A 144,179-nucleotide genomic window follows, 5' to 3' on the forward strand; every position below is an offset into this window, starting at 1 on the left:
ACTCCCCACATGGGTACATACCATAAAAGGATGGGAGGATGGAGTTCAAGCAGCAAGCAGGAGCAACAGAGTGTGGATAGCGTGTAACAGGGATAAATGAGAGCCAAGACGTGTTTCTCCACTTAACTGTTAGAAAGAGCTGTGATTTGTTGAGTGAGGTTGGGACAATGATCTGAACATCAGCCTGTCAGCTGCAAGAAACTGGGCGTATGACTTCCGGTTCTTGCATGAACTCACACATGCTGTATCCATAAAAGGTTCAGTTATTAAGGTTTACAAAGTACTTCTAGAGGAGAACCCAGGAATCGAACAATAAAACAACAACCAAAACAAATCAAAAGAACAACAAATGATTTCATTGTTTTCTGACTGTGTGAGGGTTGTTTCACATCAAAGATGATCAAAGCTGAGGGGAACAAAAGCAGAGAGAGGTCCAAAGACACATCCTGGCATGTTACCTGCTTCAGTCAAAAATACAGAAGCCCTGGGCAGACATTGGATTGATTTACTTACTCTTTTTTTTTTTTTTTTTTTGTGTGTGTGTGTGTGTGTGTGTGTGTGTGTGTGTGTGTGTGTGTGTGTGTGTGTGTGTGTGTGTGTGTTTTACTATGATTTCACATATTTTAGTTGTCGCCCTCATCTATTGATTTGCTCTAATACTGTGAGAGACCAGTAATGATGGCCTGATTAAGAACATGAGGAGAAACTCAGGACTTCATCATTCAGCTAAGGTCAAAGTTCACTCCCTTTGTATGTCTTTGGTGTTGTTTTATTAGCAGTATTTGAAGAGTGTGTTTTTGTTCTTCACTATAAGTGTGTAGTGTTGTGTCTTATCATGGAAGATTCTGTCCTCTGGAAATGAAGCTGCCTCTGTGTTACATGTGTTCTCTGAACCAGCTGACATTTTGAGTCACAAACATGCAACAAAAAAACAGCGAATTCAGTAACTCTTTCCTTCACCTCTTCCTCCCACCTCTTCCTCCCCTCTGAACATTGTCTTTGTTTTCCCGCCCATTGGCCCTATCGCTCACACTCTGGGTGCAGCTCTCTTTGAAGGGAGGAAATCTGCAGCGTGCAGCAGCAGCAGCAGGATGAACAGATTCAGTGTGAGGAGTGCACGGCTTCCTCTGTCTGTACACTTCAGCCTGTTGACTCTCCTCCTCCTCTCTCTCAGTCTCCCTCTCTCTATCTCCCCCCTCTCTCTCTTTCTCAGTCTGTCATTTTTCACCCATTCTCCTCTGAGATGGATCTCAAGATGATTCTGACTGCCTTCACTCTTACCTTACCTTTACTAATGGCTGTTGGTGAGTGAGTGCTAATTTCATTCCATATTGACTAACTGGCCAATCTGTGGAGTATTGAGATACTCCTAAACCTGGCTGCACGGAGCACTACTAGCATTAATATACCCAAAAGAATGAGTGAAATACGAGGAGTGTTGGCTGTGTTGTTAGAGCTGTTACGGAAACTCCCATCTTGAAGTCAGAGAATCAAAACAGGGACGTGTGTGGCACGCTTGTTCTGAAGAGAAGAACGAGTCCACCTCACCGTCAATCTAACAGCCACTGCTTATTGACAGCTGTGAAGGGGACTGTGTGCAGGTCTGTCATTTTTTACAGATGGGTCTGTTAAAAAAATTAAGTTCTAAATCCTATAATGCACATAATGAGCTTCTCAAAATGTGTACTGGGCAATCTCGGGCAACTTTATTTTATGTTTTACAAGGTTCCTGAGCTAAAGATGGTTCAATTTTTCTTAGCTCTGTTACCAAAACTCTAAGAGCTCTAAAAAGCACATTTGAAACTGTGTCAGCTTATTTCCAGCTGCGTTTCTGCAGCACACTGTGGGAGCTTGGTTCCCTGTTACTATGATATTCACACTGTGAAACTGATCGGAAATATTAACAGTGTAAGTTGTTAAAGGGATAGTTCAGATTTTTTGACATGAACCTGTATCTATAGTTATGTACATCAGCGCTGTCTTACCCCTGTCAGCGTCCTGTGAACCGAGATCTGGTGCGGTTTTTGTCCAGACTAAAGTAGTCCAGCAACATGGCTGGGGTCACGAAAATAAAGCGTTTTTCCTTTCAAAACAAATTGTGTTCAAAAGAGTGATAAATTTGCATCACAAAACTGCAAACCATAAAAAAGTCAGACTCCGTTATGGATTGGCACTACTTTCTGGTGCATATCACTGCGCCGGGCGGTGCATCCAGCTGACCAGCGCGCGTTGTCACATTACAACTTAAAAAAAGTTAACGATAACATGTCTGACTAGGACACTGATGAAGATGACATTACATTTAGCACACAGCCCAGGGGATTTCTATATGAACCCGAATATACTGATGCTGAAATTTGTCAGATGGAGTTAGAACGGGTGGAGAGAGAGACGATCACAGTCATGTCGCTCCTGGAGCCACAGCTGGAGCTGTCAAAGAGAGAGTGAGTGACAGACAAATGCTGGTGCACTTGTCAGAAGTATGAAGTCATGCCAACAGAGGTGGAGTGCTACTGCTTTTTTACTTACCTAGATACGTGAAAAAAGTTCTGTAAGACACCCTCATTCAGTAGTGCAGGGAAGTCATTATTGTTTGTGATGCAGACAGAAGCTGCACCGCCGGCCTCCTCATCAATTGAAAGGTCTTGCATCTGTGGCATGATGAGGTTCCATTTGTGGCAGCAGTAGCACTCCACCTCTGTCAGCATGATTTCACACTTCAGACGAGTGCACCACCATTTGTCTGTCACTCTCTCTTTCACGGCTCGAGATTTGGCTCCAGGAGCGACATGACTGTGCCTCGTCTCTCTCTCTTCCCGTTCTAACTCCATCTGGCAAATTTCAGCATCAGTATATTTGGGTTCACAAAGATATCCCCTTGGCTCTGTGCTAAATGTAATGTCATCTTCATCAGGATCGTAGTCAGACATGTTATCGTTAACTTTTTTTAAGTTGTAATGACAGTGACAACACGCGCCAGGCAGCTGGGTGCACCGCGCGGCGCAGTGATACGCACCAGAAAGTAGTGCCAATCAATAACGGATTCTGACTTTTTTCCGGTTTGCAGTTTTGTGATGAAAATTTATCACTCTTTTGAACACAAATTGTTTTGAGAGGAAAAACGCTTTATTTTTGTTACCCCAGCCATATTGCCGGACTACTTTCGTCTGGACCAAAACCGCACCAGATCTTGGGTCAGAAGACGCTGACAGGGGTAAGACAGCGCTAATGCACGTAACTACAGATGAGGATGCCATACAGGTTCATGTCAAGAATCTGAACTATCCCTTTAAAACTCTAAGAAAAATCCTCTTAAATAGCATTACCTCATTCACATTAATTAACCGAGCAGAGGACTCGGTGACTCTATTGGCTTCTGTTACTGGTCCTCAGCCCCCTTCCTCCTCATTTGTGTAACAGGGCTGAAAGTAACAGGAATGAGGTTGTAGCATAGAATTATTGAATACATGAAATAGCTGCAAGGTGTTTATGCTAGCATGTTGGCAGTGAGAACATTACAGTGATCCTACAACAAAAAAAAAGTATTTCATAATTAAAACATGTCAAATAAATATTTTCAGCAACAGGACTTGAGCTGAGATTATAACCTCCTCAGTCAGAGAGTAAATATCGTCAAATATACAGAAAAAAAAGGAGTAAGCTTACCTCTGGCCTTACCATGGTCTACAGAGGAACTGAATAATGATTCTTCCTGTGAATCACGTGACTTGTGGAATATTCCACATTTTTTGGACTGAGTCAAAACCCAGGGACATCACCAAAGTGTGAATTTAAAGTAAATGACTCTTCTTTTTCAAAAAAGAAGAAAATAAACTTCAAGTGTAGATGGGATAAGAGGTAACACAAATTTGTAAAAACAAAACAAAACAAAAAACACTTCAAAAGGAATAGAATTATTTTATTTGATGGTAAAGTCTAATTTTGGGAAGCAACAGGTAACAATGTTGTTTTTCCACTGTTTGAGGAAGTTTGAATTTATCTTTAAAATTCTTTTTATTTTAAATATATATCAGATTAATGTACAGGACACTCACCTTGATTAAAAAATGTACTCTACCGTTAACTTTATTATTCATTTTGAAATTGTATAATAAACTTTTAAATAAAGTTATAAAGCTTTGTTTTATCTTAGTACTTTGTGGCTGTAGTGGAGCAGATAACTGTAAAATTTCAAGAGAATCGTTCAAATGGTGATGCAAGCATGAAATTTGGTACAGATACTCTCTTAGGGTCACTCTTTTGAAATAAAACGTTAGACACGCCAAAATTCAAGATGGCGGCCATTTTTAAAGATGGACGCCATTTCTATCAAACGATTCTTATTTCAAAAGTGCAAACGGTGATGCAAGCATGAAATTTGGTACAGATACTCTCTTAGGGTCACTCTTTTGAAATAAAATGTTAGAAACGCCAAAATTCAAGATGGCGGCCATTTTTTCAGATGGACGCCATTTCTATCAGACGATTCTTATATCAAAAGTTCTAATGGTGATGCAAGCATGAAATTTGGTACAGATACTCTCTAAGAGACACTCTTTTGAAACAAAACGTTAGACACGACACAATTTCAAGATGGCTGCCATTGTCATAGATGGACGCCATTTCTATCAGACGATTCTTATATCAAAAGTTCTAATGGTGATGCAAGCATGAAATTTGGTACAGATACTCTCTAAGGGACACTCTTTTGAAACAAAACGTTAGACACAACAAAATGTCAAGATGGCGGCCATTTTTAAAGATGGCTGCTATTTTTATTATATGCTCCTTTTTTCAATGGTTTTAATGGTGATGCAAGCTTAAAAGATGGCACAAATACTCCTTCTGAGCCACTCATTTGAACAAGGAATGTTCAAAATGGTAGTCATTTTTTAGGATAACCACCACCGTACTAGAAAACTGGTGTTAAGAGTGCTCGTGAGGTCCCTTTACAAGGAACCATTTACAGCCACTCAAAACTTCAAAACTGTAAGCCAAGAGTGTTTATTTGACTGTGTTTTGTGTAACTCCTTACCCTTGACCTGTCCGAATTGGTTAAACCTGCCAGAACTGCCCCCTAACGGCATAGCTCACAGAGTTCATCAGAGTACACTAGCTCCCTTACCGTAACAAGGTAACAGTCACAAGGCTTTGTTTTTTTTGTTTTTTTGCTTTGTATGCTTTCATATATATATATATATATATATATATATATATATATATATATATATATATATATATATATAAATATATATATATATATATATATATATATATATACTAGTGCTGGGCAAGTTAACGCGTTATTTTTACGCTAACCCATCAATCTATTAACACCATTGAATATTTTATCGCGCATTAGTGCATGTTGCTCACATGCTTTTATTTTGTATGTCTGTTGCTGACCACGGTGGAACCGGAAGTGAAATTGGCGGAAAAACATGATGAGTAACCAAAATGTATATGTGTATCAGTCTGCGCGCACGGCGTGCCAGATATAAACAAACGCAGGTAGTCTGCCAGGAGGAAGAGACACGATGAGAATTAGAGCCTTATTTAGCGGTGTAAGTAATGCACTGAAAATTCTCTAAATAAAGCGTGAATGCAGACCCATATCAGCGTTTTTTGGTGGGAGTCAGTTTATTTGTGTTTTTCGTCAAGTAAATTATGGCCCCGTCTGAGTGTAGAGGAAACTATACTATATATATATATTTTTTTAAGAGCAAGAGAGAGAGGGGAACAGAGACACACAGAAAGAAAGAAAAGATAACTGCACAAAGACTGAGCCATACCAAAGACTCAAGCTGGCTGCTTACTCTTCTATTCACACTTGCAGCTGCACAGTGCTGTGCAGGTGAACCCCAACCTGAAACATTTGCACCTCACAACTTAAGCTGTTCGATTAAAAAAAAAAAAAAAAAAAAAAATTCCCTCCAAAATAAGTGCCTGTATTTTAATTCTCTTACCTGTGTAGCATAAAACATATATCATTTTTTCAGGTTATTATTATTTTTCTTCATAAAATTATTTTAATAGTAATAACAATTATTATTATTATTTAACGTCTTTTAATGTATTCCTTTTAGCATTCATGTAATTATTGTTTTTACCATTAAATTATTAGTATTGTCATTATTATTGATGTGTTTGAAAATAGAGCTTTTAAAACAAAATGGTGGCCATCTTGAAAAATGTCGGCAATCTTCAATTTTTGTATGTCTAGCATAGTTTTTGTGTCCCTTAAAGAGTAGTTGTGCCGAATTTTACATTTGCATCACCGTTTGAGTTTGAGTTGGAATAATGAGCGTTCAACTGAAATGGTAGCCATCTTGAATAAAATGGCCCCCATCATGAAAAATGGTCACCAGTTTGTATTTTGGGGTGTCTAAATTGATTTTTCATGAGTGTTAGAGAGTGTATGTGCAAAAACTCATGCTCGCATCACCAATAGAAATATATTAAAATAACAAGTGTTCAACAAAATGGCGGCCATCTTTAAAAATGGCCGCCACCTTTAATTTTGGCATGTCTAACATTTTGTTTCAAAAGAGTGTCCCTTAGAGAGTATCTGTACCAAATTTCATGCTTGCATCACCATTAGAACTTTTGATATAAGAATCGTCTGATAGAAATGGCGTCCATCTGAAAAAATGGCCGCCATCTTGAATTTGGCATGTCTAACGTTTTATTTCAAAAGAGTGTCCCTTAGAGAGTATCTGTACCAAATTTCATGCTTGCATCACCATTTGAACTTTTGAAATAAGAATCGTCTGATAAGGATGGCGTCCATCTATAAAAATGGCCGCCATCTTGAATTTTGGCGTGTCTAATGTTTTGTTTCAAAGGATTGTCCCTTAGAGAGTATCTGTACCAAATTTCATGCTTGCATCACCATTTGAACTTTTGAAATAAGAATCATCTGATAAGGATGGCGTCCATCTATAAAAATGGCCGCCATCTTGAATTTTGGCGTGTCTAATGTTTTGTTTCAAAGGATTGTCCCTTAGAGAGTATCTGTACCAAATTTCATGCTTGAATCACCATTTTAACTTTTGAAATAAGAATCGTCTGATAGAGATGGCGTCCATCTATAAAAATGGCCGCCATCTTGAATTTTGGCATGTCTAACATTTTGTTTCAAAAGAGTGTCCCTTAGAGAGTGTCTGTACCAAATTTCATGCTTGCATCACCATTTTAACTTTTGAAATAAGAATCGTCTGATAGAAATGGCGTCCATCTGAAAAAATGGCCGCCATCTTGAATTTTGGCGTGTCTAACGTTTTATTTCAAAAGAGTGTCCCTTAGAGAGTGTCTGTACCAAATTTCATGCTTGCATCATCATGTGAACGATTTTTTCACTTATCTGCTCCACTACTGTGGTTGCAAAGCATTTCAGACCAGGATTTTATCCGATTGTTTATTATAAGTTTTATTATTTAATTCATCATAAATTGATGAAAGTTGTCCTTCTTTATCTGTATCCTAGGAGGGAGGCTGAAGGCTAATGGAGGGGAATGTAGCCAGAGTTTGTAACACCCTTTGTCAACAGATAGATTAATGCAAATGTTTTTTGTTTTTCTTTTCTGTTTGTTTGATTTTACTGTGAACTTCATATCCACAGTTATTTTTATTTTAGACCAAGTGAAATAATTCTGCACTGATAATAATAATAATAATAATAATAATAATAATAATAATAATAATAATAATAATAATAATAAATTAAAGTGGGTTAAGAAATAGTTAACATGTTTGTGAGGTAACACAAAAGTTTTGAGAAAATAGTGATATTTCAAATGTAGAATTTGTCTGATGTGAATAAGATAAGACCTCCCTTGTGCACATATTTCTGAGTCCTTTAAATGAATCAGCCTCCACTGAACCCGTTGTTATCCTGGTTCAGTCACCTCTAGGGTCCTCGACAAAGAACGCTAGAGACCAGATCACTCACTTCCTGTTTGCATGGTTCGATTTCAGTTTATAATTTACAGTATTTCACTGTATAGGATGGAGCACGTCATTATTTTTACTTTCTCATTTGAAGGCATTTTACGACCGCCTTATCAGTCTTTCATGACCCCCCCAGGGGGTCATCATCCCCACTTTAGTAGCCACAGGTTTTGCCTATGTGTCCTGTGTGCTGCAGGTTGAAGGGAATATTGTAGGTTGATTTTTTTTTTCTAGATTAACACTTAACATTGTCTGATTATGGCAGTAGGATAAGTCAATCATTGATTTTATATGTTATTCAACAAAAAAGGCACACATTTACAGGAAGAAGTGGCTGTTTTCAGTATAGCTGTTCAAAACGCTCATTTTTCAGCATCGCATCACGTAACAAAAGAGACTCGTGTTTCTGTACTCTGCTTTGAGCTAATGTGAATAACAGGTTGTCATGAGTGAGATCGGGCATTTTGGGTCGTGTTTATTGTGTGTCTGCCAAAGTATTATTTAATTTGACCATCCATTAAGATGATTAAAATGTGTTTGGATGAATGAATGCAGAAATACTAGCTTAACAGAGCATCGAGTCCACTTTTTTGGACTTGGTGAGTTTGCTTTCATGTTCGGATTTGTTTCGTGCAGCTGACAAGACAAGACTTTATTTCTGCACTGGTCACAAAAAATGAAGTCTTCCGGGGTGCCCATTTCTCGATAGGAAGATTGATATGATAGAGTCCATTTTGTAAAGTCTATGGATGGTGTTCAAGATGGGATACCGGAGCCGGGTGAGTCTGACGCGGCTGCTGTCCCGTCAGACAACTCCAGCTTCACTGGTAGCAGCAGCCTCTAGCCCGGCGCCCGGTGACAGATGTAAACAAGGATTTGTCAGAGATTCAACTCGAGAGAAACGTGAGCTAAGCAGCGTTGCTAAGTCTTGGTTTTCTGAATCTAGATCAGTAGATAGACCTCTGTCTTTCTCTCTATGGGCTTTATCATGACGACTCAATGGGCGTTGATTTATGATCAGCTCTTACACATACTATTTATTCTTTAAGTCAGTGAATCAGATTTCAAACTTCAAAGGGGACATATCATGCTGATCCGTGATTTGATACTTACATATAAAATAATAAAATTGAAAACAAGACCTTTCACCCCCTGAATTTTCAAAAAATGAGATATTGTATTTTTTCTGATATCCTAGAATGAGATTTGATGCCTCTGAAAATAGGTCATTGACATTTGGTTTCGAGATTTTGACCGTTGTGACAACACGAGGATCCTTTCTTTTTATTGGAGTAATCTGATAAAGCAGGCCCTCCTCTGTGATGTCAGTTAGTCACACAACTGCCACCGAGGGATACACCCACCAAGAGCCGAGTATAAACGTATAAACTATACGTGCTACAGTACCGGTTTGACCCACCACACTGAAGCGTCCTGAGATGATCTGTGTCCAGGTGGATTTTCTTCCTCCTGAGCTGCAGAACCGTCTAGGTCTGGCTCGGGGTCCAATACAAAAGGACGTATCTTACACTCTGCCATTTTATTAGTGCTATCAATGCCTTACGGTGAAGTTTTGGCAAACAGCAAACTCGTTCGGTCTGCTCCATTCAATGTGGCGATTTTGTAAATACTGCCATGCTCCAAAACCACCCCTGGCTCTACCCCCTCCGCCCCTCTGATAGAACTGACCAATCAGAGCACAAAGGGCTGTGACGTTGCGAGGTTACTGGAGGTCATTCTCAAAACGGAGCGTTTCAACGAGATCTTCAGAATGGCCTAAAATGAGGATATTAAGAACACTATTGTGGGGCAATGAAGGAACTAAATGACTTGTACTGAGGGCAGAAATGCTTTACAGGCATCCTAGTCTGGCATAGTGAAAAGGAGAAACAAGCATGATATGTCCCCTTTAAATACGCTGATGTGAACACAGCATTAGGCTACATATCACTAGCTAATAGCACTCACTCACCGAAACACCTGCTCTGTTCTCCTCTGGTTCTCCTCACACCACAAGATTTTCTTTCAGGATATTGTTTCAAGTTATTTTCCTATCAATTTCTTAAAAGTTGTCTTTAACCTGCAATATGCCCTTTAAGACTGGTACCTGACCTAAACTGCATGTGGTAACTTTAGCAAAGATATGCGCTCATCAGAAACAATTTGAGGTCCAGGTGCAGCAGTGCATGGTCCTCCTCTATCTGTCTCACTCAGTACATTTACATGCAGCTATGAGCTCAGTCACCCCAAGATCAGACTATTAAGATGCATGTATAGCTTAGTCAGACTAAAAACAAACTACGCATAGCTCGACTGACACACTTGGATAGTGCCAGTGGTGTGCGGTCAGGGGAGGCAGGGGAGGCAGTGCCTCCCCTAGGCTAACAAGAAAAAAAAAAAGTATATATATAGATATATATTTATAAAAAAAAAAAGACTCAGTTGTTCGTATACAATTGGTCATAATTGAAAAATAAAAAAGGAAATTGCTGATTTGTCAATAGAGGGAGGCTAACAGAGGGGAAAGACCACGTTTCGCGTATCTTCATGCTTGTAATGTGTGTCTGAGGCAGAGACTCCGATAGAGAGAGAAACCGTTTACTTGAAATCAGAACGTTTTGCAGGTTCGCGCATGCATACTCAGGTCTCACGCTGATTAACGTGCGCATTGATGAGGCACAGCGCTTCTCTGCCTCCGCAGGTTGGAATACCGCTCCCTCTTTGAGGTCTCGCGATAGTTTGTTAGTGCAGACGCTTAATGGAGTATACCAGAGGTGCCTGGCCTGTGTTCTTGTGTTATTGAGATACGGGTTATTTTTGTTCGTATTTTGCTCCTGCTCCTTTGATGTAAATCCTGTAGAAATGCAGGTGAACATATGTTTTGTGTTTTAATTGGCATTTGGACATGTTAACTCTGGGACTTCAGTCTGTCTCTGAACTGTAGGTGGGAAAGCTGATTAACATTTATTTACTTGGCTCGTTGCTGGTAACCGGTGTCGATGTTCTCCCGCCCCACACACACCATGCATGCACTCAGACCGTCTCTCCTTCTGCTATGTCACACGCACGCACGCGCACACACACACACACACACACACACACACACACACACACACACACACACACACACACACACAGCACACACAGCACAGACTGTCACCGCGTTAAAGGGGCAGGGCTGGCCAGTAACAGTTTGTATTAGCAAATGTGAGCAGTGCACCGTGTATACACACACATATAGAAATTTCAACTTTAGCTGGCTGCCTGCCTCCCTCGTCATGGACCTCACTGCACGTTACTGGATAGTGCAGTTGCTCTGGAACTGCAGTTGGATTTGGTAGCACTTAGATAACCGTGATAAATAGTGTTGCTGTGCTGATACAACAAACACTATAAACACTGCATCCATCTCGACCATCAGACTAGTTAAATACGCACACAGCTTCACTTATCAAAAAAGGCCACAGCACCCACAATCAAAGTGGAATGAGACATTCTCAGCCAGAAGGACAATTTTCTTTTCTGCATCTATACACAGACAAGACTAGACCACCTGCTGTGACTTTACAATTGCACTTTACAACCGCATTTTTGGAAAACTTAGTGTTTCAGAAGTATTTTAATAACAGGGTCTGTCCCCTGACATTTTATCTAATGGAAATGTTTAAGAAAAAATGATCACAGTACACACACACACACACACACACACACACACACACACACACACACACACACACACACACACGCAATAGTAGAGTGTATTCGTCTAGAGGAATAGTTTGCAGATGAGCTCTGTCAGAGTATCAACCTTGAAATATCTGTGAGTGTGTGTGTGTGTGTGTGTGTGTGTGTGTGTGTGTGTGTGTGTGTGTGTGTGTGTGTGTGTGTGTATGAGTAATTTTTAAATATTTGTTAAATATGAGGAATGCCCTGATCTGACTCTGGTTTCTGACTCAAATCCAATTCACGGGACAGATCTATTTATCTTAGGTCTATGCCATGCTGTGCTGGTCACCACCAGGGTCTTATCTGTGCATTTCTGCTCAGCATGAAAGAAGATAAAAACTGCTGCTTAGCAGCTTGGAGATATTTTACTCTGATGGTACGGCCTGGAAGTTGAATTCCTTGCTGATCTTTTGCTGAGGGTAACAGTTAAACTTCCTGTTAGAGATCAACTCACCACACATTCACACATTTATACCCCCAAGAAATAATTAAGAGCCAGTTTAAATATATCTGAATTTTATTTTTCATTTATTTTAGCCTCATTTAGCCCGGGGACCACATACAGCCTAATCTGATCTCCAGTGGGCTGGATCAATAAAGTTATGACTCAACAACTGATAAATATAAAACATATAATGAACAGAGATTTCTCAAGAAAAATGACATTTTCCACAGAACCTTACCTCAGTGTAGTGTGCTTTATAACTGATCACAGACATTTGTCAAAATCACCGTATTTCTCCTCTTCATCCACAAGATATCATCACTGACAGCATGTTGAAAAAAAAGTCTGGTTTCAATACACAGCCGTGACTCTGAATTTCAGCAGGGAAATATTGTGGCTCAGACCGAGCCACCAAAACAGGGTACACCCCCACACACCCAGGGGGCGGATCATACTCATGCACAGATCAGACAGAGGGGGGAGGGGAGTAGTATGTTGCGTAGTGTGCTCAGTTAGCGTAAGATAGCAGTGTGATACCAACAGTACTACATTACTTACTACTTTCAAAACAATTAATACGGTTTCACGTATTATTGCAAACTGACCCTCGAGCGTTTGCTGGTCAGGCCTCTGCCATTTTGGTCAGCTAACGCAGTTTCTACAGTCGTTTCCATGATGATCCACGTCCATCATCTTTCGGGCGTGGAGCCATGGGTGGGGTTATGAAGGGAGAGGCGAGTCTAAATTTGTTTATCAACAACCTTTCCACTCGTTTTCTCCAAGACCACTGACTACACCTTTAAGTGGAAACATATAAGGGTCACTGTGAAGTTATTCCCTTCATTTTAAATGTAATGAACCTGTGGATGGCAAATTGTTTTGAAATCCTCTGTGCCTCAGTGTTTTAAGTTTATGTTGGTAATTAGGTAGATGGCTTTAACTGCTACATTACTGACCTCTGGGCACTGGATATTAACAGACTGCTTTTTCAACAATTCATTTATCTTCTTTCTTCAGTTTTATCTATCTTCAGTTGTCCTCACCAGCTGTTGTACTTTTCACCATGCTGGGTCTCATTGTGGTGCAAAGTGCTCCTTGAGCACCAAAATCTGCTGCATACACCGAGCACCCAGGTCTCCTATTCACCTCTGCAGTTATTCCACGAGCCTGGTTGGATCCCCTGGTGGACTGAGTTTGACCTGCAGACCATATGTTTGACTCCACAGATCTATACCATAAATTAAAGACGTTTCTGGGTTGAGTAAAATCACATCTTTTTAAGTACAGCATGGAAGATGCCACATACATGTTTAAAAAAACGAACAGATTTAATTTTGTGTTGTAGTATGATGATAATTTCAAACTATTAAAATAGTAAAATAATTAAAGTAAAATGAAACAATTTTGGTTCATAATGAATCTCATATGTTTAATCTTTAATTGATTTTAATTTATTATTATTATTATTATTATTATTATAATTATTATTATTATTATTATGGAGCTGCATGGTTAAATGAAACTGGTTTGTGGTTCAGGGTTGGACTCTAATGCTCTGCCTCTCATGTGAACAGTTTGCCACTCAGGGTTTGTAGAGGGTGAGATATAGTGAGTAAGTGCTTATGCAGATCAGAAATCCCACCGGGGACAGCTGGTCCTCTCCCCTCAGCATGATGCACAGTTCAGGATGTTTGCATGTCAGAGATGTTAGCAGTTAGTAACTCCTCAGGCTGCTCTTCAACTTCTGTTCACCACTCACTGTCTTTATCCCTGTCCAGCCTGGGACCACTTACACTGCACACCTTACTTAAGGGTCAGATGCTGGAGCCAGGAATGATACTGACTGCATTACAGTTACATGCTAGCTCCTTTAGCAGTTAGCAGCTATTGTATTAGATCAGGGGTAACCAAACTCTTCTTGCTCAAGACCAAAAACAAAAATTTGGTGTCTCCCCAGGACCCAAACTCAACCTTCCTTTGTGCTTGATCATTCATGTTCCTCTAACCACTACTGTTGTTCTCCTTGGACTAAATTCATCAGCAGTGATCAAAGGACCAAAATATTTAAGCACGCTTTGTCAAGAGGTCAGTTTACACACACACACACTGCTTTTGCTAGACCTATGCGTTCTTTACACAGCCACACTGTAGTGTTTGAGAATACATACTGTTAAGAATGAGGTCTGTGATGTTCTTGCTGACACGTTTGTATTTGGGACCCAGAAGCAAGTAGTTGGTGACAAACGATGAACAGTCTTTATTGGCAGATATATAAAGGCACAGTTCTGAGCGGGGTTTGAACCCGCACACTTTGAAATGAAGGGTGAGTGTCTTTCCAGTAGAGCCACACAGGAGACATTTGGGACAAAGGCTCAGACAGTCTTTGAAAGCGGAGAGTTGCAACTTGAGCGGGGATTGAACCCGCAATAACAGGATCACTAGACGAGCGCTCTCCTGACTGAGCCACACAGGAGACATACAGGCAAAGGCTCTCGTAGTAGAAGGCCGACGAGGGTTCAGTAACCGGGCAGACCAGCACGGAGTAGGATTCAGGCAATACTCAGAGTTGAAGACAGGCAGGGATCAGTTACCAGGTAGACCAGCACGGATCAGGACAGGCTGAACTCGGTGTCAGAAACAGAAACAGGATCGACAGCCGGGGACCCAGGCAGATGGGTGTTGGAAATGAGGTGAGGTGTATGACATACATCTAAGTGTTGCTTCTACTGTTTTCCTACACTGCCTTGCAGGGTACCTCTAACTGGGTGCTCAGTAATCTTCCCACACTGCTATCCTGACAGAGCTACTTTTCCCACGCTGCCTTACAGGGTACCTTTAACCATGCACTAAGTCATGTTCCCACACTGCTATCCTGACAGGGTACATTTTCACACTGCCTTACAGGGTACCTTTTACTGTTCACCTCAGTCAGTTTCCCACACTGCGATCCTGACAGGGTACCTCACAGATAGTTTGTCACTCAAAATGATGTCTTAGCTCTAAATTTCTCAAATACTCAAATTACTTCATGTTGGAAATGTGATGCTATCAATCTGACCAAAATATCTTGAAATTATTAATCTGACTCCATTCTCCTCTCACCTCTTTCTGCGCAGTTCGTTGATGGGGAAGGATCGGGAGACGTCCTGGTTCTCAGTTGAACACAAATTTAACAATATGTCAAGAATATGCATTTACAGAGATCTCTGGTGCAGCCTCATTTCCCTGTTCCCTACATGTTGCAGAGACAGTTCATGAGACTGACCCTGACTCTCTCTCTCAGCACCAATATATAGTCACTAACAGAGTTCCTCTAAGGAATGTAGGTTGAGTCATCTTCTTATTGGCTCTCCAGGTGTTGTCCCCCTCTGATTGGCTGCTGGCCGTCTTCTGTCTCTGACTGGCATTCATCAAGTGGGTGATCAGCCCCCCTTCACCTATCTGCAGAGAAACTGTTAGACACACAAATCTCGCTTCCTTCCTTCCTTTAATTGTTTACCTTCCTCACTTTGACTGAAACACCTCAACTCTAAAAAAGTAATTGCTGACTTGCGTTATTAGTGTTGCACAGTTACTTCTTTTTGTTATTGGGTATAAACATTAACTTCACTTGTGGTCACTCTCTACTCTGGGTGCTCCATAAAATCCCAGAAGCCCCCAGCCCCCTCAAGTGTCCTGCAATTCATACCAACAACAATGAGCACATGTGTACCACCAAGTTAGTAAAAGCTCGTCTGTATAGTATTGTTAATAAAAATATGTCTACATGGGCTATATATTCTTTCATGGGTGAGTGACGAACAGAAGCTTTAGTCGATACCTTGTAGTCAAGCCAAGGGTCAGGTGTAGCAGGCAGAAACTGGGACGAAACTAGTAGGCAACAGGTAATCAGTCCGAAGACAGGTCAGAAGTTCTCAGCATGAGTGCAAAGACAGTCTGACACCGACTGTGTGTGGAGCTGGGGTTTATGTAGGTGGCCTGATGGCAGCAGATGAGATGCATGTGTGAGCAGGAGCACAGGTGAGTGGAGTTCGGGCTGATTAGGCTGCAGCAATGGAGAGGCAGGCTGGAAGCAGAGGCTAAGGCTGAGCCTGAGATTGTGACACTTGCAGAGGTTTGAAATGGTGCCATTTGTAGTAAACAAGTGTGGGTACTTTGCATTAAAGTTTGAGAACTCTGACTCAAAATTTCAGTGAGTTGAGGTGCTGAAGCAAAAAATGTTACAACCATACCTGGTCTCCCCTATATGTGTGTGTTTTTAAAAAATAATAATAATCATATTACAGGTTACCTCTGTAGCCAACTGCTGCTGCTCTCCTAGACCTTTGGATGTAGCTCTTTTTCTATGAAGATCTCTCAACTCATTTAGCTGGCATTCATCTGTTTATAGATGCCAGTCTTTCTGTCAGTTTTTGGGGGTTACTACAATGGAAGATGGTTCGCAGGTGATGGCTGCCCATGTGTCCAGACTACATCTTCCACTCTATTCGAGACCTACCCTATGGTTGCAGCAGCCACCTTTTGATGCCACAAACGGTGCCATAAATCTATTGTTGCAGCAGCAACCTTGCAGCAGTTGACGTCATCAACAAAGAAATTAGGACGATTGGCCCTTTCAGTAGGCAAGCACCCAACTCTGTTTCTTCTTATTCAGTTCTGATATTCGACTTGTGAATCCTGCCTTCATACTTCTGCTCATCAATTCCCATAGCTCTATCATTTACAGTCTTCTTCTTGCAACTCTGTCTTCCTTTTTGGTCAGTGTAACTCAGTTTTTGCAACTTTCCAAAAGCTTCGACAACTTCCTCACATTCAGTGTTCTTGCCGTCTGTATCCATACCATTTGATCATGTTACATAAATCCTTGCATTGCACAAACTTTTGAACCACTTTTGAAATGCTCTGAATTCAAAGCATCCATTCTTTTCTTCAATCCTCCTTGACATGCATTTGTCTCTGACTTGTCTCTTTTCTCTTCAAATACCATTGTGTTCATTTAGACACACACACACACACAAAATTTCAGCAACCCTATCCTCATTTTCTATTTTGCATCAGCATCCAAGCACCTGTAGATTCTTCCACATCAATTGAACTTCTTGCAAGTCAGTAAATATTTTGTTTCCATAGAGGAACCTCTCTTCTTTTCTGAATCCAGTCAAGTCACCACTCGCTCCATCAAGTTCTCCCTCATTCAGGTATAAAACTAGGACAACTTGGGACGTTCCTTTAGAACTGGAACCGCCTCTTCAACCACACGTAATGTTACAGTTTGCATTACTCAAATTATGGGCTGCTGGTCTCCCCAAGCGAATCACCACTTAATTTGTTCCAATCTTAAAGATCTTAAAAAAGGCACCTTATTGCTTAAATTCAATCTCACTCTTTCAGAGTTTCAGGAGCCTGGCCCAGAGACTAAAACTCTTTGTGTCTGGGTAGTGACAAGAAAACTTGGAACTAAAAGACTTCAAATTTTGAAATAGTCTACTAAATCAATCTAAATCTTTCAACTTCCTTTTAAAGGAAACTGAAAAGATCTATTAAATATAATATTTAGGAAACAGTCAAAAAACATTTTTACATGAAATTAAATTGAATTCAAGGGTAAGAGGTTGGAACAGCGATCTCCTAACACAGGGGTCTGCAACCTGCGGCTTTGGAGCCTCATGCGGCTCTCTGACTCCTTTGCTTTTGCTCCCTGTAGATTTGAAATAATATTAGTACAGATTTTTATTTATTATTTTATTATGTATTAGTAATTTGTCTTATTATTTATTTATTTATTCATTTATTTTTTAACTTTTTGCAATTTTTTTGAAATTCATTTTTTGTCGACTTTTTACAAATTTAGAGATCAATTTTCCATTTTTTTTTAGATTTTGCAAATTTTTAAATTTCACTTTTTTAATATCTGCGTTTTTTTAAATGATTTAAAATGAAACAAATTTGCTAAAAGACAGTTTTTTAATATTTTTTGTGAATTTATGAAATTTTAGAACAGTTTTGAAATTTTAAATTTAACAATTTCAGCCATTTTTTTGTATTTAATTTCGTGAAAATAAAAAATCGCAATCTTACTAAATTATCTTGAATTTTGCAAATTTATGAACTATGATAATACTTAGTCTTCTATTTTTAAAATATTTGCAAATATTTTGAAAATTTAAAAAAGGGATAAAACATTTACAATTTTATAAACACAAAATCTTCTTTTTTAATTATTTACTAGATTTCTAACATATTTCAAATTTATGCACTTTTTTGCCTTTACAGTGAAGATAAAGTAGATTTTGTGGCTCCTGAATGACTTTAATCCAGGTGGGATGAGGCTAAATGGCTCCTATGAAGGTAACGGTTGCAGACCCCTGTCCTAACAGAAAGTGACACCCAAAAGACTTTTCTTTAGAAATCCACTTTTACTTATATGACATTTCTACATGTGCAAAGTCTGAACACGTTATTGTTTGTAAAAGGTAATTTTCACTGTGGGACAGCAATTCGAACAGATTGAGTACAATGGTCCGTATAGGAGCCCTGGATTTGAGGATTAGTAGCTGGATTTCTTCCCCCCCATCTCATCAGCTCTGTCCCCTTTCCTCTTCAAACAGAAGTGATAAATAAAAACATGCGGAGTGTGTTGGGTTTCTGTGTAGACCTCACTGGAATGATGTCTGTTTGTCTACTGTCTGTCTCCTAGGTGCACAAAATATACCCGAGAGGAATGAGACCCTGACTGAACCCCATCAGACCACTGCCACCTACTCCTCTGTCAGCCCTGTGCACACCTCCAGCTGCCCTCCCTGTGCCCCCAGGCCCTCTGCTCCCTCTCTGGGCCTCCTCTTGGTCAAATGGACAGGTGTGTGTGAAGGAGAGGTGGTCTTATTCTTCCCTTCCTCCTCCTGCTCCTACCCTGTCTGTCACAGCGAGGCCCTCAATGAGACTCTGCTGGGTCCGTTGTGTGAGAGCCATAAGGGGTGTGAGGGACCTCTCAGCATGAAAATGGGCGCAAGACAGCAGAAGGGTTACAGCATCATGGATATAACAGAGCAGAGGAGCTGTGATAGTTTGACTCTGCAGTGTAAAGGTGGGTTAATAACACTCATAAAGACAGGCAGGTGTTCAGGGGATTTCTTCTCTCAGCTGTAGCTTGTCCTGCAGCAGCTTTATCACATGAACTTTCTGTTTATGCTTTTTCAGTCAGATCATCTGGTTAGAATGAGCCGTCAGTTTCCAAAGAGACAGACTGAACTGTGTTAACAAAGGCACCACATTATGAGGGTCAGAGACTCTAAATCTGACACTGCAAGTTCCTCAACATCAGTGTGTGTGTGTGTGTGTGTGTGTGTGTGTGTGTGTGTGTGTGTGTGTGTGTGTGTGTGTGTGTGTGTGTGTGTGTGTGTGTGTGTGTAGCTCTGACAGATGTGCAGCAGGCTCAGCTACAGACCTACAAAGTGGTGGTGGCTCTGCTCTGCTGCGTGCTCATCGTCCTGCTCCTGATCCGCTTCACTAAACCAACTGTCAAAGCCCTACAGAGCCGATGTGAGACTCACACACACACACACACACACACACAAACACACACACACAAACACACACACACACACACACACACACACACACACACACACACACACACACACTTTTTTTTAATGCAGACCTTTATAATAAACCTGTTGATAAGAAACTAACTCATCCGCATAGTTCAGATTTTTAATATAAATAATATATAGAATTTTTTCATCAAATCAAATCAGACATCTAATGAGCCGCAAACACATTGTTTTTCAAGACTTTTTCTTGAGTCAAAACTGGCCTGAGCCTTTCATCAGTTCATATGACTTATGTACAGTCAGAGCTGGCTGACTGAAGTTGGACACAGAAACACATTGAACAGCTCACAGACAGACATGTCTCTGGTGTTTCAGTGTAAAATGTGTGACCCTGTTAAAGGATAAGTTTGGTTTATACAGCTTTTACATTGTTTAAAGAATGAAGTAGAACAAAATACTCACCCAAAAGGTTTTCCTGATCCAAGCAGTGCTTCGGGAGATATATAGATCCAAAATTGTGCAGCGGACGTCCGTATAATGGGATCTACAAAGACTTTGTTTACGATTGCCCTTCTGCGCATGTGCAGTGTGGTTCATTGTTTCAGGGGAAGACGACAGGCTACATGACGACGTGCGTTGGGGCAATCATAAACAAAGTCTTCGTCAGTTCAGAGGTCAGAACAGCCACACAGCGCTGTCTGGAGTGACACAGACTGCAGCAGAGGACTAACCCGGAGCGGACCATGATGGAATATTGGTGAAAAACACAAGTTTTTGGACGATTAATGCAGTTTTAGGAGTGGCGCTGTCTATGCCCCGATGGATCCCATTATACGGACGTCCGCTGCACGATTTTGGATCTAAATATCTCCTGAAGCACTGCTTGGATCAGGAAAGCCTTCTGGGTGAGTATTTTGTTTACTTTTTTTAACATCTGCATTTTTTAAAAATAGTTTAAAATGAAACAAATTTGCTTTTGTGAAAATAAAAAATCGAATTTCTTACTGAAATATCTTAAATTTTGCACATTTATGAACTATGATATTACTTAGTTTTCTATTTTTTTAATATTTGCAAATATTTTGAAATTTTAAAAAAGGGACAAAACATTTACAATTTTATAAACACAAAATCTTCTTGTTTAACTATTCATTAGGTTTCTAACATATTTCAAATTTATGCACTTTTTGCCTTTACTGTGAAGATAAAGTAGATTTTGTGGCTCCTGAATGACTTTAATCCAGGTGAGATGAGGCTAAATGGCTCCTATGAAGGTAAAGGTTGCAGACCCCTGCTCCAGGAGATCAAAAATGAATGTGAAGTGATTGATCCCAACAGTGTGTTTATGTTCTAAGGTTTGTTTCCTGTTTTTGAAATTTTCAGTATCTGACAGAAGACAGAACCGCTGGGTTGGACCAACACAGAGTCACAGCGGTGAGACACAAACACACACACACACACACACACACACACACACACACACACACACACAGACAAAGTCTTCACTGTAGCCCTCTGCATCCCATCTAAAGGATGGCATGAATGATGAAGCAGCATTTATTTAGAAAACAGCTAGCATGATGTTTATTCTAGTCCTCCCTCTGACAGATCAAACCCGACTAACTTTGTGTGTGTGTGTGCGTGTGTGTGCGCACGCGTGTGTGTCTGTGTTTTAGTGTCATACCATCAACGGAAAGCAGCCGTTCAAAATCCAGACAGAGAGAAGAGGCTGTCATACCCTGGTAATTCCAATGACATGAATTCATTATATTTATCTCCCCTTAGGAGGTTATGATTTTGGGAGAGTTTGTTTGTCTGTCTGTGAACAACATAACTCAAAAACTAGTGGATCTTCATGAAATTTCCAGAAAATATTTTAAATGAGATAAGGAAGAAGTGATCAAATTTTGGAGGTGATCTGGATCACTGTCTGGATCCAGGATTTTTTAAAGGGGGAACCCTCTGGGCCTTCAAGGTATTCAGTGAAGGCCTAATAAAAAATATTGAAAAAATGTTTGTACTCCTAAATAATTTTTTTATTTCTTTATTTTGTTTTTATTTATTCATTTTACTCAATGAAATCATAACAATGAGTTTTATATTATTTTTTATAAACTTGTCCCGGCAAACAATGGGTTATAACTAAATGGAAAATGGACCAATCACAATTTTCCTGTTGATGGTATCTGGGTAAATCAGCGACACCTTCTGGCAGGCAGGACCTTCAGTAACTGCAACGAATGCCTGTGTAACTCAAGTGAATGTGGACACAATTTGACAATGACAGCTGTCTTAGCCAATCATATTTTGTTAAGTTGTGGGCGGGATCATTTCCTGTCATCTTCCGGGGATTCACGAATACTTATCAAACACCCCCTCCCTGCTCCTCTGCCGGTTTCCTCTGCACTCAGACGGGGCCATTTTTACTTGACCAAAAACACAAATAAACGGACTCCCACTGAAAAAATCTGATATGGGTCTGCATTCACGCTTTATTTAGAGAATTTTCAGCGCGTTACTTTCACACAAAAACACCGCTAAATGAGGCTCTAGTTCTCATCGTGTTGTAAAACGGCACTACCTCCGCTGCAGAGCCACAGCTAGCTGCGAGGCTCTCGCCGCTTTGTGTATCAGTCCGCACGCACGGCGTGCCAGATATAAACAAACGCAGGTAGTCTGCCAGGACGAAGAGACACGATGAGAACTAGAGCCTTATTTAGCGGTGTTTTTGTGTGAAAGTAATGTGCTGAAAATTCTCTAAATAAAGCGTGAATGCAGACCCATATCAGATTTTTCGGTGGGAGTCCATTTTTATGTGTTTTTGGTCAAGTAAAAAATGGCTCAGTCTGAGTGCAGAGGAAACCGGCAGAGGAGCAGGGAGGGGGTGTTTGGTGCGAGCGCCCTGGGCTTCTGCTGCACAAAAACACTGCTGTAGGGGTAATTTCTGCTCTAAACCTTGTGATAGGACCCAACTTGTTCCATCCCGGAGTATCACTTTAATGGATAAGCGCCTAACTAGCTGTGAGTGAGTGAGGAGAAAAGAGAAAATCTACTTGGCAGAACGTGAAGAGAAATGGCGGAAAGTAATGGAGAAGACTGTGTGGTTGCTGGATTACTTGAAACTCAGTTTTTTTTTTTCAATTTCATATCTTAATTTTTTAATTGTTTGAAGTTGTGATAGGTATTGCAGTGTTCAGGCACATGATAAATTTGTAATCCCGCAAAACTATCAGTATACTGAACTTTCATGTCACATGATTCTGGCTATTGTTTTTATTTCTTTGTTTGATTGTTTAGTGCCACGTGTGGTCCCATGGTCCTACTCAAGGCCCAGTGGCTGGGGCCACGGTTCGCCACTGTTTTTTAGTAACTTTTACTTTTCAAATAAACGTAGCTGTTCCTCACCAGTGAGGAAGGACATGCTTCAAAGTGGTTTAGTGGTGAACTAATTCTTTTTATCTAAATATGGAGGAATGTGAAGGATTGCATGAACAAAAAGTCCATCTAGTTATAAGGAAAGTGCCCAACAGATAAAAGAAAAAAAAAAACCCTGATTTTTCAACACCCTAGAGTGTGGTTGAACCTGGGGAGAGATGAAAACATGTTTGTTTATACTGTGTAAAGAGGCTCTTAAAAATTGTAGAAACACAAATTTTGTTTTGACGCAGTCCTGAGCTCTAAGGCTCAATCCCAAACCACTGCCTACACACTCTCCCTACACACTAACTCTCCGTTTGCCAGAGGTGTCAAGAAACAAAGAAAAAAAGTTAATTTCCTTTCTCAAGTAGAAATTTTGGGTATCTATACTTTACTGGAGTAGTAATTTTTTAGGCTGACTTTTTACTTCTACTCTTTACATTTTCAGACAAATATCTGCACTTTCTACTCCCTACATTTTGAAAATCACCCAGTCACTCCTGTTTCATCTCGGTTTGTTTTCATTCCGGCCTTTCATGTAAAAAAAAGGAAAAAAATTGACACCAACATACACAAAAAATAAAAAGCTATACAGAGAAATTGGGCTATTAGTATGGAGTAAATTGGATTGTGATTGGATGAGAGGTATAAATGGTCCATGTACTTTGTGGCCATCCATTTTTTGTGTTGATATGGGTAAGCGGAAAACAGGAAACCACCAGATTTTCGGTTTCCGTTTGGATGAAGGTAAAGGAAAAACAAGAAACGACTCATTTCTCGTTTTTCATTTGGTAATCGAAAATCCAAAAACGGAAAATGAGCCTTTATCTGATATCTATTATAGGTATTTTTTTAAACAAGTTGGGATATAAAATACTACTGTAATTCCTTTCGTAAAGCTTTGCTTTCACCCGGAAGCACTTCATGTTCTGCACTGCTGCTTCTTCTCCTTGTTCTGCGTCTGAAGCTACATTACGGCGTATTACTGCCCTCTGGTGTAAGTGATGGATTCATTTGTGCTGTTTCATGGAGGGTGAAGAGTTACTCTAAAAGAAGATGACGTGACGGTCGACAAAATATGCAGAATTTTTCAGGTAAATAAACATGAAATGACGATGTTTGAGGAGGCTATAACTTTAGCTGACATTTGCTAATAGCTTAAATGGCTGCTCTCACTGCAGGGCTCTTTTCCCTCCAGAAACATGCTAAGTCTTTTCAGTGATTGAAAAAACGTAGTTGATCGGGAATATTAGTGTTTAATGATTAAATAATGATATATTTGTGGTGTGTGTATGTGTTGGGGCTCAAGATGGGGCAGGGGTCAACTGCCCTATATATTTATAGGACTTTCTCCCATCACTCTGTACTCACCAGGTCATTTTCTTATTGTAAAGAGTCATTTGTATTGATTTCCTGCGATACTCTGTGAAAATATATGTGACTTTTTGCAACAAAAAATGCTAGAATTGTGAATTAATAAGAGAGTAAAGTGTTGCACAGTTCCGTTTTAATGCACATTTTTTTCCATTCCGTCCAATTATTCAGGTTACAGATGGTGATGTTAATGTCACAGACGGCACTAACACAGCCATCTTCAGCAAAAGTGAGGGAGGGTTTGGAGACTGAGGAGAATATTACTCTGACTGACAGTCAGGGTAAATCCTTAATTCAGAGGGCACAAGAAGTAAGTTACTGATTCTCAGGCATGACAGATGATCTAAATCACTGGTAGATTTCTCACATTAAAACAAAAATATAAACAGTTTATTCAATTCCACAGTTATTTATAAGAGCAATTTTTTTTATTCTTTTGAGAATTTAAACACAGTGAAGTGAAATTTTACTATTTCTTACTCCTTAGGCTCCCAGTACTGGAAGAAAAATTCAAGGAAGATCTTTGCCTTGCCTGACAATGAGATTCAGGTATTTCAGAGTGGCCGGCGGGCCAAAACAAGGTAATACAAGATATGAAATAATATGAAGCAAGATCTGATGTAGGTTGTGAATTACATTGTGTGCTTTTTATACACACAAACATAGACATTTTGAATTATTTACTGCATTGTCCTTTGTTTGAGTTGCTTCTTTTTTGTTCCCACATGTAAGTAGACGGGGAGAAGACAGTCATCTACGGGAGGTGATGGAAAAAACAGATGAACTGAAGCATGGTGCTGAGAGCCTCCAAGGCACCTCAGACAGCATTAATCAGCCGTCTGAGATGGCCAGGTCTAAAGTGAAGGACTCTGATGTTCAGCCAGCAAAGGAGGCTTTTTCTTGCCTTGTTTGTAAAGATATGTTGAAGATATGTAACAATAGCAAGCCTACTTGTGATTTACAAGATATAACTTATAGCTCACTCAGATGTATAACTCCAAATGAAATATTTTTAACATTATTTCCCTGAATAAGGACTTCATGTGTTTAAAACCTTGCAGCTACTATGGATGAGCCCACATTCAGCAAGTGTTGCTGCTCACTAGTAAGGTGTGGAGACTGTGTGAGGCAGTGGTCCCGAAATGCAGACCACTGCCTGAGGTGCAGAAGCCCTGACTTTGGGACCAACATCTTCCAAGTTAAGGGTCTAGATCAGGCATGGGCAAACTACGGCCCGGGGGCCACATGTGGCCCGTTCAACGTTTTAGTCCGGCCCACTGGACTTGAAAAAATTAAATGAATAAATCTTGTCAATGTTTTATTTTCCCTGCAATTCTGATGTTTTCCCACTAGATGGCACACTGCAGACACATTGGATTTGATGAGGTGAAGCGTAGGCCTATTACTCCACGTTTGCACTTCACCCTCTGACCCATCAGCACTTCTGTAAAGATGATCGGACCTAAGAAAAGGAAAGTGGACAAAACAAAACTCATTGAAACACATGGAAGTGCGCATATGCACGGGGATAAGATAGAGTGGATCGTCAGCGATTTGTTACTTATAAAAAAAAAAGCACAGGAACATATCTGTATAAATCTTCAATGTGAGTTATTTTTCTAATTTTTATATAGAGACGTTCACATTTAATATCAAAATATCACACAAACAATTTTGACACAATCCTTTATTATTTTTTGTTTTTTCATTTTTAAAACCAGGACAAAAAAAACACATTTTTCTGTTTTTCTGTTTCTGTAATTCTGTAAATCTGTTTTAAAACAGAAAAAACAAAATAACAAGTCCATTTTTCATTTTTTTTTTTTACAATTTTGTTTTGAAACAGAATAACGAAAGAATGAACCATACACGGATTAAAAATCCCATTATGATTCCATTCTCTCATATTCTAATTTTAATTTCAAAACGAAATCAAAACAGCGAAAAATAGACCATTATTTGTTTTCTGATTTTTGATTTGAAAACAAAATATTGAATAACAAGTCATAATCCGTTTTCCAATTTTGGATTCTAAAACGGATATGGAATGAACGAATGATACCCTGATAGTTACCAAAGTACTCCATCCATCTGCTCCTGGTCCGGCCCCTTTGTCAAATGTTAGAACCCATTGTTACCCACGAATCAAAAAGTTTGCCCACCCCTGGTCTAGATGCTGCCCTGGCCTTCATCAAATCAATAAATTATTTATTTTTCTTTTTTCCCTTTTATTGTGTTTACCTGTCCTGCTTGTTCCGTCTAGACCAGTTATTGTTTGAAACTTTTACATTTTTAATCTGGTTGTAGTTGATTGTTGTTGAATCTTTAATTTTCACATTTATTACAGCCTCGGAGGTCAAGGGGTGATAAACTAGGTTGAAAGAGTGCCCGCCCGTATGTGATGCTCCGTGAACAACAGAAAACACACCCATGAACAAACAGGGATAATCTGATTGGTCAATACTAGTCGGCCTTCTATTGGTTGATTCACAAAAAAATTCGAGCGCAGACAGAGATCTGTGAGCAAAAAATCCCTCAGCGCAAGAGGAAGAACCGGAGTGTGAGCGCAGGAAATCTGCGCGAACCGCATTATATCCGAGCGCAAGGACACAGTTTGAGCACGCGCAGCATTATAACCGAGCACGAGGACACAGTTTGAGCACGCGCAGCATTATAACTGAGCATGAGGACACAGTTTGAGCATGCACAGCATTATAACTGAGCATGAGGAGACAGTTTGAGCACGCGCAGAGCAAATTTGAGCGCAAGAGCAGAGTTTTGAGCAACAATATCACAAAATCTGAGCGTGAAATCAATAAAATACTGCTCTCAAATCAATTAAAAATGCTCTTGATATAAGATAGGATATTCATTCCATACAATGTCCAGTTCCTGTTCAGCCGTGGACAGTGAAGTGGGTCCACTCCACCACAGCTGGCTCTCAATAAGGCTCTGCACATGTTGACCTTGTGTAGGCAAGTCAGCAGGATTCATTTTGCCAGCACAGTGAGACCATGACTCCGGGTTTGTGAGCCCTTGTATCTCAGCCACTCTGTTGGCCACAAATGGCTTCCACCGCTGGGCCGAACTGCGGATCCAGTGAAGAGTGATCATTGAGTTGTCCACGTAAAGAGTTGGTTCTTCTCCATGTTCAGTGGTTTAGAAGGCTGTGTCCCAATCTGGCTTTGATAAGTGCATCCATTAGCTCTAAGCAAGGCAATGTCATTTTCTTCAGAGGTGCAACTCGCGACTTGGAGGCCACAAAGCTGGTAACAGTCTCTCCTTGTTTGTTTTGTCCTTGTAGCTATAGCACAGCACTGTAAGCCTTTTCACTTGAATCACAGCAGACATGCAACTTTACAGTGTGTGACTCTGTTCAATGTCAATGTGATACCACCTGGGAATGGCCACCATGTGGAGCAGTGGTAGCTCTGTACACCACTGTTCCCAGTTGTCAGTCAAATCAGGGGGTAGTGGCTCATCCCAACTGAGCCCTCTCTCCCACATTTCTTGAAAAAGGCACTTCACCCTGACTGTGAAGGGAGTGAGGAACCCAATAGGGTCAAATATGCGGGCTGATGTCTGTAGTACACTTCTTTTTGGAACTACGTTGACTACCTCCATCCAGCAGACAGCGAGTTATCTTTCTCTCTTTTGGCCCTACAAACCATGACTTAACTGTCTGAAGCAGTACTGTGTCCTGAGAATTTGTCTAAACCTGTGCAGGGCTTGCCAATGAAGACAACACAGTATCTGCATTTTCACAAATTTTGGAAGCGTCAACCTCTGGCTTAGCTTCAGACTGCTCACAAACTGACACATGGTGCTCTAATTTCGTAGGCCAGGCACACCTGTCCTGCGCCGGCCTTCGCTGCATGGACAGAGCATGACCGGCGCACTTTGCAAGTTTCCTGCAGTGCCAAGAGAGGCACAGTCAAAGCGCAGAGGTGCGCGTCCACGCCTCCCTCCGCACAAATGGCAGAGAGGGAGGAGAAAACCTGTGAGTGGGTTTAACACAGCCGAGCGCTGTTTTCACCAATCTCCTCGCCTTTAAATGCCCTGCGGCCAAGGCGTAGCGTCTGATTGGTCTGAGTGATCCCCAGCACCGCAGAAACAGTGCTGGTAGCGGAGACAGTCAGAGCCGCTGTCCCTGCAGCAGGAGAATGGACAGCGGGGCGCATCGCAGGACAAGAAGCGTGTCACCGTGTGGGCCAGCTCCTGGGACAGATGTAATCTGTTCCTTTATCATTAAAAGGAGTGCAAAATTAAGAGACAGTTACACAGCTGGCTTATCCATTCAGAATACTTTTGATCCACCTGCACTCCTGGTTTGTCATCGCCAAATAGCAGAAGCTTTGGTGATATACTGTATACTCTCCCGGTGTCTCCGCCTCATCCTCCTTACAATAATGTACTACATCTTTTTAGATCACGTTAAAAAGAAAGACTAAAACAGAGAAATATGGGAAATCACGGGTAAATCCTTTTGTCTCTTTTTTGTCTGGCAGTCTTTTCTCTCCCTCTTTTTTTTGAATTAAACGAAATGAGAGAAGCCAGATATATATTCAGTATCAGATGTTAAGGCTGTTTATTGTTTAATTGTAAGACGTGCATCAAACTTCCAGCTGCCGTCAGGTTAACTTTCCATTATGACAAACAGCTTTAATCTGACATCAGATGTGACGGGACAGTTAATATAGATACATATGGTAAATGGACTTGAGCTTATATAGCGCTTTTCTAGTCATGGACCACTTAAAGCTGCTGTACACCACAGGTCACAGTTACCCATCCACACCCATTCGCTCTCACATTCACACACTGATGGATCCAATCTTTACTATGACAGCTATCCATCAGTACTTCTAACACAGTCATGCCCTTTTCATACCCATTCACACACCACTGACGCAGCAGTGGGAGCAACTAGAGGTTAAGTGTCTTGCCCAAGGACACATCGTCATGTATCGCCCAGAGCTGAGCTTGAACCTGCAACCTTCCGATCACCGACCAAGCGCATTCTCCAACTGCGCCACCGATGCCCCATGCGCCACCGACGCCCCACCATACATATGTATATGCTGGTTCAGATGGTTACATTAAATAGCAATTGCTGTGGTTGTTTATTCCATTAAAATGTGCCTGACACTCTGGAAACCTGCCTCTGAGGCTTTGTTGATATGAGTGCACATGTGCGCCTGTCACCAAATTACAGCTGCGAAGGGTGTGCTCTGCTTTGCGCCGAGAATAGACTAGGTTGGAGCTGGCGAGCTTTCAGTGCACTTTCTGCGCTGTTTTTGGCACAAAACTGTCACTGCGCCAACATGAATATGCCGACACCTCCCCCTGATGCGCCGTCAACTCCCCCATCTCTGTGCAGACGGTCTACCAAATTGTCAAATTGGCAGCGCACGGCAGTGTGTCGCACAAAATCAACATTGCGCAGGGTGCGCCAGGCACCACAAAATTAGAGCCCATGGTGTTTGCGGTTACATAGACTGCACAAAACCCTTACTTTGCAGAATATGGCAATGTGTTTTGGGCCCAAGCACACATAACATCGTCCCAGTTTTCTCAGTTTGTCTTTGCCTGCACTTACTGTATGTTCGGGACAGTTCTCTGGTGTGTGATCGCTACTGTCACAAAACACACAGGTCTTGGGTGCGGCGCTGGCCGTGTGCCAAGCAGTCGTTAATGGTACACTCCACTTTCTGGGTTTGTCACAGGCGTAGGATGGCTTACCCACATTCTTGTGTGACGGGCTCAGGTCCTTCGAAGTGTGGCCTGGTCTATTAAGTTGAAGCGCCCCTTCTCTGCTTTGCAACTCATTCTGCAGAAACTGAATTAACTCTGGCACCCTCCATTCATTGGTCGAGTTTGGCTTGTGGGTGTATGCAAGCGTGATGTCTTCTGGGATAAGCTGTAGTAGCACTGAACTTAGCAGACAACCATATGTGTCACTCTGCACTCCCAGGGACTCCAAACTGCGAATCTGGACCCCACATTCATCACATGCTTCAAAGCAGCAACATCAGAAGATCTTTTAACAGGAGTCAAGTTCAAAAGTTTGGACATGTGGGCACTTATCACAATGTTCTTTCTCCCAAAGTGACTCTAGAGTAACTGTATTGCAGCATCGTAGTTGGCATCTGTCATTGTAAGCCCCACAATAGTCCTCGCAGCTGCTCCAGTCAAGTAGGATCTGAGGTAGGCAAACTTGTCGGTCTTGCATAGTGCATCATTTCTGTGTATTGCTGTTTCATATTGTGACCAGAATTCCTGCCATTGACTTATTTCACCATCATATTTTGTTATCATTAGCTTGGGAAGTTTAACAGTTTGTCTGGACTGAGACGAAAATGAACTGCCGCTTACATCACTTAGGTGGGCTGAAGGTCTGGTAGCCCCTTTCGACTGATTGATAGTTGTGGCACGAACCTTCCATGTGAGCACCCAGTCCATGTACTCGAGTGTATTTGTAATCTCGTCTCTTCTTCAATACCCTTATCCAAGTCTATTAAACTTTCCTCCTTAGCTGAAAATACAGCCAGAAATTTGCGTATTTTCTCTGTATCTGGTCTTTCTTTGCCCACCTCCTCCTCTAGGCGGGCTAACAGCCTGGTTGTAGCAGTGCGGATGGGTGCCCGCTTTATCTTCATCCAGCTTCTCTGTCATGACGGCTGCTAACGTTAGCTACAGCCATTAGCATTCCACTTTGTTCCAAAAAGTTCATAAAGTCCTTACTTCCCGGGTATTGGCACCAGCAAGTTTAAGCTTCCCAGATCATGACAGAGGCTTGGTTGTCTTTCTTGAACAATTACTTGTTCATTTTTATTAGAACAAGAGCAACTTGAACTTGACATTTTATCGAAGCGAAAATAAGATGGCAATTACAAAACATAGTAGTTCCGGTTAGAGACCTTCACAATAAAGCACTTCCTTTTTACCAAAATAAAATCGTGCAATATTTTTCACTGTACCTTTTTTATAATCCATTTTAACCTGTATAATCATGTATTCTCAATAAATAATAAATCATGAAATAGTTAATTTCTAAACTTTAGAATAACAATTAATAATCATGTAACAGTAAATTTATATTCTGACCAAATAAGTCACATCAAATAAGTCACAACAAGGGTAACACAATATAATAAGGATTCTTTAGTTAATATATTATCAAGCATTAATTCTAAGTTCTTTAAACATTATAATGTGCTATTTAACATTGATTAAAATATTAGTTAGGTTCAGAGTTAATTAATATATTATTAAGCATTAAAAAAAAGTCAGATTGTGTATTTAGTTATTCTTTGACATCAGTAACCTGACATAGATCTCAATAAGTGTATAGGAGTGCACAAAACATTTAACATTCCCTAACCATAGATAATGAATACTAAATGCTTTTTGGACCCTTACTGTAAAGTGTAACACATGTATCCCTTAGGTTACACATAATATAAGCTTATTTGTATCATAAGCGTTACATTAACATAGTTAACCATTACTGAATGCTTTTTGGACCCTTTTGTAAAGTGTAACATATGCATACCCTATGTAACACCTGTGCTGGCTGTTATCATTAGCTTGGGATACACTGGCTACACTTGCTGGCTACACTTGTTAACTACATACTATTTGGCATCAATTAGGCATCAGATAAGTATCAGTGCATAAGTCATCACCTGTAGAAAACCTAAAAAAATAAACTCTAGGAAATGAGGAAATCTTTTAGTCAGCACTGATGCTGCAGCTTTTGTTGCAGAACACATTCAAATGAATGAGAAATAGGACTGAAATTTATGTAAAATTAAAACTTTAACTCTGAAATTTAAAGGTTTTCTTCTGACTGCAGTGTTAAACTCTTAAATGAGCTCAAAGATATTGTAATGTCCACCATAAGTTACAAAAGCATTTATTAATGAGATTTAAGACCAGAAGCACTTGAAGACACAGAATTCAGATATCTATTCAACAGAGTAAAGAAACCGACACAAAGCAAACCCAAATTAAATGTATGTTTTTTTTTTTTTTTTTTAATTTATTTATTTATTTTTACAAAAGAGGTAACATTCTCTGTACATAAGCATGTTAAAAAAACAACAACTTTTGAGTCAAACTGACAATTACTTAGCAATCAAATAGAAAACCCCCTCTCAAACTCTCAAAAAGTCCCCAAGAGCAGGTGGCAAAACCCAAATACATTTTTATATATCAATCATTTAAAAATCTAAAGAAACATTTCCGAAACAAACAACCAATTGAATTGAATTGAATTGAATTATTTGCATATTCTACATCTTGTTCTTTTTTTTAAGCGTATAGCATGTGATGTAACCCATTTGGCTATATAGCTATTGAAATCATAAAAGGGTGTTGTAATTAAATAAATGTATTTTTGTGCTATCTGTGTTTACTTGTGTAACTACATGAAAATTATGAAAATTAATGACTAACAAACCTTTAAAATGTCCAATGAATCTTTGAAAAATTGGTGGTGCCTACCTTTAGTACGATTATATAAATTTGTGTATTTAAATCATGATAACACAGTATTTGTAAAAGCAAAAGTCCTTCTGTGAAGTTACAAACAATTTTTGAAAAGGGAAATTTGACCTAGACTCTTCACTTTGAATTCACATTTTTGGAATTAGGTAAACTTGAAAAATCCATAAGAACAAATATTGTTTGTCATACCAAAAGGATCTCAGGTAAAATAAAGCATAAAATAAAATAGCATGTGCACTGTCTGGTAACTCACAGGGCCTCCAGTTCGCCTCAGCATTGAGAATGAAGGTGAGAAGCATGGTGATGGTCAATGGGCAGAAAAATGAGTGAGGACTCACAGAATGGGGGCAAACAGTCCGGAATGAAGTAGTAGCTGATGCCATGGGAGACGTCCAACTTCCAGCAGGTCCAAAGAGAGGAACCTGCTTCACTGTGTACATTAACACACCTCTCAGTCTCATATTACTCCTCTAAAAGATCCTCAAACTTTCATACTGAGTCCATATAAGCTTCAAACTAGCTAACAACACTAACATGCACTAACATTAAGTGGTACTGCACAGAAAGTACATGCTATATCTGCGAGCATGCTAATGCGCTAATCATGGTAACATACTATATCTTGTTGAAACAGTGAAGAAGATTATGTACAAAGTAGGCCTATTTACCCTTTGCAAGTCTCAAACAGTCTGTAACTTGTCAGAAAACTCTGCATTCACCAAAGTATTGGACATGATAAACCTCTGCAGCTTTACTGACTTTCTGTCTGTGCAAATGATTCTAGTTTCACAAACACACACAGATACAAAAAAAAAAAAAAAAATGCAGTAAAACAGCAGCAGGTATCTGCCCTGTCCCAGTGAAATTCAAGTGTGTCACTCTGTGTCAATCCAAGTGTCCATTTGGAAGCATACAGCTGTTGTCAGGCCTGCACAGCGATAATTGTGAGTCGCAATCTGGGCCACAGCGTAAAGGCCTTTGCACACCAATAGCGACGCAAATAAACAGCACAAACTTGCGAAAAAATTTGAGGCTTCAAATATAATTTCTGCAATTATTTTCCTCCAAACGATGTCTTTATAATCGTTGCCTTCGTAGTTTACATGTTTTTTGTCATAAAGAACTGGGTGTTGAGACACAAGCACAATCAATGCTGAATGTTTTGGTCTGTGATTTGTCAACAACTAGCGTTTTGATTGGTCGGAGCTGACAGCTTACTGATGCTGTTTCCTCTGACATCAGTCTGATTCACTGCACCTGGATGCTTCTTCAGTATTTTTTTAACTACACCAGTGCAGTGTTTCCAGGCACAGCCACAGCAGAGAGAAAAAGAACTTTTTAGTGCTTTGACTAAGTTGTACTGTAAGAGGTAAAATAGTGCAAGATGGAAAAAGTGTTGATCATAAATGCATTAGAACAGACTTAGTTTACTCTCCTGCAGTCAGCCTCACACTTCTCCTGCTCCTTTTATTTTCCTGCAGCTCTGGAGCGTCTGACGGTCAGTGACAGCAGAGAGCCTTCATCCAATAGGAACAGCGGCTACAACTTCTAACTATCATCATCATCACCAACACCACCATGATCAGCGTCATCATCATCATCACCCCCATGAGTGTGTGTTTTTATCAGTGGTTGATTTGGATTATATCTATGTGCAGTGTTAACGCAAAAGATTCAGGATGTTTTGGCTCTGTGAAAAGTTGCTTTCTGTCTCCTCTGTGACTGATTTAAAGATGTGATATTTTAATGAAACATAGCTTTGATCAAATTTATCAGCTCTTTTTATTGCAATTTTCTTCAACTTCCTGTTTGTGTTATTTCTTTGACCCTGGCACACCAGGTCCTCTACCCCCAAACTACATCTTCTCCACTTATCCTCTCTTCTTCTCTCCTTTAAAGGGGACATATCATGCTTGTTTCTCCTTTTCACTATGCCAGACTAGGATGCCTGTAAAGCATTTCTGCCCTCCAATAAAAAGAAAGGATCCTTGTGTCGTCATGAAGGTCGAAATCTCGAAGCCAAATGTCAATGACCTATTTTCAGAGGCATCAAATCCCGTTCTAAGATATTAGAAAAAAATACAATATCTCATTTTTTGAAAATTCAGGGGGTGTAAGGTCTTGTTTTCAAATTTATTATTTTATAGGTAAGTATTAAATCACGGATCAGCATGATATGTCCTCTTTAAGTCTTTTTCTTTCAAATTAATTCACCACACAGGGAAGGAAAAGTACAACCACAAACCCAAAACGAGCCTACAGTGAGTAAACTCCTGGTTAATCACACCAGGGGATGGAGAGCACCCCTCCCACAGCACTGAAAACAGAAGGAGATAGAAGTCAAAGCTCTTAAATCAACAAAATTAATAAAACAGTAAATAATGAAATACTCCAGAGCAACGCTAGCCTAAAACAGGTTAGATAAATGACAATCCATGCTTTGCCTGGAAGCAGACAAAGCACATTAAAACTGATGTCTAACATTTAGGATATTTTACAATGCTAACAACACACATCTCTTTTTACCACTGAACAATGTCTCTCTTTAAACAACAATGTTAAAAAACCTCAAAGGACTAGCTTACCAGAGCCACCAAGAGACACTTCTTTTTATGTTACGTTATGTATTAAGTCCTGAGAATGAAAAGGACCCGAGTGCAAGTCGTATTCTCTGATCCTTCTATTTCTTGTTGAAGGAATTCAGCACATAGACATCTGCCATGTCGCCACCACTCTTAGAGGGACAGTTCAGTTTTTTTGAAGTGGGCTTGTATGAGCTCTATGTGACCACTATAGAAAGTTGTCTCCTCTCCCTCAGTAAGACACAGACTGTAATCACTGGTGAAACATCCGTGAACACTGGACATCGAGATAGAGTCGGAAATACTCAGTGGTGTAAATGTCTGAGCTGTGACTCAATGCCCATGGATGCTGAGTGTTACTGCTGTCATGAGTGGAACTTGGTTACAGACACTCTTCAGGATTTGTCTGAGGACACTGCTGGCTCTCAAGCCGTCTGTATAACTCATTACAAAGATTTCCCTGCTCTTCTGAATTCTGGAGTGTCCTGTAACAGCAACAACAACAACAGTCGTGGTAGCAGTTACACTCAGCATCTTGATTTCCAGTGTCTGCGGATGTTTCCTCTGTATTCCTTTCAGTTGCCATCTGTAGCAGCTCCTCTTCTGTGTGCTCCGGTTCATACAGGTATCCTTTTGGTTCCAAAGTGAATGAAACTTCATCGTCGCTGTCATAGTCACTCATTTTGAATTTCCTACGCTGCCTCACAATCCTTAGAGTACAAACAAAAGAATTACAATACTTGATCAAACTTACACGAGGCTACAACCGGCGCCCAAAGCATAGCTTGTTTACACCCCCTACTGCTGAAAGGAGGAGGGGGGACGGAGCGCACTAGCGCTGAGCAGGAGGATACATGACCAGTTATTTAGGTCTGGATAAATGTTTATATTTCCAAGGACTTAATGCACTTAAAAGAATTTTAAGTAGCGTACTCTTAAACTGTGGTATTACTTTTTTTTACTTGAGTTCTTGTAGGCAGAGAAAATAGCCTTTGAATTTGGTACGGTCTTTCCCTGTTAGCGTCTATTTCCTCGTCACCAGCGATTACAGTCTGTGTCTTACTGAGGGAGAGGAGACACCTCTCTACTGTATCTAATGTCCTCAGTGGTCACATGGAGCTCATACCACCCCACTTCAAAAAAACTGAACTGTCCCTCTAAAATGTACTGCCCCTCTTTTGTCAAGCCACAAAACACTTTTCTAGATCTGCTTCTGAAAGGAGGAGCAAACAGGATAAGCCAGGAGTCAGATGGGGTTTGGGGAATGCAGTAGAGTGAGAGATGGCTGCTTATTCATTGTAACCAATAACCTACTCATGATGAAGGCTTACATAGAGTCCGACCGGAGTCTGACAGGTCTGCTGCCTTAACATTTAACTGTTATGTCTGGGGGCCAACAACTATATCACCTGCCTTGGTAAGTCAAACTAGTGTTTGTTGACATCCTCCCTCTCCTCCTCTTCCAAGTTGAACACTTTTTGAATTTGTCTTAAATTAAATCTGATGAAAGAAGACAACGAGGTTTTTTTCCTGTCTGTGGTTCTTTGTTGGGGTTCAGGTAAGAAGCAGATCTGTAGTAGTGAAAGCAGCAGCAGGGACAGGGTTTGTCTCAGAAGACTGTTGGTGTGTTTCTTACCACATCTATCCCTCTATTAAAATGACAAACCACCGTTCTCACAACTGACCTGTAGAGGGCAGCATTGTTCATGTTCTTTTAGACCAATTCCAAGGCAATGACCTGCTTTTCACCAACAGAGGGTTTTGCTTTTTTTTTATTTCATCCTTTATTTGCAAGGTTGAACCTGCAGTGTGTGTGTGTGTGTGTGTGTGTGTGTGTGTGTGTGTGTGTGTGTGTGTGTGTGTGTGTGTGTGTGTGTGTGTCTGTGAGTGTGTGTGTCTATTTCTGTGTGTGTGTGGTGTGACCAGCTGCATGTGAGTGGGTGTATTGTGCCTCATCCTCTCTGCTCAGGTCACAGCATGAGATGATAATCTGGCCTTGTTGCACACAGAAACAATGACAGCTGACTGTAGATTACAGAGCAGGATTAGGGGGGGGGGGGGGGGGGGGCAGAAATATGGATGAGGTTTGAAAGAGGTTTGAAACGGTGGGAAAAAGAAAGAAGAGACAGAATAAAAAGGATGTGGAACTACTGGGGTAAATGTTTGACACTGAAAATAAACCCACTTCATAAAACCGATAAAACTGCAGAAAGTATGGCTGTTTGAATTATGACCTGAAAATAATCAACTGGTAAAGACTGTATTGAGATATTTTTTAAAACTAAAAAAGTAGAGATGTAAAAGAGCACCCTTCTTTCAGCACAAAGCCTTCTTTGGGTGGAGACCGAACAAGACCATTCGATAAACCTGAGTCTAAACTCCTAAAACCAAGGCCTGAAGACAGACGAGCAGAGAGAGAGTCAGAGCATTATTATGATATTATCAAGAAGGTGCCTGCTGTCAGTAGTGTTTGATTAAAATAGGCCCACAAGGCTTGATATTTGGCTGTGATGGGCCAGAGCAAGCCCCCCCATCATATCCACCATCACAACGCCCTGCCAACAACCTAAGCCAGTCAGTATTACTCGTTAAACTGACCTAATCAACTGAATTTACCACAGGTGGACTCACATAATGCTCAAGGCCCATCTCAAGGAGGATCAGAGGAAACAGAATGAACCTGAGCTCAGTTTGAGCATCATGGTAAAGGCTGTGACTACTTGTGATATCTTAGGGTTTTTTTTTCTAAATGAGAAAAAGTTAGAGGGTTAATTTATTTGAAAAAAACAAAACAAAACAGTTTTTCATATCTGCTGTGGTGTTTATAATTTAGAGGAAAAAATGAATTGATTCATTCTGGAATGAGGCTTCAACAGCAAAATGTGGAAAGAGTGAAAGGCTTTGATTATTTTGCAGATGCACAGTATGTTAAATGATATATCTGCTACCTGTAGGCTGTTAACAGTTTCTGTATGTATTGTTACAGACCTATGAGAGTAGTTAGTAATCATAGCCTCCTCCTGCTTTTTAATAGGGGCTTTGTCTCAACTTGTATGTCCATTCAAGGATTCATTTTAGTCTCTGGGAATTTGGTCTGAGGAGTGAGGCAATACTTCCTCTAAACTGTTAAATTATCACTGTCTTACTTTTTTTCATTGTTTAAATTATTAAGGCTGTTAGTGTCTCCAAGCCCCCCCAACTGGTCTATCCTCTCTTTGTTATTGTTATTATTCATTCAAGGGTTGATACCCAGGTTGAAAGTGGCGTCAGGGCATTTTATGAGATGAATTTTTCCACCTTTATCCTTTGTTTCATACACTGATGGTAAGTATCCTTCACTCCACCACCTAAGGCCTTTGTTTGGATCAGTACTGTATCAAATCATTTATCATGAAACATTTTCACATCTTTCACGTCCCTGGGCCTGATCAGCAGGTGTGTGGAGAGCCGTCCAACAGCTGAACTACACCTGAGCTACACACATGGAAAAGAAGAGACAATGCCAAAGATAGACCACAATCATGCAAAACCAAACTCCAGAGAAAATGAACCATGTGACTAAGAGGGGACAACACACACACACACACACACACACACACACACACACACACACACACACACACACACACACACACACACACACACACACACACACACATACACACACACACACACACACACACACACACCTGAGACCAGCCAAATGGCACACGGTGTCCTGGAGTTGCAGCAGAAACAAATGCTGAGGGGTTGGTTTGTGGGACTCTGAGTGTCTCTGTTTGGAGCAATACAAAATCAAAGAACTTATGCACATAAACAGTGAGAAAAACTCTGTGCAGAAAGTATAATAGAGTTGAAGAAATATCTGTATTTCTAACAGACCGTGACATTCAGGTTTGAATGTCTAAAACTTCATCACCATGACTCATCTGTGCATTAGTCCAGATTTAATTGAGGTTCTATGATTGAACACTCCTTTTATTTGTCATCACATAAAACCAACATACCATCATTCAGACCAGTTAAATTCTAAAAGCTTATTAAAATTACTGATAGAAGTCTGACACCTTTGTGTCCACTGGGAGAGATATGAGAGAGAACAACCAAAGCTGAAAGATCTGAGTAAGGCCACATGAAGACAGACAAACTCACGGGCAAATGGAAAGACAAGGTTGTGATCTGTCTGTGAACTGATCAAAATGTCCCATTCTAATAATAAACATCTCCTAAGCAGTTCATGAAATTCCAGAGGGACAGGGCCCATGGCTCCGCCCATGGCAGGTATCCAGAGGGCTGGCCAATCAGAGTGAAGGGTGTTTGAGGAAGTAGGGACCCTTAAAGGTAGAGTCTGCAGGATTTCCCTTAAAAGTTAAATATCAACTTTTACAGGATAAACCTGCTCAACCATCTCCTATGGGTCTCTATACATGTGTGTCAGTGTCTGTGTCTGCCTCAACCCCCTCCTCTGCCTGGATGTAGTTTAAGTTGTGTGGTGTCATTTCTGGGTGGTGAGTAAGTGTGGTCACATCAGCCAATCACAGAGTGCCAAGTCTGCAAGTGACTTTGAGTGTTGATCAGCGGGTGGAAGAAGTTATCCTGAGCGGCTACGGTGGTGGCAGGCACAAAGGAAGAAAAAGACAACCAAAGTGAAACAAAAAGCCAAACAGATTAAGTTTTTTTCTAAATGAGGGTGAAGCTTGGCTCAACTCTCACACGCTTTTGGGCTCTTGGAAAACAGCACAGGATGAAGAGCAATGCAAAATGACTTTCTGCTAACCAGGTATGTATCAAATACCTGGGATTAGCTTGTGAAATGAAACAATACCTGAACTCTGCAAAAGTAAATTCCTGAGTCAAGTTTTTAGAACTATGATTATTATGATATGCAATACCTGTCTTTCATGTTCATTTTACACAATATCTGTGTAGCCCTGGTATCTAAACAAATAAAATAATAAGTTAAATGGTTAATTTAATGCCACTTGTGAGTTAAACAATGTAGTTGTGCTACAGTTAAAGTTTATCTGAGAAAAGAAAAGAAAAAATGCTTACTGTTGCTTTAAGGTGAAGCGTGTTTATTGTTGTTGGGGGTGGGGTGTAGAGAGAAGAAAGCATGGAATGAGGAGGGTAGAAGAGTGCAGATAGAGTGGTACGAGAGAAGTGGAAAAAACAGGCTTGCCGCCTGTTAGATCCTTCGCAGGGAACCCAGTCGGTAGCCAATTAGTTGATTGAATTTTGCATTTTGGCTAATGAGTGTGGGTGAGATGAGTCTGCACTTATGGGTATCTATTCAAAGGGGCTTTCAGAAAGGATAAAGGAGGAGATTTCCGGTGCCTCTGAGGAACATTCCTGCAGCTGCTCACCGACAGCCACACTCTCTCTCTCTCATTCACACCAAAACTCTCAATAAAGACCCTCAAACCTGTATTTGCCTCCGTCTCCCTAGAAAACCGTGCTGGTTACTCTAACTACCACATGAGCATGATTTTGATAAAGATCCAGTGAATTAAATCAAAGCATGTTAGTCCAGTGGGAACATAGTTTATCAAAGCAGAAAATGATCATCAGCTACTGATGCTCAATCTCCACATCACTAACTGTATGCTGGTGAGACAGGTGGGACTTTTTTCATTTTCCCTTTGAAAGGTCAACAAAGTGAAAGCTGGTTTAAATTCTTGTTTGTGGTGAAGGAAAAAGGAGCTGAGAGCATGAGATGGTTTACAGTCAGGTAAAGCTGAGGAGGATAGGAATCCGTGTTTTTACAGCGTGTGAATAAAGATGTTAAATGGATTTTAATGTTGTCCTGGCTGTACGGTGGTGCAGTGGTTGTCCTCTCACGGCAAAAGGGTTCATGGTTTGATTCCCTGGTTGGAGTGGAGTTTGATGTTTTTCTCCTGAGTGCATATGTGGGTTCTCTCCAGCGTCCTCCACAGTCCAAAACCATGCTCATCATGTGACCAACAACACTGACATGAAAATATCAGACCAACCTAAACTAATTCAGACATTCAGGCTGAATTTTGTTTAACAAACATGATTCAATAATGTAGACCCACAGTAGAAGAACTCAGAGACTCAGTATAACAACAGTCACCCTACATTCATTGGATGCTGATATCTAAATTAGGTTCCACCTGTTAATGTTTGGGTTGTTCAAAGGACACAGTCAGGAGATGATTTGATTTCATCCATGTTTTTGTTATTTATTTCATCAATTAATTTTTGGAGTGTGAAAAAAGAAACACTGCAAAAGAAGCAAAATAAAACCCATAAAACACGTAAAATCAGGCACAGTGTTAGTGATAACAGGACATTCAGTGGCGCAGTCAGCAACCATCGTCAGTAGCTTGGAAAGCTCTCAGACTGAAGTGTGTTTTAAGAAGGGATTTAAAAGTGGTCTTGAAGACTGCTGTGACCTGATTTCTTCAGGCGGCTCACTCTGCTGTTTCTGGGTTTCCACTGTCATCAATTTATCACCCTTATTTTGAAGTTTAAAGTTAGTAAAACAAAGGGTGACTGAGTTTTAGGGGGACTTATTGAGCAATCTTTAAAAAGGCTAATTTACCTGTTCATAATCCATGATTTAAACTGAAATGATCAGGGCTACAATGCTTTATGTTATTTTTCAGTATCTGTCTGCTGTGTAAACTGTTAAAGATTGGATATACAATATATTTAAAACCATTTTATGCCCCACATTAGTGTAAATACCTTCGGCAGTTAGTTTACATGCATGCAGAGCGCAGCAGGTCTGCTCATCAAGGGGCTTTCATTTTTCCTCTCCTATGTTAAGCTCCTCTCAGTGTCAGATCCATTGTCCGCTAAGCCCCTTCTGCTGCTCACACACACACACACACACACACACACACACACACACACACACACACACACACACACACAGCTGTCACAGAGAAAACAGACGGGAAAGAGGCTGAAACATCAACTATCAGTGTAAAGATATATATATATATATATATATATATATATATATATATATATATATATATATATATATATATATATATATATATATATTCCTTCGTTGCTAGGCGCTGCCCAAGTAGCTGTCTGTTGCAGCAGCTCTCTCGTCTTTGTCCGTTTCTTGTAATTTTTTTCGTCTCTTTTTCGTAATCTGTATTTGGAGTGGATCATTACTTTGTATGGTTCATTGTCGGTCACAGACACCAAACTTTTTGTGGCTTCGGCGATATTTTTGACTACTTTTCACCTGTGTTTGTCTGGAGATCCTACATGTAACCATGGCTGCATTGTTTACATGCGTACTCAGCTGTAGCATGTCAATGCTTACTAGTATAGGGCTTGATGATTTCCCTCGAGGTGAGGAGGAGGAGGTGAGGACAACGTGCTGGTTCTCGGGTGTGAGCTGGGAGGTGAGGACGTGGTGAGGACGTGGACCTGTCCTTCCATCCATCATTGTTGGGAACATGGGATCCAGCTCCGGGGGATGGACGAGCTAGCCGTGCTAACCGAGCGGCAGCGTGCTGTTCATGGACATGGCTGACGGAGCTGACATCGGACGCCGGCGACACATCGGAGGAGCTTCGCCTGCTGTGAACAGACAGGATCCAGGAGACAGAGACTGAACAGACTTCTGGGGAGGCTCAAAAGAAGAAGTGGGAAATGGAAAACTGGAGGAGGGGGCGGATGAGAAAGTCTCCAAAACTCAGAAATCCAGCTGACCCTTTTTGTCTTGTGAGCAGGACACAGCTGCACTTATAGAGATGCAAAGCCTTAATATGACAGTTCAAAACTGGAACAGCATAATACTAAAACTTTAAGGTGACTATTACAAAGTCATCACAGGCTGTTGGTCAAAGTAATGATCAAAGTAATGATCAACAGCCTGTGACATGGGATTAATATGTGAAGTGCATCAGGCTGCTTTATAATCTTCATTACATTCACATGGAATGGAAACTTATTCTAGTTTAAAATACAAAACTCACTGCACTGGTCGGAGTCTGAGTTCACAGTCAAACTACGGTGTAGATCATCAAACTATTAATCATGGCAGTAAACAATTCTAAAATACAAAACCATTACTGTTCTGAAAGATTTGGTGTAGCTCTCTGAATGGATGTACAGCATCTACTCCTTCATCTTTTAAGATGAGGTACACATGTTTTAGCTACATTCAGGATTACAGATGTACAATACGGGGCGTGGCCTCTTTCTCTGACAGGTAGGTGAGATGTCATCAACATTTCTCTTCCGCTCCACCTCTTTGTCTGCTTCTAGATAAGAAGGGAAAAAAAAGTCCTCAGCCAGTATTTTCAGAAAAGTACCATACTTAACTGAATATAGGATGACCCCAGCTATAAGACAATCCTATCAGGGTATCATTTGTTCATTGCATATCCGTTTCAGAATACAAAATCAGAAAATGGACAACGACTTGTTATTTCATTTATCATTTTCAAAGCAAAAATTGGAAAACAAATAACAGCCTATTTTTCGCTGTTTTGATTTTGTTTTAAAATTAAAGATAGAATAAAAGAGAATGGAATTATCATGGGGTTTTTGATTTTATGGTTTTTGGTTTGTATCATTTTCGATGTGTTGTGACCTGGGAGTTGTTATTTTTTTAGCTCAGGGAGGCCAGTCTTTAACTACACGGGTCTTGAAACCTGTTCAAAAAGAGAGAGAAGGTGATATACAGAGAAAGTCAGATAAATAGATCACTGTGGTCGCACTAGAACAATACACCGATGGTATCAAGCAGTTGTTCGTAGCTGGTAAGACCCACACAGACATTTCGGAGACGTTGCAGGACATGAGTGTCCAGAGATGCTCTGCAACGAGTGTCAGACGTTTCTGCATCCAACACAACCTCAGGCAGAAACGTCATGTTACTGATGCCTCCTAAGTGTGACACGCTTCCCCTCTTTAAAAAGCACGTACACATCCACCATCCTTGACAAAAACGCTAACTTATACTAACTGTAAAACGTTTGCTATCGTGCTGCTTGATTCACCCATCAATGGAATCACCAGGTAGAGACTGACTGACCTTCCTGAGAAAAAAACAAGTCAACAACTCCTGGGTCACAGCACATCGAAAATGATACAAACTTAAAATGAACAGAACCAAAACCCCATGATAATTCCATTCTCTCATATTCTATCTTTAATTTCAAGACAAAATGGAAACAGAGAAAAATAGGCCGTTATTTGTTTTCGGATTTTTGATTTGAAAACGAGAAATGAAATAACGCGTCGTTATCCGTTTTCAGATTTTGGATTCTAAAACGGATATGCAATGAATGAATGATACCCTGATACAATCCCTCTATTTTCAAGACCAATCTTTAGAAAAAGACCGATAGCCAGAATTCACTTTGTGACTTGTGCAATTCAAATTCTGAGACAATCATTGAAATGATAGTTAGAGACTAACACACACACGCACACACACACACACACACGCGCGCGCGCGCACACGCACACACACACACACACACACACACACACACACACACACACACACACACACACACACACACACACACCACACACCCCACATCTCTAAAAGTGAATATTTGGTTATTTAGAGGAATAAGAGGAGGAGGAGGAGCAAAAAGAAAAACATAAAAAAACACAGCGAGGTTGGGGGAGGGACAACAGAGAGACAGAGGGAGAGACAGAGATAGAGGGGATTATTTACTGTATTAAATAAATAAATCTATGGTGTGTGAATCTGGCACAGAGAGAGAGGGAGAGGTTTGTGTTCACAGCAGACCAAAGGAGAAGAGTATAAGAGAGAGAAAGACAGCAGCCCAGCTTAGAAATTTGAAAGTTCACCTCAGAAATGCTTTTTTTTTTACATGGATGAAGAATGATGAAGATCTGGAGCTGAAATAGATGCACACAGGTGGGTAAGTAAATCTGTGTGTGTGTGTGTGTGTGTGTGTATGTGTGTGTGCGTGTGTGCGTGTGTGTGTGTGTGTGTGTGTGTGTGTGTGTGTGTGTGTGTGTGTGTGTGTGTGTTCTGTTATGTTTCTCTTGGTTTTTAATGCAGCATCTGGCTGTGATTTGCTCCCTGCAGCCTTGGTCAATATTAAATGTATGGCCAAGGGTGTCAGGAGCTTTTTGAAGGTGAGGGGGACATATTTTGGTGTGGGGTCTGGGGGGTTTCCCCCCAGAAATTTTTTAGAAAACTAAATGCAATTTCCTGCATTCTGGTGCATTTCCTCATGTTTTCCGATTGTAAGTTATCTCTTTCTTCTATTGTTTTTCCTTGCAGAGGGCATGATCTGTAATTACTGACTACTATAATGCTCTGGTATAATACAGAGGACTGACACTGACAACTTTTTGGTATTTGTTCTCTATTTAATTCAAGGATTATGCTTTTGCAATATTTTATACATGTACAGTGGCACTAGGTGTTAGAAGATTTAGAAAATACTAGGCCTCTCAATAAGTCATGTGACATTATTCAGAACTACCTGTCACCTTTCAGCACTCACCTCAGCAACAGCTGCTTCCACTGCCCTTGTGTGCTGTCCCTGCCTCTGCCTCACTCTCAATCTCATCCACCTTTATCATGAGACATGGAGATGCATTGAGCATATTGATAATTGAAATAAGCATAATGTAGTAGTGATGGGAAACTCGATTCTTTTTACTGAGTCAAGTTTAAATGAGTCACTCACCAAAGTGAATCAGGTTTTTGAGTCATTTGAGTCACTCGAGTCAGTTACCCTGAAAGTGCATAGAAATCTATATTTCAGAGAGATTCATACCAGCAAAATGACTGAAAAGGACAATTAATACACTCTAATGTGGAAAAAAGAGTAAAAGATCAACATATATTAAAGAAACTTTTATTTTTCTAACTCACAAATAAAATAACATTAAATTAGATAAATATAACTGAGAAAAATTACAAAGTTCAAACAGTGCAACATTAGATGAAATAACTATGTACAATAAATCTTAAGTAAAATAAAGCCTCTTGACAAATATGAAAATAGACGGAAATAGCTTAAACAACAGTGAAATAAAATAAAGTGTCAGCAGTCATCAAAAAGTCACCCCTCCTTTAAAATGAATTTTCCTCACAACAAATTGGCATTCAGGGAAAAAAATCTCACCAACCTTTCCAGGACTGAGACAGTAATGCTACGTACGTTCGAGCTGGCGAGTGAATGGTATGAGTGATTCTGTGAGTGAGTAAGTGCGACGCGTATGTGCTAAGAGTCGAGCCATGCTACGCACGTTCGAGCTGGCGGGTGACTCGTATGAGTCATACTGTGAGTGAGTTAGTGATCCATATGTACTGTGGGTGAGTTAATGACCCGTATACACTGTGAGTTGAGCCATTCTACGTACCAGCCATTCTCCCGTGATATGAGTGAGGGGCTGGGCTACCGTGAGCTTTGTACTGAGTCAGTAAATTAGTCATTTGGGGCGAAGAAGCATGATACTCGAGTCAGTAAAGTGATTTACGGGTATAGAACGATTCGTTCATGATTCGCACAACACTACAATGTAGACTGTTCATATGAAGATTTCTGTGATGTGGCTCAGTCTTGTTATCAGTGTTTAAAATACACAGGTAGAATAGCAGCCTGATAATTATTTAGGTTACATTAGAAATGGGCCACCTCCCTAAAACATGACAGAGCAGTTTGACAGCTCAGAAATGGTCAAATGTGTGTGCAGACCTGGGGTCATTTTTAAAGGACACTGTCAGTGAGAGGAATATCACAAAAGAAAAAAGATCCTTAGTATGTTGAGAACTGCAAGTGAAATTCCTCCAATTGCATCTTGCTTTATAACGTTACAATTCCATCCCTCATCATTTATCTTGGCTTATTACACGGCATTGTCAAATGCTCGATCCTGATTGGTCAATTACAACATTCTACGGTCTGTTATTCTGAATAGCGGACCACAAAGGACGCTTCTGAACGACTCGGGCGAATCACGTCATATGTATCAATCCGCCGAACGTTTATACCTGCGGCAAGACAAATGTAATTTTCTGTTGTTTCCCGATGCTCCATCAAAAATGGAATATTTTCCCAAAATCACTTTTAATATATTTGGAGAAGGCGAAACATTGGATTCATGGTTGATGGCTGACCAGTCCCCGCTAAAGAAAAGAAGAAGAGAGGAAACCAGCGAAGAAAAAGAAAGAGAGGTGGAAAGACACAAGGAATTAGATGACACCGAAATTGACAAGATTGAGGAAGACAGACACGAAGTTAATACTAAACGAAACACGGCATGGGCCATGAATGTGTTTAAAGACTGGCTAATTGAAAAGAAAATGTCAACAAACTTTGACGGTTATTCCGCAGAAAGCCTCAACCAGGTGCTGCGATCATTTTATGCATCTGTTCAAAACTCCAGCGGCAACACCTACTCAGTTGCCAGTTACATTGCAATTAGGGCTGGGATATCTCGAAATTTCTCAAAATTTGATATTATGAACTGTGCTACTTTCAAGTCCAGCAACGGGGTATTCAAATCAGTCATTAAAACCCTCCGTAAAAACGGGAAAGACGTCAGTCAGCATCACCCTCCCATCTCAGCAACAGATTTGCAGCTCCTCAGGTGCTCAGAGGCGTTGTCTCCACACACAGCGGTCGGACTGGTCCGAAAAGTGTGGTTTGATGTACAGCTGCATCTCGCAAGACGGGGGAGAGAAGGCAATCGAGACCTGACAAGAGACTCTTTCATTGTGAAAGAGGATGAGAATGGTAACGAGTATATTTCTCTCACCCACAACGCTGAGACAAAAAACCACAAAGATGCCAAAGATCCATGCAAAGAAAATTACAGAGGATGCATCTTTGCTGAGCCTGACAATCCAAACTGCCCCGTTGCCACTTTCAAGAAATATCTATCCCTATGCCCTCCCAACGCTAAAGCGTTTTACCTTCATCCACTAAGAAAGGATCAACAGCTACTGAAAAGGCAAGCAGTGTGGTACTCTCGTGAACCCATGGGGCACAATTACCTCGGGAATATGTTACCCCAAATCAGCCAGGCAGCTGGGCTTTCTAAGAGATACACAAATCACAGCTTGAGGAGCACAGCTGTCCACCTCCTCTCTCAGGCAGGTCTGGCAAGTAGGGAGATCATGTCTGTGACAGGGCACAGATGTGAGAGCAGTCTGAGAAGCTACTGGGCTCCGACCAGTACAGATTGGGAAAAGTGGAGCAAGATCCTGTCCTCTAATTCTGGCAGCAGCAGCAGATCGGGAGCGTGCCTCTCTTAAAGCGTTAGTGATGAGATAATATTGAGAGCAGTTGTAACGGTGAAAAATTATTTCTATAGGTATGCCAGCTGCAGGGCCACAGCAGAGAGGAAATATGGACATGAATGAGGACAGAGACGTCAGCATCAATATTCCCAAAGATGTCCCATTCACCTTGTCCCATTTCACCATCAATGGAAACGTTCAGTTTAATGTGAATTACAAATAAGCTAATCTTCGCTTCAGAGTTACAGTTGCTTTCCGTTACTGTTTTAACCGTAAGAAGGAACGGACTATTTTTCAAGCGGATGCAATGAAAACTTTTGTGAATCAATAAAATCATATTTAGAAGACTTTGTTTACATTTGCTCCTCAAAGAAAGGAGTACTGCGCATGCGCAGTACTCTCTGGAGAGCCGACTGCGCATGGGCAGTACTTTCTGGAGAGCTGACTTTCTTTGAGGAGCAAACGTAAACAAAGTCTTTGTGAGTTCAGAGGTCATTACAGCCAAACAGCGCTGTCTTGAGTGACACTGCTGCAACAGAGCACTAACTTGGAGCGGACTATGATGGAATATTGGTGAAAAACACAGGTTTTTGGACGATTAATGCAGTTTTAGGAGCGGCACTGTCTATGCCCCGATGTATCCCGTTATACGGACGTCCGCCGCACGATTTTGGATCTAAATAGCTCCCGAAGCACTGCTTGGATCAGGAAAGTCTTCTGGGTGAGTATTTAGTTCTACTTCATGCTATAAACAATGTAAAAGCTGTATAAACCGAAATTATCCTTTCAAAGGGGCATTTACAGTAGGAGGGAGTGCAGTGTTGTCAGTGGGGCACAGATTTATATAAGGCAACCAATTTTACTATAACAGTTCATATGCACATTATTTGGATTTTGTAGAGCAAGAGGAGAAGAGCGTGACAGTAAAATGCAAGTTATGCCCAGGAAATAAGAGGCTGAATACTGCGTAGAACACAACCTCTAGAAGCATATAAAGATTTATCAGGGGGATAAAGTAGTGTAACGAGTAGTGTAACTTCGTTACTATTTCCATGGAGTAATCAAGTAGTGTAAGGCACTACTTTTTTCAATAGTAACGAGTAACGGGTAACTCTTTACTTTTTTGAGTAACGGACCCCAACTCTGTTACTCAGTATCAGATGTTAAGGCTGTTTATTGTTTGATTGTAAGATGTGCATCAAACTTCCAGCTGCCGTCAGGTTAACTTTCCATTATGACAAACGGCTTTAATCTGACATCAGATGTGACGGGACGGTTAATATAGATATGAATGTATATGCTGGTTCAGAAGGTTATATTAAATAGTGGTTGCTTTGATTGTTCATTGCATTAAAATGTGCCTGACACTCTGGAAACCTGCCTCTGAGGCTTTGTTGACATGTGCGCACATGTGCGCCTGTCACCAAATTACAGCTGCGCAGGGTGCGCTCCGCTTTGTGCCAAGGATAGCCCAGGTTGGAGCTGGCGAGCTTTCAGCGCACTCTTCTGGCACGAAATTGTCACTGCACCAACATGAATCCGCTGACACCTTCCCCTGGTGCACCGTCAACTCCCCCTGGTGCGCAGTCACACCCATCTCTGCGCAGACGGTCTACCAAATTGTCAAATTGGCAGCGCACGGTGGTGCGCGTCACGAAAATAGCACTGCACAGGGTGCGCCAGGCTTGCGCCCCCTGCACTGAGCCACGAATTTAGAGCCCTACGTGTTTTAACTTCACAGTCTCTCAAGTCTCCAATAACACCAGAAAAAGTAATTGGATTTGTCAGTGGTCACGATTTAAAAGGAAAAAAACATTGCAAGAGGGGTCTGAAATCTCGCTAAATATGGCTCAAAGAAGCTAGGTTGGCAGCACTTCTCCGGTGCAGGGTGTCTGCTGAAACCGACACACCAGTCTGGGGTGCTCACTTGCAAACATTCTTATGAGAAAAGCTGGCTGAGTTTGGTCACTCACTAACCAGCTTGGCGGAGGTCTGCGCTCTCTAAGTGCTTTTCTAGTTACCTTCACTTTTGAAATAATTGCAGCTCTTCCCTACCAGCGGAAGGGTGTTGGTGGCGCAGTTGGAGAATGCGCTTGGTCGGTGATCGGAAGGTTGCAGGTTCAAGCCCAGCTCTGGGCAACACATGGCGATGGGCCCTGGGCAAGACACTTAGCTCACACTGCTGCGTCAGTGGTGTGTGAATGGGTATGAAAAGGGTGTGACTATGTTAGATGTACTGATGGATAGCTGTCATAGTAAAGATTGGATCCATCAGTGTGTGAACGTGAGAGTGAATGGGTAAGTGTGACCTGTGGTGTACAGCAGCTTTGAGTAGTCCATGACGAGAAAAGCGCTATATAAGCTCAAGTCCATTACCATTACCAGTGTGCTCTAGAGGAAGGACATGCTTCAGGGTGATTTAGTGGTGAACAAATTCTTTTCATCCATATATATATATATATATATATATATATATATATATATATATATATTGTTGGAAATGAGGTGAGTTGTATCACATACATCTAAGTGTCACTCCTACTCTGCTTTCCCACGCTGCCTTGCAGGGTACCTCTAACTGGGTGCTCAGTATCTTCCCACGCTGCTATCCTGACAGAGCTACTTTTTCCACGCTGCCTTACAGGGTACCTTTAACCGTGCACTAAGTCATGTTCCCACACTGTTTTCCTGACAGGGTACATTTTCGCCATGCCTTACAGGGTACCTTTTACTGTTCACCTCAGTTAGTTTCCCATACTGCGATCCTGACAGGGTACCTCACAGATAGTTTGTCGCTCTCAAGTGATGTCTTAGCTCTAAATTTCTCAAATACTTGAACTACTTCTTATTGGAAATGTGATGCTATCAATCTGACCAAAATACACTAAAATTATTAATCTGACTCCATTCTCCTCTCACCTCTTTCCGCGCAGTTCGTTGATGGGGAAGGATCAGGAGACGTCCTGGTTCTCAGTTGAACACAAATTTATTAACAATATGTCAAGAATATGCATTTACAGAGACCTCTGGTGCAGCCTCATTTCCCTGTTCCCTACATGTTGCAGAGACAGTTCATGAGACTGACCCCGACTCTCTCTCTCAGCACCAATATATAGTCACTAACAGAGTTTTTCTAAAGAATGCAGGTTGAGTCATCTTCTTATTGGCTCTTCAGGTGTTGTCCCCCTCTGATTGGCTGCTGGCCGTCTTCTGGCTCTGTCTGTGACTGGCATTCATCAAGTGGGTGATCAGCCCCCCTTCACTTATCTGTAGAGAAACTGTTAGACACACAAATCTCGCTTCCTTCCTTCCTTTAATTGTTTACCTTCCTCACTTCGACTGAAACACCTCAACTCTAATAAAGTAATTGCTGACTTGTGTTATTCGTGTTACACAGTTACTTTTTTTTATTATTGGGTATAAACATTAACTTCACTTGTGGTCACTCTACACTCTGGGTGCTCCATAAAATCCCAGGAGTCCCCAGCCCCCCTCAAGTGTCCTGCAATTCATACCAACAACAATGAGCACATGTGTACAACCAAGTTAGTAAAAGCACATCTGTATAGTATTGTTAATAAAAACATGTCTACATGGGCTATATATTCTTTCAATATATATATATTTACGTCAAATTGACCACTCATAGAAAAAAAATCTCCAGAGGGTGATTCAGGATTCGCCCTTCAGTTAAATTGGGTTTAGTTGTGGTGGTTGAAGTCTGATTGAAAATGATAGATCCTGACACAACTCTGTATTCTTCAAAATTTGTATAAGAGGAGAACTTCAGATGAACAATTACGGATTAAAAAAAAACTGGACTAAATCGATCTTACCAGAAAGACAGACGAACAAAACTCCATTCCAAAAAAAAAAAAAAAAAAAAAAAAAGAATAGTTTCGAGAGCTCAAAATTATTAGGCAACAAATTGGTTAAAAAATTTGAGTTAAGCTCACTAACTTATTTTTTTTGGAAGTTTTTGTTTGTGCTTACTTACCTGAAAGTTGCATTGACACATGTTTTCATGTTGCTATAACTTACATTTTTAACTCTTAGTAAACTAATTGTAAGTTGAAGTTACTTGTAATTCAAACCATACTACATTAAATTTTTCAATCCAATCACACATTATCAATGTGTGTGTGAACACTGTTTTTGAAGCATATTCCATTTTAACATCCTGGTTTTATAATACTGGGTTATTAAAGAGGAAAACCTCTCGTGTTCAGTCTTGATGTGAATCTTAGATCATAAGAAATATGATTTTGACTAGTACATTTGGGAAATTCCTGACAGTTCGAAGTTACAGTTAGTTAGTTAATGGTCTCTAGGATAGTTTGATCCATATCATTTTGGGGACTCCAGATGGTCTTTGGACCAGGAGACCAAGGGTCTAAATTTAGTACTGTGGTAATACATTTACAAGTTTCATTCTGACTGACATGGATTGGTTGTCAGCAGGTGTGCAGGGAGGTCAGAGGTCATCCATATTACTGCAGAGGAAGAGTTACTATGCTGTTGCTACTTTCCTGGATCCTGATTGAAGGTAAGTCTTAAGTGTGGAACCCTGTTAAAATTTTAAGTACAACCCGTTTACAAAGTTATTCTTACTGATTAGAGAACCATTGTTTCTGTTATTTTTATTTTTTTATTTTTTTAATGATTTTTTGTCCTGATATTTTCAACTATCACCTCATTGAACCTCTTTCTCCAAGTTGCCTCACTGGCAAGTGTGAAGTACATTTTATTTGATGATTATAATTCTCTGCTTGGGCCCTGTGAGGACTTTATGCTGAGCAGTGAGTGCAGTTACCCATGACCTTTTTTTCTTTTTGCTAGTCCAGCTCCAGTGTTTATTCGCTATAAAATACATCCAAGAAACCCTTTCCAGCTGAGAGAAACGGCAGTAGTGCGGTAGTAGAGTAGTGTTGTCAAAGGGACTTCAGGTCTGCATTTTATAAATGGAACTATATTCTCCTAGGAAAACCTATGGTGGCCCTTAAGGGGAATGGGAATACATTTTTTAAAAGCTTAAAATAAATTTCAAAAGCACTGATACATTTTACAAACCACAAATATATTTCAAGAAAGACAAACACGTTTCACAGAACATAAAAAAAGTTTCAAAAACCAAAAATATATTTCAAAAAACAAATACATTTTACAGTTAACATTAGTGAGATTTATTTTGTGATCAGTGAAATTAAATTTGGGTTGGGTGAGATTTATTTTGTGATCGGCAAAGTTGATTTTGTGATTAGTTACTTCTTATTTGTGATCTGTGATTTTTATTTGCATTCTGTGAAATGTATTTGTGTTTTTTGAAATATATATTTTTGTTCTATGAAATCTATTTATGTTCTGTGAAACATATTTTTCTTTTTTTTTAAATATATATTTGTGGTTTGTATTTGTGCTTCTAAAATGTACTTTGCTCTTTTGAGATATTTATTCCCATTGCCCTTAAGGGCCACCATAAAAATCAGACCAATAGAGAGAAATAACATTTAGAAAGAACACATGTTGGTGCTGATAATCTCGTTTTACAAAGTTGATTATGACTGGACCAATATATAAAAGTCAGACTATTTCAAAACACTTATAAAGTCCTTTTAGGGCCTTTCATGACTTACGAATTTGCTTCCAAAAAGGGAGTGGAATTTCATGGTTTTAAATGTTCTTGGCGGTACTTTTTGATCTCTCCTTAACATTTGTGATGTTTATTTTGACATATTCATATTTTTCGCCCATCCTTCTGTCTCTCTGGCCTCTATCTCCACATCTCTCAACCCCCAAGTCCCTCCCTCCCTCCTGCAGCCTCCGCTCCCTCTCTCCCTCCCTGTTCACATGACAGTCGTCCCTCCTCCTTGGCAGTTTCTCCCCCTCTCTCAGGCGGAGCTTGGCCCTCTTTTCTCCAACTCAAGCCCTTTCTCCTCCTCCCAGAGCCTCTTTATGCTGCCCCCACCGGGCCAGGCACCCAGACCGGGCATCCAGGCTTCATTTGGCCCATATTCAGTCACACAGGTCAGAAGAGGGGTGAGGGATGTTCAGAGATGTTGACTCTAAACTAACTGACCTCTCACTCTCCTTCCACAGCTCATTTCAGAGCCTATCCTCACCTCCACCATGTCTGCCTCTCTCCTCTCTGAGCATGTGCAGAGGGAGAGGTCTGAAGGGGGGCAGGAGGTGTTCAGGGTGAGAACTCTGTTCCACAAGCAGGGTGACACCAGCACCAAAAGTACCTGCATTACTCTGCACGCCTTCAAGGAGACAGAGGAGCACAGAGCGTCCTGTGTTACGCAGGTGGGGTTTCATCTGGTTTTTCTCCTCTCCTCCTCTCTGTCCCTCTTGTAATCCATCTATCTCTCCTTCCTGTTCCCAGCGTCCTCTGGGGCTCTGCATGGTCACCCTGACCCTGCCCAGCAGCTGGTTTAGAGATCAGAGTGTCAAACAGTCTCATGAGGATTTCATGAAGTGGAACAGTAACAGCTACCCCCATCCGCGTTCACATAAGAGAAAGCACCGGCGACATAGAAATCACCACAGTGGACACCATGTTAACCATCATCACACCATGTCTCCTTTGAGGTGAGACCATGAGGACTGCTGTAGAGGTCCAGGAAAAACTTTCCTGACTGACTCCTGTGTTCATAAAGAGAACTGCAGTTTGCAAAAACCATGCCAGATACAAGACAGTCATGTCACAGACCCTGATTGGTTGACATCAAATTGGTTAAACATGTTGACTGTTACGTTATGACCCTCTGCAAAAATGAGTAATGCTTCTCAAGTCAGGAGGGTTTGAACCATAGACTGAAAAAAAAAATGGATGTCCACTTGCTCGGCTTGAAGTGAGGTCTCCTTAAAAACTACTCCCCCTGGTGGCTGGCTGCAGTATAGGTTGAAAATCAGGCTTTCCAGCCATTCCAAATGGGCTGTGGTCAAACTTTAAAAAATGAATACTCCTCGAAGAAATATTTCTAAGGTCCGATTGTTGTGGTGATTTGAAGATATCATTTGGCTGTCTTGTATTCAAGTCCTCTTTTTTCTGAAAAGTTTCGTCTTCACTAGTAATACCAGGTTAAAAACGAAGGTTCAATAACAATTGACAGCTGCCATTCTTGTGTCTTTTTTACAGGGATTGTAAAATATGTCCGTAGGTAGAGTCAAGAAGTGATTAGACTCTCGAAAGAAAAAAAATAATTGTTATTTTTGTCACGCAGCTCCACTCAGATTCTCCCACAATCCCTCATCGTCTCTGCTGCGCAGACTCTGGCTGCGTCTGTGACATGGGTTCTAGTCTGACAGGACAATGGCCAGCTTGTGTCAGCTTGTCCTTACAGCAGTCTGAGATTTACTGCTCTCTGTCACATCATCACTGTCTCTTCAGACACACATACTAACCCACATATCAACGTGCCCTTCATAATTGTATTACATAATGAGATAAAATGTCTCTCGTGTTCAGGTACAATCCAAGTGTTCCTGCCGACACACAGGTGAGTGCCCCACGGTCCCTCAGACACCAGCAGGGCCAAAAGAGGGACCAGATTCAGCTCTTCTACTCATCTGTGGACACAGAGGCTGACATTGAGCTGACAGCTGATGGGTGAGACACACAGCACACGCAGGAACCCTCTGAGTGTTGAGTAAATGTGATTTTTGTGTCATTTTGAACCCGTCTGACCGTCAAGCAGGTGTGTGGAGGAACGAGCGGCTCACTCTCAGAGGAAACTGGTCCACATTAGAGCACTGACACTAAATGAGGAGGAGCGAGTGGGGGGAAGGACCAAAGACAGAGAGACCTGTCTGAACAGCCAGGATGAGGAGGAGCTTAACTTGGACTCTCATGTTGTGGTGCGCTATAACAGAGGCCCTGTCCTAATTGGACAGCCAATCAGAGCGTCGGTGAACCTGCGAGGGAACTTCACCGCTGAGTTTGTGGTCATCAGGTAAAAACAAAAGTGCCTCCTGTATCTCTCACCTGAATCCAACTACAAAAGTCTGATTTTGGTGTGTGTGTGTGCGTGTGTTTGTGTGTGTGTGTGTGTGTGTGTGTGTGTGTGTGTGTGTGTGTGTGTTTGTGTGTGTGTGTGTGTGTGTGTGTGTGTGTGTGTGTGTGTGTGTACTCTCAGGCTAAAGGTGATGAAGGGTCTGGTGTCCATGGTGGCTCAGAGGACTCTGACCTCTGACCTCTGGACTGTGACTTTGGAGAGAAGTGAAGGCGCCACACATGATGTAGTGTCCATCCTCTGCCACAGACAGAGCTCCACGAAGCACACACACACGTACGTTAACAGTCCCACCCAGGTACAGGGTGATAAGTCCTCAACTCAGACAGGGAAAGTGAGTTCACTTGATAAGACTTGGCTCCAGCTCCAGCACAGAAAATAGAGAGTAAAAAGACTGGTTCATGAATTCATTAACTAAGAGACAAATAAAGATGAAACCTCACAGCTACTAAGAAATAGTCTGTATCCTTGTGCTGGTAATCTCCTTTTAATTGTGTATTGGAAACAGGTAAATCCAGTTTTTCTCAGTTGCTTTGAGCATTTCTCAGATCAGAATTGAAATTCTTATAACCCCTTGTTCAATCGTCTCATTGTGTCACCTGTGCACATCAAAAAAAGCAGTTTCTCATTTCTTTGAACAATGTGCAAATGCTTTGGGACATCTATGTAAATGATTATGTACAACAATCTGCTGATTCCTACATTATTAGTTGCTAATGTCATGTTGTTCAAAATGGATTATCATGGGTCTCTGTTGAATAGTCTCACTCCCCATAACATTAGGTCGTGAGTTTATCGCACAGGTCTTGTAGCAGGTTTGACGAGAGAAGCTAGTGTGCCAGTCAGAGTCACATCAGACAAATAATAAACATAAAGATAGAAAAATGACGCCAAACCATGCAAAACCCAAAAGAAGATGCACACAGCAACACAGGATAAAGCAGCTCAGCCAAAATAATGCTAAAACACAATTCAATTACTTACAATGGAGGCGAGCAGGTGTAACATGGGGCTGACTGTGGAGCTGTCATAGGTTCTGATTTCCTCAGTAAAGAGCTCAGTCTCTCCTGTGTTCTGCTCTATTCATCTACGTGATTTACACTCAACAAAAATATAAATGCTACGCTCTTGTTTTAGCTCCCATTTTTCATGAGATGAACTTAAAGATCTAAAATTCATTCCAGATAAACAATACCACCATTTCTTTCAAACATTGTTTTAAAAATCTTTCTAAATGTGTGATAGTGAGCACTTCTGCTTTGCTGAGATAACCCATCCTACCTGAGCATGTTTGGGATGTGCTTGACCAGCGTATATGACAGCGTGCACCAGTTCCCACCAATATCCAGCAACTTCACACAGCCATTGAAGAGGAGTGGACCAACAGTCCACAGGCCACAATTGACAATCTGATAAACTCTATGTGAAGAAGATTTGTTGCACTGCATGAGGCAAATGGTGGTCACACCAGATACTGACTGGTTCTGGGTCCCCAGACCCCCAATAAAGCAAAAAAAAAAAAAAAAAAAAAAATGCACCTTTCAGAGTGGCTTTTTATTGTGGGCAGTATAAGGTACACCTGTGCACTAATCATGTTGTCTGATGAGCATCTTGATGTGGCGCACCTGTGAGGTGGGATGGATTATCTCAGCAAAGCAGAAGTGCTCACTATTAAACATTTAGACAGATTTGTGAACAACATTTGAAAGAAATTGTAATATTGTTTATCTGGAACTAATTTTAGATCTTTAAGTCCATCTCATGAAAAATGGGAGCAAAAACAAAAGTGTTGCGTTTATATTTTTGTTTAGTGTATAACAGCGTCTCTTCAGGCTTCAACAAGTCAAATTTAAGACTTTTTCAGACATTTTTTGAGACTGTCATGAATGCAATTTAAGACCCATTTAATTTCCCTTCTGGCAAAAAAGAGTACAAAAAGCATGAAGGAGGAAAACCAAAGGTCAAGAATTACTTGCAAGCATATGAACTTATTCAGAGCTCTTTTGCTTTGGGATACAAAATGTTTGTTGTGGGATTTACCGTGGGAGTCCAATACATGGCTCAAAGTAAAACAAAAATTATGTGCCTGAAATAAATGGACAGGGAGGAGCTCATACGTAACACAGAGGATGGCTTGTTTTGGCATTGGCTTCACCCAGCAGAGCTGTCAATCAGCTTGTCCGACAGGAGTCTCAAAATCTAAACCCACTGGATAATGAGGGAACCAACTATTCATTCCAATACTACTACTACTACATTCTACAAACAAGGCAGACTGGGAGAATAAATCAAACGCACCCTTCCCAACACTGTGTGTTTATGAAGAAGCTGACAGCTCTCAGTAGATCTGTCTGAAAACAAACAGTAAAGCCATATGTCCTGTTCAGATCCTCAGAGTTAAATTCAGGATCAGAACATTACTCAGGTAGGTGAACACCATGAAACAAACACCACCTGTTAGAAAACATCAGCACTTAACACTGTAGGTCTAATAGTTTAGGGCTAATGTTTTAGCAAGAGTACATTAGCCTTAGCCTTAGCCACAGTTTGTGTGAGCGTCAGCTGATAAGAAGGAGGATGATTGACAGTCTTTTCTCAGACTCCAACATCATGGTGAAGCAGGGCAGTTTGACCTGTTTTTTTTTTTGTTTTGTTTTTTTTTGTTTTGATCAAGCGCAACTGATGTTACAGAAAGTTTGTTACGTTAAGATGGTTGTGTTTTAGGCAAAGTCATGGAGCATGGTCTGGTAACAGACAGTTGCCTCCCGTGCCCAATATGGCAGGGGAGAGCGTACAAGGAGAAGTGGCGCTGGGTGATAAATCTTCAGCCCTTGTAAAACACTGCCGGGTATGGGGCGCCGTTTGTAAAGCAGCATATGCTAAAAATACCCAGCAACATTTTGTCACATTTAGCTTCAAACCATGTGCAAAAAACGGGTGTGATTTTTTTTCTAGTGACCTTTTATGACATTTAGAACAATATTTGTCATCTTAGAAAAATCTTAAATAGTTAAATCTAAATCTAAATGTTTAATCTATATCTAAATGTTAAATCTAAATCTAAATATTAAATATACATCTAAATCTAAATGTTGAATCTTAATCTAAATCTAAATGTTAAATCTAAATCTAAATCTAAATTTTAAATCTAAATGTTAAATTTAAATCTAAATGTTAAATCTAAATGTTAAATCTTAATCTAAATGTTAAATCTAAATGTTCAATGTAAATCTAAATCTAAATGTTAAATCTAATGTTCAATCTAAAGCTAAATCTAAATGTTAAATCTAAATCTCTCGGACCAAACTAAATATTTAGCCAACATGCAAATTGAAACTCCCGGTTACAGGAAGTACCAAAATAAAAGCTCACGGTGCTACCATTGTGGTGTTCAACGTGTTATCATGCAGTGTCAGAAATAAACGGCTGCTAGCACAGCTGATAGAGAGAATCCGATCTATTTAATTGTGGTGTATTAGCGGCAGTGGGGAACCCTCAGGGCCTTCAAGGAATTCAGTGAAGGCCTAATAAGAAATATTGAAAGAATTTTTGTACTCCTAGATAATTATTTTATTTCTTTATTTTCTTTTATTTTGTTTTTATTTATTCATTTTAATCAATGAAATCATAGCAATGAGTTTTATATTATTTTTATAAACTTGTCCTGGCAACAGTGGGTTAATATAACTAAATGGAAAATGGACCAATCACAATTTTCCTGTTGATGGTATCTGGGTAAATCAGCGACACATTCTGGCAGGCAGGGCCTTCAGTAACTGCAACGAATGCCTGTGTAACTCAAGCGAATGTGGACACAATTTGACAATGACAGCTGTCTTAGCCAATCATATTTTGTTAAGTTGTGGGCGGGATCATTTCCTGACATCTTCCGGGTATTCGCGAATACCTACCAAACACCGCCTCCCTGCTCCTCTGCACTCAGATGGGGCATATTTTACTTGACAAAAAACACAAATAAACGGACTCCCACCGAAAAAATCTGATATCGGTCTGCATTCATGCTTCATTTAGAGAATTTTCGGCGCGTTACTTTCACACAAAAACACAGCTAAATAAGGCACTAGTTCTCATCGTGTCGTAAAACAGCGCTACCTCCGCTGCAGAGCCACAGCTGGCTACGAGACTCTCGCCGCTTAGTGTATCAGTCTGCGCGCAGCGTGCAAGATATAAACAAACGCAGGTAGTCTGCCAGGACGAAGAGACACGATGAGAACTAGAGCCTTTTTTAGCGGTGTTTTGTGTGAAAGTAATGCACTGAAAATTTTCTAAATAAAGCGTGAATGCAGACAGATACCAGATTTTTTCGGTGGGAGTCCGTTTATTTGTGTTTTTGGTCAAGTAAAATGTGCCCCGTCTGAGTGCAGAGGAAACTGGCAGAGGAGCAGGGAGGGGGTGTTTGGTGCGAGGCTTCTGCTGCACTAAAACACTGCTGTAGGGGTCATTTCTGCCCTAAACCTTGTGATAGGACCCAACTTGTTCCATCCCGGACTATCACTTTAATGGATAAGCGCCGAACTGTAGCTGTGAGTGAGTGAGGAGAAAAGAGAAGATCTAGTTGGCAGAACGTGAAGAGAAATGGCAGAAAGTAATGGAGAAGACTGTGTGGTTGCTGGATAACTTGAAACTCTGTTTTTTTTTTTTTTTTTTCAATTTTATATCTAATTTTTTTTATTGTTTGAAGTTGTGTTAGGTATTGCAGTGTTCAGGCACATGATAAATTTGTAATCCCACAAAACTATCAATATACTAAACTTCCATGTCACATAATTCTGGCTATTGTTTTTATTTCTTGGTTTGATTGTTTATTGCCACGTGTGGTCCCATGGTCCTACTGAAGGCCCAGTGGCTGGGGCCACGGTTCGCCACTGATTAGCAGAATGAATTAAAAAGATATAAATTGCACAAAATGTCGAGGGAGACTGGTATGGCTGAGAGCATAGGAAGGGCTGTTCTGGCAGCCAGTTACGGCGTCAGCTACATCGCCTGCTGCAGAGCAGCCGCACTCGGTGTTTTCCAACCCAAATGGTGTTTTCCATTAGCTCAAGCATTTTGTTTATGTCACTGCAGGCTGCCAGGAACTCTCTTATTTCACCTGGACCAGCCACATCGTCCACCTCCACAGGGACATCATACCGCACGGTATAGTCCCACAGTGACAACTTCGAGGTCCCCCCCTTGTAGACTTGGGTACAGTTAGAGATGTTGCCTCTACAACAACTGTACCAACTGCATTGTTGTTAACTGTAGTGGCACCAAACTCACCTCAATGATCAAGCATATCTTTTAAGTATACTACAGCTCTTACCTTAGAGAAATGTACGTTAAGTTAGGAAGTTGTTTAGTTTAACATTGAGGACGGTTGTGAAGATGTGTGCTGTGATTTTGTAGACGTAACATCTCTAACTTCACCCAAGTCTACAAGGGGGAGGTGGACAGTGTAGCTGCAGACCTGTGGAATAAGAGAGTTCTTGGCAGCCTGTAATGACATAAACAACGCATTAACTACATTTTCTGTACTGTTTTTTAACGTTTACATGCTTGGCAATAAAAGACGAAGCAGATATGCTAAGCATGAAGGGCACTTTAGCGAATGGACTAACTAAGGTCGTCGGCTAACTAATGCGAGGCAAGTTGGAAACACCGAGTGCGGTTGCTCTGCAGCAGGCGATGTAGCTGACGCCGTAACTGGCTGCCAGAACAGCCCTACCTATGCTCTCAGCCATACCAGTCTCCCTCGACATTTTGTGCGATATATATCTTTTTAATTCATTCCGCGAATACACCACAATTTAATAGATCAGATTCTCTCTCTCAGCTGTGCTGGCAGCCGTTTATTTCTGACACTGCATGATAAAATGTTAAACACCACAATCTCTGTGAGCTTTTACTTTGGTAATTCCTGTAACCGGGAGTTTCAATTTGCATGTTAGCTAAATATTTAGTTTGGTCCAAGAGATTTAGATTTAACATTTAGATTTAACGTTTAGATTTAGTTTTAACATTTAGATTTAACATTTAGATTTAACATTTAGATTTAGATTTAGATTTAACATTTAGATTTAACATTTAGATTTAGATTTAACATTTAGATTAAACATTTAGATTTAGATTTAGATTTAACATTTAGATTTAACATTTAGATTTAGATTTAGATTTAGATTTAACATTTAGATTTAGATTTAACATTTAGATTTAACGTTTAGATTTAACATTTAGATTTAGATTTAACATTTAGATTTAACATTTAGATTTAGATTTAACATTTAGATTTAGATTTAGATTCAACATTAAGATTTAGACTTAGATTCAACATTTAGATTTAGATGTATATTTAATATTTAGATCTAACATTTAGATTTAGATTTATATTTAACATTTAGATTTAACATTTAGATATAGATTTAACATTTAGATTTAGATTTAACTATTTGAGATTTTTTTAAGATGACAAATATTGTTCTAAATGTCATAAAAGGTCACTAGAAAAAAAATCACACCCGTTTTTTGCACATGGTTTGAAGCTAAATGTGACAAAACGTTGCTGGGTATTTTTAGCATATGCTGCTTTACAAACGGCGCCCCATACCCGGGCGCGCACCACACATTAGCTGTTTGTGCTCAATAAATTCTGACTGGGCTGAACAGGTTCTCCAGTTTCGTATAGTAGCCTCCAGTCCTCGAAACATTTAAAAGTGAAACTGAAGTTTATGTATTAACTTTAGTTATGGTTATGCATTATCAACACCTTTCAAAATTGTATTTGAGACATTTTTTGAGTTATTGAGTGAATTTTAGACATTTTAAGACCCTGCAGATATCCTGCATTATGTTTCTACATGCATGATCTACAACCAAGGCGTGAACCCCTTGTCAGTTCACTGTATTCAGAAACAATTTACTGTGAACTTTCAACTATCAACTAATATGAGGTTTCCTCACAAACTGTAACAAGATGCAGGGCTTTAGTTCATTTACTGACACATAGTTTAACCAAATGATAAGTCTTATCTACCTCTGTTACCTCCATGCTACTTCTAACACAGCCCTCACTTGGGGCAACAGGACAACCAGACAAACAGAGACAGACAGACAGGTATTATTATATCAGTCTTGTGTCAGAAAAGTCAGCTTGTAGCCTCCTCGTTCTTCTTACTGATTGGAGGCAGGGTAGGATGTCCTTGATGTGTCATATCACAGTGGGAAGTTATATAAAAATCAGATCTTTAGGCTATAAAATGGTCAAAAATGTCTGTTTACCACTTAGACACTTTGTCAGCAGCTATTTGTGTAAAATAATTGAACCAGTTGCACTTGAAGTGCTCCACTCTAAAGCACATGGTGCCTCTGTGCTCTTTTGCTGTTTTCCATAGAAATCATTCTCACTACAAAGAAAAGGTCTGTTTACACCCTGATACATCAGTTAAAATACACAAAGCACCTGCGTTCCAAAAACCTAAATGATCCTTTGTGTTCAGCAGCAAAACACTAAAATTTTCTTGCAGACAAACATAATGTTTAGAGACAAGAGCTTAGTGAACATTGTTTATCCAGGAGGGTTTCTGTTACAGCCAGGATAAACTCATCTATTGGAAGTATTCCACACTTAAAAGCTAACTTTACTGATATTAGATCCAGATTAAAAGTATCAATTCTTATACCTGTGAAGCTACTCTAACTTATTAGAAATTAGATAAAAACATCAAAGGCAAAAGAAATCTCAAGGAAGGTGTACAACCCACAAAATGCTGACAGCAATTTGTCAGTTCTGACACTGCACTTTGTCTCCCTGCAGTCCCCCTGTCCTCCAGCAGGTGGTGTGTCTGTCTCTTGATGGCCTCAAGCACAACTTTGGTGTGGCTATGACAGTGTCAGCTAACTGGTTTGTGGAGTACTCTGGTCGTAATAACCCAGTACCACCACATGGGGAAGCAGTGAGTGTCTTCTCATTCACTGACCGACACATTTCTGGCATTGTCCCAATTACAGAGGTGCTTCTTTCATATCTCTGTTTATTCACATGCTCTTGTTTTTCCTATGATTATCTTTTCTTAAACCTGAAAGACTGATCCTAACATCATTCCAATTTATGTTTTATGACCCTCTGATGTCAGAGCAACACAATCATCAACACAGCCATCCTGACCAACCAGCCAGTGTCAATCCCTGTCACCGTGCTCTCTGTCAGCCATGATGGGAAGGTGTCTGATGTCACCTCTGCAGTTACCTGTCACTCCACCATTGAGAACACTATCAAGGTGAGAGAAAAATGATTTCTATCATCAGTTACTGTATTTTCCCCTGTTTGAGGTATAGACTGTTGAGGAGCAGAAACCTGGAGTCTTTGGTGATCAGCCTCCTCCTCTGTCCTCCCTTCAGGTGTCCAGTGATTGCTCTTCCCTCTTTGTGGATGGCAGCGAGTCAGGACAGGGTAACACCTGTGCTGTGGTGAAGTTCCATCTAGGCACTCTTAGTGGCTCTCTGTGTCTGGAGGTATGGGCTCCTTCAGTGCCCCTGCAAGTGTCCCTTTCAGACCCTGTTCTCAACGCCATTGATGGCTGGAACCACTTTACAGAGAACGGGTGAGAACTAGCTGCCAAAGTTACTTCTTTTGAGTCGGCTTCTTTTGCCTTTAATCTGAGGGTATAGCTTCAGAGAGATGGTAAGTGGAGAAAGGGAGCTGTAGATGATATGCTACACATTCTTTTGGAACCAGGGATTAATCCTGTGACTAACCCTGTGACTGCAACGTCTCTATGTGGGGTGCTTGTTTTACACAGATCAAGTCCTATTCCCCTGGGTTATTAAGTCAGTCCATAAAAATGTTTTGTCTCAACATGAAGAGCTTAAATCTTAGTCAGGTTCCAGATCCACTTCATTCAAGGAGGCTGTCCTCATTAGTTGAACTCTGTGAGGATGCAAAACTGGACAGCTTCACAAAGTCGTTGCACCTCCAAAAATCTGAAGACATCAATATCTCCTCACTTGCTTATGAGCACAAATACCTGCCCCTTATCCAGTCAGCCAATCATATGGCAGCAGCTCTGCAGCATTTCATCATGTGGACATAGTGAAGACAAGCTGCTCAAGTTCAAACTGAGCAAGAGACTTAAAATGTGGCATTACCATTGGAGCTAGATGGGCTCGCCAGAGTATATGACAAACTGCTGATCAACTGGGATTTTAACCCACAACCATGGTCCCAAAAAGAGCAAATATCCTGTGAGCAGTAGTTTAACAAAATGCCTTGTTGATGCCAGAGGTCAGAGAAGAATAGACGGATAGAAAAATGACAGGGTCAACAATCACTGGATTGAATGTTTGGAAAATCTGTTTTAAAAATTCATTGATCCGTGGGGATGGGGGTTAATAGGTTTTTTTTTTTTTTTTTTTTTCTTACCTTAACTGGGTGTCTATTGTGTTGTATAAACTGGCATGCAATGAATGGGAGAAATGCTGTTGAGGATGCACTGGATGGATTCTTGGGCTAAGAGGAAGGACACGACTGGTCTTGTGGGAACCTTGCAGTTCCCAGCCTCTGAAGTGGAATACAGCTCACAGGCAGGTGCGTCACCTGTGTGGTTGAGTATCACAGACTTTTAATCAGTCGTCACTTGTCTCCTGTCCGTCAGGTGTGTGCCAGTCTATCAGCGCTCCTCAGTCCAGGTTCTGACCCAGTTCACAGCAAAGGACTCCGAAGGCACGAACACACACCTCCTGGGGTCATTTGAGTGGTTTGTGGATGTAACAGACCTGGTCTGGGATTGGCTCAGGATAGAAGATCCAAGTGTGGTTTCCCTCTCAAAGAACTCTCTGATTGGTCTACGCCCTGGGAAGACATCAATCCATGTAGGTGACAGTGACATCAGATCAGTATGATGTCTTTTACTTCCTCATGTCCTCATCATATTTCTCTGTCTCTCCCCCCTGTAAATGTCTCATTTAAATGCTGTCTCTCTGACTCTGTTTTGTATTGGTATTCAACTGCAAGTGCATGCTGGGAGAAACCGGTGATGTTTTTTTTTTTTTTTGTTTGTTTTTTTGAGGCACCGCCTGGAATAGTGTGGATGCCTGATGTATGAGAGTTGCCCCCACTATTCTCCTTAACGGACAAGTTCAGTTTATACAGCTTTTACATTGTTAATAGAATAAAGCATTAATCGTCCAAAAAACGGTTGACAATTAATGCAGTTTTAGGAGCGCCGCTGTCTATGCCCCGATGGATCCCATTATACAGACGTCGCTGCATGATTTTTGGATCTAAATATCTCCCGAAGCACTGCTTGGATCAGGAAAGCCTTCTGGGTGAGTATTTTGTTCTACTTCATTCTATTAACAATGTAAAAGCTGTATAAACCAAACTTATCCTTCAAGTAGGGAAATCTGCAGGAGACAAAGAGTGTGTGACCAGTAGCTACACTAATAACATACAGATTTTAGGATAACCAGCTTTCAGATGAAATTCCAGAATGCTCCTTTATTGCACTCTAACCTTTACAGGTGAACTCAGTCAGACCCTCTCTAAACTTCTGAATGCATGTGTCTAACTGTTCAATCTGTAACATCACATATATAGATCTTTTTATTGTTCTAAATAGAAAATGTGTTGCCCCTGTCTGCACAGTAGAAATAAAAGAAAGAAAAAGTTCACACACATATCAAGTTACCTCCGTATCCATACACTCACAGCAAACACATAGCCACACACATTGTCATACACATATATAAAACACACAGAGTGATGGCAGAGGGGAAAGCTCCAGCTGAAATGTGCCCTTTTCCAGGCTATGCACCTATTTCTGCATCCAGATGGGAGGAGTGTGAAGAATAAGTAGGGTGGATGGCTGGGGTCAAGTGTTATAATCTGTGCTCTGTGCTGTTCTGGAATGTGGCCATTAAGCTCAAACATTACAAGTGTCTGATCCATGAGTCCACCACTCATACCCTGTTTTTGACCAAAATGGTGCTGGTGGTGTGTTTCCACAGACAAAGCTCTGGCTCCAGGAGCTCAGAACTGGTGCTTAGAAAGCACCAACCTTTTGCTGGGTTAGAATGAAACACTAGCTACATCAGGGGCCAGCATTACAGTGACCAACTATCAGCAGTGAAAAACAGTCATTTTTACAAAGGCAAGCTGCTGCTGCTGCTGGAGTTTCCTCATTCATAACTTGAAGTGGAGATGAAAATGGAGTGGCAATACATTACCTCTTATGCCACGGCCACACTGGACACGAACTCTCAAATTTAATTGCGTGAAACACCTGTCACACGCCGCGTGAACGCCCTAGTCTTGACGCTGGACTATTTTGACAAGCTGAGGAGCGAACACGAGTTGGCGCGTTCCTGCGCATGCGGAGTAGAGAGCCCGTTCATTTAAAGACCAAACAAGTAGAGATTTAGGCCTCACATTGTGCTCCCAATCACAAATCCATTGATCACAAGAAAATTCAAACGTGTTTGAAATCCTGGTCGCTCCATGTGAAGGTATCACAGTAGAAGCAGTGCCACGAGCTGACTTGTCTCAAGCCAATTCCTTGTCTATACATGTCTTCTTCTTCTTCTTCTTCTTTTTCTTCTTCTTCTTCTTCTTCTTCTTCTTTTTTTTCTTTTCTTTCTTCTTTTTTGTTGCTTCTTCACACAGAATGGCACAAATTGCCAAGGTAGTGTGATGGTATTTCTTCAGCATCTTCCGTGTGCGTCCCCCACTTCTGGGTTTTTACTTCCAGCTCCCAAACGCCAAAGAAGAAGGATACAGAGTCTGATGCATGGACGTAAAGTGTGCAGTCAAGTCACATCATAGTATCAGGTCGTATAGTGTGAGAACATGATTCGAGGGCTTCAAACTTTTGAACTAAGCAATCAAGCCATGCAGTTTGAGAAAGGGGTGAGTCAAACAGTTTAAAAATCCAGGGTGTACCTGGCTTAAACCCTGAGCCCTAAGCCCTTACGAACTTGATCAAGACCAAAAAATCACAGACACAGAAGAAGTGTTATACTCCAAAAGACTCTCAAAAACACACAAGCACAAAAACACTGATACTTTGTTCGACCTGATTACCACAGTGAGAGCAGGAATCAACTGGCGCCAGCCCATTCCTCCACCAGAGCTTAAGTGCCAGCGCACCTAATCGGCCAACTCAGAACAGGTGTGCAGAGTGCAGCTGCGGGAAACCTCTGAGCAGCTCCACAAAGAGGGAAGGGGGGAAGCGAGAGGAAGAGCAGCCTCAGCACAGCCTGGATCATGACACACAGCCCCTTTAAGAGCACGGTCACACTGGCCATGCCGTGCCGTGCTTAAGCACGATTGCCCCCCGCAGCGCTGTTCCCCAGCTGGAGAGTACGGCCAGCGGTCACACTACCCCAACATGAACCAGACTTGAGCGGGTACCACATGCGCACTGCCCGCCTACATCATTGTGAAGCATTTGTTTACATAAAGCGTGATCTCATCAGAGTCAGCCCAATGAGACACAGAGAGCACTGCTACAACTGTAGAGACTTTTGGACTTATAGTGAGTTGTTTTTCGCCCGACACAGCCCTCTAACAACCCCGCTTTTTTAAAAATGATTGTAGAGAGATGCGCTCGCTGCGATCATACGTAAGGGATTGCACGTGCTGTCCGCGTGCTTGTGCTTGTGCATGAAGTAAACCGTGCCGAAGCCCACCTCTTTGAAGCGTGCCGAAGCACAGAAGCGAATCGTGCTTGAGCACGGCACAGTTGTGGTCACACTGGCCATTCCAAACATGCTTTAGGGCTGAAGCATGCTTAGGCACGATTGGCCAGTGTGACAGCGTCCTTAGTCTCTCTGACTGCCGCTGGTTTTAACAGACATACTACCATTAGTAATCTAATTCCTGTTTCCGAATGTCAAGTCATGATTTTTCTTTTTCTTTCTTTTTTTTTTTTTAAATATGACTGCCATTACAGGAAAGATAAAATCTCTCTTTCTCTGTCATGCTTCTGTTAGGTCCTCTCTGACCAGTGGGATGGTGTGCTGGGCAGGTGTGACGTCACTGTGACATCTGAACCAGTAACGGCCGGTGACCTATCTGTGCAGGTGGTCAGCGGCCTTGGCATGTCAGTCACATCTAGCCCTGCCCACCCCTCCATCATCACAACAACTGTGACAGCCCACAACATTCTGTACAACCATCACCAGGTGAGAGTGCATATGAATGTAGAAGGCTCCAACATCACAAATGTTACAAACATTTTTGGAGCACTTTGAGATTTGTTTAAATGAGAAGTGTGTTACAGATAAAATATAATATCATTATTATTATGAACACAACCAGATACATTTAGTGACTAAGTGAGGTGACACCAAAGCAGACAGGTAGCTGCTTCCACCTTTCACTCAGTAAGACCTCACCCCTAATTCAGAAAAGCTTTAAAGGTCCAATCACTCATCTTTGGAAACATTTTTGTCAGTAAATGTTAAAAGTTGTTAACAAACTGATAGTAACACACGCTGTTACTTCTCTCCGAGAAATATGAAAAGAGAGGAAAAGCATGAGTCAACATTTAGGCTTCATTTCCACAATGGTCAAAATCTTTAAGCTCTACGAAGCAACGGCATGGTTGCTGAATTTCTGCTGGACAGGTAATTATGCCGTTTGATTTGTCTTTGTTTTACTCATTTATGAGTTAGCTAGTGATACATTAGGCTAGTGCTAGCAGCTGGCTAATAGCCTGTAACTATGTTTACCCTCCCCTGCTGCTTGTTGTCATCCTCCGGCTGTAAATCTGCCTCAGTGCATTCATGTGATTTTAGAGGCATGACCTTGGAGGGAGTGGCTGGGCTCTTTTCACTTGTATTCTCTCAAAATGAAGGAAAACATCTGCTGCTTTCTCAATCCGATCCACTCCAGCTTTAAGCCTTTATATGGTTTAAAACAAGCATCAATGTCCAGTTAAAAATGTTTGAAGTTGTTGCAAAAGTATTAAAACCTTCAGTTCCTAGAGTGTCCACTTGGGGCTGGCTGTAGAAACACTAGATACCACCACAGACTGTATAATTATTGGCGGTAGTCTCCCTGACATCCCCCATCTGTTTCTGAAGCAGATTTTCAAAGCAAATAGGGTGGGGTGGCCATATTGGAAGTGGGGCAGGCTTTGAGAATCCACACTAACAGCTTCTGAGCTGAGCTGTGCTGTGCTGTGCCTCACATCTGGCAAACTTGTGATCTTAATGTCCTCTAAATTGACAAGTTAGAAAAAATTCACCCCTATACAGTGTTTGCTGATAGTGGAATCAGCAATTCAGACAGGAGACATTTTTTGTAGCAGGCTGGACACTCCAGAGACCACTGGGTGTTGTCAGAATGTTGTTTTTGTGGTCTTGTTGAATTAAGTCAGAACTTCACACAGGCTTAAGGCCTTAGCACACTGGGTCTGTTTTTTTAGCGTCTGGAACTTACACACATCAACAAAATAAATTCGACCCCATGTTATGTCAGTCATGTTAGCACACTCGCTCCGAAAACCTTTCTGCCTCTCCACATGCAGCTCTAGTTTAGGTGTTGGCCTGCCGTCAGATTTTATTTTTAGTTGTTGCTGTAGAGGTAGTTTAGTAATATTGTTTTTCACTAAATACTTTAAATCTCCACCCTCCATCACTGCACTTGCTAAATTTGCTAATAAAATTGTTCAGCCATCATCTCTATTTTTTTTTTTCACAACAGGTTTGATTTTTGATTTGAGTTTGATTTTTTTCGCATCCACCCAGCTCGTTTCAAAGGTAGTTTGACTATTCAGAGACTAAGTAGGCTACTTGCAACACCACATTTTCTGACATGTTTTCTCCACACATTATGGGCAATGTTTAGGTGATGAATGAAGACTTGGGTATGTGTGTGTGTGTGTGTGTGTGTGTGTGTGTGTGTGTGTGTGTGTGTGTGTGTGTGTGTGTGTGTGTGTGTGTGTGTGTGTGTGTGTGTGTGTGTGTGTTTGTGTGTGTGTGTGTGTGTGTGTGTGTGAGACGGTGTGTCAGCCTGTACGTGTGCACGCCGTGCATACCTCAAACATACCCGCGGTGTGGCGTGGGTATTTCTTTTTAAGGGTAGCCAAGTGAGACAAAGCCTCCAATCTGTATGTTTATTAGGGAGAGGGGTACATAAAAAACACTGAATGCAGGCTTGCATACTCTCTGCATTACCTAATTGTTTCATACCCCAAATGTTCATTTATACTGCTGCATGACCCAAAAGCAGCAACAAAACAATACAGTAGCAGTGGCTATGAACAGCACACCTGACACATGCATCTGCTCAGCAAGGCCGGTCCTATACGGCTGCTGTCCCTGGTGCTGATTTTCTCAGCGTAAACAACCACAATAAACAATAACTTCAGCAGTGACACATAGCTAAATATGCAGATAAGTAACCACAAAAGCACATAAATTTTTGAAGAGGAACACCATTCTCCTGTCTTTCATTGTGGCAAAGTGGTCAGTAACCATGTTGTAGAATCCCCTGCTGGCCTTGAGGTCCTCCACAACAACACAGTCAATGGATATCTTGGCTAAGTTGACAAGTCTGTCTTAACCACATGTGTTTCTCAGATATGTTTTCATCCTTTTAAGACAAGAGAATGAGTGCTCTGCTGATGTTCTGGTGGCCGGTATGGAGAGCATGAGCTGCAGCAGTTTGTAGAACTCGGAGAGTGTGCCCTTTAGTTCATCTTCTATCAGAAACTGTGGCAGCTCTGCTGGTGGCTTGTGAAACCACCTGTTTTTGTATAGCGTGTGTAGCTAATTTCTTAATGTATGCTTATCATGAAATGGATAAGTCTTGATCAGCTGAGCCAACTTACTAGGGAATGCAGTAGGCTTGCAGAAAGATGAAAACGATGAGTGATCCATCACTCAAAATAACTTGAGTGCTCCATGTCTGCAAATCACTGTGTCATGTGCAATACTATGCTGTCAATACTCTGAATCTCCACCCTCCATCACTGCACTTGCTAATTTTGCAAATAAAATGAATACACTAACATGCTAATCTCCCTGATTTCATTCAGTGGCTTGTGGTTGACGATACTGTGATTTGATTGGTTTGAGGCCAGAGACGGGGTGGCTTCCCCTTGACACAGTCTTGGCTAATCACAGGTGAACAGTGTCATGACGGCAGCCTCATCTGATTGGTTTATCATTATATAAGTAGAGAATAGAAATAAGGAAGAGATGACAGTGACGAAACACAGAAGAATTAATGAAACTGTTAAAAGGAGTATTTTCATTAAACCACAGCTACAGTCTGAAAAAAAGAAAGGAAGCATGGCTTCCCTTGGCCTCCAAGAGAAAATGCCACTGAAACAAACTGACAGCCGCTGCTCAGGATCAATTGCTTGATAATTCCATTTTCTCAATGTTTAGATGATGAAGACTTGTGTACATGTGTTTGGCTGTGTGTCTGTGTGCCTGTGTTTGTGTGTGTGTGCCCCTGCACGCATACCTCAAACATACTCACAGCCACAGCTCAGGATCAACTGCTTGATCATGTCTTGATGATTCCATTTTTCTTGTACTGCGAATTTTCACAATTAATACATTAGAAATCCATCGGATTCAGTGTACAAGATGTCTGTGCATGATGGGTATTTTTTTCAGGTTACATACAAATCCAAAAATACATACTCAGTGTGCAGAGACCCTAATGTTGATCTTTGTTTGTAAATTTACTCATAAAAATGATGGCAAACTGATGTGAGTATATTTTACCTGATGTGTTTTCTGAACAGGAAGCGTCGATCAGCGTGTGGCTGCAGTTCAGTGATGACTCCTCCTCCCTCCTTTCCACCTTCAGTGACCTACCCGTCTCTCTGCTTCTCTCCTCACTTGCTGAGTCTGTTCTCACAGTGACCCCTGGTCCCAACCAACACATCTACGCCCAGGGGGATGGAGGTGGGCCTTTGCTGCGTGCAGAGCTTCTGGTTGCCACTTGTAGCGACCTGCCAATCACCTCAAACTCCATCAGTGAAGCTGATTGGACGATGACCAGAGCTTATCGGTTGGCCCGAGGATCTGGTTGGATCCGAGTTAATCTAGACCTTGGTTTCCTGCAGCCAGAGGATGACAGGGACGTGACAAGGGAGGAGTTTGAGTTTGACATTTCAGACATGCTGGTTGAGTCAGACATCAATATCTACACTGCAAACTCTGAAGAGGAGGGCAGCCAGAACGTCAGCCCTGACGATGAAAGACTCAACGAGAAAGTGACAGAAAAGAACTGGAATAAAGTTGGGGACGAAGGGGTGGTCAATCGCAACAAACTGGACCGAGCAGTTCTGATGCCTGGTCACGACGGCTCTGTGTACTTCTCTCCCAGCCAGGAAAGAGAAGGAGAGGACAGGGGGGAAGAGGCCAAAGGAGTTTGGGAACTGGAAGTGGGCATCAGCGCTGTCCTCGCTTTAATGTGTTTGTCCGCTGTCCTCTTCCTTGCTAACTTTCTACCCTGTGCTCTGAGAGACCGTAGAAGGACAAAAATGGGGCAAAAAGGGGAAGGATGTGGACAGGAGGAAGAAGAGGAGCAGAAGAGGAGGAAGGAGGAGACAGGAAAGAAAAAGAAGAAGGATGATGAGGAGGAAATAAATCAGCAGCAGATGGAGAAGAGTGTAGAGATCACACAGGTGGAGATCATCTGTTAATGAGCTCTCACCATGTTTAAACACCACACACACTGACCATCCACCATCCTCACCTGATCAGTTACATAACTGTTCCTCAGGCTGTTCAGGCATCAGATATTACATCTCCTCTAAAAAGTGTCAGGCAGACTATCTGTTTAGTGTTCCTCACAGCCTGGTGCTCTGAGCCATGTTTTTAATGTGTAACGTTAGTGAATCCTGATAATTCCATTTTCTCACCTGGTTATGTCCTATCAGTGCTCATCTACCAACTCCAACCTCACCAAGCAGAGTGTAACCTGGCTCTTCATTTTACTGATAGAATCTCAAGTTTGAACAGACCACTACAGAATAACTGCTGACGGTGGGTTGGAATGAACATTATCACACATCAAACTGTGTTTAAGCCTTTTGCTCATGCTCTATCAACTCCTGTTAGCTTTCCTCTGCTTCTCCTTTTTCTGACAGTCCAGCTCCAGTTTTCACCATCACTACAAAATAAATCTCAAAAATCTGTCTCAGAAAGAAAGACAGTTCTTGCCTCTTCTTTCAATTTTTCTTCTTCTTCTTCTTCTTCTCACTCCCAAACTTTGCCAGCTGGCACATAGTCATCACAGGTCTGTGTGCCATAAATGAATTATTAAGGTCGTCCACAGATGCTGAGAAACATCATAGAAACTAGAAAAGCAATTTCTGAAGAAATTGCGCTGTGAATGCAGAATGCTGAAGCAGCTTGCGCTGAACTGCTAATGCAACAAAAGCTGAACCTGAATGACTGAAGATATGTCTGAAAATGGTTGAAAAAGTCTTGAAAAGCTTGTGCTCAACTGCTAATGCAGAATGCTGAACATTAATGACTGAAGGTTTGTCTGAAAATGGCTGAATGAAGTCTTAAAATGCTTGCGCTGAACTGCTAAAGCAGAATACTGAACAAGAATGACTAAAGATATGTCTGAAAATGGTTGAAAAAGTCTTGAAAAGCTTGTTCTCAACTGCTAATGCAGAATGCTAAACATGGAAGACGGTAGGTATGTCTGAAAATGGCTGAATGAAGTCATAAAAAGCTAGTGCTGAACTGATAAAGCAGAATACTGAACATGAATGACTGAAGTTATGTCTAAAAATATTTAAATTAAGTCTTGAAAAGCTTGTGCTCAACTGCTAATGCAGAATGCTGAACATGAATGACTGACATTATGTCTGAAATGGTTGAAATAATTCATGAAAAGCTGGCACTCAACTGCTAATGCAGAATGCTAAATTAGCCTGCCATGAACTCTTGGATGAAAGGAAATAAATGGATGAATCAGTAAAATGGATCAGTAAAATGGATAAATGAATTTAATGTTGAAATGGCTGCATCTTTTCAAAATTTGAAGAAATGAATTAAATTTTAAAGAACAATTATTAAAGAAATGACCTGACTGAGGGAAAATGCAAGTGTCATCTCTGAAACGCTGTTAAAATGAAATTCTGTGTGTCCTGTGTGTAAGTTTTTAATCATTTAAGCCTGTCAGCTGAGGCTCATCTGAAGCCAGATGTTGCCATGGTGATCATTGTTTACCAACTACCATCAGAGAGCTGGTGGAGTCTGTTGATTCCCAACACATTTCCACTGAAATCAGGGTGTCAAACTGCCTAAAACTTTGACTAAACCAAAGGGCCGATCAGAAAAATGATCACACCGTAGGAATCCTGAGACCCTGAGGAAGCTGTCGGTGTAAGTTTCATATCTAAAGATGCAGAAATGGGCCCATGACAGCGATAGATAGATGAGGGAAATTTGACTGGTCTCTGAGAAAACCCCTCAGGAATTAACATTGGAGTACATGGGTGCTGGAGCTGACTTTGCCCTGACAGTTGGCCATTATGTGAAAAAGTGCTCCATCCTTTTGCTTTAAAACCACTTTGTCAGAAGCAGGAAAAGACTACTTACATTTTGAGGGCTTATATGTGTTGATAGCTCAAAAAATGTGGCCAAGAGAGCAGTTTACCCAGAAGTTTTCCAGGTTTTGTTTCCCCCTCCCCCCACTCTGCCGTTTGAATCTCCCACTCTAAGCTGAAACATTCCGTCCAATACACACCAATGTTAAATGGCTTGAAGAGCTGAAAATCATCATGACCTTTGAAGGGTCATTGAGAAGAAACTATGAATGCTTGGAAACATTTGAAACCCACTGAATGAAGCCAAAAGATAGCTGAATATTTTGAAGTTTGAATGGAGTTTGTAGCTGAATATATGACTGAATGAGAAGGGTTTGAAGCAGGCTGAAAAAATGTCCTAAAGGGAGGGAATTTTGAAAATTCCGCATTCATCTCTACGGGACCAAAATTTCGTAAATTGTTGAATATCTCTGAAAGTATTTGTGAAAAGTTTCTGAAGAGTCATAGCCCCCTTGTCCCCACTGAAACACACGTTTTGAAGTTTGAACGGTGAAAATCAGTTGAAGTTTGTAGGAGCCTTAGTGGTCCAAAAAAGCGGGCGGAAGAAGAAGAAGAAGAAGAAGAAGAAATTTTTTTGACACAGAAGAACATATGCTGTGAATGCATTGCTGCATTCACAGCAATAACTGTTTCTGGTGCTTACAGTCTCATTTTAAACTTTTGGTTATGAACAGGCAGTTATGTAAAAGTGAAACTAATGAGAGATCAGTTTGAAAGTCTTGACAGGACCTTTAATTTCATGTGCAATCCCCTGCAGCTAAGTCTGTAGCAATCTGAATATATAACAGTTTGAGCCCATAGCAGCATCACTAAGAGCTGATCCCAAACTGATCCAGATCTGACTTTACTTTTAATCAAACAGAAGAACAACAAGAATACTCATAAAAGTGGAGAAGGTTTTTGTCTTCTGTGTCCTCTATGCTGTATGATTCTAATGGAGCCTGACAACTGAAGGTTTGACCTCCTATACTGCTTTTAGACAGGCCAACACAACTCTTTGGGCCAGAAAACAAGCAGACTGATATTAACCTCTCTCAATAAAGTCAAAGCTTAAAAAGAATATTTGTAGACAGATGTAGACAACGTGAATGTGTTTGACACTGTAAGCAAATCACTTTTTGTCCTTTTCACAATCTGTTGTCCATCATTTTGTCAGTGGTCTAATGTCTCATGTCAGTGATTCAAAATAAAGTGTGTTTTAGAAAGGGCAGCTGCTTACTGAGTGCTAAGTTTGACGAGCAAAACATGAGAAAACTGAGACGTAAAAAATGGAGCCTGGGGGACACAAGGACTGAGTTTATTTATTTACTTATTTATCTTACCTTTATGTAACAGGTTGGTCCCACAAAGATTAAAAGCCTATTTTCAAGGGAGACCTGACCAAGATAGGCAGCAGCAAAAACGCAAAGTTCCAGATAGAAAACTACAAAGGGCTCTAATTTCGTGGACCAGGCGCACCTGCCTTGCGCCGGCCTTCGCCCCGCGTACAGGGCGTGACCGGCGCACTTTGCAAGTCTCCTGCAGTGCCAAAAGAGGCGCAGTCAAGGCGCAGGAGCGCAGAGGTGCGCGTCCACGCCTCCCTCCGCGCAAATGGCAGAGAGGGAGGAGAAAAGTCGTGAGTGGGTTTAACACAGCCGAGCGCTGTTTTCACCAATCAAATGAGCGCCTCTCCTCGCCTTTAAATGCCCTGCACCCGAGGCTCAGCGTCTGATTGGTCTGGGTGATCTCCAGCACCGCGGATACAATGCTGGTAGCGGAGACGGTCAGAGCCGCTGTGCCTGCAGCAGGACAATGGACAACGTGGCACATCGGAGGACACAAAGCGCGTCACCTTGTAGGCCAGTTCCCGGAACAGACGTAATCTGTTCCTTTGTCATTAATAGGAGTACAAAATGAAGAGACAGTTACACAGCTGGCTTATCCATTCAGAATACTTTTGATCCACCTGCACTCCTGGTTTGTCATCGCCAAATAGCAGAACCTTTGGTGATATACTGTATACTCTCCCGGTGTCTCCACCTCATCCTCCTTACAATAATGTACTCCATCTTTTTAGATCACGTTAAAAATAAAGACTAAAAAAGAGAAATAGGGGAAATCACGGGTAAATCCTGAGTGACATACATTTATTTTGTCTCTTTTTACTTTGTCTTTTGTCTCCCTCTTTTCTTTGAATTAGATGAAATGAGAGAACCAGATATATACTCAGTATCAGATGTTAAGGCTATTTATTGTTTAATTGTAAGATGTGCATCAAACTTCCAGCTTCCGTCAGGATAACTTTCCATTATGACAAACGGCTTTAATCTGACATCAGATGTGACGGGACAGATAATATAGATATAAATGTATATGCTGGTTCAGACGGTTATATTAAATAGTGATTGCTGTAATTGTTTATTGCATTAGAATGTGCCTGACACTCTGGAAACCTGCCTCTGAGGCTTTGTTAACATGTGTGCACATGTGCACCTGTCACCAAATTACAGCTGCGCAGGGTGTGCTCCGCCTTGCACCCCCTGCACTGCGCCACCAAATTAGAGCCCAAAGAGACAAAACAAAGAATTTACATAGCACAATGCTATGGGTTAAGAACAGCTAAAAAAAAATCAAAATCATTTTGAAACTGTTTCCACGTGTCTTTTATTTAGGATTTAAAAACATTTAAGGACCTAGCTCTTCAGTCATAAATCATTCTGCAACTGATTCCAAGCTGAGGGTGAAGGCTACCCAAAGGTTCCCTTCCCAATTTCTGTCCGAGTGTTTGGGACTGAGAGCATAAAGAGTACTCTCTGGTACTTTTCTGTATAAAAACACATAAATGAAAGGTTAGTTGACCACAAATTGCCTTAAAAATGAAGGTGTACCACTGTGTGAGTCAACAGGTCGCTAAAGCGGGCCATCCTACCCAAGAGTACAACCTACAACAGCAAGTCAGTCAGTTTACATAAAAAAAATAAAATAAAATACAACTTGTTTCTGAAATAAAAACCTAGTTTTAGCCCCAGCTTTTTCAAAAGACAGAACATGAGATTTAACCTTCAAGGAGTCATCAATCAATACACCCAGGTATCTGTAACGGTGGACAACCTCCATCTGCTTTCCATCAACAGTCAACAGCACAGGAACACTTTGTGACCTGGGGGCTATGAACTGGGGTTTTTGACCTGGTTAAAAACAAAAGCTTGGTCTTATCTGTGTTCAAGACAAGTTGCTGTTCATGCATTGTGCTTGGAAGGTCTGCAAAGGCCTTTCCTATTGTTACAAAATCAGACAGTCCTTGTGATACTTAAAGATTAAAAACTCATTAATAAATACCCCTTAAGATTCAGAGACAGCTGTAACTCAGTGGGAGATTTGCTCCACCACCTGTTTGACACAATCAAAACCAGGGTCACTCTGCCCTCTAGGGGCAGAAGTATAAACCAAACAACATATTAAGAAACCACTGAGGTTCGGAAAGAAAAGTGTAGATACACAGACAGTGTTGAAAAATAGTGTTATAGTTTTTCTCAGTTGCTTTGGTTAATTTCTCTGATCAGAACTGAAATTGTCATAACGCCTTGCTCAATCCTCACATCACTGTGTCACTTGTGCACATCAAAAAAGCAGTTTCTCATTTCTTTGAACAAGCGGCAAATGTTTTGGGAATTCCATGCAAATGATTGTTTACAATAATCTGCTGTTTCCTACATTATCAATTATTTATGTCATGTTGATCAAAATGGATTATCATGGCTCTCTGTTGAATAGTTTCACTCCCCACAACATTGAGTCATGAGTTTATCACACAAGTCTTTATACGCAAAAAGGTTGAACAAGTTTTCATAATATGTCAAGCATTTTTTCACACAATTCTATTTGACTTTTTTTCTAAATCTGTCTGGATTGGAAAATTGCTCCCTGCTCAAGCTTGTCTTTCTCTAACAAATGGAAATGCATGCAGCATATCAGCCAATGATCGACTAGTTTTCTGAAATAGCTCAAAGGTGCATCTCAGCTTACAATGGCAGAGGTTGGTTGAAAGATGCAGTCAAAAGTTGGTAGAACAACTGTGTCTTTAACCATTCAGACTTTTTGTGGACAGAGAAGATCTTTGTTGTGATGTGGATGAGAATTTGTGGCCCAGCATACAGGAATATAAGGAGGAAGACTTGCACTGCTCTGTAATTCCCACGGCACTGCATGAACAGTTTTCTCTAAAGACACTGATCTATGTTCACATTTTTACTTTTTTTTTTTCTTCTTTGGGCTATGCTGCGCCTTCTTCTCCTTTCTGTATCAGTGATGAGGTCAGTCAACAAATAACAGCACAAACAGTAAAAGCAAAAATGTGAATTTTGTCCAGTCTCTTGTAATCAATCTCTTACATACACTAACATGTAACTTACAATTTACAATAACTGTCATAAAAACTTTAGGCATAGATGACATCAGAATGTCCTTCCAGAGTACACTGTTATACTAACAACCTCACTAAGCACTTTGACTGCTCTATCTATACACACTGACACAAGGATTTATCATTCTAATGCACCACTGACACAGATATTTAGTTTTGAGGGATGAACAAAGAATTTTGAAAAAGAGACTGGTAATCCATGGTGTTTTGCTATTTACCGATCTGTTCTGTGAAATGCACGTACTGTTGTGCAAATGGCAAGGATGATTTGAGAAATGTACCAAAGCGGTGTGTGAGTGCAGATGTGCACCATGGAAAAGGTGAGGCTGATTAAGACATTTCACAATTTATGCACAGGGTTATTTACATGAGTACTTTGCACACTGAGATGATCAGGGGCTTATTAGAGAGGTCTTAAGCCCAAGTGCAAACAGCCTAGTGGTCTAGGTTGTGCTTCTTGAAGTTCCCCCTGAAGCAGGCAGCCTGGATTAAATCCAGCCTGTGGCCTCTTTCCTGTATGCCAGTTTCTGCTCTTTCCCTGTTTTCTGCTTTATCCATTGTCCTCTTACAGGCATAAAAGCCTAAGAAAAAACTCAAAAAGGAAAAATAAATATCTTGAGCTTTAGTTTAACCAGGAAAAAAACAGCAAGTCATGAACTGACAAGCTAGAAACTTGGGGGCGCACATGCTCAGAGCGTATCACAGGGATTAATATTAGGACAATTATACCAATAAATTTACTCACCAAGAGGCCACCCGTGGCGTACAGTGCCAGCTTGTAGTCTGGATTACCCTCAGGAACCTAAAGTGGCTGATGAACCAGTTGTCATTATGTGCCAGTAAATCCTCTCTGTCTCTGATCAACATAATGTTTCTACTCAATGATTCTATTTTCAGTTTTAGGGTATGTTTTTCAATGCCAAATTTTATTTTCAACCCCGTACATCAAATTCCTTGTTTTGGCTCCACACCTGGGGACCCTGAGGCACGCCAGTCAGATTGTGGCTCTTGGGAATTCAGAAATGTATCACTTGAATATGACCACAAAGTGTCATTACAGAAACTGTCCCAATAGACCTGAATACAACTCATTATGAGCCTGAACATCAGGTTAAAAGCTCTGTGTGTGAGAGCATTTACTAGGACTCAGTGTGTGCTTCTCTCCAGTAGATGGCAGTGTGGCGCTGTGCAGGGACTCTCAGATAGCAGACCATAGCTGCTTCCTCCTTCTACTCATAGACATACACTGGGTGCGTCTCAATTCATTAATTTTGTGCCTCCTCTGTCCTATCTCCCCGTGTTTATAATAATGATAATAATAATAATAATAATAATAATAATAATAATAATAATAATAATAATAATAATAATAATGACTTGAATCTATATGGCGCCTTTCAAGGAACCCAAGGTCGCTTTTCACAATAGAGGGGACAACTAAAAAGATGAGATTTAAACAGGAAAGGCCAGGGAGAACAGGTGAGTTATGAGAAGTGATTTGAAACAGTCAAGAGTGGGAGAGCTGTGGATTTCAGCGGAGAGAGAGTTCCAGAGGGTAGGGGCAGCCACACTAAAGGCTCTTTCGCCGAATGTTTTATCTTCGGTCCGCTTGGAGAGGAGACCAGCGTCAATGACCGCAGGCGTCTGGATGTGGTGTATGGGTGGAGGAGATCAGCCAGGTACTGGGGGCAAGTGCGTGAAGGGACTTGTAGGTGAGTAAGAGGAGCTTGTAGTGGATGCGGAACTTGACCAGGAGCCAGTGGAGGTGAATGAGAGTGGGGGTGACATGCTGCCAGGGTTTAGTGCGAGTAAGAACCCTGGCAGCTGAGTTTTGCACATATTGGAGCCTGTCCAGGGTTTTGCTAGGAACCCCGAACAGGACTCCATTGCAATAGTCCAGCCGGGATGTAATGAAAGAATGGATGAGAGTTTCTGTAACAGAGTCCGATAATGAGGAACAGAAATGTTTTTGAGATGGTGGAAGGCTGATTTAGTGACAGATTTAATATGTGACTGGAATGAAAGGGAGGGGTAAAAAATAACGTCCAGGTTGCGGACCTCAGAGGCTGGGTAGCTGGAACAGCTATCAATACCAGTGGCGAACAGTGGCCCCAGCCACTGGGCCTTCAGTAGGACCATGGGACCACACGTGGCAGTAAACAATCAAACAAAGAAATAAAAACAATAGCCAGAATCATGTGACATGGAAGTTCAGTATACTGATAGTTTTGTGGGATTACAAATTTATCATGTGCCTGAACACTGCAACACCTAACACAACTTCAAACAATTAAAAAAATTAAGATATAAAATTGAAAAAAAAAAAACGGAGTTTCAAGTAATCCAGCAACCACACAGTCTTCTCCATTACTTTCCGCCATTTCTCTTCACGTTCTGCCAACTGGATCTTCTCTTTTCTCCTCACTCACTCACAGCTACAGTTAGGCGCTTATCCATTAAAGTGATACTCTGGGATGGAACAAGTTGGGTCCTATTACAAGGTTTAGGGCAGAAATGACCCCTACAGCAGTGTTTTTGTGCAGCAGAAACCCAGTAGCGCTCGCACCAAACACCCCCTCCCCGCTGGTCAGCCGCTTTCCTCTGCACTCAGACAGGGCCATATTTTACTTGACCAAAAACACAAATAAATGGACTCCCACCTCTAAGAACTAGAGCCTTATTTAGCGGTGTTTTTGTGTGAAAGCAACGCGCTGAAAATCCTCTACATAAAGTGTGAATGCAGACCAATATCAGATTTTTTCAGTGGGAGTCCGTTTATTTGGGTTTTTGGTCAAGTAAAATATGCCCCGTCTGAGTGCCGAGGGGCAGGGAGGGGGTGTTTAATAAGTATTCGTGAATCCCCGGAAGATGACAGGAAATGATCCTGCCCTCAACTTAACAAAATATGATTGGCTAAGACAGCTGTCATTATCAAATTGTGTCCACATTCGCTTGAGTTACAGAGGCATTCGTTGCAGTTACTGAAGGTCCTGCCTGCCAGAAGGTGTCGCTGATTTACCCAGATACCATCAAAAGGAAAATTGTGATTGGTCCATTTTTCTTTTAGTTATATAAACCCATTGTTTGCCAGGACAAGTTTATAAAAATAATACAAAACTCATTGCTATGATTCCATTGAGTAAAATGAATAAATAAAGACAAAATAAAACAAAATAAAGAAATGAAATAATCATTTAGGAGTACAAAAATTCTTTCAATATTTTTTATTAGGCCTTCACTGAATACCTTGAAGGCCCAGAGGGTTCCCGTCTGATCAATACTGATGAGGAGATCCCCAACCTTCCGGAGCAGTGGCTTCGGGGCCATAACCATGAGCTCTGTCTTGCTGCTGTTCAGCTTGAGGAGGATGGTAGTCATCCAGGTTTTAATGTCCTGGAGGCAGTTGACCAGAGACTGTGGGGGGAGCTGAGAGGAAGGTGCAGTGCTGAGGTAGAGTTGTGTGTCATCAGCGTAGCAGTGGAAATTAAGTCCATGGCGGCGTATGATCTGGCAGAGAGGGAGCAGGTAGATGGTGAAGAGTGTGGGACCCAGCACAGAGCCTTGAGGGACACCATGGTTGACTGAGGAAGGGGTGGGGGGTGGGATGAAGCTGTGGAGGGTGACAAACTGGGTTCTGTTGGAGAGATATGATTGAAACCAAGTCAGTGCAGAGCCAGAGATGCCCAGAAGGTTGGAGAGGCGTTTAAGGAGGAAGGTGTGGGAAACAGTGTAGAAAGCAGCGAGTGGGGGGAGAGACACAGTGGGGGGTACCGGAAGTACTTTCTTAGTCGCCATTTTAAAGACTGTCCCAAAGTGATAATTGGGCTCAGAGGTGAGAGGAGAGAGGCTGGTTTTGCTGGAGTCTTTTCACTGACAGACACATCCCACATATGGTATATCACTCTCTGATTGGGCTCTGCAGCGGCTCAGACTTCTCCACATGGAACTTCACAAACACAGTGGAGTTTAATGAGAGAAGAAAAGATGATCTGAAAACAGGCACTGAGGATCGTTCAGAAACGGGTCATAAAGCTGGTAATAAAGTGTTTTTTGTAAGTTCAAAGCACAAATTACTGAACACAACCATCATCAAATCAATAAAATGGAGGATTAATACTGAAAACTGAATTCTAAAGAAATAAGTAAATAATATCTTCCTGAAACACAATAAACTGGGTTATATATATATAAACATATATGTTTTTGGACTGTGGGAGGAAGCCGGAGTACCCGAACAGAACCCACGCATGCACGGGGGAGAACATGCAAACTCCACACAGAAAAGCCTACCTGCCGAGGTGGGGATTTAAACCGGTGATATATATATATACATGTATATATGTTTATATGTATATATGTATGTGTGTGTGTGTGTGTGTGTGTGTGTGTGCGTGTGTGTGTGTGTATACATATATATTTAAACATCAAAATAAAAAAAATCATAAATTACATTTAAACCTATTTCTCTCAAATAAGAGCTAAAGTATAAAGCAGAAGAGTTGTATGATCATCAGACTGGCTTTGGTGCCCCAACAGTAAAGTCTGTAAAGTAATTTTTGTCATCGCATATGAACTGACACGATTCTGGATGTATCTGCTTTATTTTCATTTCAAAAACTCTTGCAAAATATTTTAATTCACAATTTTTATGGTATGAATAACCTACAGGTTAATGAGGTTGCAGCATACAGTCATTAAGACAGTGATTAAAAGACGGGTTGGTACTACATTGTCTTATTGATGGGGTACTCACTACACTGCGTGCAAAGTTATTATGCAAGCATACCATGAGAGGATATAAAAGAGAATATTTATTTCTTCTTGCTCAGTTTTGAAACCCAGGTGTATTTTGATTAAATGATGTTGCAGAAAACCCATATATATATTTTACGACATTTTTTAAAGGAATTATGAAATTATATAAGAAAACTGCCACATGAGAGATGTGCAAACTTATTATGCAGTTCTGAACTTTCCTATTAAACAGGCAAATGTGATAACAAAACTACTGGAAATGCAACAAAAGATATTTATGAACAAACAAATGCCCATAAATATCCAACAAAAAGTCTCATTTCTCGCTACACAACGTTCAGGATATCACTTGCTGACATATCCTCCTTTCTTCTGGATCACAGATATCAGGCGTCTGTCAACGGAACTGGTCGGTTCGTTGATGGTCTCCTTACTCACTCCATCTGCAGCAGCTTTCACGGCATGCCACAGATCATACTTGGAGGTGTACTGTTTCCCGTTTGCGTACACAGACTGATGATGGACCACAAATTTTCGATGGGGTTGAGATCTGGAGAGCAAGGTGGCCATGTGTGTGTGTGTGTGTGTGTGTGTGTGTGTGTGTGTGTGTGTGTGAAATACTAGTATGTGTAAGTTTGTCGATATTTGATACAAAGTGCAATGATGACAATTAGTGGCTGAAGTAATGTTATTTTTTTCCTCCTCTGATCATAAAAGTTAGCATGTTTTTCCTTAAGGAATAAATAAAATGAATGAATGAATGAATGAGATGAATCACATAAACTAATGTGATTAGTTTCAGTGACATTTACATTAAAGCTGAAATATTATACTAAAAAAAAAACAACCCTTAAAAGGCAATTGATTTTGCAATTCGATGTCCCCAAATCATGTGTGGCGTGCACCCCCCCCCCCCCCCCCCCCCCCCCAAAAAAAAAAATTAAAAATAAAAATAAAATAAATAAAATAATAATAATAATCAAAAATAAAAATAAATAATAAAAAAATATAAATAAATAATAAAAAATATAAATAAATAATAAAATAAAATAAATTTTAAAAAATATAATAAAAAAATTAATTTATTCATTAAAAAAATAATAATAAAATAAAAAACAGAAAAGAGGGGGTAGCAAAGAAGGGGTGGGTGGATCTTTTTCATATCTTGTTGTAGACATGCCAGTGACACATATTTCTAAACCATATAAAAGTAAACCATACAAAAGTGGATTTTGTGTAATATGTCCCCTTTAAGAAAGCTGTATTGATTACAGGATTTACTGTGAAGATGATTGATTTAATCCTCATGATTTTATCATATAAACATGAACTGTGTGTGAAAAAGCGACTATTTCATATAAAACGCGTTCAGTTACACGGGATCACAAATAGAATCGCATCGTGGTACAATAATCATGAACTCCGGTTTGCCCGTGCGTAATCGCGCACAATCGACACACTTCAGCTCCACTCCCTCCTCAGTCTGTGACAGGTTCTGGCTGGAGTCTGCAGCTTCTCTCAGAGCTCAAACGAATCTTTTAAAGAAAACTTTCCACGTTTCTGGACCGGACCGGAAACAATTGATAATAGTGTGGCTTCTAACAGTCAGACAACGCGGATGAATTAATCAAGGTGTAAACGAGGGCTGTGTAAATTAAATGTTTAAAACTCTGTTGTATTTTGCCACGTCCACGCTGCTGAATCACTGCAGTGATTTCCTTGCAGGTGAGTTTTTTCTGATTCGCTCTACTTTCCGACTGCCAAACAACGCGATGTCATTTCCTCTCTACCTGTTGCTATGGCGTTGAAAAAGTTTGATCAGCGTCGTCTGAACGTTCTCTGCGGAGACTTTATCATGAACATGGGAGTGCATCAAAAACTGATAACAGCATCTCTGTTTACGTTTTTTTAGGTATACCGATAGAGGAACGTAGAAATCAGCTGACAGCTCGTACTGCTCTTTCATAGTGAAGTATTTTATAGATTGGCGGAATAACAGTTAAATGTTGGAAACATTATTGGTGTCATATCTAATTCAAGGATCTAAATATTCATCTAAGAACATCACTTTTTATTTCTGAACATTTTTGTGCTCATATGATCTTACAACTCTCCGCCACAGACGGATTTTCCCTCGTTTCACCACGCTCTCCACTGACATGAAACTTGCACATGAACTCAGACCTGGCGTGGGATCTGAGCATACCCGACGCCCACGTTCAGATTGATAAATGCAGATCTGTGCGTGGAAAGGAGCGTACGCTCATTTTTCAGGCGTAAGCACGTCTGATAAATGAGGGCCAATGTGAGGAGGGGATCTGCAGTCACCTGCCACATCAGCATGTATATGTAATAAGAGGGTCTCTTGTCTCAAGGTTCACCTGCCATATCATGACTTATCAATATGTAACTCCACACTACCATATACTCTGCACTATTTACAGCTGATGGTCTCAGAGGCTATTTTTAAGGTCATGACTATGCAATCTTGTTTGTCGCACTGTATACATACACTGCACACCTGAATTAAGTTGAGAGAGAGAGAGTCAGAGGACTGAACCAAGCACTCGTTTGCTGTCTCCTTTCTTGACCCCTTTGATCAGAGATTTGGGCTAGGCCCATCTGAGAAGCTTCAGTTTTATTTTGTTTTAATTGGGCTAGGCCCAACCTAAAATTTTGTTAAGACAGCGGCGCCACCTCACCAAACCCTATATCTATCTATCTATCTATCTATCTATCTATCTATCTATCTATATATATATATATATATATATATATATATATATATATATATATATATATATATATATACACACACACACACACACACACACATAGGCTACATACCTTTCTATCTCAGGAGGAGCGAGAAAAATAGCGGAATGAATCTCTGCACTCACAGCAGGGTCTGATATATTTAACTTTTTATTTAATGTCCTAAGGCATAGATGTTTGATTTTAACAACCCAAAGAAAGTGGGACTACTAATAAGAACTTATACTGACAGTTCACTGAAGTTAAGAGAGAAATATGAACTTAACTACACGAAGCCATGCCCAAAGCTAACAAGTCTGCTAGCATCATGAGGGATCAGGACTACAACTTGGCAGCCCTAAGGGAAGCCTGCGATGAAGAGTTGGTGGAAGAAATGGAGGAGGGGGTCCGACAATCCGCTTGAACGACCATACGCCGCTCCCAAGTCCAGATCCCAAAAGAAAGAAGAAAAAAGACCAGGAAATCCAAAATGCTGAAGTGAGTAACGCTAACATCTACAATGCCATTCAAGTGGTTCTGAAAAAATTTGATCACCAAGACAAGCGGTTCAAGAAATTTGAGATCCTTCTAGAAGCAAACACAAAAGCAGTAACTGAAAATAAAAAAGAAATCGGGATACTGCAAGGAAAAATTGAGGCTTTAAAAAAAAGAAAACATTGTTCTGAAAGACATGTGTTTGGAGAGCGCCAGATACAAGAGAAAATAGAATCTAAGAATGATGGGCTTACCCATCAAAGACAAGGAGGACACAAAAGAGGCAGTGGTCAGGATTCTTACCAGAATCATCCCTGTGGCTGTGGATAAGCTCAGAGAGACAGTGGACACGGTTCATCGCCTTGGAAGGATGAATGATGCAGCTCATAACAAATTGCCAAGACCTATAATCATCCAGTTTACATCTCGTTGTGCCAGAGATGACGTGTGGAAGAAGTCAAAAGATGCAAGGGTATGCAAGGAACTCGGCATCCAATTTAGAGAGGACTTTCTGAAGAAGACAGGGAAGCTCGAGCTAAACTCTGGCCAAAAGTCCAAGAAGCACGCTGCAATGGAAGGAAGTCATCCCTTAAAGAGGGATACGTCGTAAGAGATGGCTGACGAGTTGATCCGTAAGCTCTCAGATAAACTACTGTGAAAGATAAAGAAAATGATAAGTAACATGGTTGAATTTTATTGTAAGAAAGGGGAAAAAAATAGTTCAAACAATTATAGTTTAACAGATGTTTACCCTGTCTTGGGTTGTTAAGTATTATGGAACAAAATGTTCATTCCTGCGCAGGGCTCATTAATTAATTAAGCGCTTTATACAGAGTTTACAGTATTCATGTCTGTTTCTTTTTTATCTTTGAATATTCAGGGGTTAAAGAATATTTTAAAACGCGTGGCACTTTTTATTTTCTGTAAGGAACAGAAGGTTAATGTTATTTTTTTACAAGAAACACATTCCATGACTTCAGAAGAAAAAATTTGGAAACAACAATGGGGTGATGAGATTTTTTTCTCTCATGGGACCTCTCACTCTGCAGGAGTGATGATTTTATTTTATTTAATTGAGCACAAAAGTGGCAGTGATGGAGATTGGGTTATGGTGGCAACTGAGATAGACAACCAAAAAATTATCCTTCTTTGTGTCTATGGGTACAACATTTCAACGCTAATGGATGGATCGTTTTCCACACAGAAGCAAACAACCTTTATATGATGAGGTCCTGAAGAATTTATGCCTTTCTCTGAACGTTATTGACATTTGGAGATTGTCAAATCCTACCTCCTTAAGTTACACATGGTTCAATGCTTCAAATAGAAATCATTGCTCTAGACTAGATTACTGGCTTATATCTCAGGGGTTATGCAAAGATATAGAAAAGTGTGATATAGCTACATCACCTCTTCCAGACCACTGCATGATACGTTTGACATTAAAAATGCACAGTAAATCAATGTTGTCAAATAAAATTTGGAAATTTAACAGCAGTCTTCTACATAACAAAGACTTTTGTGAACAAACTAAAACTCTCTTACATGAAATTAACAAATTACATATGTCTGACATAAATAAATGGGAGTGGTTTAAATTCAAAGTTAAATGCTTAGCTATTGAAACAGGAAAAAGAATGACCAAAAAACGGTAAGAAAAACATCGGGGATAATCGTATAAATAAACAACTTCTGTATGAATACAGGATTGTCAACGGAGGAAAAGTCTGAATTAGCTGCACTCCAGACACAGCTAGATGAACTCTTTATGGATAAAGCTAAGGGAGCTTTTATGAGATCAAGGGCTAGGTGGCTCGAACAAGGGGAAAAAAACTCATCATATTTTTTGGGGTTAGAAAAACCCCCATCACTCCCTTTATGCCCCCCTTGTACAATTAAAAAAGTGAATTCCATCATTTATAGTTTCATCTGGAGAAATAAAACACATTATGTCAAAAAGTCGCAGTTGGTCAAAGAGAGCAATAAAGAAGGATTAAAAACACTTGATTTTGAAGCAATGGTTGGAGTGTTCAAGATTAACTGGATCAAAGCCTTTTTATCAAAACCTGAATCTCTTTGGTTCCATATTCCAAGAAATATATCTAGGAAGGTAGGAGGGCTTAACTTTTTGTTAAAATGTGATTTCAGATTACAAAATTACCACTGAAGCTGTCTGAATTCCACCGACAAGTACTGTACTACTGGAAATTGATTTTCTCTCATAACTTCACTCCCCACTGCTCCACCTTGTGGAATAACAGGGTAATAACTATCAATAGGAAAACTCTTCTCAAGAAAAACTGGTATGACAAAGGTATTGTTTGTTATTGATCTAATGGAGGATAATGGTCGTTTCCTAGAATTCAATGTTTTCAAGAATAAATTTAAGCTTCTACTTTCAAGAATATGATAAAATATGTACCTCTTTCTTTGGTGCAAACTATCCTACAGAGTATTCGCACACACTCAAAAATACAAATAGTTTTACCAGCTTTAAAAGTTGACCAAATTCCATTTCAATCAGGAGAGACTTACACCAGAAAGGATTATGAACAGGTTTAATGATATGTATGTATAATATAATAACAGATTTGGCGGTTAGACCCCATCAACCATGTGAATGATAAATGTACAGGGGAGCAGAACTCATGACAAATTATGAATATCCCCCCATGGGGCCTATACACTGGTGGTGGTACGAACTCTTGAGAAAATGGGACTTGGAGAGCCAATGAAGACCAGAGCTGTGAGCTGACAGGTGAGGAAGATCCTGAAGGTGCGTCGGAAGGAGGGACGTGACCTGGAGGTGCATGGGGAGGAGGTGGGACGTGCACAGAGCCTGAAAGACAACTGACAGCAGACAAGGCAAAATTTAAAGTTTGACAGCTACGTGATGATCGGCTAACCAATGAAGCAGGGAAGTTGTGATTGGATAGAAAGAACTGGCACGCCTCCCTCCTAGACAGCTGATGAGAGAGTGAATGAATGAAAGGAACACCCAGACAGTCTTCCTGACTGAACTTACGCTATAGCTTCATTGGGGGACAAAAAGTGTGATAATAAAATTCTAGGTAGAACCCTGAAAGGTATTATGTTCCATGATTATAGATATGAAAGGAACATTAAATAAAGTAACTTGAATGTATCAGTAACCAACAAATCTCTTGCTTTTATGAAATGGCCAATACCTCCTAAAGTCAAAGAAGTACAGTTTAAAATTATCAATGGTAATTACCCTGTAGCTGAAACACTCAGAGGGAGATTTAAATTTGAGGTGGACAATTGTGTTTTCTGTTATGAAGAACCCGAAACACTAGAACATCTCTTTTTTTTTCATGTTCTTTACCTCTGAATTCTGGCTCAAAGTCAAAAACTGGCTGAATGTTAAAAATGTTATTGTCAACAACTTTGAAGAACAGTAGATTATACTATACAATGACAATGTTTCAAATGAAAATTTTGCTTTGGTGAACTCTATATTAACTATGGGTAAATATCACATTCACAAATGCAAATGGAAAAATCAGAAACATTCTATTGTTTTTTTTAAAAATGAACTTTTATCTTTTTTTTTTCTTTGTTGCAGTTTCTGAGCATTACAAACCAGCATATGAAGTCAATGTATGAAAATATGAAGAGATTATTGGTTTTTTGATTAAGAGATATTTATAAATTAGAGAAGTGATGTCTTTTGGGTGTTTGTGCCAAGGTTGTTGCATTGAGAATTATTATTATTATTATTTTTTTTTTTTTAATGGAATGTGAAATGTATTTGGATGCCTTGCCGATGTTCGTCTGATTGTTTTCTATCTCCATCGAGAGTTTGTAATTTGCATTTTGTCAATTAAAAAAAACCATTTCTATCTGATTGCGCTGAACTAAAAACGTGGACCAGTTCTGCCCCAGAGTAAGCTTTGGCAGGCAGGCTGAACCCACCGTCTGGAGTTGTTTCCACGTTTTGCAAATAAAGAACAGAGTAGAAATATTTAATTTGCCTTTTTAATTTTACTATTTTCTGTAAATCCGGTATGATACAGAATCTTTTACAGTTTTTGTTCCTGTAAGACAAGGATTTGGGCAGTAAAACTGCTTGGAAACGCGCGGGAGAATCCTTCCGGGATCACGTGGACGTTCTGCGGCGTGCCTGACTGAACCCCCGCCGCGGTCTCGGACTAAGCACAGAAACAGACTGAGGACAACCCTTCTGTGTTATTGGAGCGAACATGGAGGAAATTGTGCAGCCGAAGCCGGTTCTTCTTAACGGGTGAGAGCTCAGAGTAGACCCCGCCGTCTGTCACCTTTCTAAGGTTTCTGTTGCCATAGTCTGTTGAAAAAGCTAAGATTCACGCGGTCCTGCAAGTAAACGACTCCGATCAAGGAAAAACTCTTCATTACTTTGATAAAAGGAAAGCTACAATGATAAAAGATATCGAAGACATGAATAAAGCAGTAGTACTGCACCCGAAGGAATTCTGTTGTCAGTAGATGAAGGTAGAAAAAGCCATTTTATTGAAAGCTAAAGCTTCTGAGACAGAGCCTGAGAAATGTAACTTTTCTGATGTCCAGCAGGGGCAATAAGAAATCTGATAGGATACAAATCAATGTGAAAATTCTCCCTCTTTTCAGTTGAGTTTTTTCCTCTGTAAACACATACCTGATGAGTTTCTCCTCTCAATGAAACATCTGACAGGTAGACGGGGCTATCTGGGATTGGCAAGTTGTCACACCTGTTAATCAGGGTTAAAGGCAGGAGATAAGGAGTCTTCTCAAATACAGAGTTCAGTGCTTCAAACGGATATGCTGGCATCCTGATTTGTGTTACAGTTATCTGCACCAAATGAAGATTAATTACAAACACTCTTTTTTTCTATCAATTTGTTTTCAAGCGCTGGTTTCCTCTCCTGTTTGTCTGCAGCAATACAGCCAAGAAGAGAGAGGATTACCTGGAGTGGCCTGAGTACTTCATGGCTGTAGCTTTTCTATCTGCACAGAGGAGTAAAGACCCGAGCTCGCAGGTGTGTGTGTGTGTTATGGTTGAAATATATACATACATACATACATATATATATATATATATATATATATATATATATATATATATATATATATATATATATATACATACATACATATACATTTTGAACTGTGTTGCTGTTTGACCCTCGGTGAGGAGACATATAGACTCTAAATTATGTTTTTGAAATTTCCTGGAATCTTAAAATGTTTGAAGATAGCCTTATGTTATTCATCTAATTTACATGACAGGATGTCATTTATACATCACAAATGATTCACATTCACATTTCTCCTTGCGCTTTTTCATGCACGATGAAGTTCTACCCCAGAGCATTCACAGACACACTAACACCTGCGGGCATGTACACACGCAGACAAGATCATTCCGTATAGCGGACGAAGAGCTGGAAAAACACCACAGGAAACATCTACAGTCCTGCAACCCCCCAGGCTGCAAACCTAGAGGGAATAGAATAGAATAGAATAGAATAGAATAGAATAGAATAGAATAGAAAATACTTTGTTCAACCCCAAGGGGAAATTTATGAGTCACAGCAGCATTTAAGAAAACGAAAATAAGAAAGTGTATAGAAAGTGCAAAAAGGGCCATAAGAAAATAGGTGAAAAAGAGGAAAAACATAAAAGTGGAAAACACTGTAGGGGATGTCACCAGTTGGTTTTATTAGTAAAACCCCAAGAAAAGTAATTATAAGCCTCATTACTTTGCATCTCGGTGAATTTCTCAGTTTTATCATTTGCATTAGCACATCAAATCTACAGGACAGTCAGCACAAGAAACTCATCTCTCTGTGTTAACAAAGCCCACATGGACTATGTCCAAGTGGGCTGGACATAGTCCAGCCTACTCCGCTTGCGTTCCTGCGCATGCGGAGTAGAGAGCCCGTTCATTTAAAGACCGAAAGCCCAAAAGAGCATCTGAAAAACAATGAGTTGTGGTTTCAAAAGCATGACAGGAGAGTGTGTGAAAGCTTTGGAGATCACAATCAAGGCCTGCTGCCTCTCCCTGGTAGTCCACCAGCCCTGTCTGGCTGTTCCCTGCGATCTCATCCTCGATCACCTGAACCTCCGACCCCCGGACCCCCGACCCATGTTCCCAGAGGTCTCCTTGGGGATAATGAAGGGGTGGAGGAAAGAGAGGACCGCAGAGAACTTCCATCTTTTCCCTGGCTCTGGCTCTGCCCCGCTCTTTCCTCCTCTCTATCAGGCTCAAAACTCCACTGAGGAAAACACAGTCAGACTCAGTGATGACCCGTGCAGGCAAATCCAGCTGGGAATGAATGTTTACAGAACTTACATTCAAAACCTGTCTCCTCAGCAACTTTCACCCAAGCCTGCTCCTTTTTTCCTGGTCTCTGTAGAGTACACACGTCGTATTGTATAACTCTGGATAACGACACACAGCACAGATGGTTTTCTCCTCCATCCTCCGGCGGAGTTGGAGCCGGAGCAGGCGGCGGTTCCCCCCCAACGTCATCAAATCAATGGCGTCGTGGGGGAATGTCATCACTGACTGGCGGGCACGGCAAGCCTTCACGCCAATTCGTGTCAAAAGTTCAATATTTTGAACTTGAGCGAATTCGCATCTACCGCCCAAACACGTGAACGCTCCAAACGCACAAACGGGCCGTGCCAAACGCCCCAAACGCGCCGCCCGAGGAGAATCAGTGTCTAAATGCGTCTTTGCATTGACTTTGCATGTAATCATGCTGCAAATTTGCATTTGGTGTGGCCGTACCATTAGATATGAGTGAATTCAGCTTTAGACTATGGATGCACCTGTATCAGTTGGTGGCGCTGTTATCGGTGTATAAGTGCCCCGCAAAGCGAGATCGGTATCGGTGGGAAGGAACATGTTGCCGATTCAGGCAAACAGCTCTATGCCTTTTTTTTCTTAGCTACTTGATTTGAAATGTTACCTCAGATGCACTTGCTTTGTTTTTTGCTGCATTACCAGTCAACAGGGTATGAAAGTTTACATTTGAAAAGAACTTGTGCACATCCTGAGGAATTGTTTTGACGGTAAAAATTTTAACACTTCATAGTTTAAATAAATGAGTGATTCTATAATAAGGGGTACATTTCATGATTGTATGTACATGGTGTGCCTAAATTGTTCGTCAACTGTGTTACCAACATTTGCTGGTGTTCTCACAATAAATGGAAAAAAAAGCAATCAAGAAAATGTGCAGAAATATGAGGTGATGGAGTTCAGGTGGTGCCATGTTCAAGGTTTGCAGTTAACACAAAAGCCAAAAAATGGAGAAAATGTAAACCGTGTTATCTGTCAACTGTGATGCCCTGTCAACTGTGTTACCATCTTTTGTTAACTGTGTTACTTGTGATTTTTGTGCCATAACTCTTAAAATTTTTGTTTTTAATGTGATATAAATGATAAGGGACAATTCTAGGGAGCATAGTCTTGCATGAAAATGTTGAAGAACTCTAAAATCAGTATAATATGGATGTAGGTTGAACAAATAGTCGCAAATTTTGTCCATAACAGGGTTGACAAAATTATTCTTCAAATTTTTTTGTTACAAATATATTTAAAAATCATTGGAGCTTAAGCTTGCCAACTAATGAATTAAGTACATTCTGGGTGTATCATTTGCAATCAAATAGAAAATTAAACAAAAAAAGCACTTTTTTTTTCACTTTTTGTATACCTGAAATGTTCCCTTAATTATAGAATCACTAAAATATTAACTTCAATAATTTCATATACTCATATTTTGCAGTTTACCCAAAACATTGCCAGTGTTATTCACAGTAAGGCATGCAGGTTATTATTTAACACGGGTATTGGATCGGTATCGGTCAATGCTGATACCAGCCCAGGTATTGGTATCAGAACCACATAAATTGGATCAGTGCATCCCTCCTTTAGACATTTGTTTTTTTAGGCAGTATTTGGAAATTTAGAATGGTATTGAACATCAGAACGGTAATCTAATAAAAGAGTTCTCAGTGGAACAGAACTCTTTTAAAAGACTTAAACTCAACTGCTGTCCAAGCTTTTACTCAGCTCTGATCCTTTGCTGAGAGTCAGTTAGCCCTTTACACATTCTTGTTCCAGATTTCACTGTGAATAAAGGCAAAATTATTATCCAAATATTATCTAAAGCAGACAAACAAGGCATGGTCAGTGTAGTGTAAATACGAATTTTGATGGTACTGAGTGTTGTTTTTCATGTTGTCAATAATTTCTAACTTTGATCCGCTGAGTTTCTCCAATAGACAACAACATACTGACACCTGTACCTGTCTTTTGCATGCAGGTTGGAGCCTGTATTGTGAACCAGGAGAATAAGATTGTTGGCATTGGTTACAACGGGATGCCAAACGGCTGTGATGATGACCTGCTGCCATGGTCCCGCTCTGCTGAAAACCGTCTGGACACCAAATACCCATATGGTGAGAGCTACTTATAGGGTCGACTGTCTGAGACCACATTGGATTCTTTTAGAGGATTACACTTAACATACCTGGTTTGCAGTACTGCCCATTGGCCCCTAGAGGGTGACAGAGGATGTCTTCATTTATCAACTGCTGCTGGGTTCCACTTCTGTGTGCTCAGTTTCAAGTGTGACTCAATCTTCAACTTTCAAACATGTAGCAGCCCTGAACAGAGCTTCTAGATGTGGCACTATCTCACATTTTATATGAAAAACTCAGTACAGATTATCACTGAAACTAAAAGTGTATATAGGCAGAGGTTTGTGCCACTACAAGCTGAATTTGAATTATTCCACTAAATTTAAAAAGAATGATTTGAAATTGAGTTGGAAATTGCTTTGAAACTAATTTAGTAGTGAATACAAAAATTCCAATTCTTTTTCTTGTGGCAAAATTTAAGCCCATAACTGTGGTTAAATGTATCACAAAATTGATGCAAAAGCAAATTTGATGGAATTATTTAAACAACTAAAACATTTCAAAGTGTGTTTGCAGGTCATGTGTGGGGTTTCAGTATGTAGGGTTTTTGCAATAGCACATCCACTATTAAACCCCTCCCCCATTTTTTTATGTTTAAAAATATGTCAGATGTCAAGCTCTCAATCTGTCTTTTCCCACAGTGTGCCACGCAGAGCTGAACGCCATCATGAACAAGAACAGTGCTGATGTGAAAGGCTGCACCATGTATGTGGCTCTGTTTCCCTGCAATGAGTGTGCCAAGCTCATCATCCAGGCAGGTGTGTAATAACAGTAGAGGCTGACATTTTTTTGGGAGTCAACTTTAATTTTAATCACAGGATAGAATAGAATAGAATAGAATAGAATAGAATAGAATAGAAATACTTAAATTAATCCCTGAGGGGAAATTCAGGTGTCACAACAGCATTTAAGAAAACAAAAGTAAGAAAGTGTATTAAAAGTGCAAAAAGGTCCATAAGCAAATGGATGGCAACAGCCCGTCCACCACTCTCCAGCCCAGCCAGTCTCCACCTCCACAGGGTCCAGGACTGAGCCTCCCCAGCAGTCTGTTCAGTCTCTGTCTCCTGGATCTTGTCTGCTCACAGCAGGCGAAGCTCCTCCAATGTGGCGCCGGAGTCCGATGTCAGCTCCGTCAACCACGTTCGTGAACAGCACGATGCCACTCTGCCCTCCAGCAGCCCCTCTGCTGGAGGGCAGAGGGGCTCCCATCCCACTGGAAATAGATCCCACGTTCCCAACAACGATAGATGGAAGGACAGGTCCACGTCCTCACCTCCCAGCTCACACCTGAGAACCAGCACGTCGTCCTCACCTCCTCCTCCTCACCCGGAGGAAAACCATCAAGCCTTACACCAGCTAGCATCGACATGCTACAGGCCGCTAACAGCCAATTTCACATGTAAACAATGCAGCCATGGTTACATGTAGTTCCAGACAAACACAGGAAAAAAGTAGTAAAAATATCGCTGAAGCCACAAAAAGTTTGATGTCCATGACCAACAATGAACCATACAAAGTGATGATCCACTCCAAATACAAAGATGACGAAAAAGAGACGAAAAAAATTACAAGAAACGGACAAAGATGAGAGAGCTGCTGCAACAGGCAGCTACTTGGGCAGCGCCTAGCAATGAAAAAAAAAAGGGGATGGGAAAGGATGGTAGTCAACTTTACTTTTAATCACAGGATTGGGACGGTACAGGATTAAAAGTTAACGGGAGCAGACAGGGGCAGGAACCAATAAGGAAGGTAAGATATAATATGTAATATGCGCAGCCATTTTGTAGTTTATTTCCAATAAGCCTACACTGTAACATGTAGAGTAGAACTACACTTCACAGAAGCCAATAGTGCTCCTGGCAGCTATCTTCTGCCGAAATTCAAAAAAGAACAGTAACCACTGGCATAGAATCTGATGTGTTACAAACTGACTCATTGCAGATAATGGAGTCTCCATTTCTTGGTGCTTTTTGCTCCCTTCTGAGATCAGGACTCCACTTTATAGCTGGCCTGCTTACCAGGCTTAAAGCGCAACTGAAAGGCTCCAGGTCAGCTGACTGCACGCACTCCACTGGCTCACACGAGCCAGTTAAATAACCCCTTTAAAAATAACACATAATTACATTATTGTCATACAGTAGGAAACTATTTTGTCTGTGATCAGAGTGAGACCACGCCGTTATTGACTGATTTAGCGACAGTTCAATCAGTAAGCATGCTGAGGGACGGACAAGTTTCTGGACATAGATTTTGCTTGAAAGAATATAGAATAGAATAGAATAGAATAGAATAGAAAATACTTTATTTATCCCCGAGGGGAAATTCAGGAGTCACCGCAGCATTTAAGAAAACAAAAGTAAGAAAGAGTATAGAAAGTGCAAAAAGGTCCATAAGAAATTAGATGACGACATCCCGTCCACCACTCGTCCACCACTCTCCAGCCCAGCCAGTCTCCACCACCACAGGGTCCAGGACTAAGCCTCCCCAGCAGTCTGTTCAGTCTCTGTCTCCTGCATCCTGTCTGCTGTGGTATGGTAGATGGACTCAGGAGTGTAGACAAAAAAATGTTGCACATTTTTGAGAGATTGGGGGAGGTAAAAGCTATTTCATAAAAGTGTATATTGTGGTATTCGTAGTAACTCTTACTGAAGAAGTTTACTTTTAGAAGCATCATTATCTCAAAAATTAATGTGTTTGCAGTTATCCTGCACACTGATGTAGTAACATGTTTTTGTTCCCTGAACTTGATACGACAATCTTTATTCTTCTTGGTCCTCTCCTGCTCTTGCTCTCTTTACATAAAAGCAATTAAAGACTACTTTTGGAGAAGTTTTAAAGTTTGAACCCCTCAAAAGAAACAGAGACTCATTCAATTTATAAGTCTTAGTTTCCTCAAGCTGCAAATGAAACACATTTCAGAGCCAACTCCAACAAACAGTGCAACCAAACTCCCTATAAAAACAAACGCATCTGATTTTTTTTTTTTTTTTTTTTTTTTCTGTTTCCTCACAGACAAATCCAATTTCTTTACTCCTCTTCATCATTAAGCAGCTGTACAGGAATATTGCTGTTCACAACAGAGCTGAAAATGAACTTATTTAGTAGTGTTTTATTCTTCTCTTTGAGCTGAAACAAACACTGAGGTAAAACAAAAGTTATCCTGGTGGTCATGGATCCCTCCTCTGAATATCCAACCACACAGTATTCTTCCTTTTGTCCTAATCTCTTCCTGCTTTGGTCTGTAAGGTTTTTTCCCTCCACATCTCATCTTCAGAGGGTAAAAAGCATCTCTTCATTCTTAGCTTTTCTGTTTTCTCTCTGTGTTCAGGTATAAAGGACGTGGTTTATCTCTCGGATAAGTATCATGACACGCCGGAGATGGTTGCCTCCAGGAAGCTGCTGAGCATGGCAGGAATACAATCCAGGTGAGTCACAGCCTCCAGGAACACCTTCTTGGGCACTTTGGCCGTTAGCAGCAGGTCGCAAGAAACTAGTTGCAGCTAAGAGTTAGGGTTTTATTTTGCTCTGCATTGTTTGCCGTTTAGTTTTCAACATGAGACATGATGGTGTTCAGATCAAAAGTGATGTGAAATTCACCCCCTCCACATGTCTGCAAAAAAAATACCACACATTTCACTCCAGGAGCCCAGGGGAGCGCCTGTTCATCTATTGGTCTCAGTTTCACCGCAAGAAACTAAACCAAGGCTTCACTCTAAAGAGTGTGAACCTGAGAAACATCTGATTATAGCTACAGCAGCCTCTAAGGAGTATATTGCAGATTATTACAGCCAGAGCCTGAGAATCTCAGCGAAGGCCCTCTTGAAACCTTAAGGATTATTCTTACCCCTTTTTAACCCCAAATTGCGTACCTTTTGGTTGAGATACATGCAAATGCACTAAGCCACAAAATTCAGTTGGCTGTGAAAATTTATGAATCCAGTATTAGCGCAAACTGCCCCCGGGCTACTTTGAGCTAGAATCCTGAAATTTTGCAGGTGTAACTATCATTACTACACCTACAAAAAAGTCCCTTGTGACCATGGTGAATTCCGATCAGGAAGTCCGCGACTTGGACTTGAACATCTGATTTAGACAATTTATAGGGTAAAGACCACAACACAACACATTAGAAAAATGCGCTGCAGACACACTACAACTAGGGATGCACGATATTGGATTTTTGCCGATATGCCGATATGCTGATATATCGAAACCCCTTTTGGCCGATACCGATACTGATACCGATAATCACAAGTTTGTTTGTTTTTTTTCCCTGTAAAGAAAGCTAAGTCTCTCCTGTACTGGAATTTATATGTTACTCTTATTGTGATGGTCTTATTTGTTTAAGAAACACACATAAAACAAGACAGAAAACATTTGATTTTACCATAAATAAGAAATGTATTATTTTTTCAAACTCAAGACATTCAGTATTGAAATACGGAAAAATATTTTCTTTAGATCACATGAACTTTAAATGTACAATGCATTTTTAAACATAACCAAGTTGCATTTGATTATTTTAGAGCTACTGTAACAACCTGGTGACGGACACAGAGCTCTGCAGTGCAAATAAATGAAGTGCTACGTTTTATTTAAGGAGCTTATTTTTCAGATGGAAAATATTAATAATCCTAACTGAATAGCACCTTATCGGCTGTGCATATCGGCAGAAATTTTCATATCTGTCAATACCGATAAACGTGTTTTTAAGCTTTTATCAACCGATACCGATATTGTGCCGATAATATCGTGCATCCCTAACTACAACACAACGGAAGTGTGACCAGAGGATACTTAAAGTGATATGTATATATATATACATATATATATGTTTTTCTAACGTGTTGTGTTGTGGTGTTTACTTTTCACCAAGTGCCGTTTGATCACAGCACTCATCTGTGCACTGCTCAAAAACATGACCGCAGATGAGTTTAATGCTATTTTGCTGAAGACAACCCCAAATGCAGTACAATTCAACTAGACCTCAGGCGAACAGACAGAAGTCAGTAGAGTCCTGTCAGCATTACCAACATTATCCAGGTAGCTGCTTTATGGAAATGAAAGAAATATTATCTCCAAGTTATGTTCATGATATTTTCAAAATGTAATATGATATAATATAATATAATATAATATAATTTTATATTGCATAATCAGCCAGTTGAGTAAATCTGAATGAATAATTTACCCAGAACTAAAATAATGTAACTACATAAGGTTTGGTTTAAAATAAAAGGTTTGCTCAACTTTACCTGATTGAGATTTCCCCCTTTTTGCTTTCATATTTTAAAAATCCAACTGAAAGGTTTGCTAGAATCATTATACTGATGTCATTTTATGCATCAAAGGGTTGGATTTAACATCACTTTAGTGATCTAGACGGGAAATCAGAATATCTAGATATATATTGTGTATTGATATATAGCCTACAAATATTGAGATAAAAGATTTTGGCCATGTTGTGAAGCCCTAATTCGGTGCATCACTAGTTATTATACTTGAAGTACTGCTGGAAGGCAGGGATGTAACAATATGAAAATTTCATATCATGGTTATTGTGACCAAAATTATCATGGTTATCATTATTATCACGGTATTGTTGCAATGTGCTCAGAATGTTCAAATAGTACATAAATACACTTTAACAACAATTTTAGTTAGCAACATAATATAAAGTAAAGAACAACACAATCAAAGGAAAAGGCATCATGTCCTTTGCAATGAAATATGAGAGGGCTGCAGTGAGGTCTTTGGCAAATTTTGATGTAGGTGCCTGCTTTTGAAATGCCTGCTGTAGGGTTGCATGATGTACCGATACTCAGGAAGACTTTAACAATGATAGAAACCTATAGATAGGAGACATTAAAGTGTTGCATCTGTGAAAGAAATGAAATAACATGGGTAGACTTTTTTTTAGAGTACGGTATTCATGTTAAAAGTGTGCTTTTCATTGTGTCAACACACACAGTGCACGCTAAACCACAGTGTGCTGAGCATGAAAACAATAGATGGCTGTTGAAGTCTGGCAGGGTTATTGCACCTGCTCATTACTGTACAAAAATGACTATTTTCTGGTTTTCTATTTAGTTGACTTATTCTTGAGAATAAAAAAAACGAGTTCAGGTTCCCTCCAGGAATTGATTCTGCATGTAATCTATAAAACTTTGTGTATGTGAAATATTAGCACAATTTAAATATTTCCCTTAGCCCCACAGACACACAAACAGATGTCAGGAAACTCATTTGAGGCAGCCTTCCCTTCAAGCTGCTTATTCTATTCATTTTCTGATGTTTTAGGTTTTCCCACAGTATCTTTTAAGTATCGGTATTGACATTTTTTAGGCAGGTATCGTATTGAATCATAATTTTGGTATCATGACAACACTTGCCTGCTGTATGGTTTGTTCCACTGCAGAGAATATAGAAACCGTTGTGTCACTTGGTCTGCTTGCTGCACTTTAAAGGACCTTTTATTAGTGAATTGGATCATTTGGCTCAGCCTGAGAGGGATGGTTGAATAGTACATCACTTGACAGCATTTTATCTACAAGATATATAAGATATATAAGATAGGATAAGATAAGATAAGATAAGATAAGATAAGACAAAAATACCTAATTCATCCCTAAAGGAAATTCATGTAGTTTGGATGTAGCTCATCTCCAAATATTAAAGAATAATTAATAATTAATAATTAATATGTATTGAATAATAATTATTAGAATTAATTATTTAATAATTTTAATTAAATAATTGAGTTATTGTTCAATAACAATTATTTAATTAATTATTAAATAATACTTAAATAGTTATAATTATACATTAATACTCTTTAACATATTAAACAATATGTTAATAATATAGTATAATCATAACCACTTACAATTCATTTCTGCTGGAAATGCCTCACTTGACACAGATAATGCAAATGTTACTCCCAACACTGTTTATTATTTTATATGATTATTTTTTATCATCACACTGACATACAAGCACACACACACACACACACACACACACACACACACACACACACACACACACATATACACACATACACACACAGAGCGTACATAGTGGAAACATCATGCTGCTAATTGTACGTGTTGAGTGAAGGGAGACCATAAGGCACTTGTGGCTCACTTCACCAGATTTAATGAAGAACTTAATAAATGTTAGACTGACAAACCGGGACATTTTCAGCTAAAAGTTAACTTACCTTACATTATGTTAAGTTGTGTGGTGGTCATGGAGATGAGTTATAAGTAGGGCTGTGACTGTAACGTGTTAATTAGATGAATTAATTACACCACACATAAACACATTATAAAAATCAACGCAAGATCAACTCATTGGCTACTGGCCATTTTTAGAGCATCTTGAATGATCTTTTAAGACCCAAATAATCTTGTTTTCTCTGACCATGTAAACACCAAAGTTATTTAAGAAGAGTGGACTCTCTTCTTTTATGTCTCTCTTCCTGTTTTTGGTCCAAAAAATAGAAATATCAAACTTTTTTGATCGTGTTCATCTCGAGCACTCCATCCTTTGATCCTCTCCATGATCTCTGTCGTCTTTTCTCACTACAGTGCCTCTCTTTCTGTCTGAGCTACAGCAACACATTCCCAGTTGGAGCGTGAGCTGCCTGAACTTTTCTGACTCGAAGCGTCTCTCAGGATTTTAATTGACATGCTCCACCAGACCCCGCCTCCCTCTGCTGAAAAATATAATTCACTTCTATAGACACAGTAAACAGTAATCCAATGTCAATGGCAGGGAACGCGGACTTTTTATTTAATATTGACCAGTTGAAAAATTAAAAAAAGGATTAACAAATCTTCTCTTTTTCGTGTATTCATTCGAATACATTCATTCACTCATTAGTCATGCACTATGATTTTGTAATGCCTGAGAATTCAAATTCTTTATGTGGGGACCTTAAGCAGATATAACATTAAAATGTGATTAATTAGATCAATTAATTACAAATCCTGTAATTAATAAGATTATTTTTTTAATCTCCTGACAGCACTATTTACCACATAATGGCTGATGAATGTACTTAAAAGTAGTGTCCTCAAAAAAACATCTTCTGAACAAAATAAACAGGATTTTGTTGTTTAAACTTGCGTATGAGATTATTTAATGATTTAGTCTTCTACCAAAATCTGTTTGAATCGAAAAGTGTTGCTTCTAATGTTGAATATTGATGTGATTAATTACGATTAATTAAATACAAATGGCATATTTAATTCAATTAATTTTTTAATCAAGTCCCACCACTAGTTATAAGATTTGACATGTTTCCTCCCTTCGCGAGACTTTCTTTTTGCATTTTCTGCAGACTGGGGGGCCACTTTTGATCAGTTTTCCCTCTTCTTCCTTATAAAAACCAAAATAAGTCCAGACTTCGGACTTTGTTCTTTTTGAAGGGGAAAAAAAATCTCCGCTGCACTCTCCGTACAGCCACCCTCTGCCATTCTTCTGCATGCAAAAGCCAAACAATGCAGGATGCGCATGCGCGCCGTGTGTGAGGGACAGTGGGGTGTCCTTCACACACAGGGAACAGAGAAGACGCATAGTTCTGTCCTTTTCGGGCAATAACAAGCATCACCATGTGTTATTGACTAAGTAAGGTCATCAAACACGGTGGGGGCTGCCCCTCCTGCATAATGGTAGGAGAAAAACTGAAGATCCAATCAGCTGGCAGAGAGAGAAGACTCCTTGTGCTTCTGTTGGGCTTTAAACACTACAGAATGCTCTGTACTGAGGCTTAACATGCAAATAAAAACAAACGTTTTGCTCTTTTTGTCTGACTCATTTGGCATGTAGCTAACACATCCAGCTGTTCTGTGAGAGACAGGGGTGCTTTATGACAATGGGTCTGTTTTGAACATATTCAGGTTAAAGGAGACTGAAAAGAAGCTCCGTTCTAATGTCATTCCCTCTTCTGTCTCGTTACCTCACTTTATGTTTACGAGTCTGTCTGGCATTGTTAAACTGCGTGTTTGCTTGGGGGACAGATGGGATAAAAGACAAAGAAGAGGTGACTTTCCTTCTCCTGCCTGTTTTTCTTCAGTGTTTTCCATGTGTGACTTTGTATGTTGTTTTTTCCCTCTGTGTGTTCTTGCAGGCAGTTCAAACCCAAGAGGACTGAGATTGTCATTGATTTTAATTCCATTAACCACCCTGGAATGCTGAGCAGCACGGCCAAGTGAAAATGCAAACGGCTCACCTTGGGGAGCTGCTGAACGAGGCGAGGAAGAGGGGGAAGACTGACGAGATTAAGAGGGACTTTGATGCTTCTTTCCTGCAGGTCTTCTTGCCCCCTGCTTTGTCCAAAGGAAAACTCAAGGGTAGCCTGACTTTGGCGTCTTTTGATATTTTGATTAACAGGATATTGGAGATGGTTTAATTTGAGGCATTCCTCTTTGAGTCTGTCGGTAGCAGAAGGTCTCTCACTCTGTCTTTTTTCTTTAAAACTCTCTTTGGGTTTAGACAAACATAGGGACTGTTGGTTTTAAATCTTTGCTGTTAGAAATCAAATCCTCTGATGTCATTCTGCACAGGGGATTTGCTACTTCTCTCCCTCCTTCACCAAAGTTAAAGAAGACGAAGAGGCACCTTGATTTTTGGTTTTTGTGACCTTTCAAAATAATGCTGGAAGCTTTAGTTTAAGTTTAATTTTGAAAACAGAAGAAGTGTTGAAATTCATTATTTATGAACACACTAGCAACAGGTTTTATCTGCTCAACCCTGAATCAGACTTATTGATGACTTTTTCTTTATTTTAATCAAATTATTTCTGTCTTAAGCATGTGCCTGCTGAGTGTTTGATTTTAAGGGTAATTCTTTTTTTGAACCAGGGCCTGTTTTTAATCATGTTTTTCTGGACTCTGTATAACTAAAAGATGTAAAGATTTTGAAATGTTATATTCTTGTTTTTTTCTTTTACTGATAGGTATTCTACGTGTTTGAAGACATCACAGAAAGGCTCCCTGCAGAGATGCAGTTTTTTGTTCATGGGAGATCATTTTTAATGGTGTTCTATCACTCTCTACAAACACCAGACTGCTCTGTTAAAAACAGGGGTTTAACCACACGGAAAGCGTGAGTCACTGCTCTGTTTGCTACATTTTGTTAAGACATAAAGTGTTTGTTTCTGTTTCTAATGGTGGAGTCTGGTGTTTTTCAAAGGAAGATGTACGGGAATGAGAATCCTTTGGGTTTATCTTCCAGATACTTTGATAAAAAAGGTCCGTCTCTGTAGAGACCATCTGTAAAGTCATCAGACATGTTTGAGCAGTGCACTCTGTTTGTCCTTTATTATGAACACTATTTTATTTCTGTGTCATTGGGTTTTAAGGAAACTCTTTATCGGGATGAACAGAGCCTGGTCTGTTTTCTGTAAAGCCTACTCGCCATTTTACGTTAGGTGTTAACACACACCTGCAGAATCTCTGGTTCTTCAAAGATACATTCAGATTCCTTTCACTGCTTTAGATCCTCACGGTTTACCAACCCAGGTCTGCCTGCCAACAAGCTCACAGTCTGTCTGTAAACTGGCTCTCAGAGACATGTGGAGTCAGTCATTCAATAGAACTTTATTTGCCATTGCAACCAGTGCAACGAAATTGCAAATTTCTTCATGATGAGTGTGAGAATACATGTATGTTCAGATCTGTCTTCATAGAACCTGGCATACCAACATTTGAGTCTTCAGAGCAGCGGGCTTCAGTAAAACCTGATGACATGAGTGATGGCTGTGTTCATTTACTGAGCAGAGTTTGGTGTTAACACTCAGCTCACACAGCTAAAGGAAGGAGCTGATTCCTAAGATGAAAAACTGTTAAAGGAGGAAAGAGGACTTAGTCCAGGTGAGAAAAGGCAAAACCACTGTCCTACACAGTCTAGTAAATGAGCATATGGAATTCTATAACACTCACATGATTATCAATATCAAAGAAAATGATGTCAGCAGACAACAACAGTAGCCTACAACACTGAGAATAACTTCACTTGTGTGCTGTAATCTCTGCTCTCTCACTTGGGATTGCAGCACCTATCGTCTCTAAGGGAACAACGCAAAAATTTGTTGGGCAATGTTGGGCTCCTAAGTCTGCCTCTCCCCATTACGCTGCAATTCCAGGGACCCAGTTTCTCTCTTGGCACTCTTTTCGCAGGCTGAGCCACCAACAGGCTCTGCCACCAACAGGCTCTGCCACCAACAGGCTCTGCCACCAACAGGCTCTGCCACCAACAGGCTCTGCCACCAACAGGCTCTGCCCCGTGTCCAGTGGAGCTTTCTAGTGGTTTTTTTAAACTGTTTTGTTTGTTTTGGTCGCTCTACCAACTCAAACCACTTTTTAGCCACCAATCACAGGAAGTCTGAGTCCACCATTAAAAATCAAATAAACAGTAAAATGAGTAGCATTGACGGCAAACAGAACATCTTGCAGGGGAGGAAGTAACACATACCAATTTATTGTAATTAAGTAGAATTTTTGGTACTTTTACTTTCAGGAGTAAACCAGCCTGAACCATTGATACAAGGCAGGATGGATCCATGCTTTCATGTTGTTGACACCAAATTCTGACCCTACCATCCGAATGTGGAGCAGAAATCCAGACTCATCAGACCAGGCAACGTTTTTCCAATCTTCTATTGTCCAGTTTTGGTGTTGCTGTGTGAATTGTAGCCTCAGGTTCCTGTTCTTAGCTGACAGGAGGGTCACCCGGTGTGGTTTTCTGCTGCTGTAGCCCATCTGCCTCAAAGTTTGACGTGTTGTGTGTTCAGAGATGCTCTTCTGCAGACCTCAGTTGTAACCAGTGGTTACTGTTGCCTTTCTATCAGCTCCAACCAGTCTGTCCATTCTCCTCTGACCTCTGGCATCAACAAGGCATTTTGGCCTACAGAACTGCTGCTCACTGGATAATTTCTCCCCTCAACCATCTCAATTTTAAACCCTAGAGATGGTTGTGTGTGAAAATCCCAGTAGATCAGAAGCTCCATCCAAGCTCCGCCATTGAGTACACCCACTATTTGAATCCACATTCAAACCTCTGCATATTGTAGCCAATAGAGCTGTCTGATCGTGACCATGCCAATGACCTCAGGGAAGGGAAACCCTGCCGCCGCAAGCTCAGGTGTCTGAGGGCAAAATACTGACGCAACAGAGTTGATACTTGGTGAGTGCCTGTGGCCGTATCTGGAAAAATGTTTAATGTAAGGAGGGAGAAAAGAAGACAGCCTCCTGATGCATCAGTTAGCCTTAGTGCTTTCCATCATTTTCTGAGGTGTTGAATGAGCTCTTATTAAGCCTGCATGAAAACTGATGTCACACTCTCTATATCAATCCATCAGTCAGTCTATCTTCAGACGTTTGTGCCTTGGATAGTTTACGATGTTAATGCCAATATTCTTCTTGTACCTTACTGTCAAACTCTCAAACTCACACCATTTAAGCATCATGCAAATGGCGATGGGGTCACAAATTATGACTGGTCACAGATTTTTCTGCAACACTGGAAATGTTTTTTTTTTTTTTTTCTAGCAGAAACACTGTGTGTACATGTCTTGTTTTTTTTCTTTCGACAAACGGGTTATAGAATTTAGAATGTGTACAGAAAGAGGTATTTTTGCAATGATCCAAACTTTGTTTACACTTGTGACTTAATTAACTCATTCATTCTATGCCAAACAATCAATAATGAGCTCAGATTGTTTCCCTGGTTGGATGAGTTTTTAAAAGTCTGTTTCCTCCATTGCTAATGGCAGTGATGTGATAAAGTAATTTTTGAACATGATGTGTGATAGTTTTCGGATCTCTACTGAGGAAACATCAATCAAAGATTGAGCAGTACCATGTCACCACTGACAGCAACATCTCCTTAAATCAGTTTGAATGTCTGTTGTTGACAATGCAAAACTGGAAAAGCACGTACACTCAGAGAGCGCAGACCCCCGCCAAGCCTATTATGATTCTCACGCAACACTTTGGTCCTACCTTGATGTTATACTCTCTTTCAGCAGACTGCTACAATTTGGGTTAGTTGCAGTTTTGGGAAATAACTTGTTACCTGACAGTGTTGAAAATTATGATGACCCTGTACATATTTCATATTCAGGATCTTGGTATCCAGATATTGCCAGGATGTGGATTGTACTTTTACATCCATCAGAAATGATTGTGTCCTTGTCTTGTATTTTTCTGCAAAGCAATCTGACCATTTATTTGTGAAGTTACATACACATATGGTGAAAACAGCCCTATTTCACGAATATAAAAATAATCCTTTAAAAAAAACCCTGGATCAAGACGGTGATCCAGGTCACCTCCAGAATTTGATCACTTCTTTCTTATCCCCTTTTCGAACATTCCTGAAAATTTGATCAAGACCCGTTTGTTAGTTTTTTGTTGTTCACAGACAGACAAACTCCCCCTAAAACACAACCTCCTTGGTGTAGGTAAAAAAAAAAAAAAAAAATCATTCCTTGTATAAAAGAAATTAATACTCCAGTTAGATTTTGTCAAAATTTTAGTACTCTTTCCACTTCTGGGTGCACCACAGTCAGGAAAATATTGTTGAACCTTTTCTCACCCATTATTCTCTGATTCCTGGCTTCAGTATTTCCTCTAGTCCTTTATTTAAAAGCTGCAGAAAAGAGTCTCTAACCCAAACCCCTTGCCTTTTTGAGCTCAGATAAAGAAGAACCTCTCTCCATTGGAGGGGCAGAAGAAAGAGAGATCTTAAAGTGATACTCCTGGATGGAACAAGTTGGGTCCTATCACAAGGTTTAGGGCAGAAATTACCCCTACAGCAGTGTTTTTGTGCAGCAGAAGCCCAGGGCGCACACACCAAACCCCCTCCCTGCTCCTCTGCCGGTTTCCTCTACACTCAGACAGGGCCATATTTTACCTGACCAAAAACACAAATATCGGTCTGCATTCATGCTTTATTTAGAGAATTTTCAGTGCGTAACTTTCACACAAAAACACCGCTAGAGGCTACTGGCTCTAGTTCTCATTGTGTCGTAAAACGGCGCTACCTCCGCTGCAGAGCCACAGCTGGCTACGAGGCGCTCGCCACTTGGTGTGTCAGTCCATGCACAGTGTGCTAGATATGGACAAACGCAGGTAGTCTGCCAGAACCAAGAGACACAATGAGAACTAGAGCCTTATTTAGCGGTGTTTTTGTGTGAAAGTAAAGCTCTGAAAATTCTCTAAATAAAGCGTGAATGCAGACCAATATCAGATTTTTTTCGGTGGGAGTCAGTTTATTTGTGTTTTTGGTCAAGTAAAATATGGCCCCGTCTGAATGCAGAGGAGCAGCGAGGGGGTGTTTGTTGTGTGCGCTCTGGGCTTCTGCTGCACAAAAACACTGCTGTAGGGGTAATTTCTGCCCTAAACCTTGTGATAGGACCCAACTTGTTCCATCCTGGAGTATCACTTTAATGTGTTTGTATCGATATGTTTGCCTGTGAAGAGGGAAGCAGTTATGGCAGCTTCCCTCTATCAGTGGGATGTCAGAGGAAAATGGCTGCCGTGGGAAGGTTTCATAGTTAGACTATGATGGAGAGACTATTTCAATGCAGCTCTTTAAAAATCATAAAGCATGACCACACATAAAATCATATTTAATTTCTGAGACAAATAGATTTCCTTTTTTAATTTAAACTCATAATCATCACAGACTGAAAATATGGAAAATAAGACAGCTCTCCAGCATTTTCTCCAGGTAAAGCCACACAAACATGATTTTAGTTTCCACAAAGGGTTAAATCTGTATCTGTGTCTCCACTTGTTCCTCTCGCTGCTGCTGTTCTGAAGCACAAATGTCAGGTTTGTTTTATTTCAATTCAACACGTTTAAATATTCCATCTGCACCTGTCGACTGACATTCAGTCAGCGAGATATTCATAGATACATAATGGACATGGTTATTTCATTGTTTCACTCTTGACTACCAGACACACACACACACACACACACACACACACACACACACACACACACACACACACACACACACACACACACACTATATTCCATCTGGTATTTGAAATTTTTGCAGACATACCTGCACTCTGAGGCCCATTTCACAGCCAGATTGATTTGTTGCCCATTTCCAAACGTCGTTTACATCGATACTCTGCTATCATTTCTCTGCACCAGGGAACATACGCACACACTCATTACAGCATCACACCTCGTTGTGTGTGCTTAGGTGGTGTGTTGACCTCAGTGTCTATTATAAAAAAGCAGCTTGGTGTTGTTTGGTGTGCGGATTGTATGGCTGATGATATGCATCAAACATGAGCGCATACTAACATATCTTCAAACAGGCCTGCAACTGTCAGGCTATGAGACTGATAGTCCGAGTGATGCCATAGGAAAAAAATTCAGTCGGCCTGCACTATTGAGGACTATTTGACAGTCTGTGCCCCTGTGCAGCCACTCAGTGATCAGCAGGGTCTCATATCAACTGTGTCCCCTCCTCACGCATGGTTACAAAACGTTGTCACAACATAAATTGATGTCAAACGGTAAAATGCACTTAAATAGTTGAGGTAATCCAACAACACTTTTTCTTTTCTTTTTCTTTTTTTAATAAAACCTCACTTTGAAGATTTGCTTGCAAACAGTTCTGGTTCAACAATGCAAATCAAAGAACAGTTTACTGTAAAAACACAACAATCATTGAAACCATGAGTGAGGGAGGAACCACATTTTTGGGCTACCTTGTGTTTCAGAAGTGTTTTGATTAAGGGGTCTGTTCCTTGACATTTTACCTTACAGAATTGTTTAAGAGAAAAAAAATAATGCCCTTGTTAAAATTTTAGCAAAAATTTAAGGACCAACATTTATTAACTGAACACTGGTTCAGGGGGTTTCTTACTCCTGTAGAGTTACTGATTGAAGAACAATGTACACCATCCTAGTGTCAATTTAACACCATTGTGATGTTAATCTTTTACATTGTGAGAGTTGACTGGGTAACACTGTTGTAGTGTTAAACTTTTAAAACTTTGAAATGAGTTAATATAACACTTTTCCGAAGGTTCCCATATAAACAGCAGAGCAGTGTTGATTTAACACTTTGAAAAGTTTTAATTTCACACTTATCAGAGGTTCCCACTGGACATGCACCAATCAATCGACGATCGGCCCATCTTTATGTATGAAACTAATCTTATATATCTCCGGGAAGGTCTGACAGCCAGCCATTGTTGCTTTTTGCTCTGAGACCTAAAACTCGGGACACTTTATTGGTTGTTTAAGTTGAAACATAAAGATTTTAGTGTTTCACAGGTATTGTTTGATTATCTTCAATAAAACAAGATTGGAACATTGAATGTATATGCTGTTGGTTATAAAAAATAAAATCAGTATCTGCCCAAATCAGTATCAGCAGGTCAGGCTTTTTAAAGATCGGTGATTGGTGAAAAAATTGTGATGGGTGCACCCCTAGTTCCACATAAATACTTAAGCAGTGTTAAATTTAAATCTCAGGGAGTTTGTTGATTCATTCATTCTTCTGAACCGCTTATCCTGTCCAGCAGGTGGCTGAAGCCTCTCTCAGCTAACAGAAACAATTCACACACACACTTACACCTGCCTATTTAGAGTGTTCAGTTAACCTGATGAGCATGTTTTTAGACTGTGGGAGGAAGCCGGAGGACCTAGAGAGAACCCACATGCACCGGGAGAACATGCAAACTCCAAGCAGAAAGGCCCACCGAGCTGGGAATTGAACCCGCGACCTTCTTGCTGTGAGGCTGCATTCAAAGACTACCTTGTGTTTCAGAAGCATTTGGAAGACGGGGTCTGTCCCTTGACATTTAACCTAATGTGAATCGTTGAAGAGAAAAAGTGAATGTTTTCAGTATCACTTCAGTCTGTTTTTGGGTGGTTATCATAGTGGCACCAATGGAAGAACAATGTACACCAATTTAGTGTCAATTTAACACCATTGTGATGTTTATTTACATTTTGAGAGTTGACGGGGTGACACTCTCATGGTGATAAACTTTTAACACTTTGAAAAGTGTTAATTTAACACATATAAACACCAGAGAAGTGTTAAATTTAACTCAGAGGCAGTTAAATTTACCCTTCAAATTTGCAGTGCACTGAAACACCAGATCTGTCTGTGAATTATTAAATGTGCCAGTGTCTCAACCTCAGTTAATTAGGTCTGACTGTAAATAAGTCACATTAACAGATGAAGCTCTAAATCCAGTCCTCACTTTAGCTGCGTTTCCACCAAGTGGTACGGGTCGGTTCAGTAGCTGTGAAACACGTTGAAGCTTCTGTTTTGATGGAATAACAGGAACACATAAATCCGTGTTTGGACTCTGTGGTTATTTTTAACCCTTTGAAGGTCAATACAAACTCAGGAAAGTGTTAATGCTGACACTTGTTTCGTAGATAGGAATGTTTTGGCCTGACACCTGCTGCTGTGCTTGTTTCTGTCTTAATGTTTGCACAGATCACTGAGCAAGAGTTCACAGCAGGGGCAACTGACAGTTTGGGCATCTATCAAAGCACTTCGGGGCGTGAAGTGTGTAGAGAGCCTGAAATCTAGAATTCGCACTTTCAACCCCCCCTGCTGGTATATGTTCATTTTGTGCAATGAGGCGTCAAAATAATCCTAATGAAGTGAGCCGCCACCAGCTACAGAATCTCACCTCCAGTTGAAAACCATGGTCTGCTGAGACACATTAAGCACCTTCTGCACGGCTGCACTTTGATTCTGGCCATGAAACAAAGAGTGAGAGGTAGAAAGGACACAAACACAGAGAGGGAGAGGGGACAATCAAATCACATGCTGTATTAGCCAGGCCGCTGCTCAAGAGGGAGCAGAGCGGGAGAGATGAAGAAACCTCTGGGGCAGGATGAGGAGGAGGGAAGAATTCATGAAGAAATAGAAATAGTAACTATAAAGTCATGATCTTAAACTCTGTTACATAACAGACACAGGATGAAGGGACGGGAAGTAATGTGTTGTGTCAATTCCGGTTTTCTTTACTCTGTCTACAGCACAATTTTGTTGTTAGCTCTCAGCTATCTTTGTAGTTTTCTCTTTAACAGACTTTCTCTCTTTTCAAACTTACCATCCCACCAATCCGCAGTAGTTTGCACCAAGCACTCTGCCTTTTTTTCCACAAGGGGGTACACTTTTTTCAGTGTTTTGACGGCTGTTTTTTCTGTTAGCCTTTAGCCCATTAGCATTCCCGATGTCTCTCCACACTAGCTCTCACACTGACTCTCCTTCTCCGGCATTACTGAACTAATCTGAACTTTAATCTTGCCCAAAATTGTTTTCTGTATTAATCTGGTGTGTTGCAAAGTCGTGGCCTCTTCATCTGCTTGCTGTTCATTTTACTACAGTTGGAAATAGGTGTCAGTTGGCTTAAACCTGGTGCTGATGAGATGTTGATCTCAGTCTGTAAATATGTCTTAAACTTCCCTGAATCCTCTCACTTTTGTTTCTTAGCCCCTGAAATTTCTTGGTATCTTGACAGTCTGACAGCATCAACTTGAAATTTTAATCTGCCTCCTGTCCCTCTGAGAGCTTGGTTGAAGCATCATGATAAGGTATCAGATGCGTTGGATCAATTTGGTAGCTCTCTGGGCTGAAATTAATGCTATACCCCTGCCTCATTTCATCAGCACAACAGGAGAGAGATTTAGTGCCCTCTGCCCAAAAGAGAGGCAATAGTTTTAGACAGGGCGATAAGACAAAAAGTCAAACTGGAGACGTGAAGAGGTTTCATTGGTCATCAAATGGGGCGAGATTTTTGATAATGTAAGATTGTGAAAGCGTCAGCATTTAAATTCTCATGATGTCCAGAGACAGAATCAGAAAAAGACAATCCAAACTTTATAAAAAGTAAAATTTAAAAGTTTTTTTCTTGTCACCTTATGTCCAACACCAGATACGTCTTCAGTCTGTCACGGCAACAGACCATACAGGTTACCATTCAAGTCAATTTGTCAAGTTATACTGGATTTATTCCTTTGCAGTCTGGCTATGAGGCTGGTCCGGCAGGTTGCAGGCGATAGGCTGCTATCCTATTTTTGCATGGACCGGAGCTATTGAAACATAAATGCAGCATAAGGAAGATTGAACAAGTCAGAAAGTCATAACCGGAAACTACCTAAAAACATCCAGTGACTTTCAAACTGAAACAAACTGTGTCAAAACCAGACAACATTTATCTTGACTATGAAGAGAAATGGACATAATGAGTGGAGCCAGACCAGTAGTCAACAGGGAGTGGGAAGCGTGGGAACTCTTCAGTCTGTGACTCCAGCTGTCTGTCAGTCATACAGCTAGGCCGACAGAACACACAGTCGGTGTGAGATGACAAACTCAGTCAGTCAGTGGAGACGGACTGCAGACATGTCTGGTGTATTTGAGGCGTTAAAGACTGAGGGTCATTTTTCAACAAATCTACAAAATGATGCATATGTTTCAGCCTCCTTTGATCCAGGTGGGTGGTTGGCAGTGGTGTGCGGTCAGGGGAGGCAGTGCCTCCCCTAGGCTAACAAGAAAAAAAATATACATATTTTTTATATATATGTTTTTTTCAGTTATTCATATACAATTTGTCATAATTAAAAAATAAAAAAGGAAATTGCTGATTTGTCAATAAGAGGGAGGCTAACAGAGGGGACGGGCAGTGTTTCTGGCTTCATGCTTGTAATGTGCATCGGAGGCAGAGACTCTGAGAGAGAGACAGAGAGAGAGAGAGAGAGACCGTTTACTTGAAATCACGTTTTGCAGGTTCGTGCATGCGTACTAAGGTCTCACGCTGATTAACGTGGGCATCGATGAGACACAGCGCTTCTCTGCCTCTGCAGGTTGTAATACCGCTCCCTCTTTGAGGTCTCGCGATAGTTTGTTAGTGCAGACGTTTGATAGAGTATACTGGAGGTCCCTGGCCTGTGTTCTTGTGTTGTTGAGATACGGGCTATTTTTGTTCGTATTTTGCTCTTTCTCCTGTGATGTAAATCCTGTAGAAGTACAGGTGAATGTATGTTTCAGGTTTTAATTGGCATTTCGTCTTGTTAACTCCGGGACTTCAGTCTGTCTCCGAACCATAGATGGGAAAGCTGATTAACATTTATTTACTTGGCTCGTTGCTGGTAACCGGTGTCTAGGAGTCTGGGCCAAAGTGAGGGAAAAGACTAAAGAGGAGGAAAAAAAAGTGCACCTTGTGCACAACAGCACATTTATTGAGGAAAGGTCAGAATAATGTACTCCCGCCCCACACACACCATGCAAGCACTCAGACCGCCTCTCCTTCTGCTATGTCACACGCGCACACACACACACAGCTCAGACTGTCAACGCGTTAAACGGGCAGGGCTGGCCAGTAACAGTTTGTTTTGGCAAATGTGAGCAGTGCACACATATAGAAATTTCAACTTTAGCTGGCTGCCTGCCTCCCTCGTCATGGACCTCACCGCACGTTACTGGTGGTTGGAGTGGTCAGAACAAAAAAAAGCTGCTTTTTAAGAATAGCTTTTGATCAAGATCTACACCTGGTGCTGTTCACAAACTGTAACTTAATACAAAATGTATCATTGACATACTTAGTGTAATGACCAATTTGCAAAGTTGTGATTATATATTTTGTTATGAGTATATAGAGGCTATGCATTCACGTAACTTTCCCTCTGGGACATGCCAACTTCAGTCAGACTGAGTGGCAAAACAAAAAACAGCTGTAGTAAACAGGGAGAGACCGGAAAATGTGGAATGTGGAATAGAATAGAATAGAATAGAATAGAATAGAATAGAATAGAATAGAATAGAATAGAAAATACTTTATTTATCCCCCAGGGGAAATTCAGGAGTCACAGCAGCAATCAAGAAAACAAATGTAAGTGTATAGAAAGTGCAAAAAGGTCCATAAGAAAATAGATGCTGACAGCCCGTCCACCACTCTCCAGCCCAGCCAGTCTCCACCTCCACAGGGTCCAGGACTGAGCCTCCCCAGCAGTCTGTTCAGTCTCTGTCTCCTGGATCCTGTCTGCTCACAGCAGGCGAAGCTCCTCCAATGTGGCGCCGGCATCCGATGTCAGCTCCGTCAACCACGTCTGTGAACAGCACGATGCCACTCTGCCCTCCGGCAGCCCCTCTGCTGCTGGGCTAGCACGGCTAGCTCGTCCATCCCACCAGAGATAGATCCCACGTTCCCAACAACGATGGATGGAAGGACAGGTCCACGTCGTCACCTCCCAGCTCACACCTGAGAACCAGCACGTCGTCCTCACCTCCTCCTCACCTTGAGGGAAATCATCAAGCCTTACATTAGTTAGCATTGACATGCTAAAGGCTGCTAACAGCTAATTTCACATGTAAACCATGCAGCCATGGTTACATGTAGGATCTCCAGCCAAACACAGGAGAAAAGTAGTAAAAATATCACTGAAGCCACAAAAAGTTAGGTGTCCATGACCAACAATGAACCATACAAAGTGATGATCCACTCCGAATACAAAGATGACGAAAAAGAGACAAAAAAATGACAAGAAACGGACAAAGAAGAGAGAGCTGCTGCAACAGGCAGATACTTGGGCAGCGCCTAGCAACGTGTAGGTCATGTAATTAAGGACAGTTGGACTCGACATTGATTTGTTAAAGCTACCAAAGAACCAGGTCTCCACAAACATTGACATGTGGCTAGAATTCATATCCTGACATTTATTTGTATGTGATTTCAACACAAAGGAAACACACAATGAAAAGCCTGAAAGCTACAAAAGCCTCTACATAATTCAATTTACAGTGTACAGTGGATTGACCTAAGTGAATGAAAGTATTATCTATTTGTACTTTTGGTATTTAACATAGACTGTATAATTAATAGATGTATAGTTAATATGTAATACTTCATACAACACAACCACAACTGCTTGTGCTGGAGTACCCCCTTATTTGAAAAACTGGGCTAGCCTCAGTTTAAGTAAGTTTCAAATCATGCAGAGCACAGTCATAATCAGACAAAGACAAAAATATTTCAGTCATGAAAAATATAGCTGAATGAAAAATGCTTACATCTAGACGTACTGCATAAATTAACGTCAATTGACACATGGGGCTCTGATTTCGTAGACCAGGCGCAGGCGCAGGCGCAGGCGCAGGCGCAGGCGCAGGCGCAGGCGCAGGCGCAGGCGCAGGCGCACCTGCCGTACTTTGCAAGTTTCCTGCAGTGCCAAGAGAGGCGCAGTCAAGGCGCAGAGCTGCGTGTCCATGCCTCCCTTTGCGCAAATGGCAGAGAGGGAGGAGAAAAGCCGTGAGTGGGTTTAACACAGCCGAGCGCTGTCTTCACCAATCAAATGAGCGTCTCTCCTTGCCTTTAAATGCCCTGCGGCCGAGGCGCAGCGTCTGATTGGTCTGACTGATCTCCAGCACCGGGGAGAGAGTGAGGGTAGCAGAGATAGTCAGAGCCGCTGTCCCTGCAGCAGGAAAACGGACAGCGGGGCACATCGGAGGACACGAAGCGTGTCAGCGTGTGGGCCAGCTCCCGGGACAGATTTAATCTGTTTCTTTGTCATTAATAGGAGTACAAAATGAAGTGACAGTTACACAGCTGGCTTATCCATTCAGAATACTTTTGATCCACCTGCACTCCTGGTTTGTCATCGCCAAATAGCAGAATCTTTGGTGATATACAGCATACTCTCCCGGTGTCTCCGCCTCATCCTCCTTACAATAATGTACTCCATCTTTTTAGATCACGTTAAAAATAAAGACTAAAACAGAGAAATATGGGAAATCATGGGTAAATCCTGAGTGACAAACATTTATTTTGTCTCTTTTTTCTTCGTCTTTTCTCTCCCTCTTGTCTTTGAATTAAATGAAATGAGAGAACCAGATATATACTCAGTATCAGATGTTAAGGCTGTTTATTGTTTAATTGTAAGATGTGCATCAAACTTCCAGCTGCCGTCAGGTTAACTTTCCATTATGACAAACGGCTTTAATCTGACATCAGATGTGACGGGACAGTTAATATAGATATAAATGTATATGCTGGTTCAGACAGTTACATTAAATAGTAATTGCTGTGATTGTTTACTGCATTAAAATGTGCCTGACACTCTGGAAACCTGCCTCTGAGGCTTTGATGACATGTGCGTACATGTGCGCCTGTCACCAAATTACAGCTGCGTGGCGTGCGCTCCGCCTTGCGCCGAGGATAGACCAGGTTGGAGCTGGCGAGCTTTCAGCACACGGTGGTGCGCCGCACAAAATTAGCACTGCGCAGGCTGCGCCAGGCTTGCACCCCCTGCGCTGCGCCACGAAATTAGAGCCCAAAATGGGAACCACAATTCCAGCTATAGTTGCCAGGATTGTTTCTGAAGAATTCAGCAATCCATCAGTTTTTCTTCTCTTTGTCTTTCAGTAGCCTGTCTAGAGATGGCTCTAATTGCTTTTCAAACATGTTCATTTAATCAACACACAACAGCTCCTGTCCATTTTTTGATTTTTGTTTTCGAGTTTAGACTGTATTTAAGCCAACGCTCCCACTCATCTTACTCTTTCTGCCACTCAGTGACCACTTGCTATGACATCATGTGCATACCATCTATAACAGCCATAAACATGTGCAGTTTACATTAGTGAATGTCTAGATGTTTGTGAGAGAACACAATAACAACACAGTCTGGGCTGACTCCAAATCTAGAGTATTGTTGGCAACCAATTAAAGAACGATAAATAATTCCTTTTTACTTAAATAATTTTATTCTTTCTGATACCCAGTACAAAGTAGAAATAATTTCGGACCAATCATTTCACATACAGTTGTGTTCAAAATAATAGCAGTCCCACATCAATAGCAAGATAAATCTCTGTTTTTGTTAGATTTTCAACTTCTACACTGCAAGTAAGTTTCTAGAAGGTTTAAGAAAGGTATAGAGAACCAACAGACCCAACAGGCATGACGTGCATGCTGCCAATTCTGTGAAACTGAATCATTAACTGAAAGGGGTGTGTTCAAAAAAATAGCAGTGCTGAGTTCAATTAGTGAGGTAATTGATTTTGAGACAAAAACAGGTGTTAAACAGGTGGCCCTTATATAAAGATCAAGACAACTGACGCTGCTCATGCTGGCTGTGCATTTGTCCTTGAAAAACAGAGTGAAATTGGTCGTTCAAGACACCGTTCAGAGGAAGAGCGTTCTTTGATAAAGGAGTTAATAAAAGAGGAAAAAACCTACAAAGAGGTTCAGAAAATGATAGGCTGTTCAGCTAAAATGATTTCAAATGCTTTAAAGTGGCAGCCAAAACCAGAACGGCGAGGACGGAAAAGAAAAACAACTATTCGAATGGATTGGAGAATAACCAAAAAGGCAAAGGCTCAGCCGATGATCAGCTCCAGGAGGATCAAAAAAGATCTAAGGTTGCCTGTGAGTACTGTTACAATCAGATGACGCCTGTGTGAAGCCAAGCTTCCAGCAAGAAGCCCACACAAAGTCCCATTGTTAAAAAAAAGACATGTCCTGAAGCGGTTACAATTTGCCAAAGGACACATTGACTGGCCTACCAAGAAGTGGCGCAATATTTTGTGGACTGATGAGAGTAAGATTGTTCTTTTTGGGTAGAAATGTCACAGACAGTTTGTTAGATGACCTGAAAACACTGAATTCAAACCACAGTACACAGTGAAGACAGTGAAGCATGGTGGTGCAAGCATCATGGTATGGGGATGTTTCTCGTACTATGGTGTTGGTCCTATTTATCGCATACCAGGGATCATGGATCCGTTTGAGTACATCAGAATACTGGAAGAAGTCATGCTGCCGTATGCTGAAGAGGAAATGCCCTTGAAATGGGTATTTCAACAAGACAATGACCCCAAACACACCAGCAAGCGAGCAAAATCATGGTTCCAGACAAACAAAATTCAAGTAATGGAGTGGCCAGCACAATCCCCGGACCTCAATTCCATAGAAAACTTGTGGGCTGATATAAAAAATGCTGTTCATGAGGCAAAACCAAGAAATGCAGAGCACTTGTGGAACGCAGTACAATTGTCCTGGGCTTCAATACCCGTTGACCGGTGCCAGAAGTTGGTAGACTCCATGCACCACAGATGTGAAGCTGTTATCAGAAACCGTGGTTATGCAACTAAATATTAGTTTGTGATTCTCAGGAAAGTTGAATCATCAAGAATTTCTTTATTTATACATTACATTTCTGAGTTTGTAAATAAAGATGTCAACACTGCTATTTTTTTGAACATTGTATTTCTTGACTTTCTGTAAAATATTATCAAATTCAATCACTTTTTCAATTGTTTTTGCTTTAAAAAAGAATGTGCAGTGTCCCCAATGCATTTGTTTGCATTGAAATAAAATTTATTTGAAGAATTTTGAGGTTTACTCACCTTTTTCACCACACTGCTATTATTATGAACATAACTGTATGTTTACTGTTTGGCAAAAAGTTCATCAGTTAGCTTGGATTTCCAATAAACTTACCGTCAATCACCAGTCTTCCATAATTATTTCCTTTAAATGTGCATATTTTTCCACAATGGGAGGATAGAGGAATTCATAACATACAAGAAATTTTAGAAAGTCAATGTCTCCATGGATTCCAAGATTTACTGAGTTCCTACAACCTATCAGGCACTTAAATTTTCTTTTATTTACAGCTCAGTGCAGCAATGCGTGCCTATGGGACACCATGGGGCACAGATGTGGAAAATCATCCCCTTTATCTGTTCTTCGACTTATAACACAATAGCATTGTTGCATGCCTTCATAAATATACAACCAAAGGATAATACAGACCTTTGATGCTGGATAACCTGCGGAAAAGGGACATATAACTCTTCAATACCTCTTCAGATCTGGATTGGCCGACTATTTGGCTAAATGTTGCATTGTCATCCAGAAATCTAGACCATCAAATGATGCGTTATAAATTTGTACTAAGGTTCTTTTTCACCCTTAAAAAACTATTTCATATAAAACTCAGAGACAACCCCTACTATGACTTTTGTTGAGATAAAACAGTTGGAAACTGTTTATAGCACCTTACCTGTTATACCGGGAAGAATGGTCCCTCAGTTACAACATTTGTTGTTACTCAATGACTCTTTATCTTAGCACTAACTATTAATGAAAAATGTTGTCTGGCATTAAAGCTGCTAAAAATAATACTAGCTTGTTACTGGAAACTGCCACATAAATTGTCATCGAGAGGATGGCTTTATACTACTGAGATATTGTCCAGCTGAAACTCTCCCCAGTTAGGTTGCACTTCACTAAGATGCAAAATTTTACTTGTCGGACACAGCTGCTGCAGAACATATGTGCCTTGTTGTAGTTGCTTATGACTAAGTACTTCTTTGAGTCCAGCTAGGAGCAACACTGCTTGATTAGATATCTATTTTGACTCACAACATATTGTATACTCAAAATAAATCTAGCCATCCATGTTAATGTATGGGTTGATATGCATGCAAGTGAGGGTAATAGGTATGTTACTATGTGATGAATGTTTGTATTCTGTCTGTTGGTACACGTGTAAAACTCAAATACTTATGTGATACCAAGATGATGGGAGGGAAAACTGGGTTGGAAGGTATGTCTTGTTTGTTTGTTTGTTTGTTTGTTTTTTATCTTTTTTTTTTTCCTTCAGCTTGGTTATTTATTTTTATTTATTTATTTATTCATTTATTTATTTATTTAACTAATTTAGAGAGTGCAGTGCCCTTGTCTGCCCCATATGCTCCATGTACACTGCCATTTGGGGTGGGTGTGACTGGGTGGTGGTTGGGGGGGTTAATAGTCGGAATGTATTACTATTTATGTTGTGTTTATAGTGCAAAAGTTGTTGTAAAAATAACCAATAAATTGATTATAAAAATAAAAACACAATAACAACAACAGATAGTAGTTTCAAGGATTTTTATTCTTTACTGTAGAAACACTGTACATAAATTACTTTCTCTGAGACTAATATTGATGTACGGATAAGTGGAATTTCTCAACCTTCAAAATAAAAAGATAAACCCATAAAACATTGTCAACTCGTCTCAATTGTCTCTGAAAAAAGATTGGTATGATGTTAACTCTCTGTGTTAAGATCCTGCTCATTCGTCTGAAATGATTAAACTTGGTGTCCCACCCTGTAAACACACGTACACACAAAGAAAACTCATCTAAAGAGTACAGAGACCCACAATCAATGAGAAAACATCCACATCGATTTCTGATCAATTACTGTTACTCATTAAAGTCACTGATGGCGATGCACTGTCCCTTTAAGGAGAAACAAGCAAAAACGAGGAGAGAAGCAACAATAAGTTACTACTCACAGCAACCCGCCCCTCGCCCCCCCACCCCCACCCCAAAGCCATGACAACATGTTTCTATTGCAAGCAATACTACTACCTCTGACCGATAAAAGCACAAGGTCTATGCGATATGAGTCACATTTTGCAGAAGTGAAAGAGTCCTGGCTTACCGGGGACCAGGCTTTGAGCCCACACGGTCCAAAAACAGTAATCCACGTAGAACCAGAACTGTCAGTAGCACTGGGGTTGTCCTGTTTCTGGTTGTAGTCTGAAACTTTTGGATTTTATAGACCTTGTAAGAGCACAGGGGATTAGGAGGAGTACTTCCAAGAACTGCCCAAACAGTAAGAAACAAACAAAATATCAACTCAAAGTTTCTGGTTTTGTTCAGTCCAGATCCTGATCCCTTCCAGCGGTGGTGATGTTATATGCAGTAATAGTGGTATAGGTAATAGTATGTAAACACTTTTTGTTCATTTTTTAAAATTCCCCTTTTTGTTCGAAGCAAATGCAAGTTTATGTATATAAAAACCAAAAACAAAATATCCAAACAGAAAACAGTCTTTTTTATCCTTCATACAAATTGTAGTTCTTTTTTGTGCCTGTCTCTCTCAGAGAGTCCACGTCAGTCCCATTCAATGGCTTGAGCCACTGAACAATCGCTCCTGTAGACACGGCGCCTAGAGGTCTTGAACCCAGACCCACATCTAGACCCATACAGATAAGATCCCTGTGACATCTGTCGGGATCCACAGGCATTTGAAATTTGACTAGTTGGACAGTTTAAAACTGTCTAAATGCTTGCAGGCTGCTGAAATGCTCAGTTGGTAATGTGGAGGAGTGTCTACATCTGTTTCACAGCTAGATAGCACAAGATTACAGAATCAAGTTTAGCCCCTGCTACCAGAGAGGCAGACAGACAGAGACAGACAGAGAGAAAAGGCATTGGTCGAAGGCCTGAACCTCTGTGCGGGCTCATGTAGTTGGGTAAGTTTCTGGTCATTTGAGTTGAAGAATAAACTAATCGGGGGCCTCTCCAGAGGCTAGTCTCTACACTTTAGTCTGTGACATCCATGTTGTGTTAAATGTTTTTGTTAGTCTCTGACAGTCATGGGGGTAAAAATGAGATGCTTGCTGATGGCGTGTTACCTCTTCCCTATCTCACTCTGCCGCAGAAACTGAATGTTGTTAGCACTGTCAGCTAGCTCGGGGTACTGCTCTATGGACAGGACGTAGTAACCGTCATAACCTAGAACTTTCCCGCTGCTCAGCAGTTGCCTCTTCTCTCCCTCTGTCCACAGCCGGACTCCCTCCTCTCCATCTCTGACTCGCTGCTGCTCCCGGGCCCAGGCGTTGGACAGCGCCCTCTGCCTGGCGTGCTCCAGAATTCGGGCTTTTTCTTCATCCAGTGTTGTCCCGTAGCGGACATGGAGTGCCAAAGAACCATACTGCAGCTCCACATCGGCAAAGCGTCGCGTTCTCCCATTCATCACCGTGGTAGACTGTGACACTGTGACATTGACACCATTTTCCAGAGACTTCCTCCCCGAGGTGAGCCGCAGGGCGCTGAGGTCATTCTCGGGCAGGCTGGTCTTGATGAAATAGTGTGTATCTCGTCCCTCCACGGTGTAATGGAGGTCTTCCAGGTAAAAGGCATTATTCAAGACCGCAGCCACTTTGATGCAGTCCTCGTTGGCGATGTTGAGAGCGTTGGTCACGACACGTCCCTGGATCACAGCCAGCATCACACCTTTACCGATTAGGGACTTGACAGTGGCGAACCACAGCCAGGGTCTGGTGTGGTCAGAGTGACGTCGGCTCAGCTGGATCTCAGGCATCCGCTCGAATGACAGGAAGGCCTGTGACTGTCGAGTCACCTCCTGCTGGACTCCGGAAATTGACTGTAAATGAGAAGAACAGGAAGTCATGTTTGACTGATTGTACTTCTTAAAACTAAAAACAATATCACACTGAACACAGAATTTAAAGACCAGTTTATGGTGATAACATCTCTACTGATAGACGTGTTAAACAGAATCAATAATTTTCTTGGAAAATCAAGACCCAAACATCTCAAACGACAAAGCTACAGAGCAGAGCTGCAGCCTGTAGTCTTCAACCATTAAGAAAGTTTTTAAGGTCTTTCTTTTTCTTTGTGCACACATCGACTCAGCTGATCAACAACTCTGTCTGCCCTGATTCTCCAGGTGAGAACAGTCATTACCAAACCCGAGCTCCGCACCCAAGGGTAGAACAGTCACACTTCCAAACAACACTCAGTCACTCTGCAATTTCCCATTTCTCTATTTCATTCTTGATGCTTTTCTCTGAATCCTTCCTGAATCTAACACATCTATTGTGTCTTCAGTGAGCGCTGTTCATGCTGTTTCTTTTACTCAATCTTTCACCGTCTTCCACACATGCAGAAAGAACAACACAACATAACACACCACTGCTTAGAGCTGAGGGAGGGATGAATAATTGGTCTCGCTGGATCCCTCTTTATTTTTCCTCTCTTCATTTCTTTCCTCATTATTTTCAACCCATTTCCTCCTTCAGTTTCCTTGTTTCCCCTCCATTTCCTTTTTCTCGTTTCCTGCTCATGTTGGGTTGATTTTTGATTTCTTTGCCCTTTTGCTCTTATTTTATACAGCTTCATTTCCTTCACTGTCTCTGGTTTGTAGTTTTCATTTGGATGTTCTGAATGGGTCTTTTGCTCCCTGGATTTCTTCCTCATTTCAGTTCAAACGTGTTTCCTCATTCATTGCAAAAACAAAGCCCTCTTTTCTGATGAACATGTTTTCCTCTGTGGCTCTGTTTTCCTCCCTCCATCATGTTTGGCCACATAGCATGGTTTAGGGGGCCAGATTTTTAGCCTTAGCTCTTGGTTTTGTGCATGTATGTGTAGTGAAGTGGTCTCCCAGTTCTCAGTAAGGTGAAGACATCCAGTGATGGACTCGAGGTGATGATGTAGCAGGAATTGAGTGGCGTCTCATTTCTAAGACATGTTGTTTTATGGCGGTAAGAACAGAGGGTAGACAAAGGGGTAAAAGACATAAGGGCAAAGAATCGCAATTGGGATTGGCCCTTGGACTCTTGGTTTTCTCATCTTTCCTTTTTATATTACACACAGAGGGTGTTTACATGACAACAGTTTCAGGATGAAATGCAAAGGGTGCATCAAAATGCGTTCTAGCCTGTCACTTCCTCAAAAACAGCATTTTAGCTGGCCTTAAAAGGGAAACTTTTGTAAACGCCCACAGAGTGGATTTTTTTTTTAAAGGCTACAGCCACCATTGCCTGGTAAACAACAAGCTGGAGCTTTCAGTGAAAACGCTGACATCATGCTCCACTTTACACTAAGGCATACATCGGTACAACAATACTGTGGTCTTATTGTTACAACAGTAACAATTAGACATGCACCAATCGATTGGTCAGCTGATCAATTGGTGCCAATTTACTTAACAGGTATTGTTCAATGATTTTTAATAAAATAAAATTTGAACATTGAAGTTAAAAAAAACTAAGACATAAAAATCGGTATTGGCCCAAATAAGTATCGGGCTTTTAAAAGATCAGTGATCGGCCAGAAAATTGTGATGGGTGCACCCCTAGTAACAGTCGATGCCATAGTGTGGCCTCCAGGTAGAGTCTGAGCTGATTGTATGCCGTTAGCTCACAGTATTAGTATGGTGCAGTTAGCTTGGTGAGAGCTTAACAAAGTGGAAAGGAACAACATGACAGCTTATATCAATGGTTTGCTACTAACCAAGCACACAATGGTGGATGAGGATAAGATCTGTCCCTGTGCATCATTCCCATTCTGCTTTTTTAAGACACACAGTAGCAGTGTCCTGGGAAAAATCTCTACAGATCTCTATTTCAGATACATACAGGCAAGTCGTCCCACAGCTGGCTCTTCTTCATCTCCAGTGAAGGCTGTGTCAGGTCAAACTTAGGGATGGGGAATCCTGGGATGGCGTTGTGGAGATGGAAGCCAAATGTGACCAACCAGATGTTGATGTCTACCGAGAGAAAGAGGACAGTGAGAAGAGGAACATACAGAAAAGAACTTTTAGCTTGTTTCTGTTTTGTATTCTCATCCTAATCTGATACAGATCATTGATGTTACGCATCATTCCCATGTATTGTATTTATAAGAAGTAAAGGTATTAACTTCTTCAAATAAAAGGGGATCAAATATAGTAAAGAAGGTGTTTTTTATTCTGGATTATTGAAACATTGAGGAGTGTTCCTGTGGAATGCCCATGCTTAAACTTTAAGGAACATTTTGTGAAGTAAACCATAACAGCTGCTGCTTTCCCTTATTCTGATGAACCATGTGGAGCGTATATTTTGTCTCTGTGCGCCATGTTTACACAGTATAAAACCTTTCTTGTTACCTGTGACGTATTCTTTGACCTGGTGGATCTTGCTGATAGGGTTGTTTCCTCTGAACATGTAAAGGTTGAATGGCTGGGGGTCTTTACCAACATGTGTCCATGTTCCGATGTCAGGAGTAGTCCACCTTAAGAGCAAACACACTTTGGTCAGATGTGACGTGACACAGCCCACACGATGACATGATAACAACCGGTATGCCTGGGCTATGAAGACTGTGTGTGTGTGTGTGTCTATGTGTGTATGTGTGTGGTGTGTGTGTGTGAGGCTGATGACCAACCTTCCAGCTGGGATGTCGTAGTCTCTGTCTCCAAAGTGCAGCAGTCGTGTAAGAGGATCGTACAGGCCGCCGTGGAAACCGATTACCAGCACAAAGTCGGGGTTGGAATCAAAGTAGACCTCGCCGTATGCCGTGTATTGAACCTAAACACATACATGTACAAATGTGTTTTATAGGGTTTTGAGGTATAAAACAAATGTAGGAATATGGTCAATCAATAAAACCTGCTATCTGTACCTGTTTCAGCAGAAGCCCGTTGTTGCTGAAGACAGCCAGCGGAGTCCCAGTGTTGTCACATGCTATATAAAACTCCTCTCCACTGCTGATCTCCATGGCAAACACATGACCCTGTGGAGCAACACACCACAGTTAGACAGATAATGAGAGCAATTATTAGCATTACTGCAGCTGTAAAGCAAAATAATACAGAACTAAACTAGGATGCAGTCCAGAGGACTTCTTCTGCATTTGAACAGATTTAGTAAACTGGATATCCACTGACACATTCAGTTTTCAGGGTCATTCCTTTAACTGGAACATGGGAAGCTGACAGAGACACATTCACACTATCAGGCCCAAAAAAGACCATTGTTTGGGAGTTGTCATTCCTGAGAAATCCAAATCTTTGTCAAAAGGTTTTGTGTGGAGTCAGATATCTCATGAGTGGGAGGGCCCCATTTGAAATGAGCTAAAACACAGTCTGCCTCCTGCAATATTACATTTTCTATTGTCCTCTTTCTTTTTGGTTAGCGTAAACTCACTGAGACAAACTCCAATCAGCCCTTGTGAGCCTTTCTGCAGCTGATGCACACACCATATTCATCACAATAACACGCAATCCTCTCCAGCTGTCAGCGTGTCACAGGTTCTGTTACCTGTGACGCATCTTAAGCAGCGCATTGTGTTTGTGAGAAAGTGGGTCTGCTGCTGAAAAGAACTGTTCCTCCTCTCTTGCTGTGTTTTCATTATGTTAAGCACTAACGTCAGAGAGGAAAAACTTGCCTCACACTGACCGTCATGAATCAGAAGTTTGGAGTGCAAACACATTTTACCAACTGTCCTGGTTGAACATGCTTAAAAAATACACACCCTGGCAGTATTTAACATCATGTACCTGCAGATCATAGTAAAAGGATGTGATCTCAGAGCTGGAGTGGTTGTAGACGTGTGTGATCCTGGTTGGGTAGTTCAGGTCAGCATAGAAGAACTGCAGGTGTTGGCCCAGACTGTTACGAGATGCCACACGCCGGCCTAAACCATCATAACGGTACTGGATGGTCCAGCTGGCTGCTTTACTGTAGACACGGACCAGTAGACCTGGATAAAGAAGATCATTGACAGAATGAAAAGAAGAATAAACCAGTGAAACATGAGCCATGATTGTCTCCAAGAGAGTGTGAGCCAAATAGTTTAGAATGAAGGGGGTGAATGAATTTATGTCTTTTAGTTTTTACTCTTTTAAAGGTTTGTTGAGCTGGTTCCATGAACACCTCTGTTTGCATGGGAGACACCTTTTAATATTTTATTTTAATATTACCAGCTCCTTCGAGATGCAAACAGGGACATTTAGGGCTAAAATATTGGGCTAGCATGAAGTCCAAAAATCTGCAGTCTTCTGAGTGTCCACTAGAGTGTGTCTACATCAGTGAGTCAGTCCCCACAGAGCCCCATGTTAAAACCTTAACAGCAGAGACAAACATGATGACAGTCTGGTACTTAGATGTCATTTTCTCTCTGCTTCTCTTCAGATTTTTAATCTCTGACTTCTTGTTTATTTAACTCACCTCTTTGAATCGTATCTAGGCTCAGAAAGGGGTGTGGCCTCTCTGACTGACCCTCTCTGCACTGAACTATGATGTTATTGAAATGTTGTCATTGTTTGTGTCTGTTCTCTCCATCCCATAGCTTATTAGCTTGTTCACAGTTTGTCATACATGAATTTATTTGGGAGTCAGGCTTGTCGTTGGCTTATCTCTTTATGAGGTCTCTTTGGTCCACTGACAACCTGTTTTTTGCTAACACCATGTACTAAGTCTCCATCTTTGGAAACACACCAGATACCAAGCTTATTGGCTGGTTTATGAAAAGCCGCAGGCTCAGGCTGAAGTTAACTGGAAGCTCAGGGTTTGACTAACCTTTTGTTTTCATCTGCTCCATCCTCTAATCCAAATACCAACATGCTAGAAAAAAACAAACTTGAGGCTTCACATGATGTCACTCCTTCTAAATGATAAGATAAACCCAACCCTAACCCTGAACCAGCTTTGGAGCTTTTTGGGACACACCCTGGTGTTACTCCGCATCTCTTTTGTTTTATTAGGACCAAAAGAACTGAGGACAAACTTCTGGTTCCGACCTTTGGAGTTGTATTCAAAGATCTCGGCTCCTCTCTGTCTCAGGAAACCATCTTCATCCAGTCTGTACTGAACGTCTCCCAGACGAGTGATTCTGTCCCGCAGGTCATACCGTAGAGGGGTTAAGCGTCCGCTGTTCCCGGGGTTCAGCAGGTGCAGGTTCCCGTTTAGGTCGTAGTTATACCTGCAGGGCCAGAAAGCTGTTAGCGTGTGTCATCTGTCAGTGATGGTGCTTGAAGTTGAGATCTTACCTCCACATCATCTTCTCATTGAGAGAGACCGTCTGAAGCTGTCCATCAACGTCATACTCATACCCATATTTGGTTGTGTTAGCAAAAGGTCCAATCTTGATCTCCCGTTTAGTGACTCGGCCCATGTTGTCGTACTGGATGGTGATCCAGTACATCAGGGACCTAAAGATCTCGTACTGGATCTCTTTGATGCGTCCGTGCTGGTCAAAGTGTTTGGTGTAGGTCATGACAGCAGTGGAGATAATCTGAGACATGGGAAGAAAAATTCAGATTATCCACTGATTGCATCTGACACCTGTAGAAGACCTGAGCAGGCTTCAACACAGGGACCAGACTGAGCTACATGTGCGCTACATATCAATTGTCACCCGTGTGGGAGAGGATCTGTAATCAGGGCTTGACATTAACTTTTTTGCTCATCAGGCACTGTTGCTAGTGGTTTCCCAGAGTTACTAGCCACTTAGCAGTTTTGTTCTTGGGTAATTACGTTTACTATAGTTAAAGCTGACTATGACACACTAAAGTTTACTTGAACTAGAATTACAACCTTTTTAAATGTAAATAACCCCTGTGCACACTCAAACCAAGACTACATAAATGTTTAACACCCCAGGTTATTATCAGGTATTCAGTTTTGAACAGCTGTGCGTAAGGTTGTTCTCCTTTTATATAAAAACATGCATTCTATGAAGACAAATAAAAAAAAAAGGAGTAGTTTATTATTGCATACAGTGGGGGAAATAAGTATGAACACATCAACTTTTTTCTCATCACAACAAAGATGCAATTCAAACAAAATTTCTTCTAGACATTGATATTAACTCAAATAATCCATGCATGAAAATAAATCATGAAATTCAAGTCCATAAATAATGATTATGTGAAATTAAGTGCAATAACACAGGAAAAAAGTATTGAACACGCTAAATAAGACTCATCTAATACTTAGTGGAGAAGCCTTTGTTTGCAATGACAGCTTCCAGATGCTTCTTGTATGTTTGAACTAATCGCCCACACTGCTCAGGTGTGATTTTGGCCCAGTCCTCTGCACAGATTGTCTTTACATCTTGAATATTCTTTGGTGGCGTCTGGTGAACCCTTTTCTTTAGTTCTTTCCACAAATGTTCAATTGAATTTAAGTCAGGTGATTCACTAGGCCATTCTAACAGATTGATTTTCTTTTTTTGAAACCGTTTGCCATGTGCTTTAGATCGTTGTGCTGCTGGAAGGTTCAGCCACGTCTCATCTTCATCATCCTAGTGGATGGCAGCAGATTCGTATCAAGAATTTCCCCATACATGGCTCCATTCATTGCTCTGTCAATTATATGAAGTTTGCCAATACCATGAGATGAGAAACAACCCCATGCCATGATGCTTCCACCTCCAAACTTCACTGTTGGTGTAGTGTTTTTTGGGTGATGTGCAGTGCCTTTTTTCCTCCAAACATGGTATGTAGTATGACAGTCCAAAAGTTCAATTTTGGTCTCATCTGGCCAGACAACATTCTCCCAGTATTCTATAGGCTTGTCAAGATGCTGTTTAGCAAACTTTAAATGAGCTTCAACATGCCTTTTCTTAAGGAATGGAGTCTTACAGGCTGAGTGTCCATAGAGGCCATGGCGGTGGAGTGCATTGCCTATTGTTTTCTCTGTAACAATTGTACCTGCTGCCTCCAAGTCTTTCTGGAGCACTTTCAGGGTAATCCTTGGCTTGTTGATTACTCCTCTGACTATCTTTCTGACTCCCTGGTTAGAAATCTTGCAAGGGGATCCTGTGCGTGGCCTGTTGATGGTAAGGTGGTGCTTCTTCTGCTTGCGAATAATGGCCCCAGCGGTGCTGACTGGAATATTCAGGTGCTTTGATATAAGTCTGTAACCAGTTCCATTCTGATACTGAGCAACAATCAGGTTGCGAATGTCTTCAGAGAGCTCTTTGCCTTTACTCATCATGAGGTGTGTCGTATTTAACTGCTTGGTGAAAAATGACCTTTTTTTATAGGACCATAAATTTGCTCTAGCCCAGCTGATGTTGGTTTGCACTAGTTCAAGTAATAATTACTGATGATTTCAGGTGGTATGGTGCATTTCCTTGCCAAAGTATGCAGCCTTTCCATGGTGTGTTCAATACATTTTCCTGTGTTATCATACTTAATTCCTTAAAGTGATACTCCGGGATGGAACAAGTTGGATCCTATCACAAGGTTTAGGGCAGAAATTACCCCTACGGCAGTGATTTTGTGCAGCAGAAGCCCAGGGCACTAGAGCCTTATTTAGCTGTGTTTTTGTGTGAAAGTAACACACTGAAAATTCTCTAAATAAAGCGTGAATGCAGATTGATATCAGATTTTTGATATCAAAGTCCGTTTATTTGTGTTTTTGGTCAAGTAAAATATGGCCCTGTCTGAGTGCAGAGGAAACCGGCAGATGAGCAGGGAGGGGGTGTTTCATGCATGCGCCCTGGGCTTCTGCTGCACAAAAACACTGCTGTAGGGGTAATTTCTGCCCTAAACCTTGTGATAGGACCCAACTTGTTCCATCCCAGAGAATCACTTTAATTGGTGGGTGTTTATGTCAAGCTCTATCTGTAATAAATCCTAACTCATGTGGACCAGCTTCAGTCCAGCTGTTACAACCTGTGCTGCAGACAGTGCAGCACATAAGGGAACTGTAAACCACTCAGCCAGAGCCCCCTCTGCTGGACAAACCACGTGATGATGTCCTTCCTTTCTGGATTACCCCAAACATCATTATGCTGTTTTATCTTGCAGTGATGCTGGTATATCTGTGACTGACACATGTAGATGAGCTTAAATGTCTTACAGATAAAAAAGTGGTGCTGGACAGTCAGAGTTCAGTGAAGATGATATAAAGCATACAGCTACAGACAACGTTTCCTGCATTTCAGCTACTAATCATGTTCTTAGCTATTTCTTAGCTTGCCATCAGCACTGTCGTGCGATGTTGTGGGTGTGGAGGAAGGAGACGACTTCAAGTTCTGGACATCATGTTTGTTGTCAAGTAATATTCAAAACAATGATTAAAGGACATGATAAATTTCAATATCTCTAGACATCCTTAGAAATCAGGGAGAGATTGAGAGAAGAACCGTGATGTTTATAGGAGTGGGGGACTCTAGAAAGCAAAGACCTGAAAGGGGTTCTCACACTGATTCTTGTCTTACTATCTATAAGCCTGATTAATTTCATACCACCATCTCCAGTTCAAGTATCATCTCACCTGGTTGATGTCATAATAGATCACTCCGAACTTCCCAAACTGCTCCACCTTCCCTGATATGTCATCAAACTGGTACAGGTCGATGGGCAGCGGCGTCTCGTTGATCACAGCCTGCATGCTGGTCACTCTGAAGCTGTTGTCATAGGTGTAATCGAAGCGTGCGTTCACCATCCCGTCCTCGCTGAAGCGGAAGATCTGCCGGTCGACCAGCGGGCCGATCTGCCGGTAACGGATGGAGCAGATGAAGCCTTCACTTTGCAGGTTGACGGTCTTTAGCACTCCAGCAGTCTCATCGTACGTGAAGCTGACGCGGGTAGAGTCGTAGAGAATCTCTGCCAGCTTATTCTGAAAAAAGAGAGTTCAGGCAGCCATGTCCAATGTTCACTGTTTCTGGAAAACTACTTATTATGGGGAAGCATTTATTGAAAATTCACTGATATATTCAAGGCTTGAAAAGCCCCTAAACCAGCTGATTCTTTATGATTCTCTCTAGATGAAAAGAGATACACAGCTACAGCACAACACCTTTGGATCGATGGCTGCTGTGGAGTTCTAAGAGAAAAGTTCTAAGTAATAATAGTCATCTTGGCCATAGTCAACAAAAGTTTGAAACAAACCAAGCAGAAGTTTTGAATAACTATGAAGAAAGACTGAATGTATTCACCTGTCTGCGATATTTGTAGAGGATACGGCGACCAGTGCCCAGGTGAGCGACTCTGAGGAGCTGCAGAGAGAAGATTGGTTTAATACTATAAGGGATGATCAGATAAGTGGATCAGAGTTTAAAAACACCCAACACACTTCAGGACTGACCATAGCATATGACCACAGAAATGTAAATACTCACGGAGATGCTTCAGAACATAAAACTACGGACTGAAGATGTACAGTGGTGAGCTGAAGTAGCTGCCTGGTTTAAATATAACGTGTCACCTGAGAGAAGAAAAAGCCTCACCTGTCCGTCCTCAGAGTAGTCCACAGTGACCGAGGCGTTGCTCTCAGGTGGGGTGTAGATGTTTCGGTAGTACCCGATGGATCTGATGGTCTGCATGGTGTGACGGGCCACGCTGGGCATGGTGACAGCTGACAGACGGTCCCCTGAGTCATAGTCGAAGATGTACTGATGCTGACTGTGTAGCAGCAGGACCATAGACTGTGTGGAAGGGGGACAAAACAGAGGGGGGCAGTTGTAAAAAAACAGAGGAGTACAATAGAAGACTGTTTTAAACTAGAATATTTAAAATCACACACATACTGAAGGTAGAGGGAAGAGATTTTTCCACAAGGGAAGCACTGAAGAGAAACTGCTGAACTTTAAAGACATAGATCCCTTTAAAGAGTGTGTGCTCTACTTTTACATTTTCTAATCATGGATGTAAAGTGTCAATGCTGGATGTTAAGATAAAACCTGTGCAGATTTTCAAAACCCCATCCCATATACATGACATCATAGCATTAAGGATCTGCTTCAAGTTGGAGGGCTGGGCAAACACCAAGGTTGTGTCCAAAATCATTCACTCATTCCCTACTCACTATGTGGTGAGTAAAAAGATGTGGTGGGCTCTATAGACCACTCATTCAGCTAAATTAAAACAACATTTCAGACACAATTCCCGTACTCGCCAGCCTCTGACACTGACATAATCACTCTTGCTTTGCTTATGGACGGCTGGGGATTAATTGTATAACTTTTATCAAACACTGCAAAACGGCATTGATTTCAGTGATAACTGCTATTATATTAAGTGTATTTTTCACAACAGCCAAATATAATAAAAACACTTATTAAATGCCTTTTTCATATCAATAAACCATACATTCGCGCAGCAAGTTATGCTGTGTTTGAGAATTACAAGGTCCAGTCAATGTGTCACCTGTGATTTATGGTTTAGTGGTTAACGTCTATTTCGTTTGTTTCTCTGCTTAAAGTTGTGAGACGTGCTCATGCCTGAGTTAAACAGAGAGCTCAGTGTTATTCTCGGACAGTTTTTAATGTTTTTTTTGTGTTATCAGTAATCAGTAATCATGTTATCAGACTTTTGGGACAGCCCTACAAAATGGCGTACTCCCTAAATAGTGCACTATATAGTTAATAAGGAGTGACTTTGGACACAGCCTAAGTCTGCCCATAGTTCTGCCCTTAACCGGCCTCCAGGAGGTGGCCAATCAGAGTGCAGATGGTCTGAGGAGCAGGGAGCATTAAAGTGACAGCAGCTAAAATGGCGTACTTCAGACAGGGACTGAGATGAGGAATTTCTAAAACACCAGGGAGATACTACAGGGGGCACCAGAAGGACAGTACAAATCCTGACAAAATAAAACACCCTCCACCCCCCACCCCTTTACACATGATAAACATACAGCCATAAACATCAGGAAACAGTTGCTATAAAAAACAAACCTGTTGGTGAGTTTGTGTGTTTTTTTCTATTAGCATCCTCTCTGCATTTAGAGAAAAAAAAAGAAAATCTGCGCCCCACACTTGATAATTACTATCCTGCTGCAACCTGATATATGGAGACGTGTGGGCAAGTTAGTGGAAGTGGTGGAAGTGTGGAGATCACAGTGATAACCGAGTGGTAAATAATTCATGGCGTGAAATTGTGGCTACTCTCAACAGAGAAGAGGATTTAGTTAAAAGAACCTGGAAAAATCTCTGGGTCAGATATGTAAATATGTTGTAAACAAACCCAGACTTCTTCGACTCTGGCTAAGTACTCCGGTAGGCATACGTTTGTGATACACCACCTCCTGCAGTTTGGGGATGGACACCAACGGACGCCTTGCGGGGTGTTAAAAAGAAAAAAAGTGTCACACTGATCTCTTGCAGCTTAAATTTGTGCTTCAAGTTCATGCAAAGGCATAACACAGCCTTTAGACAGCCAGCCTGAGCCTTAAATCACACAGACTGACAGTTTATCATATTGACCATGATATGGGGCAACCCTTATTTTAAGAGTACGCCTCCTTCAGAGACTGATTTTGGAACAATTCTCATTTCAGCAAATATTTTAAGGCTGCACCCACAGTGACACTGCAGCCTAAGGAAGTTGCTGGCAGAGTAAAGCTGTAGGCAGAGTAAAGCTAAAGCCACAGTAAAGTTGCAGACACAGTGTAGCGTAAGCCACATTAAAATGCAGCCATAGTAAAGCTGCAGACGCAGTAAAGTTGCAGCCAAAGTGAAGCTGCAGACACAGAAAAGCTGAAGCCTAAAGGAGCCGTTGACCCCGTAAAGGTGCAGACACCGTGAAACTGTAGACACAGTGAAGCTGCAGACACAGTGAAGCTGCAGGCACAGTTAAGCTTCATACACAGTAGGGCTGCACGATTATCGCAATCGCAATCGCAATCATCGCAATCGCAATCGCAATGTCAGCACATGCAATTACATAATCGCAAAAGAGGTTATCGCGATCGCGATCGCAATCGCAATCGCAATCGCAATCGCAATTGCAATGTCAGCACATGCAATTCAGATTTTTCTCCATGATAACCAAGCAAGTCTGTAGACTCATCATGACACAACTTTTTTTATTAAATCGCAAGCACAATTGCAATATTGTCCACCCAATCGCAAATCGCACCTTTTCCCCAAATCGTGCAGCACTAATACACAGTAGAGCTAAAGCTACGGAAAAAACTGCAAACAAAGAAAAACTGGAAACCCTGTAAAGCTGCAGGCAAACTGAAGCTGCAGCCACAGAAAAGCTTAAGCTACAGCAGAGCTGCAGACACAGTAGGGCTGAAGCCACAATCAAGGCAGCAGCCACAGTGAAGCTGCAGTGAGGTAGTGTAGCGCCCTGGATATCTAGACTCAGATGATTATCAGTTATGACATTAGTGCCCCCCCATTATGATTTTTTATGTTTAAATGTCTTTTAAATGTGCCTTAAGAGTCACCTGCTTAGGTTTAAGTTCCTGCAATGCTATATTCGTTCTGGCCAGTAGGTGTCAGTAGTAGCGAGGGCAGGTCAACAACTGTGACTGTCCCCTGTGAGTTGCAGGAAGGCAGCGCAGTTCAATCGTAGCAGGCAGTCTGCACGGCCACATGGTTTTCCGACTGAAACATGACTGTCTGTCTGTTGTGTTTACAGGTGAGAAATAAGTGCACATGCAGTTAAAACATAAGGATTTACTTTGTCGCTATATGTTAAGTAATGATTTACACCTTAGTATTGTTGGTTGTGTCCTGTAGCACGGCAGCTAACTTACGCTAGCATCAGAAGCTACTGACGATAATGTGAAGCGCTAGCTGAGCTAATCGAACATGTTTGTATTCATCCACACGTTGTTTAAAGTACCATGTGTGCGGTCAGTTCACTGAAATAGTCTTAGTGGTTAAGAAACTTTGCATTTTTGTATCTTTCTGTCAAGTGTCTATTACGTTTTGAAGGTGACAGTGTGCACAGGGTGACACATGGAGTTAAAGAGTGTGGCCCATTTATCCAAAGAGAGAGCGACAGCGCCTCTCAGAGTGCTAATCCTCACATCATCTTGGTTTTTGTGTTTTGTGCCCTCCTTCCTCATGTTTTCACCCTCCTGTTCTTTGTCCTCTTTTCCTTGTTTAAAAACAAGGAAACGTCTTTTCTCCTGTTCTCAGCTTCTCCTATTTTTTCTTCATTACTGTGGAGAGTCCTGCCATCATATTCTGATACTGGCACTCAAGTGTAGTAAATGCTTTTCTGCTGCTCGGGAAGCTCTTCTTGTCTCCTCGGTGAGTTTTCCTTTACCACTCCATGACAACAGAAGCACATCATGTTTAGTTGTTTATTCCCTTAAACTTCTGGACTAAACTCTCCATCTGTTCAAGAATGAAGTAAAACAATGATGTGAATAAGCTTTGTTCCCCTGTGCAACATCAAAAACAGATGAACAAACATCATTTTGAAACCCTCAGGGCACATTTGCTTCTTCACTTTGGCAGAAAGATCAGGTTTTAATTTTCCTTTTCTTTAAAGGAGTTCATGAAGCTGTGTTTTCTGACAAGTTTTTTTTTTCCTCTTTCTCTCATTATTTCTTCATCCCCCTGACTTTTTATCGTCCTTTCTCCCTCACCATTCTTCTTGCTGTTGCAGCAGTTGTTCTACTCTCTGTCTCCATGTCTCCTCTCTCTGTCTAACATGCTTTAGCTAATGTCCCGGGGGTCTTGTTTCCTCGTTGTGCCGCTGTCTCTGTAGACTCTCAAATATCCTCCTCCATCTCTCCTCTTCCATCTCTCTCTATCATCCCTTCCTCTCACCGCGCACAATCAAGACTTTAGTTTAGTGTCGGGCTTCATCTGTCTCTTTCTCCGTCTTCCTGAGCTAACAAACAGAGAGAGAGTCTGATTTATCCCTCCTGTCTCCTCCTGCTCGTCCTTCTTCTGTTTGTAATTTCACTACCGGGACTCCCCTCTCTTGTTTTCTTTGAAAGACGAGGTGGGCGAGTTTTTAAAGTCTCTCCTTTTGAAGTCCCTCGCTTTCTCTCCCCTCTTTTCACACGCCTCTTCCCCTTATTTCTCTGGAGGATTTTTACTGCTTTGTCCTCCATCCTGTGACTCCTTGTCTCCTCTTTCTCCTTAAGAATCAAACCCAGTCATTCATCGCTTCCCAACAGGGGGAAATATCTCTCTCCACTCCTTCGGGATCACTTTGATCACAGAGGTGAAAAAGGAAAGGACCTCCCCTTTTGATACCACAAATATGTCCTTGTTCCCTCTCAATACTTCTCTGGGTCTTTGTTTATGCAGATGAGGAGAGATCGGAACAGCTGTTAACTGGTGGAGCTTGGGCGGCGAGCAGACGCTTGATGTTTGAGATGTGTGCCCAGTTCTTCTGGTGTAGAGTGAGAAGTTAACCTTCATGTTTTCATGGTCTGAGATTCTATCACCAAAGATGCAACCAGAACTTTGTAGACTATGGAACTTGTTTCTTGCTCGCTCACACTGTCATGAAGATGATTCTTTCTGTCTGGGGCATTAGGACTTTAACAATAGGAGGGAGGATTTCATTCTATTAAACAACAATTTGAAAAATCAATCCATAAACCTGTACTGAGATCCAGAATGACACACACAGGACAGGGCGTGACCGGTGCACTTTGCAAGTTTCCTGCAGTGCCAAGGGAGACGCAGTCAAGGCACAGAGGAGTGCAGAGGAGCGCAGAGGTGCACGTCCACGCCTCCCTCCGCGCAAATGGCAGAGAGGGAGGAGAAAAGGCGTGAGTGGGTGTAACACAGCCGAGCGCTGTTTTCACCAATCAAATGAGCGTCTCTCCTCGCCTTTAAATGCGCTGCAGCCGAGGCATAGAGTCTGATTGGTCTGACTGATCCCCAGCACAGTGGAAACAATGTGCTGGAAAGACCCGGTAGCGGAGACGGTCAGAGCCGCTGTCCCTGCAGCAGGAGAATCAACAGCAGGGTGCGTCGAAGGACACGAAGCACGTCACCGTGTTGGCTAGCTCCTGGGACAGATGTAATCTGTTCCTTTGTCATTAATAGGAGTACAAAATGAAGAGACAGTTACACAGCTGGCTTATCCATTCAGAATACTTTTGATCCACCTGCACTCCTAGTTTGTCATCGCCAAAAAGCAGAGCCTTTGGTGATACACTGTATACTCTCCTGGTGTCTCCACCTCATCCTCCTTACAATAATGTACTCCATCTTTTTAGATCAGAAATATGGGAAATTACGGGTAAATCCTGAGTGACATACATTTATTTTGTTTCTTTTTTCTTCGTCTTTTCTCTCCCTCTTTTCTTTGAATTTAATGAAATGAGAGAACCAGATATATACTCAGTATCAGATTTTAAGGATGTTTATTGTTTAATTGTAAGATGTGCATCAAACTTCCAGCTGCCGTCAGGTTAACTTTCTATTATGACAAACGGCTTTAATCTGACATCAGATGTGACGGGACAGTTAATAAAGATACAAATGTATATGCTGGTTCAGACAGTTACATTTAGTAGCGATTGCTGTGATTGTTTATTGCATTAAAATGTGCCACTCTGGAAACCTGCCTCTGAGGCTTTGTTGACATATGCGCACATGTGTGCCTGTCACCAAATTATAGCTGCGCAGGGTGCGCTCCGCTTTGCGCCGAGGATAGACCAGGTTGGAGCTGGCGAGCTTTCAGCGCACTTTTTTGGCACGAAATTGTCACTGCGCCAACATGAATATGCCAACATGAATATGCCGACACCTCCCCCTGGTGCGCCGTCAACTCCCCTTGGTGTGCAGTCACACCCATCTCTGCGCAGACGGTCTACCAAATTGTCAAATTGGCAGCGCACGGCGGTACGCCGCACGAAATTAGCACTGTGCAGGGTGCGCCAGGCTTGTGCCCCCTGCACTGCGCCACGAAATTAGAGCCCTCTGTGTTTAAAGGTGAAGATCCAGACAGAAGTCATCGGCTCCAGCAGGGGGAGCCTCTTTACCAACTGTTTGTTCACACCAAACCGTTGCTGCAGTCTAAGATCTTTAAACATGTGCTGTTAACTGCTAACATGTAACATGACCCGCAGGTTTGTGCAGGAAGGCTTTGTTTACCTGAGCTCAGGCTCACAGACCAACTAATTCATCAATCCAGCTCACCATCTGAACTGTGTGTCACTCTTTTATTAACATGCATGATCATTACAAAGAGAAAGACTTCATAGACCTGTGTACACATGTACAGATGTGTTTCACCATCAGAGTCCTTTTCTCTGCAGGTAAAATCCAACACAAGTCCTGATACTCAAACACAGGCCGCCACAAAAAACCCAAACAGCCAGGCACGGTGAGAACAGACACAAGCGGCTACTGGGATGATAGTCACCAGTTTTTAACTCCTCAAACACAGGCACCTATAGCACAGAGCTATAGGCACCAAACTGTGTTGAGTTTCAGGCTGTGAAGCATGTTCAATTCTGATCCATGGACCCCTTTCGGCCCAGTTTATGTTCTCAGACCCTGAATCCAAACTGCAGGGCAGACTGGTTAACTGTGTGATCTGGAGAATCACTGAACAGCGGGTACTCCAGGACACCCACCTGCCACACAGCCATCACCTGTTTTCTTCCCCCTGCAAATCTACTGTTCCACACTCCAGTCCAGTAGGTGGCAGCAATGCACCTTTAGGTTGGATGCCTGCTACTCATGCCTGTGGGAGCAGATGATGAAGAAGAAGCAACCGAAACCATCATAGTAGCAGTGTTGCCAAAACATTGTTGCTCTGTTTCGCAAGTTTTATGTACTTTTCATGATTGTTTTTTCAAAAAAACGGCAAATCTAATATTTTTCTGGAGTTTTGGGACTTTTAAGTGAAAGCAAGCAGGGATTGACCTCGAGCACCCCCTTGATCTGGTGCTGGGCCCCTGTCCTACCCGAAACACCCAGAGATGGACAAGTCCTCATCACTCACACAGCAGTCCCTCTAAGCTGCAGACAGAGACAAGAGTGCATCTATGCTCATCTCTTTTTTTGTCACTTTTCCTGGTCCCAGACTGGATAAAGGTTGATTTTCTGACATTTAAAAAATGGGAGTTGACAAAAGAAAGTTCATCTACAGTTATACACATGTGCACAGTGATTTGTCTGTGTCTCCTATGATGGTATTCCTTTCTAAAGTGTCATCCAACAGTTATGACTTATTACACAAATTAGGGGACATAAAGATATGTTATTCAGGCTGCTACATTTTCTGTCCCTGTCAAACTGTTAATAGTATAAAACTGTCTGGTTGTTCTGTGGTCGTTGTCAGAGGCTGTACGGTGTGGAAATGGACAGGTTTCAGCACAAGGTTTTTATGAAAGTACCCAGAATAAAAGCTTAAAAAAGAACTCTTTAGTTTGCAATAAAAAGCAAACCAGCCATCATACTTACTGTCCCTTTGCTTATTCTGCATTCAAGACTTAAAATTCCACACACAAAAAAATGCAGTGAAGGTACAACTGACTGATAAACTGTGCAGATACACGGATATTCACCTGGCCTGTGTCTTAAGACTGAAAATGTGAAGTTTTTTTTTTCCTTTATTCTTTGTCTCATTTCTCTCTTGTCTTGTGCTGATTTGACAACAGAGC

The 144,179-nt window shown here is 41.0% G+C and overlaps 4 protein-coding genes and 1 long non-coding RNA gene across 16 annotated transcripts in view; 4 read left to right on the forward strand and 1 right to left on the reverse strand.

Moving 5' to 3' along the window:
• Window positions 1-1,210: 1,210 nt before the first annotated feature.
• On the forward strand, window positions 1,211-34,905 carry cd5 (CD5 molecule). Of its 3 annotated transcripts, none has more exons than XM_074664891.1 (6): window positions 1,211-1,304; window positions 18,819-19,205; window positions 19,532-19,660; window positions 21,055-21,105; window positions 21,348-21,413; window positions 34,455-34,905. In XM_074664891.1, exons 1-6 carry the CDS (start codon window positions 1,244-1,246, stop codon window positions 34,523-34,525), a joined length of 765 nt encoding a protein of 254 aa, XP_074520992.1. In that variant the 5' UTR covers window positions 1,211-1,243; the 3' UTR covers window positions 34,526-34,905. The 3 variants fall into 3 exon arrangements, with proteins under 3 accessions (XP_074520992.1, XP_074521003.1, XP_074520999.1); XM_074664902.1 differs by having other exon boundaries at window positions 18,819-18,977; XM_074664898.1 differs by lacking the exon at window positions 19,532-19,660.
• Window positions 34,906-45,421: 10,516 nt separating this feature from the next.
• tmem132a (transmembrane protein 132A) lies at window positions 45,422-74,470 on the forward strand. Its single transcript, XM_074665361.1, has 14 exons — window positions 45,422-45,451; window positions 53,254-53,338; window positions 54,590-54,816; window positions 54,889-55,095; window positions 55,175-55,380; window positions 56,261-56,401; window positions 56,490-56,744; window positions 56,928-57,080; window positions 64,618-64,813; window positions 64,937-65,080; window positions 65,202-65,404; window positions 66,455-66,671; window positions 69,792-69,983; window positions 73,565-74,470. The coding sequence occupies exons 2-14, from the start codon at window positions 53,305-53,307 to the stop codon at window positions 74,468-74,470; spliced, it is 3,081 nt and encodes a 1,026-aa protein (XP_074521462.1). The 5' UTR covers window positions 45,422-45,451; window positions 53,254-53,304.
• An 18,433-nt stretch (window positions 74,471-92,903) lies between these two features.
• On the forward strand, window positions 92,904-108,219 carry dctd (dCMP deaminase). 2 transcript variants are annotated; one of them, XR_012599364.1, is made up of 7 exons: window positions 92,904-93,063; window positions 93,715-93,814; window positions 97,115-97,250; window positions 97,913-98,029; window positions 100,600-100,696; window positions 106,408-106,630; window positions 107,236-108,219. XR_012599364.1 is itself a non-coding variant. In XM_074683883.1 (6 exons), exons 1-6 carry the CDS (start codon window positions 93,023-93,025, stop codon window positions 106,490-106,492), a joined length of 576 nt encoding a protein of 191 aa, XP_074539984.1. In that variant the 5' UTR covers window positions 92,904-93,022; the 3' UTR covers window positions 106,493-108,219. The 2 variants fall into 2 exon arrangements, 1 of the variants encoding a protein (XP_074539984.1); XM_074683883.1 differs by having other exon boundaries at window positions 106,408-108,219.
• A 15,988-nt stretch (window positions 108,220-124,207) lies between these two features.
• The window catches only part of tenm3 (teneurin transmembrane protein 3), a 498,200-nt gene continuing 478,228 nt past the window's right edge, over window positions 124,208-144,179 (reverse strand). For 8 of the 9 annotated variants that reach the window (XM_074697994.1, XM_074698004.1, XM_074697986.1 and 5 more), the window contains 11 exons: window positions 136,087-136,284; window positions 135,796-135,855; window positions 135,132-135,476; window positions 131,894-132,138; window positions 131,645-131,826; window positions 130,403-130,605; window positions 129,526-129,636; window positions 129,289-129,431; window positions 129,011-129,135; window positions 128,502-128,632; window positions 124,208-126,505 (listed from right to left, as the gene is read on the reverse strand). In XM_074697994.1, coding sequence (XP_074554095.1) covers window positions 125,750-126,505; window positions 128,502-128,632; window positions 129,011-129,135; window positions 129,289-129,431; window positions 129,526-129,636; window positions 130,403-130,605; window positions 131,645-131,826; window positions 131,894-132,138; window positions 135,132-135,476; window positions 135,796-135,855; window positions 136,087-136,284 — 2,499 coding nt within the window. In that variant the 3' untranslated portion in view covers window positions 124,208-125,749. The remainder of the gene's footprint in view (window positions 126,506-128,501; window positions 128,633-129,010; window positions 129,136-129,288; window positions 129,432-129,525; window positions 129,637-130,402; window positions 130,606-131,644; window positions 131,827-131,893; window positions 132,139-135,131; window positions 135,477-135,795; window positions 135,856-136,086; window positions 136,285-144,179) is intronic. The other variant, XM_074698056.1, reaches the window with a different exon arrangement.
• LOC141810469 (uncharacterized) overlaps window positions 139,124-144,179 on the forward strand; it is a 5,990-nt gene continuing 934 nt past the window's right edge. The window contains exons 1-3 of the long non-coding RNA XR_012600110.1: window positions 139,124-139,225; window positions 139,707-139,845; window positions 142,827-144,179. The exon at window positions 142,827-144,179 is cut by the window's right edge and continues 934 nt beyond it. This is a non-coding gene — a long non-coding RNA (uncharacterized LOC141810469). The remainder of the gene's footprint in view (window positions 139,226-139,706; window positions 139,846-142,826) is intronic.

The sequence above is a fragment of the Halichoeres trimaculatus genome, unplaced genomic scaffold (genome assembly GCF_033239565.1).
Source record: "Halichoeres trimaculatus isolate MK-OKI-2021-1 unplaced genomic scaffold, fHalTri1.1 fHalTri1_scaffold_2, whole genome shotgun sequence".
In the NCBI taxonomy this organism is placed as follows: Eukaryota; Metazoa; Chordata; class Actinopteri; order Labriformes; family Labridae; genus Halichoeres; species Halichoeres trimaculatus.

Bases quoted from the DNA above. Each gene is read 5' to 3' on its own strand.
- cd5 (XM_074664891.1), top strand. From the start codon at position 1,244: ATGGATCTCAAGATGATTCTGACTGCCTTCACTCTTACCTTACCTTTA. The intron at 19,206-19,531 runs GTGGGTTAATAA...GTGTGTGTGTAG, and splicing joins TTTGACTCTGCAGTGTAAAG to CTCTGACAGATGTGCAGCAG. The intron at 21,414-34,454 runs GTAATTCCAATG...ATTTTCCTGCAG, and splicing joins GAAGAGGCTGTCATACCCTG to CTCTGGAGCGTCTGACGGTC.
- tmem132a (XM_074665361.1), top strand. From the start codon at position 53,305: ATGCTGTTGCTACTTTCCTGGATCCTGATTGAAG. The intron at 57,081-64,617 runs GTACGTTAACAG...GTCTCCCTGCAG, and splicing joins TCCACGAAGCACACACACAC to TCCCCCTGTCCTCCAGCAGG. The intron at 66,672-69,791 runs GTAGGTGACAGT...TGCTTCTGTTAG, and splicing joins CTGGGAAGACATCAATCCAT to GTCCTCTCTGACCAGTGGGA.
- dctd (XM_074683883.1), top strand. From the start codon at position 93,023: ATGGAGGAAATTGTGCAGCCGAAGCCGGTTCTTCTTAACGG. The intron at 97,251-97,912 runs GTGAGAGCTACT...CTTTTCCCACAG, and splicing joins GGACACCAAATACCCATATG to TGTGCCACGCAGAGCTGAAC. The intron at 100,697-106,407 runs GTGAGTCACAGC...GTGTTCTTGCAG, and splicing joins ATGGCAGGAATACAATCCAG to GCAGTTCAAACCCAAGAGGA.